This window comes from Porites lutea, chromosome 14 (genome assembly GCF_958299795.1).
Source record: "Porites lutea chromosome 14, jaPorLute2.1, whole genome shotgun sequence".
NCBI classification, from domain to species: Eukaryota; Metazoa; Cnidaria; class Anthozoa; order Scleractinia; family Poritidae; genus Porites; species Porites lutea.
The window spans coordinates 18,644,828-18,780,433 of record NC_133214.1 but is presented as its reverse complement, the minus strand read 5'-3'; the positions used below and the strand labels follow the sequence as shown (position 1 = coordinate 18,780,433).

The window sequence follows — 135,606 nt, the reverse complement described above, 5'->3', positions numbered from 1 at the left end:
GAAGGCGTTGAATTCTTAGAAAATCGGAATAACATTTTCGAAGATAGCTCCCTAAAAGCGTTCTTGAGGCAAAGTTTCAGGGTTTTCGATTTTTCGAACCTGTCCAGCGATTCTCGATATTTGGAGTCAGTGACTCTTAACCATTAGACCGTTGTAAATGAAAAGAGTAATCCCTCTTGAGTAGTTTCGCAGCTAAGTCACTGGCGCCTACCTGACCACAATAGGTACGTCTATTGCTTTCCTTTACCAACTGTACTTTTATATAGATATTTATATATTTGTTGTTGTTGTTGTTGTTGTTCTGCATTGGTAAAAAGTATCATTAGACTTAAACTTAAACTTAATCTGCTACACAGCCGTTTTTAGTGTGGGTAGTAGCGTTGCGTGACAACACTCCCATGGAAAAACGCTCGGTAATTGAAGTCAGCTGCGCTTGATAGCCTCAGCTTGCTTCAAACCCCAAGGAAGCTCAGAGATTAAAAAAAAGGTTAAATCAATACATAGCATGCAATTTTTGGGTCTTTTCAATTATTCTGGCTATGGCATAGTTAAAAAGGCTCACGCATCCTTGTTACTTCCTTTCATGGCCAATACCTTAGCTTAATTCAGTTTTAAAACTGCTTCTTGTGGCTTAAAAATCATTTAAATATACGCTATTGAAAGGCAACAGCATGCGCTGTTGGTTGCAATGTACTCTTTCCTGACAAAGGTGCTGCTTGTTGCGCTGTTCATGTACAAGTTGGTGCATTTTAAAGTTTTTTTATATTTTAATCTGTGGATGGATCTGAAAGTTGCGCCACTGAGATAGACTTTCACATCCTATCTTATTTTATCGAGTTTCATTTGTCTGAGGAGTTTTCGCCGGAGAGTGCAGATCAAAAAAAGCTAAACTAACACTTGGTTGTATGCTGTAGATAGTAATTATCAGCTAAGAAATAAGTGGGATGCAAAGCTAATGTAAGTCGGTAAGTATCTTTAATTACCGTTTCTCACTTAGCGCGAAGTAGCTGAGACGTTTCAAGCTATTGGTAGTTTATAATCCTAAAAATCGTTTCTCTATGTTGAAAATCTAAACATCGGTTTTGCTTAAGGGAAAAAGATAATTGGACTTGACGTGTACTAACCTTGTTGAGGTGTATTCCAAACACGAGTACGGAGATGCGTTTTGCTCAGTGCCTTCTGTTACGTGCTGCTATATCTGTACCTGACCGTGCTTTTTTGTGAAGAGGTTTATTATACGTGATCCGAGGACAGTTTATCTTAAATAATCAATAGACTGTTGTAAGTGAAAAGTGTAATCCCTCTCGAGTAGTTTCACAGCTACGTCATGATCACTGGCGCCTGCCTGACTAGGTACGTCTACTCTGCTACACACGCGACGCTTCTCCCCACACTAACAAAAGCTGACGACACTAAAACTGCCGTACAGCAGACCAAGATTCATACGTCCTATGGACAAACGCTCGGTAATTGAAGTCAGCTGAGTTTGATAGCCTCAGCATCCTACAAGCCCCAAGGAAGCTATTAAAAAAGAAGGTTAAATCAATTCATAGCTTGCAATTTTTGAGTCTTTTCAGTTATTCTGGCCAGGGCATAGTTGTTGGTGTTATCTTCTTGGTTCGTGTACTCCGAGCCATGTAGTTTGGTCAGGAGCTTCATCAACATAATACCTCAAGTTAAGTAACTGCAGTATTAAGCATTTAAATACCCCACTTCCTTTTAAATCAAACCACGAAAAGTGGTTCTTTGTAAAGAAGAAGAAGAAGAAGAGATTTTAACCTGAAAAAACACAAATTTAAGATTCCACGCATTCATGAACTCAAAATTACTATAATCACTTTGTACAGTAGACTTTCTCAAAGTCCTTCGCTTCTCATTTCCGGTTCTGACAGTTGGTCGCTCTCTCACTTGCCTTTGCCGCAGAAAACATAAAAAAAAATCCACCGCTCGTGCTTCGCCCTCGTGAAAAAATTTGAGCTCGATTTGTAGGCAAGTCTATTTGTACAGCAGTCATAAAGTATTGACGTAGCAATGCTTAGCTTTGAACTGAATGGTTACACTTTAGAATTTATCTACAGACTTAAAAGTCAGAACATTCTGAGTCTATACTGTGATAAGTAAAAAGTCAATACTGCTGAAGATTCATGTCTGTCTCAGTTACTTTAGCATCCTCGTCCACAGGATCAATTTTAGAAATAGCTTCGATACCATTTAAGGATGTCATCCGCAGAATTTAAAGTCAGAACGAGCCATAAGATTTGATTCTAGTAGCGAAAATACTTCTAGCCGGAGTCACACATCGTTAATAACGTGTGTCAGCTGCAGTCTAATTGCATATAAACGTCATAACGATGCATCACTTAAATGCTCGTTAAGATTTGCACAGAACCAAATAAAATAATCACATTGCAATTGTTGTTTTTGTTAACGTTTGCCAGTGCCTTTGCAACTTCCGACAATCACCAGCACAGCGCCTTTTGACACCCTTGGAACAATTCATATCGACGACACGAGAAGTGCAGAGCGGATAACTCCCACGTTCCACAAGTAAAACAGCTGAAACAGCTTCGAGTTGTGTGGCCATCTATCGCTTTAGTGGCATTGTAAACATGCTTGTTTTCTCTGCGGGATGTCATTGTTTGCATTCTTCAGTCAACTTTTTTTCCGCTGTAATTTCAACAGACGAACGCTGAGGTAAAGCTCGTTCAAAAACAAAAAAGCATGGTAAGAATTTCAACTTTTGTTTATCGTCAAGTGGCTCAACCATAATCCGCCTTTAGGCTAAAGCTAGCCGTTTAAAAGCACTGAGCCCGTTAATAAATTCTATCTTTATAATCCTGATTATTGGATTACAGGTTTTACAAAAAAAGCTTTTGATTTTCCTTGGATAAACTTGTTTGTTTTTGGTTGAACTCTTGATCCTTTGGCACAAACAAATGAAATACGTGCCTCGGCACTTTCTACCGGGCTAACCTGGGCTCTACTAAACAAGCTCTCTACCCATAAAAAGGACTAAAGTTCCTAAGGGTTGGTTGGTTAGACTTTACTGACGAGAGGACATATTTCTTAGTCCTCAACAATATACGTTGGTTCAACATTGATATATGTTATGAAATCTCATTTGACTCTTTCGTTTTTGCTGTTTTTCTTTTTAGGACGATTTAGTAAATGGACCTAAGGGAGCATTCATAATTTATCTAGAGGGTGGGCTATGATGATTTCCTTATTTTTTCCTTTCATTTTTTTGAAGCCCCCCCCCCCCCCCCCCCTGATCATCTCAGGGGTTTTTTTTCTGACCCCCCCTCAAGAGATGTTGATGTATCAAAAGAAAATATCATAGCCCACCCCCCCTCTCCCCCAGCACATAAGTACAACATGTCAAACTCACCCTTAGCCATATCAAAGTCTTGTGACAGGTATATTGAGCTTTATTAGTAATTAACATATAGTAAATCAGTAACAACTTGCACTAATGAAATAGTGATATTTCAAGATGTCAATTTATGAAAATATAATGTTCAGTACAATTAAATCTCTGCGCATTTTTAATTCAAAATTGTTCTATTTTGGACATTCTTGAGAAAAGCTGATTGAATGATTGGCTGATAATAGATTTAAATGTAAAAAGATTTGGTGTACACGTGCATGAGTAGGTACCCTTCGTATCTGGGCATCGTCCATCTAAACATTACCTTACTTTTTCTTTTGTTTTTACCAGTCTAGTTTCTCGGCAGTTTTCAGGACAGAATCACTTAATTGACTGATTCATAAAAAACTGACTTCAACTCGAAGTCTACAAACTGTCCGTGTAATTCGTGTTATTTTACCAGTTTATGATGCTCAAAATCGTTTCTACATGTTGAAAATCTAAACATCGGTTTTGCTTAAGGGAAAAAGATAACTGGACTGGAGGTGTACTAACCTTTTTGAGGTTATTCCAAACACGAGTACGGAGATGGGTTTTGCTCTGTGCTTTCTGTCAACCAGTGCTTTAGTCAGGCAGACTCCTCGGACAAAATAGACGGAAAGTGATTAATATGCCAGGGCGAGGTTTGTTAGAATGCAGTTAATTAACATTATAAGATGAAAAGTGTCGGTGCTTCTTTGGAATTTTACATGATTCTCTGGCGTTATCAAAGGTATCAAGAATATAGATATCATTCAGCCGAGCGTCACACCAGGGCTATTATCATCGTACTTATCAAACTGGAGTGGCGGTATTGCCTGATCCTCTACCTACATATGATCCAAATCTACTCTATTCCCCGCTACTCAGTAAAACGAGGCACAAATACAAGTAAGCTGGGAAACAAGGCAATCCCGCCTCGATTTAACGTCAATATCTATATCTGACCGTGCTTTTTTTGTGAAGAGGTTTATTATACGTGATCCAAGGACAGTATATCTTAAATAATCAATATTAACCATTAGACCATTGTAAGTGAAAAGAGTAATCCCTCTCGAGTAGTTTCGCAGCTAAGTCACTGGCGCCTGCCTGACTGCTACTCAGCCGTTTTTAGCGTCCGGAAAACGCAGTTTATGAATCGGTGGACGGAAGGCTAAAACGGAGAAAAAAAATGTATGGTTTTAGAATTATCCAGATGCGTGTGGAAGGAGCTTTAATTGTTATTTTGTTTTTGACGTCCTCGTTCCCGTTCCCGTTCCCGTTAGCGTCATCGATCAGAAGAGATTGACGCCGCGATCGTATACCCGCCACCTTGAGATCGATTGTAGGGAGATGGCCACTATAGAGAGGTTAAAACAATACAGCCGGTTTGAGCAACGGCGACGGCGACGGCAACGACAACGGCAACGCCAAAAGAACACGTGCGCACACTGTTTTGCACATTTCTTTGTCGTTACTGCACGACGAACTACGAGGTGAAATCGCTTGTGCGAGGTCTTACGAAGGTCGTAGTCTGCTAGCATTTGACATTTTAAGCGAGTTGAAATAATCACGACTAATTTTAAAACAAACGCGCTGAAGTCTTTTCTAAAATACTGTCGTCTTTGTTGTCGTCGCCGTCGTATTTGCTCACCCCAATGTATCTCCCGGGACGAAAAAAATTGCTATGAGCCCCTTTAAAGCTTCTATCATATTTAAAGTATATTGTAAAGGACCAACAAATATCAGTGTCTGATTTACAGGAGGGGGTGCAAACCAAATCCATGAAATAAGCGGAAAAAATACCTAGTGCTAAAAAGTGCTTAACAACTTTTCTCCATTTAAACGGCCGGGGCCTCAGGAAGTAATTGAAGTGTAATTAGAAAGATTGAAAATTCTTTTTTTTATAGGTTGTCCTTTGTGTTCAGCTCCAAAAAGTCTTCTCAATAAGTTTGCGAAAATCAGTACAAAACATCATTATAATACGCGATTACCCGCAAAGGAATGTTTCTCTAGAACTGCGGAAAAAATGAAAAAACCTTTTACTAGAATTGGTGTGTCTATTTGTAATTCTATTCCACATTCTGTTTTCGTAGAAAATTAAATTACTACTCCTTAATGCCCTAGATAATGAAGAAAATTATTTGAATGTTACTTATTTAATTGAATATTTTAAGAAAAGAACCTGATACATTGTATATCAGCCTCCAGTTGTAATATGAGTCTATTTTCTTTCTAATAACAAAACCTCTGTGCTTGAGTTTGTGTGAGAGGTTTTTCTTTCTGTGTGTTTTTGTATTCCTTTTCGTCTCCTTTTTTCTTAATGTGTAATTTAATAACGCCTTTATTTATAATTTTTGTCCTGTCCTGTCTAGATTAGCGCTATAGTTATATGCAGAGCATAAAGTATTTAAAGCTTTATGGATCTTGAATAAAATATATACATTGTTGTTGTTGTAACACTTTTGATCTCTATATCCCTTTGAGAAGATAAGGTTTAGCGAATGCTATAAGGCTGAATCTCAATTTTGATCATTACTGTATCATCTCTAGAGTATCGCGGATTGCAAATCATGTCAATAGGTGCAAACTCTGCGTATCCATACAGAATGTCGTATTGCACCGCAGTATCAGGCTTTTGAAAAGCTCTCTGATTTTTGTCGGTCACGAAAGTACCACTTATATGGTGAGGGTCTTCTCCATTGCTTTGATCCAACATTGTGAGAGAGATTATTGCAGTAAAGGGCCACTTCAGGATATTATCGTATTCTCCCTGCATCATGCCAATAAAAAGGCCAGCGTGTCTTCTATCTCCACCATCAATTCCTGTGGGGAACATACATATGCGGAGCTTGTAACCATAACAACCAGTGTAAATCGGAGGACCTTCTAATGAAGATATCCCTCCGCTGACAGCATCTCGAAGGTGTAGAGAAAAATTCTCTATTCGCCAAATAATAAAGTTACCATCAAAGATTCCGCCTGGGCTTAACTTTCCCCCTCGTGGGCAACACAACCTGAAAAAGAGTATAAATGAATCAATGCCATGAATCATGGTCTTGTAAAGCTACCCGGGGGGGTACTCAAGAAATTTTAATGCGGGGAGGCTCCGCCCTGTGGTCCAACTCCTTACCCTTTTATGTACCATTTTTGACAGAAATAGTACCCCTTTTGTATGCCTACTGTTGACAAATGGTACCCCTATTACATACCTTTTTTTAGAAGTTTGCATCCCTTTTAACTGCATTAAGTATACTGTCTTTAAAATATGAGGAAATCACAAAACCAGAACGTTTTCTCGACTTTTTCACAGCCTAACTAACCAACTCGCGTGACGACGCCTGTTTTCAATTAGACAAACAAACATGGCGGCGAAAAAAGCAATGGAACACAAAAGACGATTTCTCAAAATATACTAATTCAAATTTTGTACTATTTGGTAGAATTTTTACTTTAATCTTATTTTAAATAATGAGAACTGTAAAATGGAGGTTGAATAGACGAATTTTTTGACACATTTGATAATAGCAGTACAATCATATTATGGATTATCTAAAAACCCGTCTGTTAAAATTTGGTGAAATAAGTTTCAAATGGTCATGATTAATTATAGTAAGCTGTGTTCAAGTTAATAGAAAAATCTTATGAGCGAATTTTATGTAAACTGAGCAGAAGTGAAATTCTAAGGTTGTATTCAATCGTTCATGTTGCCATGGAAACTACTCAAACGTCACATTTTACCAGTCAATCAAAATCTTTCAACAGCATATTTTTTACTTGTCAAGTTTCAGCTTGTGAGCTGCAACCTTTGTCCTGTCATGATTTGGCAAATGATATATACTCACAAACTGCCAAAACTGTGTTCAGCCACCTTACGAGTTTCCCAAGATAAAGGATTTGTTTCAGTTATCGTCCTAGGGACACTTACCTGTTTGAAGTCAGCCTTTGAGGTAGACTGTGGGTATCCATGTGCTCCACAGGCTGGGATTTGTCAGGAAATTGGTTTGTCTCCTCCACAGAGAACCGTACTTGCTCAGTTGACTCAGATGACGCAGTCTGCCCCTCTCTGCAATACACCTGACCTGCTAATAATGGACCAACTTCAAATAGGCCCAATCCTCTTCTGGCCTGCTCATCGCCTTGTGGCTGCATGTTGTATGCACGTTGCCTAGGCTGTCTATACCCAGATTGCAGGTTAAATAAAGGACCCTGTTGCAGATGTTCGACCCTAACATCAGCCCGGCATAGCTCCAGCAGCTGTTTTGGGTACCTTGATGACAGATTGACACGGCTGTCTTCCTGCTGCATCCCTGGCCTCATCTCTTGAAACTGAACGATAGCAGTATCTTCTCTGTGCTGCCTGAAAGACATACGACTTGTATGACGCGGCCGAAGTGGGCCAACTGTGTTAAGTTCCAATAATCCAAGACTTGGAGATGCGCTTGTCTCATGATAAGGTTGCCGGTTATGATCATCTATAGCTACTGACTGTTGGTAATGAAAACCACCATCATTCGCTTGACGTTCACCTACTCTATCAGGATCCATTATCCCATAACACTGTGGAACGGCTTATTCTATAAAAATTACATTTCAAATTCAGAAACAACTCGCCAATGATGCAGTGATAAACAGTCAGCTCTAGTATCTCACCAGTGACAAGACAAACGAGCGACAAAAAGAACGGTTGACAGGCCAAAATCTGCTACCTTGGTTATTTTCTCCAACCATGTCGCTGTCTAAAATCCGATGAATTTCTTTCTTTTTTGTTTAATTAATGGAGTCAAATGTAAAAAGACGTGTCTAGGAAATACTCTCGGAAGTGTATGTTATGAGTCGCTCGCTCGTTTTCTTTTTGTTCGTTGCTTCGTAGAGTGAAAGAAAGAGAAAGAATAGCTTTGTACGGAATCTCAAAAAGCTTAGCTGATAATCAATATTCAGCCAGAAACTAAGTAGTGTAATCAATACCGAAGCATAATAGCTATAAAACAACTGAAAAAAGCTCTTAGAAATAAAGAAATGAATGAAGCACTTAGATTCGGGGGCAAAAGCGGAATCATTTGAATATTCGTGATTCCTGTCGTTTTTATCTCAATGATTCATGATTCCTACAACAATTTTCTTTCAGATTCATGATTCACGAAGCCTTTTGATGACCTATTCATTAAATGAATTTCTCAGAGGCTACTTTGTCTCGTCTTCCGTAGTTTTTTTGGTGTTCAACCTTCAGTTTTTATCCAGAATTATATAGATTTCTCGACCACTGTTTCTTTGTATCACAATTCGCTTGCCCAGATATGGAGTTTTTTGTTACTGAACATTAATCACCAGCGTCACAGGAGAAACAAGCGGACTATCATTCCTACAAGTTTTGTAACTATGATTCATGATTAATGATTCCGCTTCTACCCCGAACTTAGATTAAGCACCAAATGGTGTTCCCAGTTTTCAGAAAGTACAGCGAAACAAATACGGATCTCACCTCTTTCCATGAAGGTTCCTAGGTCGGAAGGGCGTACAAATGATCTGTGATTAAAGTACATCGAGATTCATAGGACCATAGCTTTGAAATATTTCTAGAGGATAACCATCGTATCGAGAGTTTTCAAGTAATGGAATTCAGAGAAGCAAACAACCGGCATAAAAGTCAGCAATAAAAGATGTCAAAGATCCCGAAATGAGCTATATCGGCTTTCGCAGCTATAGGTAACTGGCCACTGAATTAAAAACAGGAATTTCGCATTCTTTATCGGTACATTAGCTCCTCAAGGGTCGGCTCCTTAACGTTACATTTTCGGTGTTTTCAAAAGAAACGTAATTTGGCACCGTACGCCTCCGGGAAACTTTGATTCTCTTTGATTAGAAGCGATGACTACGAAATAGCTATTATACTCTTGCATTATCGTTGCTCTACCGAACAGACCTAGCGACGAAAAAAACAAAAACACTAAGTGGCATCCCAACTAGACCTTTTTACATGAATTTAACGGAAGATACCGTAGCAACCTCTATTCCGTGACAAGTTCTAAAATATTTATTGTTAGTGAAGGCCGGCCAACGTTTTTTTCGCAATCGCTATAAGATATGACGTCCTTCACACGAAATGTCGAGAGAAGATGGACGTCTTTCGTGTCTTTATTATGTTATATGTCAGTTACCAATTGAAGTATTTACAACGTAATCAAGTACGGAGTTCCGGGGGAAGGGGTAATCAACAAAATTTTATTCTAGGAGGCTCGGCCCCGTGGTCCAAATGCTTACCCTTAGAACTTTGCATCCCTTTTAACTGTCGTAAATGCATTGTCTTTAAATCATGAATAAATCACAAAACCAGAATTTTTTTCTCGACTTTCTCACCGCCATAAAATACATCCGTTAGCCCTTTGGGCCTTCTTACACATCTAAATGACAGATTTCCCTACCGTTACATATACCTTAAGCCTGAAAAAGGTACCCCTCACGGGCGGAGCCTCAAATAGGTACCCTCGGGACAGGTTTGTATCCTGACGTGAGAAGATCAATTTAAAGTAACCTCCTTAATTCGTATCCCGCCCCCAGCCCCAGAGAAACCTACCTAGGGAGATACCCCTGGAAATTTTCGTACAAGGGTACGCAGAATGCTTCCTGATGATATAAAGCCTTAACCTGGACCAAAATTCATGTTTTTCATACCTATCTTTAGGCCAGGACCGAAGAGATGAATAATAAAAACAAAAACCATTTCCAGACCCTGGTTCCGGAGAGAACGAAACCTGGCCATATTTTTTAGCCCAAACGGTTAAAATCTTCCAATTTAAGACCAAACTTAGTCTGCTACACAGCCGTTTTAGTGTCGTCATGCAATGCTCCTCCCTAGTCTTTGAGGCTGTGCAGCAGACTTGACCAAACCGGGCAAAAACTCATACCCTTTGGTGCGGCACTTGTCAAGATAATTGATACAAGCGTATCCGTCCCAGATACGGACATCAAAGGGAAAAATTCTAGTGTCCGCATTTGCAGAGATGCCGGGGATTAGGTGCGGTTCGACTGAATAAAACCCTTTAATTGAATCTTTTCATGTGGTCAACATATATTGTAGTCTTCTCCTTTTGGGAAACCATGTGTAGAAATGGAAAAACTATTCCGCAAAAAACGATTGCTGTTGCTATATTTTTTGCTATATTATCGATTTTATATTGACAGGAGCCAGCTCATGATATTGAAGTATTTGCAACGTCATGAAAATCTAAACTTGTCAATGACTGCTACCATTTGGACTTCTGCGTATATCACCTCTGCTCTCACAAATAAGATTACCGCAAACAAACATTGGAACTTGAACACATCACCCCCTTATTAAATTATCTGATCAGTGCTGAGAGGCAAACTCCATGCATGGATTGTAGAAAGAATCACGTAGTTTCCTTTTATGCGTGAATGAGAATCAAGTTAAGAAGTATATATTTCAACCAACCGAAAACAGCAAATATAGAAACCTTACCCATGATAAGAATGGCTAAAGGATCAATTAATGTATTCTATTGTCTCTGTCACAAGTGTGAAACCGAAGCGTGACGAGTTTGTTTTGCTTTAACGGTGTATTTCAACCAATATAATTATTAATTACTTTCAGTTGCTTAAAAAAAGATTGTAACATCTTTCAAGAAATATACCATATTCATCAGTTTGGTCCGCCGTAGTGTATTAATTTCCAAAATATATTAAATATCAGCAAGTCCACAGCAACCAGTGAGTGGTGTGGGATCTCCCAGCTATAGACCTGGATCAGTACAATTAAACTTGTAGAAAAATATAAAACGGCAAACTGATCCTTTCGGCAAGGCGATGAAAAAGTAAACAAAAGAAAATAACAAAAAATATAGATTTCAACAAAATGCTTACTGATTAACAAATTACTTATTGATTACCATGGTAACGATTATGTACTATTACCAACATTGGTGAAACTACATGTACTAAGTGATATTTTAATATCACTTAGTAATACAGCAGTAATAGCAGCAGTAATACAGCACAAGTGTAAAAGTACTGACTACTAAGTGAAAGTAGATTATGATTTGTACTAGGATAAAAATACTTGTTCAGTTAATAAAGGACATTGTGTAGAAAGCAATGGAAATGTGAGTATAATAATATAATTGTTGGTTTTGAAACGTGATTTCTTTTCGTTATCCCTTATTGGTGCATGAACGTGCTTACGGTAATTATTATAAATCGATTATCGCCTTCATAAATGATGATTTTTATTGATAAGCCCACGGCTACTTTCCCATCCCCTTTTTGTTATGTCCGCCTGGGAAATACGAAATAATTTCTAGATCTTTTTCAAGCACGTTTTCTTTCTTACAAATTTAGCGTTTTCATCTTAGTTAGTTCAGTTCTAGTGTAGACTTCATGGTGTTAACTTCTGTCAGCCATTGGGGCTTCATTTCTATCTACACTCGTGCTCATCAACTATCAGGTTCAGCTTAGCGTTTGATTCAAGATAACACTGGTGTGTGTGTAAACCAAAGTGAGTATAGTTTTCCTGTTCTTTCTAGTTTTTCCAGTATCGATTTCATCGTAGGAATTATAGAGCTTAGTTTTGGTTATCAATTTGCAACATCGTTGTTGTAATCTTTTCTGTTTATGTGAGGAATCTATTTAGTCTTGTTATCACTGAGCTACAGTGATTTTAAGGGTTCTTATGCACTACTCTTCAACATGAGTATGCTGAGTGATTGATACCAGCAGTTTTATCGTCGTATTACTTTAATCACTTTATAGCCTGATTTAGTGTATTTTCTAGTGTTATTTAGTTCTCATTCGCTATTTGGTATCATCGGTTTTAGTCAGATATATTTGCACTCTATGTATTCTTAGCTAAGTTTTCGTTCGATTTTATCGTTTTCAGTTCGAACCGACTTTGTACGACTTATACCGATTTCACAACTTAAGGACCTTTTGTCTTGTCAATCGACCCGTCGATTCTTCTGTATCAAGTTGCGACCTCTGTGCTAGGAACATTGATATCTGGTCCAATAAATCTGTTCATGTTACTTCCTTCACTTCTCGTCGAGTTCGTTTTATGTCACGCACCGTGTTAAGTGGTTTACTTGGATTTTTGGTTCTGGTATTCTGTCCTTGTAATTTCAATAATAATAATAATAATAATAATTTCTCTTAATATAGCGCCTTTTAACATTAAAATGATCAAAAGCGCTTTACATGAATTAAATATATATATATATATAAATACAATAACTATAATGAATTATAAGAAATATCTCTAAAACCTAACACAAAAAATAGACAATTGACCACCCCCAAGAAAAGTTACTCGTTGTAAGCTAAATTAAAAAGATGTGTCTTAAGTTTTTTCTTCAAAATACTGAGTGATGTTATTTCCCGAATATTTGCTGGAGGGCTGTTCCACAGTGTGGGGGCAGCAGCATGAAATGAACGAGCTCCCAATTTAGATAGCATGCGTCCCTTCTGACGGTCCTAAAATAAAGAAGAATTCGACCTACGGGAATAAACAGAACACGACTTAATCGGACACTAAGTTACTAATATAGCTAGGTGACATGTTATATATAGCCTTAAATGTAATAATTAAAATTTTAAAATAGATGCAGTAAAACACAGGTAGCCAGTGAAGGTTATATAAAGCTGGTGTGATATGATCCTACTTCCTAGTGTTCGTTATTAATCTGGCTGCAGCGTTGTGTACTCGTTGTAGTTTACTTATATGATATTTGGGAAGGCCATAAAGTAGGCTGTTACAATAATCGAGTCTGGACGTAACGAAAGCATGAATTTATGTTTTAAGAATTTACAGAAATATATATATAAGTAAAATAGGGACCGGAAAAATTACATATAATATGACGTGGTATGGTGTGGCTACTTAAAAAGGACAAGGTAACAAAAAATTTAAAAGATATACTATATATAGTTACAGTTCATCACGTTTATTAAGTAATGATCCGGGTAAGGTGGATAGCAATTTCTTTTGTTATGCGGCAACGGTGCCTTCCCCACATAGGAATGTTCTCATTTTTACACAGAGAATGCATAAACCTACATGAAGGCCGTTTACACAATAAAATGCATTTACACCTCACTTTGAAAGGGTGTTTTTTTGTGTTAAAAGATTTTGACCATTTACAAGAGTTGAAAACAATAGCCAAGAAGTTTACAATTTTACATGTTCCCCACATAGGATTTCTTTGTTATTCAAACTGAGACCAGATTTTGTTATATGGAAGATGGTTGGAAAGTAAGGATGAATATATGTACTGCTTTATGAAGTTTTGTTAACTTTTGCTGTTTAAGCCAATCAGAAGTAAGTACAGGCAATAGAAAAGTTAGCACCTTTTTTGCATTCCAGCATGTTCGTTGCCGTTGTTACTATCGTTCTTATCTGGACCGTTTCTTAATGCCCAGAGGCTCTAGTGTCTTATCCATACTGCAGTTTCAGAACACTTTCTAACAAGTAATCATTCCGACAATCATATGCTTTTGATTCTAATTGAAAAAGTAAAAAATGGGCGTGATTCTTTCAGGAAAGCACGCGAAGCCCATCTTATCCACAAAGTCCTCGTGCTTATGCCCCCAGGAGGCTCTGGGAGACGAGAATGTCAGCTTTTAGTGTCGTCACGCAACGCGTTGCGTGACGACACTAAAAACGGCTGTGTAGCAGACAACCGGTACTCAAGCAATAGATCGTGTTAATTACATTTGTTGCTCAGGCGTTATGTTGTGATCCCAGATGTTCTCGCTGCTTTTGACAATTAGCACCCTCATTTTAAGAGGTAGAATTTCTATTGCTTCTATTCAGTCTCGCTGAAGCATTACTTCCATGTTAGTAAGTGGTGTTACGGGTCGAAAGCGCAGATTTTCGGCGGCTTCAAATGGCGCTTTATCGATATCTTCACCTGGCTTTGATTTTGTTTGGAACTTGTGCTGGAAGCAATGAAGATATTTGCATGAAAGGGGACTGCAATGAATCGATAAGGAAGTGCAAAAAGTCTTTTGAAGAACAGAGTTCAGTTGAGGAAACTCCATATATGATTTCACCTGAAGATTTTTATTACAAGTTCATGGCTAAACACAAACCGATCGTTATTAGAAAGGCAGCAAGTAACTGGCCAGCGAGCGAGGTACATGACGGTATAAGCTATAAGTTTCTTTAATTTCGCAACTCTATGTCCTTTTTTTATTTACGTTTATAACATGACTTGAGAAACATAGCAATCTCTATTCCCCGACCATCAGAAGATTAGTCAGACAGTCACACTTCCTGGCCAATTTTAGTTAAATAACTTCTTATCTGAATTTATCATATGGCTGGTTCCATGAGCAGGCAAAACGAAGCGAAGCCTGTGTTCCGGTTGGCTACCAAAGCACATCTTGCCTGCTTAGGATTCCCAGTGTTGGTCCTGCAAGAAAAAATTTTCCTTTCTGGTCATATAATAAATCTTTTATCGACCAAGCTTGTTTTTCATGGTCAAGATGACTGGATATTGGCCTTTTCTTGCATTGTTGATATTGGCCTTGCTTTTATCTTGGTCCTTAAAAATTAAAAAAACCTAGCCATCCGGACCTCATCCTTGGTCAGTAAAGCATTTGTATTTCTTAATTTGAATTTCCATATAGGTGTGGACAGAACTGTACTTGATGCACGCAGTAAGTGAACGTACTCAGCTAGTGAGCCGATTAAAAGACTTCCCATTTGGTTTAAAAATGCATGTCATGATCAAAGATTTTTTGTGGAGGTCTCAACAAGAAGACTTGATGATGTTTAATCCACCATCATCGCAGATGCTTAATGACATTATTGCTCCTCTCTGTTTGAGATGTCACCAGTTTATGAATCAGATGAAAGTTTCTTACTGGTTGAGACAATACCAAAGGGAGGATACTACACCGTTATATTTCCATCCAGATGAGCAGATGCTTACAGTTTTGAATGGAAGTGTTCAAGTTACTCTGGTTTCTTCTTTATATTCAGAGAAACTCCCTGATGATGAAAATCAATTGTTCTTAATTTCCAGATCAAAGGAAGGTATTCAAATTATTTCTTTCTTTCTTTGTTTATAGCATTCAATGCAAGTTAATGCTAAAGGGAGCCCAGTGCTCTGAACCTGTAAAATCTAGGCTGCATAGCATATGATTTGTATGAAAAAACTAAGATTTTCAAGTCACCAGAGAACTACCCTGCTAGCTGAGGTTTGTCTCTTGCATGGCTTTTAACATTTACAAAGTCAAGAGATGAAATTGACTTTGTAAACGTTAATGTTAAAAGCCATACAAGAGAGGAACCTCTGCTCGCAGGGTACCAGAGGGCAACATTTGGGCAGCAGGGGTCACTGGGCACTGCTAGACCAAAGCCCTGATAATAATATTGTGTATAGAATTGCAATTTCTCAAAAAATGCATCTTTTTCTGATTTAAGGGACGTCATATTAGATATCTAATTCTAGTAATAACCACAGAAAGACCCAACTCTATCTCCTCTTGACTTACCTGCTTCACTGCCCTGTTTCGTTTTTCTGCAGAGCTGAAAATAACTCTCAGTCATTGGGCACCCAACTTAAATTTGCCCATGTCCAATAAAGCCCGGCTTTCAGTCAAACATGATCACCAGATAGATCAAAATGATTTAACTGATGTGTTTAATTTGAAATCAAACATTTTAGTTTTCCAAACACTGCATTTTGTTTCAGAGATTCAGTCAAGGTTATCATCACAAGGCATTCCCCACTTCACTGTTAACCTTCAAAAAGGCGACATGTTGTATATTCCTCAAATGTGGTGGCAGCTTCTCACATTACCAAGTGATCCTATCTTGTTTGTCCAGTTTTTGTGGCCTTCAAAAATGCAAACAAGTTCTGTTGTCCAATCATCATTTAAAACAAGGGGTAAGTCTGAACATGTTTGCAAATTTTTGGCCCATGGCGTGATTGGAAAAAATCCAAATCAAATTGTCACTAAGTGCTGTAGTCCAGAAAAGTGAATATGGTCAAACCTCTCCCCAAAAGCCAGATTGGATGGCCAAGTAGCCACTTTAAAGAGTGCTGTGAAGGAGAGCTGGGACAAATTTATTTTTTTTGGAGGGTGGAGGATACAACATTTTTCTTTTTAAAATGCTTGGTGTAGTACTTAAATACATACCCTAATAAATATACTTCCTAGTCAGTAAAACAGAAACCAAATGTCCAGAATAAAAATTTTAACAAAATAATGTGAAAAAGTGCAATACCATGTAAGTACATCAGATTGAAGGTATCTAGAAAGTGGAACAACATAAAAATTAGAAGATAGAAAAGCAAAACAATAAAATGGTTTTCTTTTTTTGTTATCTTTCCCATCATGTGTAGATAACCAACTTTCAAGCATTCAAAAAGCAATAAAAAGCCTACTGAGAAGATATGAAGAGAGATTCTTAGGCACCAATGTGCCATCACTATTTTGCCCACATCAAGACATGAGGATGAGCAATTTTACCTTTGAGACTGGAAAGATGAGTGATGAGGAATATCAGTTTTTCCACAATGGCCCTGATTTTACTGAGGTAATACCGTATTTCCTCTACTCGCTTAAAGGAACACTTAGAGTTGGACCCTGCCTCTCTTTAATCCTTTCAGTTGACTCTCTCTAAGTTGGACGTCTCCCTCAGATGGATCGACACACACAGTGATTTTGATACCTCTGTGTCCTGTCTCCCTGACATGAAAGATGCAAAATAATTCATGGCATGTGTCCCAGAGGATGCAAAGATCGATCGATCTACCTATGTGAACATGTGTTTTTGTAGAAATATCCTGTTCTTGTAATGTAGAGGTTATTATGGCTGTTGTTTAACAATGCATATTTCTTTTAACCTTTGTTGTGCTTTAAAATAAAAGGACTATATTTCAACTTCAGTTTACTGTAATACATTGTTTTGGAGTCTGTCTTCAGATTAACTGTCTGGTTAGATAAAGGCCTTTAGAAGCATTTTCAATGTCAGACTCATTGTTTTCCAACTGGTACTCATCGGTTATGGACTGGAACTCATGATTTTTCACAAGAGGTGTCCCAGGACTCACCATTAGTATTTGTAACGAAATCACTGCACATAATCTTGGCCCCAAAGGTGTCTATCTTAGAGAGAGTTGATTGTATAACTGTAGGTGTTTTTTCCTGTGCTTTTGGGTTGATTACAATATAATTATTAAAGGCAGAGGTATTTTATAACAAAATGACTTAGAGCATTAATAAATACATGTAATGTATTGTCATTACAAATTCCTACTGGTTGGAGACAAACCAGTTGGCTGTTTACAGAGGCTGTGTAAGGGTAAAATTCCGCCAAGTGACGTGGCCTTGAAACAGCGACATAGGACGGCAGATAAGGTGACAAGTGACACCAAGATGGGTTGAAACTGCGACAGTGACATAGAAAAGTGTGAATACAATAGTAAAATACCACACAGCAACATGGCTTCCTCCTCAATATGTGAAATGACAGGTTTTGAGATTCAGACTAGGACATACGTAACCCCCCTTAGTGGGCCTCTTAACAGGTCTTAACAGGTTATGTGCCCTACAGCAAATCCTGCTTTTCCTTACATTTTTCAAACACTATCAGAAGGGCTGAATGTTTAAATTTGTATTTTTTCTCATTTTTTTTCAGACAGAGCCTTGTAATTTTGATGAACTAAACAAGCAAAGTCCATGCCATTTTCCTACATGCTACGAAGATGCTGAAAGTACTGAGTGCATACGATACATTCTAGATTATTGCAATCAATGGGAAGATCGTGGCTGTGTCATTGAGTTGCCTCAGCTGTTAAACAAGGTTGACGAGCATAGAATGGAAGAGATCACAACCTTGAAATCACCGTATCAATAATAAATCACCTTAGTTAATTCTTGTGTCATTTTTTTCTCTTGAACACCCACAGATAGTAAATTCTCTTAATGCTGCAGAGATAATCTATTTTTGTTTTGCATTTTCTGTTTTGGACTTAAGATCCATATTTTGTGATGTCCCATTTTTTTCACAATTATACTTAATGTGAGGATTATGGGAAGCACTACTTATAAGGTGACATAAACAGTTGGTTTGGTCATTCAGTAAAAATCAATCAATTCTCTTTATTTACAGTGGTCAAACATGGTTCAGCCGATAATTTACAACACAACTTTACTTTCCAAATATCAGCGGTGGTATAAGGCTATACTTTAAGTCCATAGGTTGTTGTATTTACTTTAGGCAGCTCCAAGATGTACTTTCCTTTAAGATAATAATATTAGTTTATCATGTTTATGAATTTCTCTCTTTAAAGCACTGTCTATCAACTTTCGAGACAAAGTTTAAGAATCTTAATGATGTCATCCTGGTATTTTGGATGAAGTTGACTCCTAGGGACCTGCAAAAACCATATTTTTAAGATGGGTAAATAATAATAAAGATGTATATGAAATTGCAAAAGAGATTCTTTCCATATTCTGTGTTGTACTAGAAAATATCCATACCTCTTCTGAGAGATTTTTTCTGAGACCCCCCACCCTCTGGAAATTCCAGTTAAGGGTTATAAATTTCATTAACTTGTTTAGTTCTTGAGACCCACTCCTTCACCCAAGGAATTTCCATTTTCCTTTCGGGGGAAGAAGTATGAAGATTTTCTGGAACTAAACTGTGAATGATTAAATTTTGGTGAAATCCCTCAGCACCACTTTTGCACACTTTCACTGTTCTTGTTCATCTTACGAAATGAAATTCTGACTTTTTTTGTTCAAAGATGGTTTAGGTCACATGTGGGAGTTAAAGGATTAAATTCAGCACTGTTGCTTCTCCCCCGGCTCATTTTCATCAGTTGAGCAAGAGCAAGGGAACCGGGGGCGGGGGGGGGGGGGGGGGGGGGGGGTTAGCTCCAAACTACCAACCATTCTCTATATTTCTTACTTCCTCACAAAGATATCCTTGTTCGCTCATTGTCTTGACAAAAACTTTTTCTCCGCCACGATTCCTTCCCATTGATATGAAAATCTTTGACTTCTTGTGGGTTAACCTTGGAATACATTGAGCTAATAACTTTGAGTCTGTTGGCGAGTAAAGAACTTCTGCAGCTAACACTAAATCAAACAAGCCATCAACTGTCAATTCCGATGTGCTGTTACCCCAAGAATATTCCATGACCTTGATCTTACTGCGGCACACTTCAGAGATATTCGTAGCCACGTTGTGTTCAAGAGTTTCAATACAACACTGCTGATCTGTTAGTACCGACATCTTAACACCCAACAAACAAAGATAAATTCCAACCAGACCACAACCAGCGCCCAATTCAAGGACCTTGCATTTCTGAAGGTAATTTACAGGAAAGATTTCTCGACTGTCGAACATCTTAGCAAGAGCAATGCTTCCGTCCCAAACCGTTGTCCCTAAAGCTGCATAACTTTGCTCGAGTTTCAGGGTCAATTTTTTTGAAAACCCTTGATTTTTGCCATCAACTCTACGAGCGTCATGATCATCGTCGATCTCCAGTTCAAATGGCTTTTCAAAGCGCTGTTTCTCGGGTTTATATTCCTGCCTTAACCACATAATTCTTTCCGGCATGCAGAAACTGCAGAAACTACCAGGCACAGTATGGGCTGTGTAACCGAGCCAAAAATTTGCGTGCGCGTAAGTCACGTTTCGCGTGAGAAGTGAGATTTTTTAGACTTTGAAAAATTCTGTTTTTTTTAGCCGTAAAGGTTTCTTTTTTCTCTACAAAGCCATTACGCATTCTTTCTAGCCTTATTTTGACCATTTCTAACTAGAGAAAAAAAATGTCATTTTTTGACAAAAAGCATGGGTTAACCCCTTTGGAAAAGGGGATTTTTTGGACTTTGAAAAATTCTGTTTTTTTATAGTTGAAACAGGTTTCTTTTCTCTCTGCAAAGTCGCTAAGCATTATATTTAGTCTTATTATGACCAAATGTAAATAAAGAAGAATTTGGCATTTTTTGATCTAAAGCCTGGATTAAATAGCCTGAAATTCATCCGATTGCTTCGAGTCGTTTTCTCCTCTCAACAACTGAGGGAGTAATAACGACTCGAAGTAATCGGATGAAATTCAGGCTATGAATTAAACCGTTTGGAAAAAAATGCGATTTTTTGGGCTTTGAAAAATTCTGTTTTTTATAGTAAAAAGAGGTTTCTTTTTTCTCTGCGAAGTCACCGAGCAATATTTCTAGTCTTTTTTTATCAATTGTAAATTGAGCATGAGTTAACACTTTGGAAAAATGCGATTTTCTAGACTTTGAAAAATTCTGTTTCGTAAGTTTTCTAGGCTTATTTTGATCAAATTTAAATAAAGAAAAAAATTGGCATTTTTTGGCCAAAAGCATGGCTTAACCCCTTCGAAAAAAAAGCGATTTTTTGGACTCTGAAGAATCCTGTTTTTTTTATTAAAAAGGTCAAAAAGGGTTTCTTAATTTTTCATTGCAAACTCAGAAAGCATTATTTCTAGTCTTATTTTGATCAAATCTAAATAAAGAAAAGAAGGCATTTTTTGACCAAAAGCATGAGTTAACCACTTTGAAAAAGCGGAGTTTTTGGACTTTGAAAAATTCTGTTTTTTTATAGTCAAAACAGGTATCTTTTCTCTCTGCAAAGTCGCTAAGCATTATTTCTAGTCTTATTATGACCAAATCTAAATAAAGAAGAATTTGGCATTTTTTGATTTAAAGCCTGGATTATACCATTTGGGAAAAATGCGATTTTCTGGATTTTGAAAAATCCTGTTTTTTAAGGTCAAAAAGGTTTCGTTTTTCTCTGCAAAGTCACTAAGCATTATTTCTAGGCTTATTTTGATCAAATTTAAATAAAGAAAAAATTGGCATTATTTGGCCAAAAGCATGGGTTAACACCTTTGGAAAAGTGCGATTTGTTAGACTTTGAAAAATTCTTTGTTTTTTTTAAAGGCGAAAAAGGTTTCTTTTTTCTCTGAGAAGTCATTAAGCATTATTTCTAGTCTTCTTTTGACCAAATCTAACTAGGGAAAAAAATGTCATTTTTTGACCAAAAGTATGGGTTAACCCCTTTGGAAAAGTAGAGTTTTTGGACTTTGAAAAATTCTTTGTTTTTTTTAAAGGCGAAAAAGGTTTCTTTTTTCTCTGAGAAGTCGTTAAGCGTTATTTCTAGACTTATTTTGACCAAATCTAAATAAACGAAAAATTGGCATTTTTTTTACTAAAAGCATGGGTTAATCCCTTTCAAAAAGTGCGATTTTGTGGACTTTGAAAAAATTTTAAGGTCAAAATAGGTTTTTTTTGGCTACAAAGTCACCAAGCATTATTTCTAGTCATATTTTCATCAAATGTAAATAAAGAAAAAAAGGCATTTTTTGACCAAAATCATGGGTTAACCACTTTGAAAAAGCGATGTTGGTGGGCTTTGAAAAATTGTTTTTTGTAGTCAAAAAGGTTTCTTTTTCCTGTGCAAAGTCACTAAGCATTATTTTAAGTCTAATTCTCACTAAATCTACATAAACAAAAAAACTGGCATTTTTTGACCAAAGCACGGGTTAACCCCTTTGGAAAAAGTGATTTTTGGGACTCTGGGAAATTTTGTTATTATAGTCAAAAAAGGTTTCCTTTTTCTCTACACAGGCATTAAGTATTATTTCTAGTCTTGTTTCGGACCAAAAGCATGGGTTAACCCCTTTGGAAAAATACGAATTTTTAGACTTTTGAAAATTGTGCTTTTTATTGCCCAAAAATGTTTTTTTTTCCTCCGCAAAGTCTTTAAGCATTATTTTTAGTCTTAGTTTGACCAAATCTAAATGAAGAAGAAATTGGCATTTTTTGCTCAAAAACATGGGTTAACCCCTTTGAAAAAATGCGAATTTTTGGACTTTGAAAAAAAAAATTTTATGAAAGGTTTCTTTCTTCTCTACTCAGTCATTAAGTAAAACTATTACTAGTCTTATTTTGACCGAAAAGAAATAAAGAAAAAATTGTTTTTATCAACCTATGATTTTGGTCAAAAATTTGGCTTTCTTTAGACGTTGTTTTTCTTTTCAATAGATCAAGATATATCGTATATATATTCTTCTCAATAGATCAAGATATATTGTTTGATAGATCTTTTCAATAGATCAAGATATATATCGTTTGATTATGTTCGAGGTAGAAAACAAGGCTTTTTTTTAGACAAAAAAGAGATTTTTACATAGTTGAAAAATTTGCATTTTTCCAAAGGGGTTTACCTATGATTTTAGTCATAAATTTGGCTTTTTTCAAATGTTGTTTTTCTTTTCAAAAGGTCAAGATATTGATTATGTTCTAGACAGAAAACAATGCTTTTTACACAAAAAGAGATTTTTACATAGTTGAAAACTTTGCATTTTTCCAAAGGAGATAACCCATGATTTTGGTTAAGAATGGCATTCTCTTCAAAAGTTATTTTTCTCAACGAAACTGCAACTTATATTGTTCAAGATAGAAAACAGGACTTTTTAGACTACTAAAAGTCATTTGCACATTGTGGAAAAGTTTGCATTTTTCCGAAGGGGTTACCCCATGATTTTGGTCAAAAAGTGGTATTTTCTTCAAAAAATATATTTCTTTTCAAAAAGGCCAATATATATTGTTTGATTATTTTCTAGATAAAAGAGAACGCTTTTTACAGTATAAAATGTCATTTTTAGATAGTCGAAAAATTTGCATTTTTCCAAAGGGATTAACCGGCATGCTTTCAATCAAAACATATATTTTTTTTCTTTAATTGTTTTCGGTAAAAAAAAGACTAGAAGTAACGTTTAATAATGTTATAGATAGAAAAGAAACCTTTTTTGGCCATGCAAAATTCAGTCTTTTAAAGTCCCAAAAACTGCATTTTTCCGAAGGGGTTAACCCATGCTTTTGGTCAAAAATGAATTTTTTTTCTTTTTTTGTTTTCGGTCAAAATATCACTAAAAAAAAATATGACTAGAGACAATGTTCTAGATAAAAAAGAAACCGTTTTTGGCGATAAAAAAATTTAATCTTTCAAAGTCCCCAAAATCGCATTTTTCGAAAGAGGTTAACCCATGTTTTTAGTCAGAAAATGTAATTTTTTTGTTGTTGTTTTCGGTCAAAATAAGACTTGAAATAATGTTTAATAATATTTTAGATAGAAAAGAAACCTTTTTAGTCATTTAAAATTGCAATCTTTTAAAGTCCCAAAAACCGTATTTTTCTAAGGGAGTTAACCCATGCTTTTTGCGGAAAAATGTAATTTTTTTCTTTATTTATATTCGGTCAAAATAAGACAGAAAGGAAATAAAGAAAAAAAAATCATTTTTTAGCTGTTTGGGACTTTGAAAGATGGAATTTTTTTCGCCAAAAAAGGTTTCTATTCTATCTAGAACATTATTAAACATTATTTCTAGTCTTATTGTGACCGAGAACAAATAGAGAAAAAAATTGCTTTTTTCACCAAAACAAGGGTTAACGCCTTTGGAAAAATGCTTATTTCTGGACTTAAAAAACATTTATTTTTTTATTGCAAAAAGTGTTCCTTTTTCATCTAAAACATAATCAAAAACGCTTTTTTGTAATCAAGATCATCATCAAACACCATTTCTTGTCGTATTTTTAGTAGGAAGAAATAACGAAAAATTCAAATTCTCTTACAAGAACTATATGTTTACGCCTTTGGAAATATGGGATTTTTCAGACATAAAAAATTGTCTCGCTTATAGTCTAAAAAGTTATTTTTTATCTAGAGCACCACCAAGCACCATTTCGTCGTCGTATTTTTGACCAAAAAAAATTAAGAAAAAATTTGATTTTTGGATCAAAATCATTGGTTAACCCTTTGGAAAAACATAACTTTTTATGCTTTGAAAAATTGTTTTCGTAGTCTAAAGTTCTTATAGAAATTTAGAACGTCATTAAACACTATTTCGCTTGGTATTTTAGGCCTTCCCCACTGCGGACCTCGGTTTGCGCGACATGTTGCCAGTGTTTAAAGTAATTGTCTAGGTCGTCCCTCCATCTCATTATTGGTCTTAATTCCTCGGTTTCGCAGTAGACCTGCACTGTTCTAAACCTCTTATTTTACTGGTCCCCTTTAATCTGCACTTCCATTGTTTTCAGGGATGGGAGCATTGTTTTGTGACAATCCCTATTGTTTTCCCAGCTAATCAAAAACAATCTTTAAAATAGGTGCGGGATCGCTCCAGTTTCGTGTATGTCCCCGGGTGCGTCCCGAACGTAATGCAGCCCAATAACATTTGAGTTTGATTATCATTTCCATGAAATCTCGTACTTTTTTTTTTTTGGCTCGGATGTATTTGGATGTATTGGGCTGTTTGATGATGTCGCCATGTGATGTTTGGTATGATTCTCGCACGCACTCTCTGCAAAGTTCTGAGTTTAAAGGTTTGTTGTGTCGTAGGATTACACGTCACACATGCATAGGTGACTGTTGGTAAGATCCATTGAACGTAAACCTGATGTTTGAGAACGATTGGAATGTAAATGAAGATTGCTCTCGCTCGAGAACGTGTGTATTTGTAGTAGACAACAAATGTATGTTTTGGTTCAAATTTATCCTTGGTTTCACTCATTATCATACATGACCACTGATACCAAAAAACAAAGGAAAGTAGAATTTAAACCAAGGATAAAATTGAACCAAAACATAAACACGAACGAAAAAAAACATTTTTAATTTCAATTTTCTAAAGTAATGTACAAGTTCCAACTGTCAAATAATGGTTATTTTACATTTTGACAATACTACACAACAGAGGACTTAGTGTCTAAGGAAAGGAGGGCTTGGACAAAACCATCTCTGCGAAGTACATACAGCAATTCGTTATCTGCGACGACCTATGTATAAGTCAAGTATTCAAAGGCGTAACCCTGCTTGGACGTGTACAACATTGCAATTCTAAAGCTGATCTTGGTTTAGCTAAAAAACGAAGCAAGACTCTCGGAAATCTGGCAGAGCTGAGCTACCGCTTACAACTGAAATAAAAGCAGTCAGACGGAGGCCAGAAAAAAACCTGCCCATAAAACCCCGAGGGGAAAAAAAGCGGACAGGAAATCTGGGTAGGAACCAAGGCTCAAGCTCCAAAGTCCTTCCTACGGGACTTTTAGAACAACCCATGATAAGCGCTTTCACCTTTTATTATCCTCTATTTAACGAAATGTTTTCTGTAAAAGTGACTTAATCTTGATCGTATATCTGCTGAAGATACGGTTGTAAAGAGGACATAGATGCCAGCAGCATTTCAGTCTGTTCCACATTCAGTGCTCAGTGTTCTTACAATCCACTATTTTTCCACGGAACAACAATTCAGATTTCCGCTTCTCTGTAAGGCGCTATACTTTATTGGGGCTCTAGGTTCTCTTTCTCTGTAAAGCGGTTAATTATGAGAAAGAAAGTTAAAATTCTTCATTAATTTATCAGATGTTAAGAATGTAAATTGCTGGATATAAGCAACCAATATTAACGGCAGTTATTGCTAGTTGGCATCGGCTTTGTAGTAAACGTTTATCTTAACATGAAACAGAATTCTCAACTACAATACAGTACGATTATGTAGGGATAACTTGGACCCAAGGTATCAAATGAGTCCCAGCGTGGGCTGGAATGGGCATTTCAAAGGGCTGTTTTTAGTTGAAATTGAGTTCAAAAGGCTCCATCAGAATTTGGTCTACAGGGCCGCTAAAGTGATACTTCAGTGTAAGTAATCTTTTTACCTCCTTCTTTTCAATTTATGAGGAGAGGATTACAGTTAAACGCCTTGTTTGTATTATACGTGAGCACTTTTCCATGAAAATCTCATTAAAATGTCATTTGATTTTAAGAGTAAATCGATCACCCTGAATTTCTTGGAACAACGAGACTTTTTGGGTAAATATTACAATATTTGTAATCAATAAAAGTTTAAAGGGCAAATGTTAAAAATATGGGAATTAATAGACAAAGACCAGACTGTCAGCCACCACAACAAGGTGGCCCTGAGCCAACTAACGGACTACCTGATTTATGTGCATACCCTCTTTTACCCTTCTTTCCTTAACCCTCAATTCAACGCTAATTCCCCAAAAATTCAACTGTAATCCCCCCTTAATTACTGCACTCCTCTCAAATGATCTCTCTTCTCCATGGTCTTTCTCCTTCAACAGTGGCGGGTAAAAAGACCTCTCCTTTTGACGTAAATTTTATTGACTAAGCTTTTCCCGCTCGATTTTGTTAGCGAAACACTCATAAACTTATTTCGCTTCAGTGTTGCCGATGTTTTATCCATGATCTTCTTGTCCAGTGTTACTAATCTTCCTCTTCCACTTTCTTAGTCTGGTTCTTTCGCTTTGGCATATCCTCATAAAACAAGGACGAATTATAAATTAGCTTTTACAACTCTGTAGACTGCCCCTTAGTCTCACATCTAAACCGAAAATGACATAAGGTTTAATTTAAGAGTAATCAAAAACAATATTTTGAGCCTCAAATTGGGCGAAAAATAAGAATATTCACCCTGAGCCAGAAAACGACAAAATTCTTAGAAAAAAAGAGTGCACTCGTTATGAATCAAAACTTAATAAGACCAAATTAACCCTCTTTTGTTAACTACGATACAAAACTCTATCAATAAAAAAAGTATCAGCGAAAACGGATTTTGAGCTGTGTCCGCGATTTTGGGATTATCTCGCATTCTTACTGACGTTGACTCTTATAACTCGGTAGGCTGCTTATTCTCATACCTAAGATAGCAATTGAACGCTAACAAGCACAATTCATCCGATTAGTTGTACTGTCAATAATATAATCATCTGAATCATACAGTGAACTATGTTGAAAAAATGAAAATTCGGAGGTAAGAATTAATGACAGTTTTTCTAATGTTATTTGATACATCTCAACACTTTCATGGTAGCAGCCTTTTTCAATAGCTGTTATGGTACACTCGTAGAAGCGTAAATTTGTAACATAAGCAAAGTAGCTTGACATCATTGTAAACAAGGCCAGGAAAACAAGTGTAAACATACTTTCTCATAGTTACAGCAGGTACCTCATCCGTGAGGCACTTTTTACTGGGGTCTGTTGGTTTGGAGCTCTCGCCCTGTTTCCACTGTAAAAAGTATAAAAGTATTTGAAAATAAATTGAGAGAAAAATTAATCAGTTTGATTAATCATCTCTGCTTAAATTGAAAACAGGTTAATTTAACTTAATTTTATAACCCTAAGCTTGGCTTGCTGTGTAAATAAGGATAGCTGACGTGTATCACATATCCACCAAGCCGTTTACTCATTAAAAACTTTCGCTTATAAACAAGTTTACAACAAAAACTAGGGGCTTATTCATAAAACGTAAACACGACTACAGCCCAGCAAACAAGAATGTACAAACGGCCTAAAATTACATATTAAAATTAAGTCAAATAAGTGGATTTTTCCTGGAGATAAAGCAAGTTTAAGGTAGCAAAAACTTACCAGTTCATCCATGTCTAGTAGTACCGCATTATAACACGGGTAGACTTCATATGCAGGGCAACGATAAATTCAAAATGGCAACACTCGTACCTGTTAGAAAACAGGGACAGAAATCGTTGTTCTGAATACTTGTATAAACAAAAGAGAAATAGTAAAAATAGAAACAATCCTTGATGTGCGTACACCTGGAAAAAATACTAAACTGAAGGAGATTTTCCAAATCAAACATTTCTTTACAATTTCTTTAAAAGCTAAAAATAATTTAAGGTTGAGGCGTTACGACTACACTCTTTCCTTTTTACCAGAATATATTTCATAAAATATCGCTACTGAAATCTGAGGCTGAGATTTTCAACAGGATTTATTAGTTTGTGTTGAAGATCGGTTAATAAAATACACCACTTATCTGATATAATTGACCCTTTCTCTAAACAAAAAAAAAAAAATAGCAAGCACACTTCAAAAAAATGCACCGTTAACAAAGTCAAATCTTCAATGCTAATAACAGTTCGATAAAAGGTACATCATCATGAACCAGAAATGGCATAAGCTTCAGTTTAAGAGTAATACAAAAATATTTCGAGCCCAGTTATTCAGATAAAATGATGGATAAAAATCTGTTGAAAGTCAACGAACACGAAAGAACGTCCAAAAAAACATCTTATCATAAATGGCCTATTATAAAAAGCAAGCCGTTGCTAAGGGGAATCGTGATAGTATATATTATAAAAGACCTTTCTAAAAAAGAAATTCATTACGTAATGTACTCATACCAGCCAAACTATAAAACTCGAAGATACAACTGTTCAACCAAAAGCAGACGTCTGTGGTCAGTCAGCATTCAGGATTCCAAATCTCCCCCTAATAATTTTAGCTCCAATTATGCACATCTTCGCTTTGACCTGGAAAGACTGAATAAAAGTCAAAGCCTACAAAGCCCAGTGTTGTGGCCGATCTAAAACAACAACACTATTGACGATGAAGGAAAAAGGTTAGAAATCTTAGAATAACATGTGCTCAACCATCAACTGTAGAAATAAAAAGAAACTAGAAAGTTAGAATACGTTTTTGCTTTCAAAAGAATCTCAATGGGAGGGGTATCTTATGGTTATTATATCTGCAGTATGAGTTTCCAATTTGAAAAGTACCAAAATTGGAGTGGTATCCCTATCCCTATTTCCCAAACAAACCAGGATTCCCATTGTCCACGTTAATAATTTTGCATTGGTATCCCTACGTTTCTCTGTTCCCTGATTTCTTGTGTAAATTCGGATCAATTGAATGTCAGCGGTTTACGCAAAATGCGTCTCAACGCCTATACACCCCGTTGAATTTCCACAAAAAATCAGTTCCCAAACAAACCAGGATTCCCGTTGTCCACGTTAATAATTTTGGATTGGTATCCCTACGTTTCTCTGTTCCCTGATTTCTTGTGTAAATTCGGATCAATTGAGTGTCAGCGGTTTACACAAAATGCGTCTCAACGCCTATACACCCCGTCGAATTTCCACAAAAAATCAGTTCCCAAACAAACCAGGATTCCCGTTGTCCACGTTAATAATTTTGGATTGGTATCCCTACGTTTCTCTGTTCCCTGATTTCTTGTGTAAATTCGGATCAATTGAGTGTCAGCGGTTTACACAAAATGCGTCTCAACGCCTATACACCCCGTCGAATTTCCACAACAAATCAGTTCCCAAACAAACCAGGATTCCCGTTGTCCACGTTAATAATTTTGCATTGGTATCCCTACGTTTCTCTGTTCCCTGACTTCTTGTGTAAATTCGGTTTGAGTGTCAGCGGTTTACGCAAAATGCGTCTCAACGCCTATACACCCCGTCGAATTTCCACAAAAAATCAGTTCCCAAGCAAACCAGGATTCCAGTTGTCAGCTAGTTGTCCGCTTTGATAATTTTAGATCGGAGTAATGTGGACCTCCTTCTCTTGTCCGCGTTGATAATTTTAGATTGGGGTAACCTTGATCTTCTCTATAATAGGAAGAGATTAAAGATAAAAAGGCCAGAAATCTAGGAAGCTGAAGAATCAAAGCACTCAGTCACTTGTTGATGCCGAGAGTGAAATTCCTGCTAAGAACTTCCAGGAACAGAGGCTTTGATATCAATTCCCGCAGTTTGGCAGCGACAGGAACTCTGAAATAATAACGAAAAGTTGAAATACACTTTGCACATGAAGTGGTGTTTTTTTTATTAAAATAAACGCTAATCGGGGGTTTAAAGGATTTTTTGTAGCAGTCGATGATTTTTCACTCAGGAGATAACTGTCTGTTGCATCATTTGCTACACAGTACTAACAATGTACGTGGCAGATAATACAAAGGTCAGTATTACGTATGTACGTTTACTTTATTATACATTCTACCCTCTACGCGATCTGCCAGACAAATTACCCACGACTTTCTCCACGCGGGGTTCACGGCACAATCACTAGTCTAGAGCAACAGCAGATCCAACTTGGAGATCGTCCGTGGGTGCGAATCATGCCGAGGTCAAAACACTTTCTCTTGCCTCGTGTGATCCTAAAATTCCTTTTACTTGGCGTAACGCTTATTGGGGCTTATGGGTTGAACTTACCAGAAGTCGGAAAGTTATTAGTTCCTTCCATCCCTGTCAAGCTTTCTCATGTGGACATCTCGGGTGAAATCTGATACAACTTTCAACTGGACATGTATCATTTCCCTTTCCCAGCATTTTGTTCCTACAAAAAAAGACAAAGATGAATAACACGAACCGTCGTTATTCTGGAGAAACAATGGTTACAAAAATCGAGGCGAGGCTTGCTTCGCTCGCCTAAATAGGAGTGTTCTAAGCCTTCTTGTGACAGGTTCTAACTAAAATGAAGTAATGAAACTTCACGTGGTGTTTAGTTTGAATGTAACTGGTTGTTATGTAGGTGATTTTTTTGGTAGTTGGTAGTATAAGGTGTCACCTGTATGGTTAATCATTAGGTAAGGACGTTGTTGAGACCTTGCATTGTTACGTACCTCTTCAGCTGATTAAGGCAAGCTTGCAGTTCAGGTCTTCCTGCCCCCGGGTGGCCTCTGTCGATTACAATAAGCGCTTCATGTTCAACTTGCCATATACAGACATTTTTTCTGGAAAATTAAATGTGTTTCATTACCATCAGACTGTAACTTCTACTTAGTATTATGTTACAAATTCTGAATAACTATAGTAATTAAAGACATTGTTTTTAAGGCAACTGAGGTTTCTGAATTGCATTTGTTCAGTTTATCAAGGGAATTACTGTAGCTGACTGATTTGTTGCTAATGATAATAATAGAGTATTGTTTGAAAGTTGCAATTGAAATCCACTTGTCCAGTGGGCAAGTAAATTCAAAATTTACTTAAATATAATATTTATTACTGGCAATAATTATAAGGTAAAATAATATCTTTTCACCTGTACAAAATCATTATAATGGTTCAAGCTAACTTTAAGTTGTTGTCTATTATAAGACATACATGTAGAAAATAACAAAGTGTGTACAGCTGTAAGGTTAATAACGTGTAGTACTTAAATAGTGTGCAGATACATGTAAACAGTAAGTACTGTATTTGCCCAATAAAGCACATGTATGGGTGATCAGAGGAGTACCACAAGAAAGCGAACATTCACTTGGATTCATGCTTTGACTCATGCTTTCAACTAATTTTCTCACGTATCATGCATGTATTACTTGACACATCAGCCGACATGTTGACCCAGAGTCGGTCTACTGATATGGTGACCAAGAGTCAGCCAACATATCGATTGAGTATTGGCCAATAGTGTCCATTGAGGGGTGCACAAATTACACAAGATCCGAACACATTGATCATGAAACAGTCACTACTCACAGGAGAACAAAAACATCACACGTCGGAACAGCACACTCTTCTGGCTTTTGTCCTGGGATAGATTTTAGCGGAGCACCATGGGTAAGAAAATTTGGTAACCTATGCATCTGAGAAATTTTGGGAGTCAAGTGACTGTACGCCCACCTGACCGACCATCCATATTAGGCTTAGACTAATTTTCATGTCTACAAATTTGGAATACAGCGAAAGAAAACAACAAAGACAAAGAGATTTTAGGCGACAGGCCAAAGAAGCTCAATGAGAAAAAGAGCGACAGCTAGAGTGAGAAATAATAGACAAAGGAAACATTTAAACTTATTTTGTTGAAAGAACAACATGAAAATTTTGTAGCGGCAGTGAGAAAATAAGAAATGCTAGCGGCCACCTAAGGTCCGTCGAACGCACGTGATAAAAAATAAAAACCCGCGGAGGATTTACTGACTGCCAGCGCAAGGGGTTAGGGGTGGGGGAAGTAGAAAATAGGCTCGCCGATGTTTTCGAAAAGAACGAAAAGAGCACCACCTAGGTGAAAATGAGCGCCAGTAAAGAAAGTTAACAAGAACAAGTATGACATTTCCTCCATAAAACGTGTAACCAGTTGTAATCAGAAAGTTTCTGAAAGTTTCCAGTTGTAGTCGTGCAAAATAACGGCAAAGAATACAAAAAAGTGTGCTGCACGTGCAAAGTTGCTCGCTAATTAGACCTAATTGTTTTTTCACCGTTCTACTTCGCCGCTTAAGCTTAGCATTACACGATTTTATATTTTGTTTGAGTAAAATATAAATACCATCGAGAGCTTCGCTTTTTGGCGCTTTTAGCCCTGGCTTAATTTTTATATTAAGATAGATGATATTAGCTTTCTAATATCGAGCTAAATACTTTCATAACGTAAGCTTACCTGTTTCTTAACGTAACGTGGGCTGTTGCGGTAGTCGAATGGCCATCGAACTCAACTCCTCAATAGAACTTATAGAGGCTGTTTGCATAAATATGATACCGGAAAGACAATCATTCCGGTTTGAGTTTCGTTCCAGAGGGAAGTTTGTAAATATTGCATCCGCAAACATGTTAAAATTGCTCAGGTCAGGAGTACAAAGCACTACACATTGCTCGCAACTTTAAAACGCGAGTTTGGCGCCGCTCGCTCGGAGGAACTGGAGGTGAATCAGTGAATAGTTGCAGGATATTCACTGATTGAGTAGCCAATCAGAGCGCGCGAAAAACACTATCCACTGTTTTAGTATATACTAAAGATTTTAAAATAATGATCACACTTTTATAACACTCAGAATAAGCACTAATCGTATACTGACAAAATTTTCAATAAAATGAAACGAGTGCTACTTGGAGTTTCCTTTCTATTGAAATTCTCGGGACCTGGGGTTCCTGTGGTATCGTAGAAACATTTTCGCACATTTTTCGTGCCGCTTATATGGAAAAAATATCGCAAATAAGCGATAGTGGCCGGTATGCTTTTTGGTTACTGAGAGTGTGCAAAGTTCGCTTTTAAATATTTCTTTCTTTTTTAATTTGCTCTCATTTATTTCGTAAATTTAACTAATCTAAGGTCGATATCTTTGCCAGAGTACTTTTACAAGAGAGCAGGAGGCGAATGACATTGACTCTCACCTTGGTACTGTAAGGACAATTTTTAATACGATTACAAGAACTCTGCTTTGGTTCAACAACAAATCTCCGATTCTTCGTCGATCATCATTTATCCTGTGGACTGAAAAACGTCCTTTTCGCGTGCTGTTTTCTAATATCATCACTTATGAGTAGTTTGTAGCTGCTGGTTTGCCTGGTTAAAGGGGAATAATCATCTCCCTTGGAAACCTGTTTTCGTGAAATTATATTTGCGGTTTTTGTAGCAGACGTCAGTAATCTAACAGACTACACTTCGATGACTGCAACTTTGGTCGATCAGTTTCAACATCGGTCACCTTGGTTTCAAGTGTTTACAATGCTGAATTCGTGGGTGATTCCAGTCTTATGAATAACCATTTTCACTTTCTGTTACCGCACTGAATATGGAAAAATTTATATGTTTCCATCAGGTGCCTTAAGCAGAGTTCAGACCAACCCAATCTACGTACTCGGTCCAGCTGCATCCTCTTATTTTCTCTACGAAAAAGCGTCTTATTTTACTGCTCTATCATGCGATTTAGGTTGAAAAGAACTTGTAAATGTCTAGGAATTTTGGTAGCCTGTACGATTGTTTATTTCTTCGTAAACTGCGGTTTTGAAGGCTGCGGAAAACAACAACTTGATCCTATACACGTGGCAAAGTCGCATCCCAAACTCGGGAAAATGATAAACATTGAAGACTTCTGGACTCCTGTAAAAACGAAAATTGTGCCTGACGGAGCAGGATCAAACGGCGAACCTGTTCAAACGGCCCCGGAAAATCAGCAAGACAAAGATCGCGCTTACGCAGAGTATGGTTTTAATCAATACATCAGTGATAAAATTTCTTTGGATCGCACGATCAAAGATACCAGACATAATGCGTAAGTATAATAGATATCATGCATGGCTCACTATCAATGCTCTGTTTTTGTGTCTTTGATCACGCTTTCTTTGTTTGAAATACATATGTATTTTGGTCAAGGTTCCTAAAAAATTAATGAGTTGAATTTCAAGCTCTCCTTATGAAAGAAAGTATATAGTAATTGCTTTATTTGTTATTATATTTTTCTGCCCTTTGAGATTTTTCAAGCACTTTCATAAATACTCATTGACTTACTCAATTTTTCTCTTGTGAGAATTAAAACAGTTTCAAAAAGTCTCTTTTGGGATTGTGCTGTATTTGTAAATATTTTACCTTGGAAGTTGATAGCTACCTGATTCTGTGTAACTTATAGTTTTCTTATTGAAATCAATTATTTATAAAATGTTTGGTGTAACATATTTAAGATATTTTCTTGATTAAATTCCATGACCCTGGATTAATCCTGGGTCTAAAAGGAAAAGTTGTAAGTAAGCCCCTTTAGCATTTATTTATTTATTTATTTTAACTGTAAGATGATTGCGAATATACGCAGGTGTCAAGTATGGTCATTAATATCCCTTTGTATAACAAACACTGGACCCTAATAAACTGCATTCTTAAGAAAATGCTTCATCCCCTCGGTCAAGTCTAAAATAAATACTGGTAGTACAGCCCAGGGGGTACTCCCTCACATAAGCCATATAGGTATCTGCCACCCCAAAGGTCTGGTTATCCAGCCTTTTGGTCTGAAAACGGGTATAGACCCTGCCCATTTTGGAGTGGAATCGGGTATGGTTTTCAAGTGAACTACTGGAGTGTATAAACTTATTAATTGTTTCAACTCCAAATTAGTAAGACAGGAAGAGAAATATGCCAGTTTGGAATAAATCTTAAGAAATCTTTTTTGTTGGTTGGTGTTCTAATCTGAGTAATAAAGACATAATTTCTTAGAGGCCAGGTCTGAAAAGGGGTGTGAAAAATGACATTTTTTGGTCTCAAATAGGCTCAGGACTTGGACAAACAGGCGGCACACCCCCACCAAGAATTCCCAGGAGTACCTGGGGCAATACAGTGTATGTGTTGTAGGTCAAATTTAATTTCAAGTTAATTTTTACTTAACCTAGGAGAATTTGCAATTTTGTAAATCTACCCAGGTTCATATGAAAATTTCAGTACTGAAAAGCTCAAAATAAATTTTACATTGCGATTATTTTGGTCATGCTTATTATTAAAGCGGGTTAAACCAATAACCTGTCATTTACAGATTAGTGACAACGGAATTGTTACTATGCTATTTTTATGATTTTATTTCCTTTAGATGCAAGAAACGAACATACCCTTGGAGTCTTCCAAAGGCTAGTGTGGTAATTGTGTTTCATAATGAAGGTTGGTCAACATTATTACGCACAGTACACAGCGTAATCAACAGGTCGCCTCCACATATGTTGCAGGAAGTAGTAATGGTAGATGACTTTAGCAATAAAGGTCAGTAATTTACATATTTACAGTAAGATATTACTGCTAACTGCATGCTTAGCTCAACAAATTGGATATTACACTTCAGCCATTTAAGTCTCAAGAGTGATCAACGTCAATTTTCTCCTTGCAGTATTGATTTTAATGCAGGAAAAAAGGTTTGACAACTAATAAAATGGTCACCAAAGATCTTTTGTAAATTTTTCTCAACTACTTCTTAAGTAAATGTATGGAGATCAGTCTTGTAGAATTTGTGTGTTGATATGGGGGCTTAAGGGGTTAAAGTGCTCAGCGGAACAACACTCACGGTCTTGAAATAAAGATGAGGAATGTGTTGCCTTTGCTGTAATGTATGCAATTGATTAGACATTCTTATCAGTCTTCTCTGACCTGCTTTTGTGTCAGGACCATTGACCCTTTAAACCCTGATATCAAAGTATAAATTCTCATTTGTTGTCTCTATACATTTCCTATAGAAATAGTGGGGAGAAGTTGTTACAGTATCAATTAAATTCATCTTGTGTTATCAATCCCTTAATTCTTGTGACCATAACAAAGATATTACAAGGAGAAAGTTGATGCTGATCACTCTTAGGGCTTAAAGGGCTAAAGAATCCCCTGCGATGCTTGAAAAGAAAGTAGGGAGTTAGACTCAGGTGGCGTGGTCAATGATTTGGGGGTTGGTTGTTTCTCTTATAGTAATAACTATTATTTGGGTGGTTAATGTCCAACCAAAGATTTGTAAGATATAAGCATGTTTACATCCCAGTAATAATTAATATCAACCCCAAGCCACCCAACCCCTAAAACATTGACCATATCAAATGGCTCTACTCACTCATCCCTTCTCTTTTAAATGGTGCAGCAGTGGTTATCAGTTTCTTGATATGCAATATTATATTGGCTACCTGTATCTTCTGGAACTTTAGGGCTCTGGACCTACCAGTATGGTATAAATAAGAAAAAAGCCTTGACTTAACTACAATGATTGGGTTTGACGTCAATCACTAAAATGACATGTTAAAAATTACTACTTTTTTATCCTTTTTTTCTGCAGAATTTCTAAAAGAAAAACTGGAAGATTATACAAAGAAATTAGGAAACGGGATAGTCAAGATTGTTAGGACCAATGAAAGGGTAGGCCTGATAAAGGCAAGATCAATTGGTGCCGTTAATTCAGTTGGAGAGGTTGTACTTTTTCTGGATGCTCATTGTGAGGCTAATGTGGGTTGGTTACCTCCTTTGCTGGAACGTATCGCTCTTGATCGTCGGACTGCAGTTTGTCCAACAATAGACTTTATTGATCATAACACTTTTGAATACAAACCTATGGATCCTTACATAAGAGGGACTTTTAATTGGAGATTTGATTACAAGGAGAGACCAGTTCGACCTGAAGATATGAGGAAAAGGAAAGATCCTACTCAAGAAGTCAAGTATGTTTAGAAAAGAATAATTTCTGTTATTGGACCTGTTTCACACAGCTTATTTTGAGGTTTTATATTTTGACAAATATGCTAAAGGTAGGATCTTGGAAACATATATAAAAAAACAATATTCAGTGGGGATTAAGTTTGTTGATTTTGCAAGATAAATTTTTGTTCAAGATTTTGGTAGCTGTCAAAAAAAAAAGCCTGCAGATTGCTTGTTTTGGCTGGAACGATTTGGAAGGTTGAAATGGCGAGAGACTGGCTTTGAATCATCATTTTACTCATTCTCTCAAGCTCTTGAAGATGTTTTTGGAAACCATCACCTAGTTGACTGCCTGTTTTGCCCATGTTGTTAGAATGCAATCTCTGATACTGTGGCTCCCCCAATAGTAAAGAATTTTGGTGTGAACCAATCAAAATCTATGGTTTGCTGGTGGGTTCATCCAATTTCTAAGGAATACTGACAATGAAATTCCAGAATGAACAACTCTACCTTCAAAGCATCTTGTATTTGATTGGTTCTGGATTACATGAAACCCAACGCTCAGTTCGTTAGATCAATCAGTCAGATATATTTCTGTTTCTTTGCAGATCACCTGTGATGGCAGGAGGACTTTTTGCTATCAATCGAGAGTTTTTCCATGAGCTTGGGCTGTATGATCCAGGAATGTTTATCTGGGGTGGAGAACAATATGAACTTTCCTTCAAAGTAAGTTAATTCTGCTCCTTATTTACACGTCAATCACTTTACAATCCCAAAATAAGAATGCTTAATTACGCTCACTGGGATATTTTTCTTATTGAAGTACCATCTTTCCATCAAAAATTTTTCTTTGTCAAAGCACTTGAATGGGAACATCTTAGTTCTTTATTTGGCCAGATAATGCACATGAAAGAACTCTGTTTGTTCATGGAGATAAAGATAAGTGGCTCAATGGAGGAGAAACTATTCCTTTGTTGATACACTCCAAAAAACTTTTTCAGGATAGAAAAGAAGGAGGCATTCCTCATGAAAAAAATAAAAAAGTGAGTGGGGGAATAGAGGGTAGGGGCAAGAGGTTCTTTTATTTGCTGTGGTAAAATGGTAAAGGTGCCCAGAGCCCCATGTGGCCAGAGCTGAGGACAGTTTCTGTAGCCCAAGTCCCCTGGGAGTATTGCTGCCAACCCCAGATGCAACCTCGTTCCCAGGGTCCTCTAGGGGGCCGAGTGGGAGAGGACCCTGGGTACGAGGTTGCCCGAGATGTGATGCTAGTACATTATTCAGGATGAAATTGTATGACAGCTAACTCTCCTGGCAGCTATATTACAATGAAAATGTGGACATGTTCTTTAGTGATAGTCTGAGGATTATCTTTAATTTGTTACTTAGTTATGGCAGTGTGGTGGCCAGTTGGAAAATATCCCTTGTTCACGTGTGGGACACGTCTATCGGCATCATGTCCCCTATTCCTACCCGAAGGCTGATGCTACCCTCATAAACTTCAAGCGAGTGGCAGAAGTTTGGATGGATGAGTATAAGGAGTGGCTATATGACAAAAAGCCTGAGCTGAAGAATGTAGACCCAGGGGATATCAGTGATCGGATCGCATTACGCAAAAAACTCAAGTGTAAAAGTTTCAAGTGGTACATGGAAAATGTTGCTAATGACACTGTCAGATCAATTTATGAACCTCTTAGGGCTAATGGTCCAGTAAGTAACAACTGAACAAAACTATGTAAATTACTAGCCAGAGCTGTAATTTTAATTAGTTAGAGAACTTTCAGTATTTAAGATTTTGTAAGCAGTTTTATTTGCATGACCATGTCACTAAATTATGTGAAATATAACTTACATAGTTAATAAAGAGGTAACTTCTAAGGGTTAAGATACTTAAGATATAACTCAATCACATCTCACATAATACTGCTTCACCAGTAGAGGTGAACAAAAGAGACAAAGAGAACGTTACATGGCCAACAAATAAGGAGACTGCACCATTCCAGAACTTGTTACAGCCTAAACATTGGGTGGGCTTTATGTTAACATTTCATTAATATTGATTATTTCAGTAATTCTCCTCGCTTTTCCTCTGAATTTTGTATGGTATAATTGTAAGGAGAAAATTGATATTGGTCAATCCTGGGACGTGAATCAGGGGACAGGGACAGGCTCAGTCAATTGATTGCAATGCCAGGCAAACTGTAAAAGGTCTTGTTAAATTTTACAGTAGATAGTTAATGCAAAAGATGACTACATGTGGTTTCTTTTTCGTTGTTCCTTTCTTCTGAAATAATAATTATTTAGTAATAATTATATCAGAAGGAAGAAGACAAAGAAAGAGACAAGAATCTTGAGTCCTTGGAGGATTCAAACCTGTAACAATCCAGTCCAGTCTGGTAACAGTCCAAACATAGGGTAAACCTCAGGTAATCAGTTCATAAATCATTATGCAGTACATTTTGCCTTTGAAACTTAATTGTCTAGTTTTTATGTTTTAATGTCTTTGTTTTTGTGTTGTGTCAGGGCTCCATTTAAACTAGCTCTGCTAAATCAGATGCCCCAGGATAAATATTGATTAAAAAAAGTGAAAGATGATGTTGGTCACTTTTAGGACTTTTAAAAAACATTAAAAAAATAATAAGACCCAGTGTATTGATTGCAAGGTCAGGCAGACTATCACATACAAAAAATGAACAGCTAATACTTAAATTTTCTCATCAATAATTCAAGTACAGTTCTGTTATGTAGGGCTGTATTCAGGTATTGAAAACAGTTTCCTGTTGTTTTTGGAACAGATGGCAAGGATTGAAACTTGAATTTTTTTTAATACTATGCCTGTAAAAATCACCAAAAAATATTATGGTTAGTGCTCTTTGTTCTGATATCTCTTTCATAACAAGTCTACTGGAGCATTTTGTGTGAGGGTAAATGCACTAAGAAATGACTTTAGCATAGAGTGGTTTTCGTTTGAGTGTCGTAAAACCAAAACCAAAGTAATTACTCTGGCCAATCACATAGGACACAGACAATACATTGAACCAATCAAAACTCGAAGTAATTACATGTGGCTGACGCAAAGCGCGGGAAAATGCATGCGAGCGCGTCACAATTGGCTTTGGTTTTACTTCTGATTGGATGAAAAGGTGGCGCGAATCTTTTAAGCCAATCGCATCGTGTAGAAAGTGCAAAACCAATTACTTTTCGACACTCAAATGAAAACCGCTCTACAATAAATTGACCTTAAACAGCAATACCCTCAAGACGTAGGCCCTTCTAGTTCCCAGTTAACTTGTGACCAACATCAATTTTCTTCTAACATCATTAGCAGATCATCAAGAGTAAGGGTTATGAGAGTTACTTAATTGGTACTAAATTCTTAAAAGAAATATATGGAGATAAGTCTGGAGAATTTGTATGTGGATCTTGGGGCTTAAAAGGTTAACAGGTTAGAAGAAGGGAAGATGAGGGATAGGTTGTGAGTTTCCCAGAATCTTATAACTTATTCTCACTTACTTTTGCGAGTATTAAATTTTGCGAAAAATCATGAGTGATGTTTTGCGAGTAGGTATTTAATTTTATGGTTTTTAGCCAATTTTTTTGCCAATTAATGATAAAAAAAAATTAAGTGAGAATAAGGTACTGATTTAGCTATTTCTTTTTTCAGATTCGCAACCCAGGGACTAATCTCTGCTTAGATTCTTTGGGAAGGAAAGCTGGAGGAGAAGTGGGACTAATGAATTGCCATGGAATGATGGGAAATCAGGTAAATTACACACAAAACTAGACTGTCCACAGTCCCCTAATTTCCCTGTGAGATTGTTGAGGTTGAGTGCTTTATTTGCTTCCTTTGCGCTATGGGTGGGTATCTTGATGAGTGTCAAATCTACTTGATCCTGACGACCTCACGAAAAAATAGGGGACTGTGAACAGTCTTGGACAAAACCTACTTTACAGGCATTCATTAACGAAGCCTTTTAGGGGGTGGGGGGGGGGGGGTTACGTATGTCCTTTTGCGTGTTTAGGAGGAAGCCATGTCGCTGTGAGTATTTTACTATTATATTACACAAATTTTGTGTTTTTCTCTGTTGCTGTCATTTGCATCATTTGTCACCATTTCCCCTTTCCTATATCACTGTTTCAAGGTGATGTCGCTTGTCGGAATTTTTCCCCAATAGGGCTTCAATAGAATTAACAGACACCTTATCCTTAAAGTTTTCCTAGTTCCTGAACAACGCCCTCTACAATGGACACGTTTTTCAGTTCTTTTGCATGACCCTTGCCTCTCTTCCTTTAGCACAAGTTTAAGTGAACTCTATTTCTCTTCAATTTATTGGCAGGCTTTTCAGTATACATTTCTAGATGAGTTTCGTCAAGATGAAGCTTGCTTGGATGTTAGTCAAAGCCACAGTGGAGCAAAAATAACATTTTATGGCTGTCATGAACTCAAAGGAAACCAGGAATTTAAGTACACTTCGGTAAGGGAAAATAGAACCTTGAGATGACATGCACTTACTCTTGATCTATAGACTACTGTCCTTGGGACAAATTTTGTTAGTATCTTTAATTTCAGAATGTTTGTTATTATTACAATACTGCATTCTAAAAACGTGGAGGAGTTGGGGTGATTTAAAGGGTGCAGGGAAGGGTGTGGCAAGAGTCCTTCTTTTCACCCATCCCAGGGCACTCTGCCTAATCTTCCTCAGTGATAAGCGCAAAGATGGTGGCCACAGCATTATGAAAATAAACAAGCAGCTTTGTTTGCCCAAAAAATAGGCTTGCAATGCAGGTGAGATATCTTCATAAAATGGTGTTATCATTTAACAAGTGCCTTGCGGTCCCCCCTCCCCCACCCTATACAATGCTGAATCTCAGGAAACTATTCTGCTGACATGGGTCCAATGTTCTGTTGGGGGAGGGGAGAGTGATTGGACATGTGTGGTTTAAAATAAGAACTACACTCACAGACTTTTGTTCATGATTGAAGGCTTCATGTAGGTTATCTCAGTAAATCCACTATTAAGGCATGGGTGGGTTGGGTAGCTGTCAAGCCTACAACGTTTAATCCTTTAACCCCTTAAGATCAAAATGTGAATTGTCTATTCATTTCCTACAGAAGTAGTGGGGAGAAGTTGTTAAAATATCAAGCAAATTCATCATGTGTGATTATGTCCGTAATTCGCATGACTACTCTGTTTTACAAAGCATTGATATTACAAGGAGAAATTTGATGCTGATCACTTAAGGCTTAAAGGGTTTTAAAATAAAATTATGTTTTTTACCTTATTTTCTATTTACTTTTTTTCTACAGAAGAAGAAACTTGTTCATGTCATTACAAACAATTGCGTGACAGCAACCAATAAAGGATATCCAGTCATGGAGCCATGTGTAGACAAGCCAGAACAAATATGGGAAATTAAATTAAATGACCTCTCAAAAATAACAACTAAAAAATTAGCTTAATTAATCAGATTTTATTTCATTCACGATAAAATCAAATCCACTAGATCAAAGCTCAAGGCCTGTGTATCAATGCAAAGAAAGCTTTTTTAGCTGAAGGCTGATGTTACTGCAACCTAACATATTATGTCTTGTAAAGCCCACTGTGAGTGAACTCACCTCACAACATTTACTTGACTCTCAGTTGGTTAAATAAAATGCAAAAAAGTTGAACAGTACTTGATTCTACCTTGAATAACACTTGTTGAAGAGGAAATGTTGCAAGATAAGTCTATTTCCAGGGGTGTTACAAACAAAATTGTTAAACAGGTGATATGTACAGCTATATACGGAATTAGACAGTGTACTGAGGTTAACAGTTGCCTCTTCTGTTCTTCTCTTCTTTTGTGGAAATACTTGGGATAAACACTTTCACAGTAGAGTAAAATCCACTATGAATTTTCAGCTTAAGAAATACCTGTACGTTGAATAACTGCTGGCCTCTTCTGCCATTTACACACTTAAAAATAAATATTATTTTGTGTTCTTCAGTTGGTTAGTACAATGGTTAAGAGTAGCATGTTGTTCTTATTTTCCTAAGAAGCAGCTATTTCAGTGTCTTCGGTATAAAAAGAAATTTTAGAACTCCCAAGTTAGTTCTTAAACATAATTTTCACGGGTTTTTAAATTAAATTTTGGAACATTTTTCCTGTACATGAAATCATTGACTTTCTAAAAGTCCATTGGTAAAAACGGTAGCAATTTAACCAAAAGCATGAGCAGAGCAAGTTTTCCTTGAGTCTGACTCCACTAAAATCGATTAAAATACTAAATAGGAGTAATAGTTCTGAAAATCTTTGCTCTTTATTGTTTCTTTTGGTACTCTGTGACAAGTCGCCACCCTTACATATGACATTCTAGCATCTTAAGAACGTCTCAAAGTCTTAAATAATTAATCAACAAAATACAAAGGATATTAATGCAATAAGATGGAAAACTACTCTTTTTTGCATTCTTAATTTTTCCTTCTAAAATCATTTTGTTTGAGAAGTAATATCAAGCATTTACGGTGTTTCATCACCACATGAAACACCTCAAAGTTTGTCAAAAATACTCTGCTACATGTCATTTTTTATTATATTTTCAACTCTCTTCTCAGTGTTTCATCTGGTGACGAAACACTGAGTCTCATGCGTGATATATTACATCATCATAAGGTTGTTTGATCCAAAAAATCCTGTTAGGAGACGTCGGTAATTGTATGGGTGATGCAACAAAAAATGGCAAAGAGCTATAACAATCACTAATGAGCAGGCATGTAAGTTTTTCTTAAATTTCTTTGCCTTCATCTGAAAAACAGTTTTTGAGATGGAGTGGAAATTGTGAAGGCATGGCAGTTAAAAAACCATTTCTTTTTTCTGCAACTTATACTCTGTTTCTATTAGTTCCATTTCTGGATACTTTGATTACAATGTACAAGCTAGATAGAGTACGAATATATTTTGCTAAAGTGTTCAAGAAAAAGAATATACAGTTAGGTATGTTTTTGATGCTGTGGTATTAATATTGTAAATAAACCAAGTAGTACAACTCTTACTAGTGTTACAAGAACAAAACTGACTACCATAAAATTTATAACACTGACAGAAACTTGCACCTCAGAATTTTTACACAAGGTCATAACTTTACAAACAAAACATTAACAAAGGCCTGGCTAAGATCATATTTGTAAAACATATTATCCTGGCAGAGTTAAATTCAATATGTGCTATGAAACTGGCATCGATGTCACTTGTTGTTCAGCTAAAGCAAATCTTCTTTCACTGCAATAATAATAATATTAGTTTGTTTGGCTTTTGAGGAAAGGAACTTTAAAGAGGGAAAGCTTTAATCTTAATTTTGCTATTTATCATTAAGTCTTTGGGTAAAATTCTTACTACTGTATTTTAAAAGGATAAGTCGTTTGCTCTAACAACAATCAGGTCTAAGTTATGTAGTTTATTAAGGGCAAAGATCATAAAAAATAATGATAGTGTCGCATAAACACTTTCTTTACTGAACTACTTATTAATAATCAGTGTGTACCACAAAACATATCTGACTGAATTTATGAAAACATGGCTTCAGTGAGTGTCTAAAAGTCCTCTGCTAAGAGCGTCCTTGGTACCAAGATTTTGTCCCTCCCCACCCAGGACAATGGGTGACTGTCTGTGCCTCCCACTGAGCTCTGCAATTATCGTGATAATCATTCTCAGCAGAGGCCTGATTCAGCTGGCTAGGGCAAATTAAGAACAAGTTACCTGCCAGTCAAAGCCTGTACTGAACATTGCTGCTTTCTGAAGGGGTTGTGTCAAAACAGCCCCCTTACTACCCCACTAGTTTTGACCCCAGGCCTGATCCACCCACCCACTGTTAGGGCAGTCCCTGGGCTATCCAGCTGTACTGACCAAGATGGCACGCCCCCTATTTTTTTGGTCACTGATGGTGGTAGTGGTAGGGGCATAAAATAATATAATTCTATTTAAAGGTACACATACTGTTTCAAATGAACATTTAAGCAACAGATCAAAAGGAATAGGATACGCTACCTTACGTGTAGAGCAGGAGAAACCCATTTTAGTGAGGACGGTTTTGCTGGATGAGTAAACAAACAGTTTGGTCTGGTGCAGCTAAGTCCAAACCGACAAGGCTGCCGAGAGATAAAAAGGTACAAGTACTTACTCAACGCTGTTGTGATTTTAACTGCGGGCAATGAGAGGAGCCCACAATCCCAATCTCCAGGTGAACAAGTATAACCAAGAAAATGCACTTTTGCACCATGAAAAATTAATCTAAAAATTGTCCACTTTTGGTTATTTTGCATATTAATAGTTGTGAAAACGTTCTGTTTTGTGCAATATTAAATAATAGCGCAATTTATCTTTTCTTAAGAATGTCCAGTCTGGAAATTTTTCTTTCTTTTCATTGAAATCATCTCTAAGTAAGTAATGCCGTTTTTTACATATCCAGAGGTTAAAAATCTCTTACCATTTTCTGTTATTTTGAAAATGTCTATTTATGTGAAAAGCTAAGTTAACTGACAGGCACTATTAAGTATCGTAAGTCCACTATCATTGTTTTTATTAAAGTGAAACAATCATGAAATAACTTTGAAAATTTTCAGCACAAATTGCAGCATTTCTTACCAAAACCTAAAATTATAAATCACAAAAATGTTCATAGTGTGTTCCTGGTGCTGGCTTTAAGGAAATACTGAAATGAAATGCCCCAATCATTGCATCCTTCAATATAAAAATGTATTGGTCTTTTAAACCATGGATGTTTTCACCGGTTTTGTCATATTAATGAGTGGTGGTATTAAATTCATCTAACATAATGGACGGACATCAAAAAAATCATTGCAAATTAAGTAACAGACAAGCCCCTGTATTACTGAGTGTACTTCACTTAATAAATTTGATTACGTGTACTGTTAGTAGATTTACCAATCACTGGTAAATCTATAGTAATTACTACTGTACCTTAGGTTGTGGATGATAAAAGGGACAGTCAGCTTTTGTACAGGATGGATAGAACTTGCAAGGAATGGGCTGGGTACTGGGTGATGGTGGCACAAGGACACTTGGTGATGGAAACATGAAACCTAGTGGGATTGAAAGAGAGTAAAGGAATAAAAAATTTTGATTTTCATCAACAGCAATAAGAACAACATTAAGAAATAAGTCAATGCTTGTTTTTTAGATAAATATTAGCGATAAAAAATCACGACGTTTCAACCTCTCCGAGGTCATTTTCAAGTGTATAAAAGTTCTCTAAATTAGCATAAATAAGTTAAAAACAAGTTATAATAGATAAAAATGTGATGAACGCTAACATGTGATAACATATGTAAAAATGTAAAAAGTGCTAAAAATATTCTGGAAAGAATACACCACGCATTGTTGACTCACAAGAGGCGGCTTGTCTTCCTTGACCTTAATTTCATCTTTGATCTTCCTACTTGTGTAAACTGGGCTGATATCAGCCAAGTGTAGCCTGTGTGATGCAGGCTATGTCGGCTACACGTGCCGACACCTACACCAACGAATGGAAGAACACAAAGGATCGGCAATCGGAAACCACCTCAGAGAGCAGCATGATATGGAGCCTGAAGACATCGCACAAAGTTTAGAATCTTAAGAAAGTGTCAGAACAAATTTGACTGTCTTATTTTTGAAATGTTTTTTATCCAAGAACTGAAACCGACGCTTAACAAACAGTGCGATTCAATTTGCGCCAAATTATTTGTTTAGAGTAGTTCTTGTTAACATTGTTTTATTTCCATTGTTTTTTGACTTTATAAATATTTTTAGCACTTTTTACATTTTTACATATTTTATCACATGTTAGCGTTCACCACATTTTTAATCTTTTATAACTTGTTTTTAACTTATTTATGCTAATTTAGAGAACTTTTATACACTTGAAAATGACCTCGGAGAGGTCGAAACGTCGTGATTTTTTATCGCTAATATTCATCTCAAAATCGATTTCTAAGAAACTACTTATTAATGCTTGTTTTGTTTGTAAAAGACATGGGCTTGATTAGTAATCACTATAATGGAATCAGAATCAGACTTTATGGCTGTATGTTATGAAACTCTACTGGGAAAATGATCATTATAACATCTTGCCTAAACAAGACGTGTTGTGCTGCAGCTAGTTTGCACAAATCATAATTATCATAGTTTTATGTAACACTGCTCTGCATTAACTACACATCCCATTCGGAACTATTATTTTTAAGAAAAATTAAGAAAAGTAAAAGTCTTCAACTTTCATTCAAATACCTGTGACAGGAGCTGGTATAGGAGATGTCTGTTGTTTACTTTTTAACTTGTGTGTATATGGACAAACTGAATTAGTACACCTATAAATGCAAGATATACAGAAAACAATGAAAATACAAAAATTAATATGTATATAAGATCGAGCAAGATCAACAGTACATATGTAATTTGTTTTTGGGTGGAAAAATAAACAAAGATAATTATTATGAATTATGAAGGTCTTGGAGGTGTTTTCTACCATGGCTGAAAAAGCCAAGGTTGATAACAGGCGGATAACACTCATATTATACTCAGACTCATCCAATAGCATTACAGTTAAAACGTATTTGACACGGCTGACACTGGATGCTAGTTGTTGACTAGATACTTCCTTACCTCAGTCAACCAGTGGAGTAATTTTTAATATAACCCATAGAACTATGAGGTAAATCATACAGCTTTTACTGAAGTCTTCTTTGTCAAATAAATAAATAAGGACTGATAATTTAACAGGTTAGGTTCCCTCAAATGGGGAAAGATCCTTTACCTTCCATTAAATTTACATGGTGGATGAATAAATCTACAGCTGTCCCCAAATCTACAGTTGGGAAATGATCTGAAAAAAAAAGAGACAAAATAATTATGTAACCTTTATTTGAACTCTAGTGAGTGAACAGAGTGCAGAAGAAGGCAAACTAAACCAAAAAATGATGCCAAGGAATCTTCACTTTACATGGAAGAACCTTGTCTCATCAATGTTCTATTGTCAGATCACTAAAAAAATCTGAAAAAAAATATCCATTTGACTTCACTCTAGACAGATCTACCACTGCACACTGACATGACTATCTAAATAATTTAATCAGACCTGTCAAAACATTTACAGTCTGTAGCTTTCCTCTGATTGTCATGAGTTTGATCTTTAGCAATAGCTACTCTAATAATTAAAAAGACAGAGATAGGAAAACAAGTCACAGGCAAAAAGAGAGACTATAGTATCTCTTTCTTCTTTGATGCTACAGTCACCTACAAACCACTGTATTTTTCTTCTAACTGCAGCTAGAACACTGAAATCTGTTTATAAATCACCTGCATGTTACTGTTGGATGATAGAAAGGACAGCTCTCTCCATTTTTGCACTCTGGCCAAAACTTGCACTTCTCTGCTTGTTTGTTTTTGTTTAAGGTAGTATCCTCATCACCCTCATCTTAAAAAATAGAAAAAATAAATTACTGCAATCACACTCTTGTGAAAGGCCAATTTACTAATCATTTCTGAAGACAGGTTAAATACATGAAGCTCTAGTGACTGAGGTTGGAGGGAATAAATTCTAAAGGAGGGGAAATGCAGTAGGTTTGTACAGTGCCATTTTGTTTCTGTTTTTCCTTTAAATTTACAAGGAGAACTTTTGATTTTTTTGCTTTTATTTTTCTCTTGATTTTGACACCTAAAGGAGGGAAAGAATAAAGTCCATAATACCTGTAAACCCTCTTACTTATTTTCACTTACCATCATCTCCAGCATCAAGATCAAAAGTAATCTGTTTTATAAATGGTTTTTCAGGGGCAGTTGTCTCTGCCTGTGATTTAACTTGTTCGGTCACATCAGATGTGTCTATCTCCTCAAAATCATCAACTTCAGTCTTCTTTTTTGATCTCTTCTTCTTTTGCTTTTCCTTTTTCACCTGGTCATCATATTTATCTTCCAAGTCGCTATTGGCACCATCTAGTGTTACAATAAACTTAGGACTTGATGGTTTTTCCCTATGAAAAAACAAGCAAAATTTTAATACTGTATTCACACTAAGTTGAACTTCAACAAAAAACCAACACCTTTTTATGTAAAATCTCAAAAAACAGAAACCTTGCTACTTGGAGGTTTGAGCCATCTACTTTTTGAGGAAATACATGTAGGGTAAAGTGAGAGAATGAAAGCCTGAAATTGCCTACAACATGCAGCTACCAAGCCACCCACATTTACATCATAGTTGTCTACTTTAAAGCTTATTGAGAACCCTGTTAAAGGAGTCTTACATACTTTTTGGACTTGACAGCTCGTCGTTTTTTCCTTCTTTTTCGTCTCTCTTCTTCAGAATCTTCCCCTCCAGCCTGGCTGTCCGCAAATGCAACAATTCTTGTATCAACTTGGACAGGCTCTCCACTGTAGTCCAGTGTGTCTGTCTCTGAGACATGAAGCTCAATAACTGGCTCCTAAAACCAAGACCAGGAAAATTGAACTCCAGATAATCTGTCACTGATTTTCACACATGCAGTTACTGTACATTTTTAAGAATTTCAAGTCACTGCAAAAAGTGGGAAAAATGTAAAATGAAATATTTCCAGCTTTTCAGATTTTGGTATAATGTAACCCTTTTTTGTCTCAGTCTAGAGTGAACAACATTGACTTTCTCCTAACCTTATCATTGCATAATCAGAAGAATAGGTTAAGAGAATTTTTAAAATGATCATCAAAGGGAGAATGTTTTGATCTTTTATCAAGTTCTCTCAACTCATTCTTAATTCATGGAAATCAGTAAAGAAAATTTGCATGTGGATATTGGGCCATAAAACAGTTAATGGATTGTGGAAGTGTGGTGGCTGAGTGGTAAACATGTCAAACTTTGCTGAAACCACCGCCTCACAATCATAAGGAGTAAAGAACTGTCATCTCTCTCAATAGACACTCTGTGAGATAAATAGCTCCCTAAAACAGTCACCTACAATTTGGTCCCAATCATTTTCAGAACAGCCGATCTCTATCAGGCAGTTAGTTTTCCAAAACGGAAACTTGCTCCTGTGTGTCAACAGAGTTTGCTGTAAGCAACAAGAATAAACTTGCCTCTGGTTCCTGTGTAGTTTCCACTTGTTTATTTTCTTCTTCTGCTACTTGTTCCTCACTTCCCTCATTATAATCCTGGCCTCCCTCTTCCACTGCTGTAGATTCCTCTTCTATTTCTCTGCTGCTCTCTTCTTCAGCATTGTCTTCATCTTCTACACTCTCATCTACTTGCTTCATTTGTAAGAACTGTTTTTGTAGCTCTCTGTGTTGCTGTAACAATAGCTCTTTTTGTTGCTGCTTCTCCTCATAGCTGTGAGATCTGATTGGTGATGGGGGAGAAGTAGGGTCGTATTTCAGACTGGACGAGAGTGCTGGTTTTTTAACAGAGTGGTGTGCAGCTGCAACGGCTTTCATGAGGAGATTGCCTGAAGCCTGCTTTGAAGGTGGAAGTGTTGGTCTGCAAAGAGAAAGCATAATTTTACTCAAACTCATAAATATTCCATGAAGTGAAATCAAATGAAATCATTACTGTGACATCGATTTCTGATACAAATACTAACGTCTAAACACAAAATTTTGCAAACATTGAAAGCAATTTACAAACATGGGGTATATCAGTCACTTGACAAAAGGTTTCATCAAATATCCAGATGCTAAGAAGTGGGTTGAAAAAACAAGGAACAGCAGTCTTTTCTTCAGACCAACTTCAAGATGTCTGGACATCGAATGAAACGCTGGGTGAAGTGCTAGACATATAAAAAACATTCAAGGTAATTCCACAATGTCTAATTTGGGAGCCTGCAGATGTATATGTTGTAGTTAACTTTTATCTCAGGTAAATTTTATTTTTCTTTTGTTTCAACACCATTAGCATACATTAACATACCCAAAAACAAAAGAAAAAGAAAAATTACCCGAGATAAAAAATTAAGTACAACATAAACTTTATTAATCCTTTCCTCCTTTAACCCTTTAAGTCTTTTAGAGTGATCAACATCAATTTTCTCTTTACAAAATTAATCCATTGTCAAAAGAAAAGGTTGCAAGAATTAATAGAATGCTCACCAAAGGAAAATGCTTTGATTTTCTATCATATTCTCTCATATTCTTACCGGTTCTTACTCCAATGAGGGTGTCCGGATAGACAAAGTACAAGAAGGCTAAATGATTAACTCCAAGAATGAATGGAATTATTTCCACGTTCCACGCACAATCATCGCACATGACAGTGCAATCGTTATGTTTAAGTTCTCTCATATTGGCTTACATGACACCAGAAAGCACGCAAACTATTTTAAGGTATCTTACATGAACTATTAAGCATAGTGTATTGAATGTGTAAAAGAACGTGATGTCTTCCTCTAGTTCGAGTAATTCTTCAGGGAAATAAATGTACATAGCTCAGTCTGGAGAATTTAATAATATTACAGTGGTGAGAAGTATGCTTTTATTGACCTCAAATATCTTTGCTGTTGGTCAACCTAGAAATCTAATACCTTTTCACCCTCAGAAAAGCTTGGAATGAATCGACAAACATTTAATGTGGGATGGGAAACTTACTTTCTTTCTTTGACTTTCACAACACTGGGAAGATTGGATGTTCTAGAATCCTCGTCATCAGAGGATGAGTGCTTTCTCTTTCTTGTTGAGCCTCTTGATGACAAGCCAACAGTTTTTACAACATTATTGCCCATTTTTGGCTCTGGGAGACAAAACATTCATGTAAATATGAAATGAAAAACACACAAACTCACAGGGATCAAAAACTAATGTTACAGTCAACTGTCACTTAACGGACACCCAGTAATGGCCAGTGCCTCTCTTTACTCACTGCATTGTACATTTTACTCACTTAACCCTTTAAGCACCAATAGTGACCACCACTAATTTTCTCCTAACAAAATCAATACGTAATCAAGAGAAAAGGTTATGAGAATTCATGAAATGATCACCAAAAGGAAAATGCTTTGATCTTTTTACAAAATTAATTCTCTCAACTGATGTTTTAGGAATTGTATGGACATCAGTTTGGAGAATTTGTTTTCTGACATTAGGGCTTAATGGTTAGTGACCATCCTAAAGGTGTCTGCCTTAGAAGGAGAGAATTGACTGTATTTAAAAAGAAAATTACAAACAAGTAATTGCCCAATGGTGATTCAAATCCTAGGCATGCTTTTTAAAAATCACAGGTGCTATTTCCACTCTTTACTGTTGGAAGATAATATCTTGCAGTGACAAGAAAATTGATGTTTTTGGGTCACAATTCAATTACATGTAAACATATGTAAGTACATACTTTCTACTTTTTCATGCTTGCTTTTTAAATGTTCCCTTGCATCAGTTCTGATAGGGCTTCGTCTTCTCTCTTTTGGAGATGGTTTTACTGTAGCATCTTTCCTTTCCTTGCCTTTGACTAAATCTGTTTTTACCGTTTGAGAAATGTTTCCTTCGCCCAATAAATTTGACTCTTCTGTATTTTCTAAAATGAAATAGAATAATATAATAATCATTTTCAGGAATGACACAGCTTGAATAGTTTGTACAAGAACCTACAAAATTAAAAAACTGAAAAAAGTGGAGCTGTTGATGTATGTTCCACAAGGAGTAAATTCTATGGTATACAGACACAGTGAACTGGCAAAATTGCTTTGCAAGTTATCACAAAGCGATATTTTATTTCATTCAACCAGTCACTGTTTAGTCAAATATTACGTCTTAGTTTTTGTTAAAGAAGCTGCATAGTAGAAGAGGGGCTGATTTGTACTATTGACATGGTTTCATAAGTACTGAATTTGGTTACCTTGTAAACTTGTGACATCTTGAAGCTTCTGTATAATATTTACAAGCCTACAGATCAAAATAAATTTGAGGAACATTATGTTATTTACTTTTTTATCTATCAAAACAACAATGCTGCTTTTTTTTTAAAAAAAAAAAAACATGAAACTAAGAAAATCTTCATAACAATATCAGTGATTTATCTGGCAGTTCAAAAAGGCACTGGAGGCAAATCTGACTGAATTAAATTTTAAAAAGCGCATATTCCAAGAGAAATACATGTTTCTCAGATCACACACTTGGTACATATGTACTATACTACTAAAACTTATGTTTCTCTCTTTTGTCACAAATATATTTAGTCTCCCCAATTACATCATGGCCATTCTTGTAAGTAAAACAGTTGCCAAGAGAATTTACTCACCATTCAGTGAATAATGATGTGTTTGTACCCAGAAATAAAACCAAGTCCTCTGTCATCTGTTCTTTGCTTCTTTTGTTGGCCAGCATAACCATGATATAGTCAGGAAGTTCATCATCTTTATTAAAATAATACAGTCCACTCATTAGGCCATAAGGAACAGTGAATGAAACAGCAGTAGTCAAAGAAAGCCCTTAGAGGATTTTATAAGTATTGAGTAGAAGTCCAGTAAAGATACAGATACAGAGAGCCAAGGAGGAAACTTATCTGAAACCCTAAAACAGTCTTACGCGCATTGACTGATGGCAGATGATGATGATGATGACACAAGATATTGAGAGTTTATACTATGACTAAAAAGTGTGCTGGTTAGTTAATGGCTCTTACGTCAATAAAAGACATACAGTCGACTCCTATTGTGACCAATTCTTATGACCACTTTTTAAACCAAAAATTTTACAAATTTTTTTTGTTTTCTGTTTCCCGAAAGCAACCACCGTGCAAGATCACGCATGATCGTAAGAAAACCATTGCTTGAATGTGTGGTTCCAGAAAATATCCATACCCCCCCCACGGATGGTTAATGGAAATTCCTAGGGGGTGGGGGGGCTAAAGGGTAGAATTTTCCGAGGGGTACAGGGGTGTCCACGAGAATAATTTTCCACAGGGTTGTAAAAGACGCGATCGATCATACGAGACATACTTAAGTATATGTGGATTATTTTGATTTGTAGCACAACAAAAATTAGAGGTAGATGCCCTTTCGAGAAAAAAAACTTCAAGATGTTTGTCTCAAACGTCGATCGTCTTCTTTGCCGGGAGTTCGCTATCATCTCCGCTCTAACGATTTGTCCGCATGCTCTAACGATTTGTTCTAACGCTCTAACGGATTGCTCTTACGATCTAACGGTTGCTTCTATAAACAGCTAACGGTCGGTCCATCCAACGTTTGACTTTGACGAAGTCTTTAAATAAATATAGTCCTTCGGGCAAATCGATCGCAATTCTCAACAGGTTACTTCTCCGGGAATAAATTCTAGCGCATCGATTAATAATAATTTCTTTATGTCGAACATGTATCTAGATTGTGGACTCGACTGCAGATAGTCTGACAAAAACTTACGCTAATCGAGAATAAACGTCGTCTAACTCGGCGATATATTTCTCGAGCTTTGTGTAAACAACTTTATGCAAATTTCTGTTGACATTCAGTGAGCTCGTCGCGACAAAGCGTTGCGTGACGACCCAAATGAGACCTCTGCTGTATTTTATTATTGACTTCTAATAGAGTACCGTTGAAGGCAAGCTGTTTGTCCAACAGACCTTTCGCCAAATCAACTTTTGCCCGAAAATAATAACGATCTGTTCCTTCTTTGTGGAGAAGACTTTCGATCACGTGCTAGGCAACGAAATAGATCATGTTTCACTGATGTTCATTTCTGAACATGAATCGATGCAAATATGGGACGCAAAATGAATGTTTGGATATTTTGTTCTTTTATAACCCAGATAGGTTTTTTTGTAATTCCTGAGATTTGTTTAACTGCAAGTGTAATTCATTCAAAGTTAAACTAAATTACAAACATCGAGAGATCAACTTTGTGGTGACTTTAGGACCCGAGGCCGAACAAACGATAAACTTTGTTGTAAGTTAGTTTTCTAGTAGATCCGTTTTGAAATTCGAATTTCTTCACATAGTTTAATGTTAAATCAATAGTTTACTTTGAAGTTATGCTGTAAATGTTGCATTTGAGATGAAACCGTCTTAGACAAGACGTGTACATAGTGAAACTTAATTACAGTACCAGACATTATCTTTGTCTAACTTTGTCTCTAGGTAGATTCGTTTTGAAGTTTGAAAATGTTCACATAGTTTTATCTCAATGAATAATTCAAATTTAAAGTTATGTTTTAAATGTTTTCTTGAGATGACATAAACTTATTAATCTCTGTTCTGCCTTGCGCGTTTGGCTGGAAGGACTTATTAAAAAAGAGAGACCGCTCATAGTCTATCAAGCGTGGTCTACCTACGTAAGAAATACATATTGTCTTGTAAAAGATTACAAATAGGTCAAAGATTATAAAAAAAATGTGTCTTAAGATGAGAACAGTTAATTTTAAGCGGTACACGGTCGATTATCTCTAAATATGGCAAATTAAGACCATGAAAAGGAAAATAGGAAATTCCTGGGGGGTGGGGGGGTTATACATGACCCCTCTGGAACGGAAATTCCGAGAGGGTGGGGGGGTCTAATCGGAAGAACCATCCGTAGGGGGGGTATGGATATTTTCTGGAACCACACAATGTCTCAAAAGTTCAGTTTTTAATACATGATTACAGCAGCTGACTAAACAAAAAAGACTGTAATATGATCTATAGGATTCAACGTATGTTACAAATTACCCAATACATCAAACTGTCAATCACCCAACTTAACTGGGCCTTCTTTTCCATTATAAGAACTGCTTACCAACGTATGATCCTAGCTCTCTTAGCTTTGTCTTGATAGCACCCTGTTAAGTAAAAAAAAAATGTTACTTTTCATGTGTTCTTGGTATTCAAGACCTGGGTAAAGTTGTTTGAAAGGCTAATAATGCTATCCAGTGGATAAATCTCTAACCAGTGGATAATGCAATAATTGGTTTTTCTCATACCTATCCACTGGATAGTGATTTATCCACTCAAGTGTGCTATCCAATGTTTGAACAACTGGGGCCTGACTAATTTCACTTTCAAACAGAAATACAATTTACTGCTTTCTGGTTACAAAAAAAAATTTGAGGTAATTTTGTCACAATGACTAGGTTAACTGATTGAACCTTGAATAACAATGGTCAAAAACATCAAATTTTATACTACGAAATTACTTCAAACAGTTTTCATAAGTCTCAGCCCTCTTGTCCAAACTGAAGTGAAAGTGTTGAAAAAATGTAGTTAACAGAACTTGAATTTAAGCCGTCTCCTCGAGTCACAACTCCTCAGAGAGACATAGTTTGTGTCCCACAGAGAAAGCTGAAATTCAGGCTAGTAGTAAACTTGCTCTCGGAAAATTTATATGTAACAAGTTGTGAAAGAAAACCAGTTGTTTACAACATGAGACAACGACAAGAAGTCAGGTTGATAAGAAACCTTGTGTTTCTAAAATGACCATGTCATTGTGATAGGTTCTTATGTTCTGTCAAACATCCAGTAAAAGACAAGTCATTGTGTATTCATACTGTTGACAAATTATTTAAAATCAAAGTCAGTCTGCGATCCGCAGGTCAGCAGGTCAGATAGTCAATTAAATTTAGTCGCTTTTTTCAAACAAGTACCTATAAATTTATCGATGCACTTGATTCACAACAGAAAACAGTCATTTCCTTTGACATGTGTTGTTATGAGAAGCGCTAAAGACAAACAGCTGAGGATTTTTCTGTTTTATTTGACAAGTGACACATTTCTAACACACAATTAAATGCCAACAGACCATAGTGAGGAATTAAACCTTACTTGTAGTCAAAATAATCCAAAATTCCAATGACCTTAAGTCTCAATTGGTTGAGCACACTTACCCTTATCTTCTGGCTGATCTCGTTACCAATTTCCATGTCAAAATCCTCTTAAAATTAACAACATTTGCCTCGCAAATCGTAAAGAACCGAGTTCTTCGAGCAAGTTGTTGTACAACGCGAGGTCACATGGCTACTTTTTGGCGGTAAACAGCTGGATGAAAAGATCGCGGATTCGATTACAGGTCGTGACACTTCGTCGATTTTGTCGGAAATGTTCGGATTACGAACTTAGCGGACACCACTAAAATAGACAACATTAGTGTGTAGGTCGTTATGGCGGTTTGTAGACGCACCGTACAGGCAATCAGTACGTCGTTTTATTTTTCTTTAAAAACCACTATCCAGATTTGAACGTTGCTGACTTGCAACTTCAGCCCCCGAGCTTTATACTTGTTGTTTACTTGATGCGAGGTAAGCTGATTTGAAAATGTTTAAGCGTTTGTTTTACAAGAAACGCCGAAGAATCGACATCTCAGGACCACAAAACTTCGAGCACCGATTTCACACTGGTTATGACAAGGAAACAGGGATATTTCATGGTCTTCCTCCTCAGTGGGAAGCTTTACTTGGAATAAAACGAGACAATCCAAAGAGACCCAAACCCATCGTGGATCCAGAAATTATTACTCAAGTCTCGCCGCTACGAAAATCCCAGTGGAATTTGCTTAGTGAAAAAGGATCTGGTAGTAAAGTCATTTCCGTCTCAAGATCCAATTCTCTTCGAAATTCCTTTAGAGTTAATCCTGGCTCTAGACCTAGAAAGATTGAAAGGACAAATTCAGAAATTGCCGAAGAAGTCGATTCGGCGACAGCTAACGGAAAAGTTCCTAAAGTGGATTACCAGCGAAGATTCTCTCAAGGTTACGAACGCCAGTACTCCGATAGAAGCTATGATCGTCAACAAAAGATACCTGTTATACAGAGAGAAACTTCTGCTAGCTCGGATTATGGATCTGCGAGTACGGATTCTGGAGAAAATGCCGAGAACGGAGGAGACGATCTTCGCAGTTCCTCGAAGACAAAACTCATGTACTCCGATTCGCCTGTCACTCACCAACAATTTCGCAAAGCTCTAGAATTAGTTGTCACGTCGACTGAGCCCCCAGACAATCTGGACAATTTTATTAAAATTGGTGAAGGTTCGACTGGAGTCGTTTGTCTAGCTCGAGACAGAAAAACGGGCAAACAAGTTGCAGTAAAGAAAATGGATTTGAAGAAACAGCAAAGGAGGGAACTTTTGTTCAATGAGGTAAGGGGTTATATTGAAACGGACAATGACGTTGATATTTTGACGTTGTTTTGACATTCTTGAGGTCTGTCAGCGTTCTTTCAGCCCGTTAGATAGAAACTTTATTAATAAGTTTTATTCTTTATGTCTCAAATTACATTTGATCGCAATAAAATCAAAGTGATTCTCGTAAGTTTTTTCTAACAAAAGAAAAACTTGTTTAGATTGACAACAATGACTTATCACACTTTGGAATCTAAAGGATATCTTAATTGTTTGAAACTTGTAACTGAGTATCCCTTATTTTTATAATTCAATATTTTTAATTTTCACTTCATAAACATGATCTTTTTTTCCAATTTTGTGCCAAAAAGGCTTGAATGTGTGCATATCTCATCAATGATTGTCATAAATTGTTATTTCATATGTAAACATATCTTTGTTACTAACCATCTTTACTTTGAATAGTTTATGATAAATGTTTATAAAGAAAATGGCTTTAGATTTTGTGATAGCTTCTTAATTTTTAATCAGCTGGTGTTTGTAGGTGAATCAATCTAGTTATTGTGTACTATAATGTCATCATTTGGGATTTTTTAGGTGGTTATAATGAGAGATTACCCTCATCCCAACATAGTAGAAATGTATGGAAGTTATCTCGTTGGAGATGAACTTTGGGTTGTCATGGAATTCCTTGAAGGAGGATCATTAACAGATATAATCACCCACACAAGGTGAGAGATCTTTTTTTGCAGTTTGATTTCTAGGGTGAGGTTGGGACCCTGTCTAGCAAATGTGGCAGGTGGCAGGTGTCATGTCAGGGGAAGGGAGGGGGGAGAGAAACGGAAGGGGGATGAGGAAAGAGGGTATCTGTGCTGTTCTTTCCATCCCCTTCTTTGTGCCTGCTACGCAGGCTTGACCTTGCTTTGAGGCCAACTCATTTACTTGGCTACATTGTCATTATCAGGGTGGTCACTAAGATTTCAAGTTGCCAGGTGAATACAACACATAGGTGGGGAAACAAACAGCTAGGGGTTTCTTTTAGTTCTATTTTTCTTCTATTTTCCTTTGAAAGTAGCCGGGGGCCACATTCATATTAGGGACCTTAAGCAAAGACATTTTTGAGCGACGCACGTCAACCGGAAGTGAGGCCTTCTCCCTTTTTATATCCCTTGACGCTAACAAACTTGTATTGCTGAGTTTCTTTTCTCTTTTAAAGACGATTTACTGGAGAGTTTTAACCAAACCGATCCCCAATGATGCAAAAAGTCCACTTCCGGTTGACGTCCGTCGCTCAAAAACGCTGTTGCTTAAGCTCCCTATTAGCTTGTGGAAATCCCCTGCCCCTGCCTCTTAATGACAACGCTGATTATGGCCACTTTGATTGCAATGTCCTGGTAAAATGGCAAGATGTTCTCTTTTGGGAGAGTGATTAGTAGATTGTTGTGGAGCTTAAAATATAGGTGACCTCCCTGGCATAAAAAATATATATTGAATTTTTGCTCATTTAGTTAATAGTAATTCATGCTACTCATACCAAAAATCTGAGATGAGGGAATCAAAGTAGAAAGTCTCTCACTTTCTGTGATTTATCTTGGACCATGTCATTTGATCAGGGATGTCTATGATTTGGTCGTGATTCCATCAGTCTGCAAAATATGGGATGGCCAAAACACAGCAAAATTTCTGATCAACAATTTGAAAACCAGGCTAAAAAAAAGGGTGTCTCAGTGTTATAGCAAGATGACTGCAAGGCAAAAGTTAACAGGCAAGTTGTCTCATTTGTTTTACAGTCTGACAGAGGAGCAGGTTTCCTGTGTATGTCGTGCAGTTCTGAAAGCCCTGGCATTCCTTCATCCCCAGGGAGTAATTCATAGAGATATCAAGAGTGACAGTATTCTTCTTACCACTACTGGGCAGGTAATGTAAACACTGAAGTATTACATGAGCAATATACAAGATTAATGATCAGTCAACATGGGAGATTTTCTGTTCTTCTCATCATCGTCGTCTTCATCATCATGATCATTATCATCATGTAGAACATTTTTACTTTTTCTTTAATTAATAGCTAATTTACACTTAGGTTTAATACTATTTAGCCACTTTCATCACCTTTTAGCCACCCATATTGGCAAAATGATCCTTACTCTGAAAGACAATAACATTTTGATTCCTGATTTGTGTAGGGTGGCAAAGGGTGTTAAAACAAGCTGAAATGAGAGTGTTTTCATGGAATGGTCTAGCTACATGCACACAGCAAAACATTGAAGAGGAAAAATCTGGTCTTTCTCTGTACCCCCTACGTCTGGATAAAATATTTTTTTGTTTTCATCTTTTTTTATGTAAAATGTTTCTAATAGTTCTGGAAATGTCAAAAATGGAACAGTAGACATCAAAGCATTTTCCTATTTTATTTTGTTTTAATCTTCCAGGTGAAGTTGTCAGATTTTGGATTTTGTGCTCAAGTGACAGAGGAGATGCCAAGAAGGAAGTCACTTGTTGGTACACCATATTGGATGGCACCAGAAGTTATATCAAGAAAACCGTATGGTACTGAGGTAAGAAGAAACCTTTCAAGCTAACGTGTACTCCCTTCTTCAACCCTGACTGTTTAATGGTCTTTTAGCTTTGCCAGACTTTGCAGGACAGTGTTATCTTTCCCCATACAACCCATGAAAGGTTCACAACTGTACTAGGGTCTGTACCCGCAGTTTTTTTAGACCATGGGTGAGATGAGGTAAATTGAAACATAATCAACTTTTTACCATATCCTTCTCCATTCCTTGTTGCCTTCTGTATTTTTCATTCATGTTTCTTTCTTAATGCCTTTGTATTACTTTATGTGCCATCTTTTACCTCTTGGGTTGCAAGGGTGGCGCAGTGTTGAGAGAACTCGCCTCCTACCAGTGTCGCCCAGGTTCCAACCCCATGTTGTGGCCATGTATATGTGAGTTTGTTGTTGGTTCTCTCCCTTGCTTTGAGACATTTTCTCTGGGTACTCTGATTTTTCCCTCTCCCTAAAAACTAACACTTCCAAATTCCAATTTGATTTGGAATGCACAGACATGTTTAAATGAGTTCTTAAGAACACGTAAGTGCTTTGTGGGTAGACAAATTACTTTAATTTTTTCATCACCTGTATTACTTTTGAATAGAGGAAAATAAAATACAAGACACTGCGAAAGTCATTGTCAATAAATTAATACTGTAGTTTTGTTACAAATGATAGGCTGATATTTGGTCTCTTGGAATCATGATCCTTGAAATGATGGATGGAGAGCCCCCTTATTTTAGTGAGCCCCCGTTACAAGCCATGAGAAAACTACGAGATATGAATCCACCAATCACAAGAACAAATGAAGAGGTGAGTGCACCAGGATCATCCTTTGACCTTAAAGCTTGGTGATTTTGACAGAAGAAGTACGAAAATAGAGTTGGATTGACCAACATGAATTTTCGCATAACAATATCCATACATTGTCAACAGAAAATGTTATGAGAATAAAATTAATAACATGACCACCAAAAACAAAATGCTTGGATCTTTTATCAAATTCTCTCAACTAGCTCTTTAAGGAAAACTATGAATATCAGTATGGAGAATTTGTATGTGGATATTGGGGCTTAATGGGGTCAGAACGGTTTGTTGGGTTGGTTATCATGGGAACATGCTCTGCAAGGGTACAGATTTTGTTGGGTGCACATTCACTTATGTGATCAACTTATTCAATTGGCTTTTGCTTTGAGAAATAAATTAATGAAAAAAATTGCCCTTCTGACAAAGCGGACAACATTTAAATTCCCAAAAGAGGAACTTAGAGATTTCTACATTTTGTTCTTGTTCACAGATGTCTCCTCGACTGTTGTCATTTTTACAAAGAACCCTTGTACGTGATCCAGCACAGAGAGCTTCAGCATTTGAACTCCTGAATCATGCCTTCATACTCAGTACAACTAATTCTTCATCACTTGCGGATATGATGAAAAGCTTTCGACACAGTGTTTGTTAGTCATGGCACTGCAGACATTGGATCCAATGAACAATACAAACATTGAAAGCATACGTGAATGTACATAGAAGCATTGGGAGTACTGCTTGACCTTGTATTACAAGTGAGCTTGCAAATATAGTGGAACTAATAAAATTGCTCAGGGCAATGCCATAAAGATGAAATATTAGAGGCTTGTTGGGATTTCATACATGCAGTCATGGCTCTTTCGTGCAAGCCTTTTATCAAGAAGCCGCAAGTTGGCAGCTTGTTATATGTTTCTCTGCTCATCAAACAGCTTTGGAATAATTTTTAAACACGAGATGTCCCTGCTTTTTAATTTTAATGAACTTTCTATAGAACTGGAAACAGTAATAATGAAAAATGTAAGTACCAGTGTGTAGTATTATGGACAATGTTAGGGTTGGGCAATAACATGTAAAAAGAATGTTTTACAACCAAGAGACTGTTTTTACATGTGAAAGGAGATGTCTGTGTTGTAGTTAATTTTTAATTTCAGGGAATTTTTGTTTTTCTTTTGTTTTTGGGTATGGTAATGTATGCTAATGAAGTTAAAAGAAAGGAAAAAGAAAAAAATTACCTGATATAAAAAATTAACTACAACATCTGCATTAAACTATTATTGCCACTTTAGAGATGAGAAGCAAACAGGCTGGAGTTAACTTTATCGGCCAAAAGCTGACCGGCGCAGGCCAGTAACGATCCAAGAAATCCTTGTGAAAGCTAACTCAGCTCAGTTTTCTTTTTTGCTACTAAAGTGGTGAATGGCCAGCCTTTTTATTTTTATAATTTGTGTATTCCAGTCCTGGAGGAGACTATTTTCGTACAGAAAGGAGTGCTCAGGCCATGAATACAAGACTGTGAAAGCCCTTGTACCAGATACAGGTCTTCTGGTAGTGTGTATTGTAAAAAATATTAGGAAATGATGCATGATTTCCGGGAGGGTCACACTTTGTCTGTTTGCAAAGAAAGTTGTTTCTGATAGCCTGAGGCTAGTGGATTATGCGACTGGGCAAGTGAATTCTGTTCTTAATTTGCCCAATATGCAAGTCAAGTTTTTTTAGGGGAATTAAAAAAAAACAGACATACTGTGTGACAAATTGGTTAAATTCATATTAAATTCATGTGAATCGAAAGCTGGTTTCCAAGCTGATGTGATGAAGTGAAATTATTGCAATATTATTATTACAATGATTTTAATAAAGCAATTACCAGTAATTAATAATTGTTAATATTAATTAGTTATTAATCCTACTCATCAAAAATTTTTCTGGCTAGTTAAAATTACTCCAGCTAGAATATTCTAGCTACAGCTCGCGCAAAGTGCAAGCTTTCACACTGGCTTTCTTTGCACCCTACATTATGTGACAAAGATTAAGGTTTTTTTAGAGCAGATTTCTAAAACACTTAACTCTCATCAGATTTATTACAATGCTACAAGTTTCAGAGGCTCTGCACGGCATTTCCATAACTAAGTATCTGTAAATTAGTGTCCAAGTTTATTATTTTGTCGAGATCAAATTGTGCATGAGTTTCTCATGGATTTTGCAAACAGATGTGATACTCAAGTTAACGTTGCTTATGTTAACAATGGATTGAACTGCAATTCAAATCCAATTTAACAAAATAAAATATCTCAATGTGATCATTGCTTGTAGGTTTGCTTTTCAAAGTGCTACACAAATGTACATAAAATCAGATTCCCAAACCATAAAGGCATTGACAGTTTGCCCTATGTAAATGTTGAACAGTCAACAAGCAGTGTGGGAGCTGCTTGGAAGTTCTCTCCCTTTTACTGCATGTTGCAGGAAACAATGACACTTGTTTTAGTATTTTTTGGGGACAGGGAAACACACCATTGGTGACTTCTCTTCCGAGGAGCTGCTACATGTACCTGACCCCAGTCAAACCCCATTAATATAGGCAGTAAGGGGGCATAGAAAGTGTCCATATTAATGGGGTGTCCATGTTAGATGGGTTGCGTTTGTAGAGAAAGTGTAAGGGGGACAAAGCAAACTGTAATAATGAGGTGTCACTAGTAAGTGGGTGTCCGTAAAGAGAGGAATTACTGTATAGGGCTATCCATCAAATAATTACTATCCAGCAGATAAGCATTAGGGAAACCAATTGCGTTTGGATAGCTTTCTTGAACAGTTGGGGCCCTGTTAGTAGCTCATGAAGATAAGGCAGAGGCACCCGGGAATTGCCATAAATTTGTACCAACTTTTACTTTACATTTCTGTTAGAATTATCGATCGTTTTGAGAAGCAGTGTCGAAAATTTAGAGTGTTCATCTTATATCCAAGTTATCCAACCTGGATTAAAGAACTCCTTGTTTTAACAACTCATTTATAAGGGTATCGGATGAAACTCTTCCTCTTTGATATTACTTTACATGACGTCACATAATTGATGCAGTTTTAGCCTGTTCCAAGCGTTCAGATAGTGGAGAGTGGTGCAAAGTAGAGTGGGACTAGGGAGAGAGGTGTCTCTCACCTCTCCCCCCCACCCCTTGCTTTTATTTTTTCGCGCTCCTTTTTACTTCGCACCGCTCCCCACTATCTGAACGCCTGGAACAGGCTAATGCAGTTTGTGAAGTGGTTCATAGAAGGTTAACCTTTAAGTCTGTACGCAGAAATTTATTTTGAAATGGGTCTTTTATTTTCATACAATAAACGTCGTCTAATGTTATTGTCGTTTTTTGGATGTTGTGATTCTTTATTGTTCCCAGGTTTCGGTTGGGTCTTGAGCTAGCCAGTTGTGCGATGGAGAAACTCACATTTCATCACGATCCTTTTTTCCACTAGACTACAAGCAGTGTCTCCTTTTCTATAGATTTAGGGCCCATTTACATGGAGGTGGGGGACCCCAGGTAGGTGAGGTAACCTGCTTAGGTGGGGTAACCCACCTGTCCATACAATCTCTCATATTAATTGATCGCGTTTACATGACAGGTGGGGTGACCATGTGAGACATTATACGGACAGGCGGGTTACCCCCACCTAAACGGGTTACCTCACCTACCTAAGTGAGGGGAGTGCACGCGCGCGTGATTATTTTCGTGTCTCGCGCGATTCGCTCGACGGACAAAGAAAAAGGAGCAATTGCTCGTAGTGTTTTTTTCGACAAGACTGGAGGCGACCGATTAAACGAAGCTGATTAGTTCTTTTTTAACTGCCAAGGTTGTTGATATAACTGCAAGAATCATATCCACTTTCATATCTTTATCCTCAGTTCACATATGATTTTATTTCGTATATTCTACATCATAGCTTTAAATAACCAATAGATTCTCCACAGCTTCAATCAATACTTGAAAGTAAAACACACTGTAAACGGTAGCAAAAGAAAACTGCTTTTGACACCGCCTCGTTTTATGTAACGATGTACGTTTCTTCCTCGCATCCAAACTTAGAACGACAATACCAATCAAGGGGATCGTGACGGTGAAAATATACTAAAAACCGGCCGCGTGTAGTCTGGCAAAATACTGTTATTGTATTTTGGGCTGGTTAATAGCAATTTACGCTAAGTAGGTTCTTAAGCAGGTTCGGATTTCCTATGAAGGAGATATAGCTGTTGACTATCAGAAACATAAATAAACTTGGTATTGGTCCTCAAATATACAGCTGCCATCCGTCTCCTTCTTTGGTTCTTTTGGGGAGAAACGGACAGATAACGGCTACACTGGAAACTATCACAATCCAGGTACACATCGAGTCTATTGGGGGCGGCAAGCCCGCAACATACGAGGCCGACTTTTTCTGCGGGAACTACGGGATGAATGCCAACTGTGTTACCGGCTGGTTACCTAAATGACTGTCATGCCGCTGTACTGAAAATCATGACTCTTAAAAAGATAGGTCCACAAGTTCCCGACGTTCTATTTTCATCTTCGCGATTTGCCTCGCCCTCGACCACCTCGCCTCGCGCCTGGGCCCATGTAACCGCTGAATATTGCATTAAGTGGAAGGCGCGGACAAGGGTTAATCAAAAGCTGCCGGCAGTTTTCAAGAAGAACGTTCCGTCTAAGAGCACTGACAACTGCCAGGAGGTCTGGAAATTTCTGGTCGGCTAATTTAAGTTTATTGTCTTGTAAATCTTTCTGCGAAGGAAAAGCAAAAATAGGTGTAAAAGAGATGTAAAATGTTTCCGAAAAATTTCTTTTCTTGCGTGACTTTTATAACACTACCGGACCCGAGTTGTTTGCACCTCTTTGCAGTCTTCATACATATATAGCTGGCACGTAAAAGTCATATGGGTGCAAAAAAGAACGGAGCGCACGAGGAAGACATCCGATCATTCTTGTGCCCAAATTACTTTTAAACGCCTGCACGCAGCTGCCTCGTACGTGAGCTCTTTTTGGAATGTTCGACGGTAGTCGCGGCGCAAGGATCATGGAAAAGCTTCAAAAACGCAAAGGCACAGAAAATCCCAAGAACCGCCTGAGTACGAGGCAGTGCACGCAGGCTAAGTTGTTTGAAGGACGATTAGCGGAAATCCAGTTTTAGTTACCATTACTACTCATATGTTTCGTTCTATATTAAAACCGGGTTTTGATTAACTCGGTCCTCTTCGTGGTTCTATTACCATTATTCAGTGACTGGGAAATGATTATGAAAGAGCTACATATGAACCGGGAAGTACAGGGCAGGAAGACATGATTTGACTCCTGATAATCGCAATACGCGCTGTCAATAGGCTGAACTACATGGAAACAGATTTTGAGGCGTATAAATGTGGCTTAAAGCTGGAACCAAGCGCGGACAAACTGGTTCCTGGCGCGGGAAAACGTTGGTCTTAACATGACTTCTGATTGGTTGACGATATGACGCAACATTTTCCCGCCATTCACAAGTGCCTTTGTTCACGTGCTCGTAAGTGCCATTTATTACTGGGAAAGAAAACAGATCGACATTTTCTCAAGTAATAAAGTACGACTAACCTCAATTCGAATCTGAACAACACCATTATTGCTTGTTTTGACGGCCAACACGAACACACCCTCATGAGCTCTAGAGGAGCTAATGCGGACAAGGAAACTGCCATGTGATTGATCTTCAAGGAGGTTTGCAGCCTCGGTCTCGTTCATATGGCCTGCGAACCAACTGAAAACCCACACAAGAAATAAGACATATATTATGAATTTACCTAAACAGCGTTGTATACTTCTTAAGTAGTTTACTCTAGTCGAAAACTTCGATCTCTCAACAACTGACGCCCGCGGACGAGTTCCTTGCACTTGTTTGCACGAAGTTTGGGACCACTAATGCTTCATTCATTTTAATGAAGCTTATTTATTTCAAGCACCACACTTCAGATTTTACGATGTAATGAAAGCCACCATAAGTCAGTTTGATAGTTTATTCCATTTAATCTGATTGCGGAATCAGCAGTCAATCGAACCTTCGGAAATTTAACCAATTTCAGAAAAAAAATGGTATGCTGCCCTCGTTATTGCTCGCTAGCAATGATCGGTAGATATAACAAATGAAAGACAGGAGCGGATACTTTATCTCACCTTTCTTTTGTCCCTTCACGGACTGAAGTAGAGTTCTTCATCAAGTCATGCATCTTTAAAAATAACAATTTAAAAAATAGGTTATATGAAAATATCGCCAATTTTTATATTTAGTATAAGGAAATGTTAAGTACTGAATGTTTTTTCCTTTAAGATGAGAGTTACAAAAATTAGTTGAAAGCAAAGAAATGGAAATTCAATTTTAGCTGTGAACTGTAGGACCTTCAGATTTAATAGGCCCTAGTCTCGTGCGCAGACGGTCCTTTTGGCTCGTCACGCAATAATCCTCCCCAACGTGGGGCAGGAACGCGTGACGAATCCCTGAGAACGTCTGCGTGGGAGGCTGAGCCAATATCCATCCCGTCGACCATCCCGTCCATCTGCAAAACGCAACTGGGATCTGGAAACGACTTTGCGTGCCGAGCGCAGGGAAGCGCGGGAAATTACAAACGTTGCCGAAGGTTGCCGTCGGCCGACGTCCATTTTGTTAACTTCATACTTGAGGATTGCTACACATCGGCCCTCGTTAAAAAAACAATCGACAAGACGCCTTTTAGAATACGTTTTTCAGGCCAACGTCAAGACTAATAAAATAGTTTGCGACTCAAAAACAACACGAGTTCAAGAGGACACTGACATATCCTGCTTGTCAGAACTCGAGGTAACGCAAAACCTTAACCTCATTTTAAACTCTAGAGTTAGAAATTCGTCGATGCCAGGCTTTTGAGTAAGCTAGGGGATCTTACGTAGCCGAAACCCTTGTACACAGCTTCGAACAAAACTCAAGCTTGCAATTTTAAAGCACGCCCAGAGTGTTGTCTGTTTTGGGTGGGGGCCGGAGGGTTGGGGAGATTGCCCCTTCTTATAGGGTCAGCGTTTCAATTTGTTATCAACACCCCTTTGTCTTTTTTATCTTGGGTCAGTATTTCCATTCACTAACAGACAGGTGAATATGGATACAGTGTTAGTCAAAACGAGTATACTTTTCAAAAAAAAAAAAAAAAAATGCCGTGCAGAGTTCATGACTCTCACTCACTTTTCTAACTTTCTGACTAAAAATAAACCACCACATCGGCTTATCAGCCAATTCACAGAGGGTTGCAAGGTACATTATTATGTGTTTCTATATCAAGGTATACATTAATGGATCACCTTCTGAAGACATCCGTCAGGCCCTGGCTTGAATGGTCCAAAGAGAGCCACCAGAGTGAGAAAGTTCTCCAGTCTAACATGGCTCTCAGCAGCTTGTGCTTGAGAATGCAAATTAAAACAAGATGACAAGTATGGTAAGGTGAGTATTTTAATAATAACATTGTGTATCATCAGCTGAATGCTTATTCTCCCGAGCAGCTGTTTTTTTTTCTTGTCACGGAACGCTGCTCTCCAAGAAACAGCCCCTCACATTCGAACCCCATCTCTTTATAATACTTGCATATTTCCTTTATATTTCTGAGAAGTTACATTTTCCTGTACTACTATTAAAGTTGTTTACAAAATAACAATGATCACCAGATTCGATCTGCAACACTTTACAGAGGAATTTCTCAACATTTCCCTGCTGCATCTCTTGTTGACAACAATTTCTGGCAGCCTGTGAAAAATTTGTCCAACTCTGAAAAAAGAGAAATGTTTACTTCAGTCTGTTAAACAACACTCTACATAGTAAAACTTGACCATCTTTTTGGTTTCAAGATGGACTTTGAAGTAATCAGCAAGAAATGCAATTCTGAAGTAAGCAAATTTCTCCACGTAATTTATACAATACAAACTTTAACTACACTCCCAGAAGAGGGCTTTTCAGGAACAATAATAATTTACAACATCAAAACGATAGTAAATCAAAAAATTATAACGATACAATGGTTTATATAAAAAGAGAAAGAAAGCCAAAAAAACGTCCCTAGGATAACAAGATAAAAACTTTTTACAAAAAAATGAATGGGGAAGTTTGTGAGGCAAAATTAAAACAGACCCTAAGATTATAAGCTAAGACTAACAAGAAAGAGAAGCGGCGAATAAATTGGCCCTAAGTTTAAAAATGCTTAAAATTAAGGACAGAGTTACAGAGTATAAAGGAATTAAAACATAGAGGTAGCTGCCAGGGAATAATATTAACGAAATGAAAATCCAAACTCAAAATTATTGCAATATTAATATTTACTACATCACAACGTTGCCCACAAATTCAATAAGAAATACATGAAGGAGGAAAATATAGAAATCTCCATTTGTATTTCAGCTTGGATCTCATTAACCCTTTAAGCCCCAATATCCACAAACAAATTCTCCAAACTGATCTCTATACATCTCCTTACAGAATTAGTTGGGAGAAATTGATAAAAGATCAAAGATTTTTCTCTTTGTGATCATTTGATTAATTCTCATAGATGTTGCACTCGACAATCTATGGACATTGTTAGGAGAAAATTGACGTTGGTCACTATGGGGACTTAAAGGGTTAAATGAGATAAGCAAAATTACCTTTCTGTCATAGTCGCCAGGAATGTTCAGCCAGAACTTTTCAGACTCATCTGACAAAAAGTTTTCACCTTAAGAGATATTAAAGAAAGTTAAGGAAAAAACAAAACGATGACAAACAAAAATATTGATGAGACACTGCGAGCACAAATGAAAGAATTTTCTTTTTGGGCACCTGTAGAGTGTCTATAAGGCCATTGACAAAACCTGGATCAGACCAGAATGACTCAGCCCCTGTCATCTTATTAATAATTTATTATTAATACCTAATGTATAAAGCTTCTGACTTTTAGTGAGTTACAGGACTGGGTTTAGAAGTGATCCAGTCTGATCCAAAGTTTGTTGATGCCTACCTGCAAATCTACTAAGAACTATGACACCATAATAAGCAGCTAGGACTACTAATCCCCTCTACTAACCATCACAAGTCTTGAGGAAGTACAAAATGCTTCAAATGGGAAATATTTTTTCTGGCAATATTTTTTAAGAAATGATTATTGCATTACACACAAACTTCTAGGATTTTTATTAAGCACAAAAGAAGTCTGAAGGAGAGTAAGGTAAAGAAGAAAATATCTGCAGAGTAAAACTGTTTTTTAAGACTGGTATAGTTAGTACAGTTTATAAATGGCCCAGTTGTGAGCCCTGCACTAAGTTAGGGATGTAAAAAGTCTGATTATTAATTAAGACCTAGGCTATATTTTGCACATCTCTCTTTGAAACACAGAGACACACTAATCAACACCTAATAATATTATTAAAAAAAAAAAAAAACACCTACAAGTTTCTTCTGATTCTGATGGCCCCAGTTTCGACTTGGAAATATCACTGTCCATCTCAGAACTACAAGCAAAATATCAGTAAACAGTTATGATCAACTGAGTTATCTTTAACAACAGTCAATTTCGTCCAACAGAAGACATCTCAGTCTTTATAATGGACACCTAGAGTCTGCACTTGCTACTCTCACTCAGTTTCTTTGACTCTCTTTACAGAGGGTACCCCTTTTGCTGGGTGCAGAAAGAGTTCATTAACATATTATGAAAATTATTCTGCCATTTTCTGTCAAATGAAACTTCTTGTTACTGGAGGGGCTGGGTATCAGAGACAATGAAATACAGTAATCCTCTGTAAAGTGGACCCCAAATTCAGCGCACAAGAGTCAATAAGTCCCAAACCTTTCTCCCAAGAGATTCATATTTCCTGTAAAATGTCTATTTCAACAGACACCAGTGTATTAAACAGACAATATTGTAAGGGTCCTTTGGGTGTTGGCTCAATACAGGTTTCAGATTATTGCACTGCTTAAACTAGGGTAGTGCTCTGTTTTTCTAAATATGTCCAGTTCGTTAATACATCAAAGAAAAGCCCAATGAATAGAATTTGAGTTTTTAACTGTGCTGCCTCTAAATGCATAACTACCTTAGTTTATGTTGCTTATACCTGTGTGGAAACCATAGATCTTAGTATTCAAGGCTTATGGTAATTCCAAAAGAAAATTGGGGTAATGATGTTGTTTCTAAAAGAAATTACCGCAAATCCTCTATTAAGCCCCACGGAGGGTTCCGCAACTGAACCAAGATCAAAACCAATCTAAACTTCTAGCTTATGAATTAACAATACCAGATCAGTCCATCTTTTATTAATTTGGTAGTGAAGAATAAGGAGGCAGGGGTGGGGAGCTGAATATGGGGCTTATTAGAGAGGGGGGCTTAATAGAGGATTTACGGTAACCCTTAATTTGTGCAACTTGTTGCCAGGTATTATTTTTAAGCTTTCGATATTATGTTTCTTTAGTCTGTACTATAAAGCATTTTAAGTACAAAGTCACCTAGCATTTCCAGAGTCCTGCAGTGGCCATGACAGACTACTATCAAATGAGCTGTCACCAGCAATGCTTTCTTGTGTTGGATGTCTTGGTCCTAACTGTCTGGCATGCTTGACAACAAACTTTAATACGTCATCTATTACATCTGTTCTTCTCACATCCACAAGAATCTCTAGAAGTTCCTTTGAGGTGGTTTCATTACATTCTCTAAGCATTTCAATAGTTGGGTTTAGTTTTTGCTCCAAACGTTGAATTATCCATGAAAGCTGGAGCCGTGAAGCAACAATCCTCCAGTCACAACCAGTTTCCTTTAAAGGGTTCAAGCATTTCCCGAATTCATTCTGTAGTTCCCAGGTGAAATCTTTCACTAACTCAGGAAGGTGAAGAAGCTACACAAATAGCATATTGAAACAAATAAATAAATATTTCTTGTACTTATCAGGATGGTATGACCGTTTATTGACAGATTAACTCAACAGCTAAAACAATCCTTGTTTTAGCTATTAAGTTAGTCTAACCAGACATTGACTGAATAATAATACTTTAATTGAATGCTTTTTAATCCCAAACAATGCCAAATGATCCACATAATGATCAAATAATAAAACTCTGTTTGAATGCTTTCTAATCTCAAATGTTGCAACATAACTGTGATATTGAATTCATGGTTTCCGCATGTTTTAAAACATGGCAGTTAAGTACAAACTAGTTCCAAACAAATAATTATTAATAAAATTCTGTTTGAATACTTTCTAATCTCTAATGTCAAGCATACTTTGCAACATAACTCTGATATTGAATTCATGGTTTTGGTATGTTTTAAAAGATGGCAGTGAAGTACAAGCCAGTTCCAAACAAATACACTGAATCAAAATATACATGAATGGATTCCAAGAAAATTAATATTTTTGGAATTATACCACAAACCTTATTAACCTTCAGCTAACAAACTAACTGAATCTGACCCATATTGTACTGTTAATCAACACTCACCAATAAATCAACTTTTGATGCAGAGCCATTTCTCTCCATACTTCTGTCTTTAATCATTACTTGTGAAGCAGATGATCCTTCGCTCCATCTGACATACAAGTTGAAAAAATTAAAGTAACACTTAAGAGCTCACAGAATAAACAAGGAGTTAAAACCAGTTTGACCCACTTTAAAACCTCATTCATAAATCATTATAACTATTTACACTTAATGCTGTGCCCAAAACTGTCATAAGAGTCATAGCCCATCACACCTGCCACAGTTGAGCTCACTTGATGTTACAGGTGATCAAAGTGGCAAGCTTAAGGTGACACTATAAATTTATAAAATCATATGTCTGTTTTCATCAAACAAGTGTGAAAGATTTCTTGAGTAGCCAAATCATCATTGACTGCCATACGGCAATTTTCGCTGGTCCCCAGAACTTGCAGAGAACCCTGGAAAAATTTCCAGAAATGCAACGAAAAATCCTTGATAAATTTTTTTACCTTCTTGATCTGTCATCTTCCATTCTGAAGTTATCACCTGAAGACTACTCTGAAACTGTGCTTGGGATTCAAACCCTGACCCTGTTGAGGACAATTCAACCCTTTCAGTCCCAAGAGTGACTAACATCAATTTTCTCTTGACAATATCAGTATATGAACAAGTAGAAAGGTAATGAGAATTAACAAAATGATCACTTAAGGAAATGTGAGTTGATCTTTTAACAAAATCTCTTAAGCGGTCTTTCAAGAAATGTGTGGAGGCCAGTGTGAATAATTTGTATGTTGATCTTGGGGCTTAAAGGGGTAAATCTTTCATTTTGCTGTCCTGTTGAAAACAAGAGAGCTTGTCTCATGACCCTGAATCATTTGTTTTGCATATATAATTACGGTAAGTAATTTTTAAACTGACATTGTGAAATGGTTTTTTTTGAAAAATTGTTGGTACCACATAAACAGACCGCTCATGGCCAATCTTTCCACTTGTCTGCTCCAAAAAGATACCCTGTTCAAGGAGCTAAACAGTGAAAATGTATAAAACTTTTATAAGGCCCCAAAAACCATACCGTGTTCAACGGCACATAGCCATATAGGCCGAAAAAGGAAGTGCACCCCCCCCCAACCCGCCAGTGTTGCGACAGAGTAAATTAATGACTGTCATTCTCGCTTTTTATCTTCATGACAAAATTAGAGGCTCACCGGAATGACTCATTCTAGAATGAGGTCATTCAATTTCCATGTATTTCTTTGTATTTGTTTACATGATAACAGAACAACATTTTGTTCCTGTTTAAGTCATTCCAATTTTCATTGCGAATGAAATCCTCATTCTGGTACAAAATTTTATAATTTCTGATATCATGTAAACTGAAAATGATCTTCATTCCAGATTGAAAATCGCAAATGGTTATGCATAATTTTGGAGGACAAATAAGGTGCATTATGGGAAATGTGGAGTGGCGTATTTCGCGCCATCTTTAACTGTTTTAATCATTCAAAATGAAGAATAAGATCTGCATGCGTGAGGTAGCTTTGTTGTCACCACAAAGTATCCCCAAAGGACTTCGTTGTCTTCATTGTTCGTTTTACAATACAAGTAACAATTCGCTATAGTCAAAAGGTTGGAACTACGATCACCAAAACAACATTATTTCTCTCTGCGCATTTCTTGTATGATAAGATGCTGAGGCCAGAATGTCAACGATCGCGTGTTTCATTTCACAGTTCTAACAATAACTATTGCTACATAATATTAAAATGCACAATTTCACTCACCAAACGTAGATATCGTATAAAGTATGAATCAGTCCAACGTCCAGAATACGTGCATCAGACTTCCGCTCCTCTTGTGTAAACGCTAGAACTGCCCTTGGATACCTTGTGATGCTTACACAAAGTAATTGCATTTTTGAGTGAGCCCTGACTATAGTGATTAGGGTTAAGCACTTAGAATAGTGATTAGGGTTAACGGTTAGCTTCTATTTAGGGTTAGGGTTTTCGTTACAGTAGTTAAATTACTCCGAAAACCTGTAGCGAATCGGGGAGCGAACCCTCGGTGGTCTAGTGGTTAGGGCAGGAAACTTCAGATTTAGCACTCCAAGTTCGATTCGTGTTCATGACAAGCAAATTTTTTTTTCCTTTAAAATTGAAGAGACTCGCACTTTGACGACATTTCTTGAGCAGAAACTAATGTATCGGTCAAATCGAAGCTTCAACATGCCCCCCCGGGCATTTGACTTTTTTGAAAATTATTGTTCAAATTCCTCCTTACCCGGGCCCAAATGCCGTTCAAATGCCCCACACTAGGGTCCATTCAGGTGATCAAATGCCCCCACCCCGGGGACATTTCACAGGCACAAAAATGACAGAAGGACGGCGGAAACGCCTTCAGTTGTCGAACAAAATCTTTATAAATATAACAAAAACTGAGAAACACTGTTAGCGTATTTACTACGAACAAAAAACTCGTGCAAAGCGGCGGAAATCGCTGCTACAAAGTCACTGAATGCTCAGCTTTTCTTCATCATGCAACATACAAAGCGTTCTATAAAAAAAGATCCCACCTATTGAGATTACTACATCATGACCATTTCACTGACATGCATCATCGCTCACCGTATAAATTAACATACTTGCAGTAGGTCAAAGTAGTTGACCTGAGCTTTTTATTTTATTTTATTCTATTTTATGTTGTTGTATTGAATCGCTGGTATAGGTATTGTATTTCATTGTAAACACAACAATAACATACATTCGTACATTCAAAGCCTGAATCCAATATTAAAAATTTTAAAATTTAAATACTTCAAAAACGGCACAAAGCTTGTTTAAGCCCTTTCCTTGAAACCAATTGGCCACAAGGGCACAATCTTTTCCACGAAAATCCTCTAACATCGCGTCCCCCATGATAGCTCGCCACCCTAAAGATTTTACGTGAAATCGAGGGTGCAGTTCAAATTCCCCACCCCTAAAGCATGGGGATCAAATTCCCCACCCCCTGGAAGACTCTGATAATCAAATTCCCTCCTCCCCGGGACGGCAAAGGTGTCAAATGCGCGGGGTATGCCCGGGGGGCGCATGTTGAAGCTTCGATTTGACCGATACGTAAGGGTGTGTTCCTTTCGGTGAATCCAAAAACGGATTTTAGATCGAAGAACGGATTTCGCGTTCCTTTCGGCAAATCCAAATCCGGATTTTTGATCTGGTGAATCCTTAGGATTCATTGGATTTGAAATCCGAAGAATCCAAATCCAGATTAACGGATTAGTGATCTACGCTGTTCCATTCACAGTGGATCCGAAATTAGTCAGATGATCCAGCGGTATTTCCAGTTGAAGTATTCCCATAGAGGCCGTAGAGTTTCCTCGTTGCTGTCATTTGCCGCAAAACATCTGAAAACATTAGAAGATTGTTCCTGGTACATTAAAATATCCATATACTAACCATTTGTCTCTAAAGATTGCTTGAAATCCGAAATAAGTAAAAGTAACAAATGAACTGCTATCTAACTACAAACTCGCTTGTAGACGCGACAGGCACTCGATCGTGTTACATAAAAAAATCCGAGCCATGGAACTGGATCAAACTGGCCGACATTCTTTAGATAATTTTCAGTTTTAATGGGCTTCTTTCTTTGTCTGTTTTATATGTTCCATCGTCGCTATTCGAACTGCCAACCACTAAATTCTGCACGGTATAATCGCATAATTTGTCAAACAGTAGAAAACACGACATTTTTTGACAGGCTGTCGTGCATATTGCACGCGTTGGCGAAAGGTTACTAAGGTTGCAAATCCAATTTCGGATTTCACGTTCCTTTCGACCGCGAAATCTGGCAAATCTAGGATCAAAAATCCGTTTTTGGATTCGCCGAAAGGAACACACCCTTAAGTCTCTGAGTCAGGAAACTTAAAAAAACACATGCAATTGTAAGTGAAAAGGGAGAGGTTCCCACGTCATATCTTACATCAAGTTTGATTGGTTCAAGTCTCTTGACAACCACACCGCGAAAACCAATGAAAAACGCTCTACTATTCAATGGCATTTTCCGGGAATCCCCTCACAGACTTCGGCCATCTTGGTTTACGACTTCAGAGCTGAGTACCTGCAACTGGCAACTAAGTACCAGTTATATGCAGTAGACGAAATACAGGGATCGGTCTTAAAGAATCATGACTGATTTGGCTGATAACTTTGCAAGTTTATCATTAAAGGATGTCGCGGGAAATAGGTTCGCATTATTGAACAAAATCCAGGAACAAGTCTGTTCTGCAATCAGCGCTCTTCACAGTGGAAAAGACCTGTTATCAATAAAGAAGAATGTTCAATACATCTTGGAGCAAGTCAACAAGAACCTAGATTTGATCAAGGCTTCATGCAAGGAAGAAGGTACTAATCGACACTTGGCGGGAAACGGATTTTATACATTGTCTGCTGGTTGGATCATGCCCGGGGGGGGGGGGGGATACTCCTGAGAAATATTGGCGAGGGTGTGCCGCCCTGTTCTCCAAATCCTGACACTATTTCAGGCAAAAAAATGCCACTTTTCACACCCTTATTAGGACCTGGTCTTTAAGAAATTATGTCATTTTTACTTAAATTAGAACAACAACAAAAAAGATTTCTTAAAATCCATTTTGAATTTGCATATTTCTCTTTCTTTGTTACTTATTTGGAATTGAAACGATAAATACATTCATACACTCCTGTAGTTCCTTCGAAAACCATACCCGATTCCAGACCAAAATAGGCAAAGTGTATACCCGTTTTCAGACCAAAATGGCACAAAAACCCTAACATAAGGGAGTACCCCTCGCGGGATCATGGAATTTTATACAATGGTCCCTTGGGCAGGGTTGGGGGGGGGGGGGGGGGTGTAAGCCCAGGGTCAGCCCATCAGGTTTAAGTGGCTTTAAATGACATGTAAATCGTACATTCATATTACAACAATCTGAAGTGTTTCATTCATTTATGAGTCATTATTTTGCTGCAATATATCATGTTCTAAAAAGCTATCCAGAGATTGAACTTGTGATAGCGAGGTAAATTCCTTATCCTTTCCAGAGGAGAGGGGATGAGGGCTTTGTCTTTGTCGAAATTTTAAAAAAGCAATGCGTTGTAAAGAAACTATTACAGTTCTGCAATTTCTCAGTTAACATTCCGTGTATCGAACACCTATACATCGCCATTCACAATTAAGTGATCCACATTCAACATTTTAAGACTAACTGACCCGGCAAATCGTGAAGGCAAGGTGGTCTACTCTGTAAGAGCGGTTGGAAGGTCAGTGGTTAGGTTACCTGGTCCCTGGTCTCTCCACCATTGTCACCGTCATGTTGCTTACATTAAAAAAGAAACTTAAGGTGACTCTGTCATTCATACTGGAGCATTTAGCTGTGACAAGTTTTCCATCATAACTTTTTTGGTTTTAACACGATGGCTGCAAACCATTGCAAAGAACAAGAGGAGTTATTCGGTAATACAATATGATTCATTGATGCTAAATATTCCTTGAGAAATTAGCACTTAAAAGGACCCTACTGTTCAAAGAAAATCGTGTCTAGTAAAAAATTTTGCTGATATTTTTACTGAATTTTGTGCTATCGGTTTTTATTGATATAATAGATATGCCAGCGAGATTTCAGAAAACTCTTTGGAGCAGAAGTCCGTAACTAAAAGTCACTCAAAATTCAGCTTTGAAATTGTTTTGGAATTTAAAACGTTAATTATTATCACGTAGAAGGAGCCACCAGTACAAATTTTCAGGACAAGTATATTCAATGTTTGCTAATTCTGAAAACAAAAACCAATTGTCCATTGTGCTATTCTTTGAACGGTACTTTTTAGATTAAGAAGCAGTATAAATTGCTCAAAACCTTGTTCTGACGTCGAATGCTTTGTTTCTCAACATTTTTAAAGTATCCCTTAGCAGTTTTGGCTCAAACTCCGGCTACATACATTTTGATGTATTGCAATGCATCCTCGATAACTTTTCCTGCATTACATTGCTTCCAATTCATGAAAAAGATGTCTGATGTTTGTTCTCTGATGTCTAATGTCAGACGTCTGATATGGGACGTCTGCTGTCATATAATTTTTTTATCAGACGCCTGATTTATATGTTATGTTATATAACTGTTATCAGACGTCTGATATCTGATTTTATGTTATGTTATATAACTGTTATCAGACATCTGATGTAATATATCAAACATGAGATGCAGTGTTTCATCACCAGATGAAACCGCGAGAAGAGAGTTGAAAATGCGACGCGCAGCGGAGTATTTTTGACGAACTTCGAGGTGTTTCATCTGGTGATGAAACACTGTGTCGAATGTTTGATATTTCTTCTCAAACAAAATTATTTTTGAAGGAGAAATTAAGGATGCAAAAATGAGCAGTTTTTCATCTGATATCCAAACACTCATTAAACATTAATTTCCTTTGAATTTTCTTTATGAATTATTAATGAGTTTGAGAAGTCTAATATCAGACGTGTGATAACAGTTATATGGTGTCAGACTTCTGATAACAGTTATGTCAGCAGACGTCTGATATCAGACAAATAACATCAGAAGTCTAATAACAGTTATATGACAGTACACATCTGATGTCAAACGTCTGACAAGAGTTAATGACAGCACATGTCTGATGACAAACCTTCTGACATCAGATGTCTGATATCAGATGTCTGATATGACATCAGACATCTGATAACAGTTACAAGACAGCAGACGTCTGTTGTCAGATGTCTGCTGTCATATAACTGGTATCAGACGTCTGATGTTATATGTTATGTTATATAACTGTTATCAGACATCTGGTGTCTAATATCAGACGTCTGGTAACAGTTATATGACAGTAGACGTCTGATAACAGTTATATGACAGCAGACGTCCGATGTCAGATGTCTGCTGTCATATAACTGTTATCAGACGTCTGATGTCTAATATCAGATGTCTGATCACAGTTACGATGTCAGACATCTCATAACAGTTATATGACAGCAGACGTCTGATGTCACATTTCTGCTGTCATATAACTGGTATCAGACGTTTGATGTCTGATTTTATATGTTATGTTATCTAACCGTCATCAGACGTCTGATGTCTAATATCAGACATCTCGTAACAGTTATATGACAGCAGACGTCTGATAATAGTTATATGACAGCAGCCGTCTGATGTCAGAAGTCTGCCGTCATATAACTCTTATCAGACATCTGATGTTATATGTTATGTTGTAACTGTTATCAGACGTCTCGTGTCTAATATCAGACGTCTGATAACAGTTATATGACAGCAGAGGTCTGTTATCACACGTCTGATGTCTGATTTTATATGTTTTTTTATATTACTGTCATCAGACGTCTGATATCTAATATCAGACGTCTGATAACTGTTATCAAATGTCTGATGTTATATGTTATAACTGTTATCAGACGTCTAATGTCTAATATCAGACATCTTATAACAGTTTTATGATGTCAGTTATAATTTTTATCAGACGTCTCATGTCATTTGTCTCATATCAGATGTCTGATGTCAGACGTCTGATATGAAATCAGACATTTGATAACAGTTACATGACAGCAGATGTATTATGTCAGATGTCTGATATCACACGTCTGCTGTCATATAACTGATATCAGATGTCATATGTCTGATATCAGACGTTTGATGTCTGATGTCACATCTGATGTCAGACGTTTGACGTCTGATGACAGACGTCTTATGTCATATGTCTGATGTCTAATGTCAGATGTCTGATGTTTGTCTGATGTCATCAGATATCTGATGATAGACGTCTGATGTCATATGTCTGATATCAGACATCTGATGGCAGACGTCTGATATTAGATGTACGATGTAAGATGACTGATGTTGTTTGTCTGAAGTCAAACGTCTGGTGTCAGATATCTGATGTCAGACATCGGATTTCATTTTTATACAAGAGTTTTCAGCTGCACAAAAATTGAAATTTCTAGAGTGGGGGATTTTGTTAGGTCTTACTACCAGCCCTTGGAGTTTTTTTTGAGTTTTGATTATATCCTCTTTCAATCTTTCCTGCCACTCACACTTCCGAGTTTCACTCCTATAGGACTTGAACTTGGAGGAAGGGTACTCTCTTATATAAACGATATAAGCATGCCTGTTCCCACCCACAGGGAGAGTGAGTCAGAAGGAATTAGCATCATGGGAGCGACTTGGAGAGGGAGGGTTCTCAAGTGTTTACAAAGCAAAACTCAAAGGCAATGATGTAGCTGTCAAGGTTCTGAAAGATCTCAAGGAAACCAAGTCACTGCTTACAGAGGGAAATCTCCTAAGGTAGTTCTACTCATGATTCTCAGAGGTTACTCAATTTCTCAGCTACAGAAGGTGGAAAATATTGTTTTGGTTTTACGATCAGGCATTTGTGGATTTCATCACATGGGGAAGATTAACTTAACCTGTTATCAAGTATTTCAGGGTATTGAAATTCTGTTAATTATTAATATGGTGGTATCCATAGTGCACTACTCTACACAGAACAGGCCGGAAGTGTAGGAAAATACCATAATGCTAACAGAAAAATATTAGAAATACACCCTAAGTTGAAAGAAGTGTAGTTGTCAGTATAGTGCTGAAATTATTAGTCATTTCATCTGAAAGTACCCCTGAACATTAGCATGATAATTATGCATTTTTTACATAATAATTATTGCCCCGGTTTAGTATAAAGCTTCATGTTTTCTAACTAATTGTCCTAATTAGTATTTTTCTTTGTATTTCAACAGGGATCTTCGTCATGACAACATTGTTGCATTTAGAGGAATGAATATTTTGCAAAGTGATATTGTACATGAGAAATTTACTCTAAAAGCAGGCACTCCTTTCTTAGTAATGGAATACATCCCTAAGAATCTGTACAGATTTGTGGAAGATCACAAAACTCCTGAATCTCAGGGACTTCCCAGAAGTCAGGTGTGGACTATTGGCAGAGGAATGGCTAACGGTTTGATGTACCTGCATGGTTTGAATCCACCCATAAGCCACAGAGACTTGAAGCCTGATAATATTCTGGTAAGGTTTTCTCTTTTTGAGACTTTGTTGTCATTTCTCTTTTTGAGTAAAGACTGTGTAATTTGTCCATTAGATCCACTGAATTCTGAGACTTTCTGTGGGTATTTCTGATTGCTATTGATGAGACAATGCTCTTAGAGATGAAAGTGGTGAACGCTTCCCGGGGGGCACTCCCCTATAAAAGTGATGGGAGCCCCCCTCCCCGGGGAACACTTTACCATTCTGATCAAGTTTGACAATGTAAGTTTTGCAATGATGGCAAAAGAATGTGCCAAAAAGTGTGCTCCACATTTATTAAGTAAGGGGTATCCAACAATAAATGAATCCTTTTTTCAAATTTTCTTGAATGAATGAATGCCTCCATGGTGTGATTTGTGTATGCTAGAGAAGGAAATGAATCAAGGGATGTGGTGTATTATTTTTATAAGCCATGTGGTTAAATGAGTTATAATAATATTTGAGTTTTGTTCATTTGATTGCATTATTAGCTGGATGTCAGGAGTTTGAGGGTTAAATTGGCAGACTTTGGTTTGTCACGGACAGTAGAAAGAACTGGAAATGATCTTTCTTTATTCCATGCACGCTGGACAGCTCCTGAGGTTTGGGAAGATTACATGTACTTTGATGAAGAACCTATAGAAGGTAAAGGTCCATGAAAACACAGATTGTCAATAAACTTATTTACATTTCATTAAAATTATATAAAGGTGTTCCTGAATTTTTTGTTTTGTAAAATTACTGATTATATCAAACACAGACCACTATTTGTGGGCAACACTGCTTATTGACTAGCAAATCAGACTTGGGATCAATAAATGAAACTACTGGGGGTGGAGTGGGTGGGAAAATGTTGGCAAGCTCCAAACTGGCTGAAAGGGCCTAAGTGAGATGGAAGACGATCTACTGAGGCAGCTACTATACGAACAGCTAAGGGGCGCGTTCTCATTTGGTAATTACCCTTCATCACCTTGGGTGATTTGGGTTCTCTGAATTGTAATAACAGTGCACCAAATAACTGTAGGAAAATGTACTACAACAATCAGTCAATAAAAATATTTCTTTTTAAAATACTTTCAGCTAAGAATGATTATGCTGGAGTTGGATGTAATATTTTATTCTAAATTACTACTGCACCTCCAGAAAATGAGGCTCTTGAAGACCAGCCCACAGAAGATTTCACAGATAGCCAAGACGATGAGTTATTTTTCCTGCGTGCTGACATCTACTCTTATGGACAAGTGGTAGCTTACACTTTAACAGGAAAGATGCCATGGCATGCCCAGAACACTGTGAGTGTAGCAGGAATTCAAAATAATATGATTCAGTCTCTTGATCAGGTTGAGATTCCGGAGGAACTGAGGGGAAAACTGAGGAGTGTTATTCATGACTGTCGCCTGAAAGACCCACAAGCACGTCCTACAGCTGATAGATTAGTTCAAGATTACTTTAAAGGTAAGGCCATCATTTTAGTAATTTTTATTATATCTACCAATGAAATACCAGGTGAGCTTTCACAAGAAAACTTGATATCTTCACATGTGACAATAACATAAATAACGTTATCTTCACACGTTAAAATATCACCGTTGCTATGGCTACATAATAAATCACGCTTTTCACACCAAAAAACTATTAAAGTGAAGAGATTTGGTATTTCATTGGTGTTTATATAATAAACAGAACATTACATGGCCGCTTGGAGATATGAAATTTCTCTTCTTATGTTGAAAAAATATTTCGGATATTTGCTGCACTCACTCGTGAAATATTTTTCAACACTCAAAGAGAAATTTCATATCTCCACACGGCGATGTAATATCCTCGATATATTTAACTGTGATGCTACTTAAGGATAATGATCTTGACCACAGATGTGATCCTCAAAAGTCGTTTTGCCAGCATCCTGTTCACTAATATCTTAAGTTGTTTTGCTAACATGTTAATTCATTTTCCCAACTTTTATCAGCTGATTAATGGCTTAAACAAGAGCTATACAAATGTGTATCGACTTTTTTTGTCATGGCTGCAACAATGAGGTATATACTCATAGGCTATGGACTTTTAGCCAAAGAATTCTGTGTAGTCAAAGGAGAATTCTCCGATCTCAGATGCCTAATGAACACCCTATATACTTGCATAGCACTCGTTTTGTTTCATAAGCCTAGAACACCAGTGACAGGGTTGTTAGCAAAATGACAGATAGGCCAAACAACCAGACACCACTTTTTTTCACCAACCCAATTGATTGAAAAGGAACCTGGAAAAAGTCAGGCTTGTCCAGGATCCTTGCCATGACCAAGCACAGCATTTTTAACCCAGAGATAAAGCAGCTAATCAGGTTGTATTCTGTGTTGGTTATATCCCTCGAAAAATTGTGAACTTTCAAGCATAAGTTTTTTTCTCATGTCTCTTTCAGCTTCTAAGGTTCATCATTAACAGTCATCTGTTTAATCCCCTAGTCACATTATATAATTTATTTAATTTACTACCATATTTAGCATCAATTTGATTAATTTTTAAAATAATCTAGTATTTCATTACACCCATAAATTATGTCATTTTATGTTTGTCGTAGGTGATATGAATCCTTATCAAGCTGAAGCTAAAAGTGCTGAATTCTTCTCATGTGGCTTCCTTCAGCATACTTCTATTTTTGTTGCAGAGAGCTTGGTTGATGAGGTAAAGGTTAGGCTTAATTCTGAGGCACGGTTGAGTGACACAAATTTTCCTACCCAGCTTATCCTGCATTACTTAACAGGGCTAACCCCTGGGTAAAAGAGTCATTTATTGAAGTGAAGGTACCCAAATACTTTAAAAAGGGGGTTTAAAATGAATGGTCACACCCAAGGATTTTGTCTAGTGACCCAAAAGTTAGAACCACTTTTTACAGCATCAAAAACAGCACTAAAAAAGTGCTGCTTTCATTGTTATGGTCACACTTTAGGATTTCTTCATTAGACTCAAAAGAACCACCCTGTGCAGCATAAACAATACAGTGATGCCAACTCTCCTGCTTTTGGCGGGAGACTTACGTTTTTTTGCCTCGTCTCCCACTCTTCCGCTTTGGTACATAAATCTCCCGCTTTTTACATCCACTATAAATATTGAATACTTAGTAAAAAATAAAACAGACTTAGTTTGAGATTTAGCCCATTTTTAGCTCAAAACTTGAATTTTTCTCATTTGCAGTACAGTTTCTGGGGCATATTTGCACGTGTTTAGTCACTGACAAAGATTATTTCTAGCATCAAAACGATGATTTCAAATTTTGATATTATGTAAATCATGTAAGATGTCATATAATGTTCTAAGTCATTCCCATTGGGGGCTGGGTCAATTTTTCGGGGAGGGGGAGGTTGTTGAAATTCCAGGGGGGTAGCGAAAAAAAGACAGTCTCCCGATTTTAGGTCTCCGGATGTTGGCATCTCTGACACTACCACAGGAAACTGCTGCTCAGTAGCTTTCATTTGGATGGTCACACTTTAGGATTTTATCCAAATACTGAAAAGGTACAAGTACCTTAATACATGACTCAATAATTGACCCAGGAAGTGGAATGGTAACTGTATCAATTATTAATTTATTCAATTTCATTCATTGCAATTTTGCCCTGAGTCTAGTTTTGCTGCTTTTCAATCAATTAGTCCAGTGAAGGATTCTTCAAGACTGGAGTGCGTCCCCAGGGATTTCCTACACAGTGTCTTTTGTGCAAAGTGGAAGTGGGAAATGAACAATATAATGACGTTCCCAAAGAATGGACATACGAGCAAAAATACCGGGAGTGTTATGCTCATTTTAAACAGGTATAGAAAATATACATAAGGCGTTTTAACGGGAAGTGGGAAAGGAACAAACTGGCATGCGCGAGAAGGCAAGGGGCACGCAAGGAAAAGGTTCCCCTACTTTCTCCCTCGCGTGCGCCCGATTTTTCCTTCCCCTCTCTCGAACCCCTGTGGTACAGGGACGTGAGCAGTGCGCGCACTTGAGGGAGCCACCCTGTCCACAGGGTTTTTCACAAACAAGCCTTTTTCAAGGGAAAAACCCTGGTAGCCTGCATAGCAGGCGCTTAGAGGTAATGGTCGTAAGAAAGATCGGGGTGCGCGAGGGAGGCACATTTTGGGAAATTGAAGACAGATCTCCAGTAACGTAAGAAAACAAAACTCTGCCCGAAGCTTTCCCAACCACAGCAGAATAGCAACACCTTAAATTCCAAATAGAGTTTTCCCTTTAGATGTATCTTGTTCCTGAAAAATTTTCACTTTCGTCTCGGAAGTGTGGAAAGGGGCTTAAATCTAAAATTGAAGGTAAATTTGAGGATTATCTCCTCCACAAAAGCAAAAAAACTAGTAATAAGTTTTATTTTTTACGCTGTTTTCTAATGACCAGGTGTTTTTTTTTTCCAGTCTTTAAACAGTTTTTCCGCCTTCCAAATTAAATTCAATAGTCTGCTCGCAGGCTCTTTCGATCACGCACCTCCTAAACCAAGACAGCTTGCCTGCAAGGTGAAACTAGAATAAACCATTGAGATCGACTATGGCATCCTCGGAGACCCAGGGGCAGTTAGTCGGGTCGATAAAATGTTCGTGGTGAAAGTTTACTGTAAGATCGATCTTACAGTAAACTTTCACCACGAACATTTTATCGACCCAACTAACCGCCTCTGGGTCTCCGAGGATGAGACTATGGCATCGTAAGGCCATTGAGTCCTTTTTTTTTTTTTTTTTTTTTTTTTTTTTTTGGCATGTCTAGGCGGCCATCGATAAGACGATAGGACACTTTTACTCCATTGCACTTAAATCTTTGATCACTTCCCGAGAGGAAGAGCAGGAGCGACAGGAAATCCAGCTTTCATTTGGCCAGACAACATACTGTCATCACAGGGCCGTAAGAGAGATCTGGAGGAAACTAGAGGAGTCTAAAAAAAGAGAGCTTGTCGTGTGTAAGAATATAGTACATCCTGTTTTTAGCACCTCATTTGGGCTCCATGTGGCAGTGCTTACAGCGGACGATCCGCAGAAATTTATATTTACAAGAAGATCTAATCAAGGTAAGTTATTTTAGGGGACAGGCTCGTGGTTTAACATGGCGCGAGACATTCTCTCTCATTTTTGGCGCTCAACGTTATCTCCTCACTTGCCTGAAACTGTTTTGCGCTGTTCCCAGGGCCCTTTTCTATTCACAGGGATTTGTAGGGAAAACCACCCTTGGAACTAGGTCGAAATTTGAAGGTAGGCATTTGACAAAGGTTACCGGTCATTTTGCCCCGGTTACTTATTCCTCGTTCTATAAGCTAGAAAGCAAAACAAGCACGCTTCAAATATAATATTCCTCGTTCTAGAAAAGGGGGCCATTTCATTTTGAAGCGCGATAAATGACTCGAAAATAGGGGGCTAAGTGACCGTTTACCGGCGAAATGACCGGTTACCTCGACCAATACCTTATTTCTGTTGCGAACGCTTTTGAGTTCGTCACCGTTTTCATAGTAACTGGTGATCAGTGGTAATACGTGCTGACAATAAAATGAACCAATCAGTTCTCAGATCAATCAGGTGTACCTGGTTCCAAAAAGCGCGGGAAAAAGCGTGGGAGCAAGTCACGAGGCTTTTGGGGCGAGAGTTTCAGCCAATCAAAAAGCGTAGCAATTCAAGGTAAAGGCATTGACATCGGCAATGACTTAACAATAACTTAAGTAGTGTGTTTGAAACTAGCAATAAACTAAGAGAGGTAGATCAAAGATAGTTTGACAGTTGTAATACAGTAATAGCCCGCGTATAAGAACCTGGGTTTTAAGAACCTGTTAGGCTAAAATTTTCATTTTAAGCCCCCTCCACGTAAGAACCTATTTAGGCTAAAATTTTAAGTTAGGTTCTTATCAGTGGGGTTGCTGTAAAAGTGTATAGGTAGAAACTGCTGAATTAAGATCATCATCTAGGACATATGCTGTACCTGCACTGAACTGCCTATAGGCATATACTGTATTATCAGATGATATTTATAATATATATAGTATATAAGAACCTATTTTAAGAACCTGGGTGGCCTAAATTTGCTTTAAGTACCATTTATATAAGAACCTATTTAGGCTAAATTGAAAAATTCAGGTTCTTATACGCGGGCTATTACTGTAGTCTTAATTTCTTTTTAAATTGTTCTCCAGATAGTAGTGTTTTTATTTCTTGCGGCAATGACTACCATAATCTATTTCCAGTAAAGCGAACAGAAAATTGTTGCCATAATTTGTGGATATCGTAGGAAGAGTAAGACGTATTCAGTTTTGCTTTTTCCTTAATTGCTTGACATGGTTTCCCGGTTTTTTTTGGTTTTAGAGGGAATGGCAAGTCCCGGCAAATTCACTTGTGGAGCCGTGGAAAGTGCTTCAGTAAAGGACTATGTCTACAAAGATGACCAAGCATATCTGGACCTGATCAAGACAGCCGTGCGAGGACTGGAGGAAGGACTTGGTGTCGAGTTGAAAGGAAGCGATATCAAGGCGCTTTGCCTCACAACCGTATACCTCAAGTTCGACACGCACGAGTGGGGTTGTTGTGGCTACGTCGACCTGTCGGATCCCCGAGTCTCGCCCGAACGCCGACTGAAGTCCGAGCAGATAGAGTCTAGGTTCACCTCAGGCCCAAAGCGTAAGTTCAAGCACGGAAATCTGGTTGCTTTGGACTTTGAACTATCCAGTATGGTCGAGTTCGTTCGGGACAATTACGAGGATTTTGCCAGCTCTGCTAAGCTGGTGGTAGTGAAAGTTTTGCAATCGTTTTTTGGAGTTGCTGCTGTGGAGAGAGCCTTTCGTGTTTATATATAAGATCGAGAGAGCGTTTCCCAAAATGCTGATTCGCAAATTTAAGCCACTTCGTTCCGGGAACGGGTCAAAAATTTTTTAGAGAGCAACTAAACGAAGTACAAATCTCACACTGAAGGCTACATCAAGTAAATGACATTTTCGCAATTTAGCTAGAAAACAACAGATTACTGAACTAAGGAACAGATTTTAAGGGAGGCTACAGCTCACTGCTGGTACAATCTTCTTCCCAGTTTTACAGCGACCCCGGCTAAAAATATATTCAATTGTAAAAGAAATTGTAGAAATGGCTTATTCGAGAAAACTCCCTCCTCAAATGATAAGAGCCGCATGGTGGCGAAGAATACCATACTTTAAATGAAAGAAGATCATCGCAGTTATAAACGCGAAAAGAGAGCCTGAAAAAAAATTCATATCTCATTATCATTTAAATAATTGTTTGTTTGTTTATGTGTCACCTTCATCACATTTATTTATTTATATATATTTTTTACTTAGCCCATAATGAAAATGGTTAACTAAAGCAGTGCTGTACATTTTTAAAACACATAATAGTTTATGTAATTTAAGTCTATATCTACATTGGAATACCAAAACCGAACTGGTGAGAAAAAGGCCTCACTTGCACACCAGGATTACTGTGACGTAACTCCTTCAAGTTGCGCGCGAAAGCTCACGGCGGTTGCCGGTTAACATTTGAAGAAATTGCGCATGATGTGAAATGACGTAAGCCATCGAGTGAAGAAAACATAGTACGGTCATCCTACTTAACTGGTTGTTTAATCAAGCTACGGTGAGTATGGATAATAGAAAGACCCAGTCTTTCTATTATCCATGCGGTGAGTTAGACGAATTTGAAACTTTATTTCTAATTCGTTTTGGAAAGAAAACTGTTAGTACCTTTCTGAGGCATCGCCTGCAATTGTTATGATCTCTTATATTTGCACAGACATTAGCATATCGAAAGCAGATTTTTGAAATATGAGCAGGAAACAAGCAGTGACCTTTCAAGTTTGAAACAACCAAGAAAGTTGGAAGTTCAGGACTTGTACGGTAAAAAATAACTATCTTTAAACATGGATTGATGGTAGTCGACTCAGGCACGTAGGGCCAGCTGTGGTACCACGGTTTGAAACATGCGGAAAGAGAGTCAAAAAACAAGGTTTCATCCACCGTTAACTGTTTATTTTTCTCTGCTTTATCTACGTGAATTTTATTATAGTTTTCTCCGGACTGAGTTGGCTTTCCCTTTTCGGCGCTGACTCTCTTTCCAGGTCTGTTCACTGTGCCCCTGATGAGAATGACAGACCTTTTGAGCAGACTAAAATTTTTAAATCAACATCAGTCTATGTTCCCGTCTATATTAGTGAGCTCACTAGAACTTAATAACGGTGTAACATACCTATTTATCTATTTAATTCTTGTACCATAGCTAAATGAGTATTTACCACTTACTTAATGCTATACATTCTTATTAAAAATAACTAACGTATTTGTGGCTATTTTTCCCGCAGCTACATGTAGTTTACGCTCAATGAACTAATGTGTGGTCATTGAACTACTGGTGTGGTTATTGATTTGTTGCGTACTTATTGAACTGCTGTGTAGTTATTGAACTAACAAAAAAGAAAACTGTCCTAAAAATAAACCGGGCCTTGAAAACGCCATGCCATAGCCCTAATATGTGAGTTGTTCGCTCCGGATTATGGGGAGCCCGCTAGCAGCCTAGGTTATAGGCTCCTAACTCTTGTAATCCTGCCTTTTTATTTTAAGTTTGGTGAAGGAAAACAATAATATTATTAATGAATGTACCCCCCAATCCTCTAACCTAGATCAAGTGCCCTCCTCAGGTTCTGAATGGGCCCCACCCACTCGTTTTGGACCAAACAAGTGTGAAAGATTTCATGAGTAGCCAAATCATCATTGATTGCCGAACAGCAATTTTCGCTGCTCCCCAGAACTTGCAGAGCACCCTGGAAAAATTTCAAGAAATGCAACGAAAAATCCTTGAAAAATTTTTTTACCTTGTTGATCTGTCATCTTCCATTCTGAAGGTATCACCTGAAGACTACTTTGAAACTGTTCTTGGGCTTCAAACACTGACCCTGTTGAGCACAATTTAACCCTTTAAGTTCTAAGAGTGACTAACATCAATTTTCTCTTGACAATATCAGTATATGATCAAGTGGAAGGTAATGAGAATTAACAAAGTGATCACTTAAGGAAATCTCTTAAGCAGTCTTTCAAGAAATGTGTGGAGGCCAGTGTGAATAATAATTTGTATGTTGATCTCGGGGCTTAAAGGGGTAAATCTTTCATTTTGCTGTCCTGTTGAAAACAAGAGAGCTTGTCTCATGACCCTGAATCATTTGTTTTGCATATTTAATTACGGTAGGTAATTTTTTAACTGACATCGTGGAGTTTTTTTGGAAAAAATGGTTGGCACCCCATAAACAGACTGCTCATGGCTAATCTTTACACTTGTCTGCTCCAAAAAGATACCCTGTTCAAGGAGCTAAACAGTGAAAATGTATAAAACTTTTATAAGGCGCTAAAAACCATACCGTGTTCAACGGCACATACCCATATAGGCCAAAAAAGGAAGTGCCCCCCCCCCCCACCCGCCAGTGTGGGCACACGGTAAATTAATGGCCCTCATTCTCGATTTTTATCTTCATGACAAAATTAGGGGCTCACCGGAATGACTCATTCTAGAATGAGGTCATTCAATTTCCATGTATTTCTTTGTATTTGTTTACATGATAACGGAACAACATTTCATTCCTGTTTAAGTCATTCCAATTTTCATTGCAAATGAAATCCTCATTTTGGTACAAAATTTTATAATTTCTGATATCATGTAAACTGAAAATGATCTTCATTCCAGATTGAAAATCGCAAATGGTTATGCATAATTTTGGAGGACAAATAAGGTGCATTATGGGAAATGTGGAAGTGGCGTATTTCGCGCCATCTTTAAATATTTTAATCATTCAAAATGAAGAATAAGATCTGCATGCGTGAGGTAGCTTTGTTGTCACCACAAAGTATCCCCAAAGGACTTCGTTGTCTTCATTGTTCGTTTTACAATACAAGTAACAATTCGCTATAGTCAAAAGGTTGGAACTACGATCACTAAAACAACATCATTTCTCTCTGCGCATTTCTTACATGAACTGTTGCAATCGTATAGTAAAACCCTCAAGATAAGATGCTGAGGCGAGAAGGTCAACGATCGCGCGTTTAATTTCACAGTTCTAACAATAATTTGTGCTACATAATATTAAAATGCACAATTTCACTCACCAAACGTATATGTCTTATGACAGTATGAATCAGTAATACCTGCATGAGTCCGCTCCCCCTCCTTTTCGCACGTCATATCTTACATCAAGTTTGATTGGTTCAAGTCCCTTGGCCTAATATGGAGACAACTGCACTGCGAAAACCAATGAAAAACGCTGTTCTATTCAACGGCATTTTCCGGGAATCCCCTTACAGACTTCGGCCATCTTGGTTTACGACTTCAGAGCTGAGTACCTGCAACTGGCAACTAAGTACCAATTATATGCAGTACACGAAATACAGGGCTCGGTCTTAAGAATCATGACTCATTTGGCTGATAACTTTGCAAGTTTATCGTTAAAGGATGTCGCGGGAAATAGGTTCGCATTATTAAACAAAATTCAGGAACAAGTCTGTTCTGCAATCAGCGCTCTTCACAGTGGAAAAGACCTGTTATCAATACAGAAGAATGTTCAATACATCTTGGAGCAAGTCAACAAGAAGCTAGATTTGATCAAGGCTTCATGCAAGGAAGAAGGTACTAATCGACACTTGGCGGGAAACGGATTTTATACACTGTCTGCTGGTTGGATCATGCCCGGGGGGAGGGGGGGGGTACTCCTGGGAAATCATGGCGAGGGTGTGCCGCCCGGTTCTCCAAATCCTGACACTATTTCAGGCAAAAAAATGCCACCTTTTCACACCCTTATTTAGACCTGGTCTTTAAGAAATTACGTCATTAATTCTTAAATTAGAACAACAACAAAAAAGATTTCTTAAAATCCATTTTGAATTCCTTTGAAAACCATACCCGATTCCAGACCAAAATAGGCAAAGTGTTTATCCGTTTTCAGACCAAAATGGCTCAAAAACCTTAACATAAGGGAGTACCCCTCGCGGGATCATGGAAATTTTTATACAATGGTCCCTTGGGCAGGGTTGGGGGGGGGGGGGAGGAGTGTAAGCCCAGGGTCAGCCCATCAGGTTTAAGTGGCTTAAAATTACATGTAAATCATACATTCATATCACAACAATCTGTAGTGTTTCATTCATTCATTAGTCATTATTTTCCTGCAATATATCATGTTCTAAAAAGGTATCCAGAGATTGAACTTGTGATAGCCAGGTAAATTCCTTATCCTTTCCAGAGGAGAGGGGATAAGGGCTTTGTCTTTGTCGAAATTTTAAAAAGGGGGATAGGGATGCATTGTAAAGAAACTATTACAGTTCTGCAATTTCTCAGTTAACATTCCGTGTATCGAACACCTATACATCGCCATTCACAATTAAGTGATCCACATTCAACATTTTAAGACTAACTGACCTGACAAATCGTGAAGGCAAGGTGGTCTACTCTGTAAGAGCGGTTGGAAGGTCGGTGGATAGGTTACCTGGTCCCTGGTCTCTCTACCATCGTCACCGTCATGTTCCTGACATTAAAAAAGAAACTTAAGGTGACTCCGTCATTAATACTGGAGCATTTAGCTGTGACAAATTTTCCATCATAACTTTTTTGGTTTTAACACGATGGCTAAAAAACCATTGCAAAGAACAAGAGGAGTTATTCGGTAATACAGTATGAAATATTCCGATTTCATTGATGCTAAATATTTCTTGAGAAATTAGCGCTTAAAAGGACCCTACTGTTCAAAGAAAATCGCATCTAGCAAAAAACTATGCTGATATTTTTACTGAATTTTGTGCTATCGGTTTTTATTGATATAATAAATATGCCAGCGAGATTTCAGAAAAATCTTTGGAGCAGAAGTCTGTAACTAAAAGTCACTCAAAATTCAGCTGTGAAATTGTTTTGGAATTTCAAACGTTAATTACTATCACGTAGAAGGAACCACCAGTTCAAATTTTCGCGACAAGTAAATTCAATGTTTGCTAATTGTGAAAACAAAAACCAATTGCCTATTGTGCTTTTCTTTAAATGGTACTTTTTAGTTTAAGAAGCAGTATAAATTGCTCCAAACCTTGTTCTGACGTCAAATGCTTTGTTTCTCAACATTTTTAAAGTATCCCTTCGCAGTTTTGGCTCAAACTCCAGCTACATACATTTTGATGTATCGCAATGCATCCTCGACAGCTTTTCCTGCTGTACATTGCTTCCAATTCATGAAAAAGACGTCTGATGTTTGTTCTCTGATTTTTTTTTTTTTTTTTGTTCTCTGATGTCTAATGTCAGACGTCTCATATGAGACGTCTGCTGTCATATAATTTTTTTATCAGACGTCTAATTTTATATGTTATGTTATATAACTGTTATCAGACGTCTGATGTCTAACATTAGACGTCTGATACCAGTTATATGACAGCACATGTCTGGTGTCAAACTTCTGACATCAGACATCTGATAACAGTTACATGACAGCAGATGTCTGATGTCAGATGTCTGATATCAGACGTCTGCTGTCATACAGTTGTTATCAGACGTCTGATGTCTAACATCAGATGTCTGATAACAGTTATATGATGTCAGAGCCCTAATAACAGTTATATGACAGCAGACGTCTGATTACAGATGTCTGCTGTCATATAACTGTTATCAGACGTCTGATGTCTGATTTTATATATTATGTTATATAACTGTCATCAGACATCTGATGCCTAATATCAGACGTCTGATAACAGTTATATGACAGCAGACATCTGATGTCATATATTTGTTATCACAAGTCTGATGTCTGATTTTACATGTTATTTTATATAATTGTCATCAGAGGTCTGATGTCTAATATCAGATGTCTGATAACAGTTATACAATGTCAGACATTTGAGAACAGTTATATAACAGCAGACGTCAGCTGTCATATAACTGTTACCAAACATCTGATGTTATATGTTATGTTATATAACTGTTATCAGACGTCTAATGTCTAATATCAGACATCTTATAACAGTTATATGATGTCAGACGTCTAAAGTCAGACATCTGATATGAGACGTCTGCTGTCATATAATTTTTATCAGACGTCTGATGTCATTTGTCTCATATCAGACATCTGATGTCAGACAACTGATATGAAACCAGACATCTGATAACAGTTACATGACAGCAGATATCTTATGTCTGATGTCTGATATCACACATTTGCTGTCATATAACTGTTACCAGACGTCTGATGTCTGATTTTATGTTATGTTATATAACTGTTATCAGACGTCTGATGTCTAATATCAGACGTGTGATAACAGTTATATGATGTCAGACGTCTGATAACAGTTATATGTCAGGAGACGTCTGATATCAGACAAATAACATGAGACGTGTGATAACAGTTATATGACAGCACAAGTCTGATGTCAAACGTCTGACAAGAGTTATATGACAGCACATGTCTGATGTCAAACCTTCTGACATCAGATGTGTGATGTCTGATATCACATCAGACATCTGATAACAGTTACATGACAGCAGACGTCTGATATCAGATGTCTGCTGTCATATAACTGGTATCAGACGTCTGCTGTCTGATTTTCTGTTATGTTATATAACTGTCGTCAGACGTCAGATGTCTAATATCAGACATCTGGTAACAGTTATATGACAGCAGATGTCTGATAACAGTTATATGACAGCAGACGTCTTATATGAAATCAGACATCTGATAACAGTTACATGACAGCAGATGTCTTATGTCAAATGTCTGATATCACATAGACTGCGAGCCAAGCTTAGACTTGACTGACTGAAGAGGGACTGCTCGCAGTCTAGATATCACACGTCTGCTGTCATATAACTGTTATCACACATCTGATGTCTTATTTTATATGTTATGTTATATAACTGTTATCAGACGTCTGATGTCTAACATTAAACGTCTGATACCAGTTATATGATGTCAGACGTCTGATAACAGTTATATGTCAGCAGACGTCTGATATCAGATAAATAACATCAGATGTCTGATAACAGTTATATGACAGCACACGTCTGATGTCAGATGTCTGCTGTCATATAACTGTTATCAAACATCTGATGTTAGATATTATCTTATATAACTGTTATCAGACGTCTGATGTCTAATATCTGATGTCTGATAACAGTTATATAATGTCAGACGTCTAAAGTCAGACGTCTGATATGAGACGTCTCCCGTCATATAATTGTTATCAGACATCTGATGTCATTTGTCTTTTATCAGATGTCTGATTTCGGACAAATAACATCAGACATCTGATGTCAGACGTTTGACATCAGACATCTGCTGTCATATAACTGTTATCACACATCTGATGTCTTATTTTATATGTTATGTTATATAACTGTCATCAGACGTCTGATGTCTGATATCAGACATCTGATAACAGTTATATGACAGCAGACGTCTGCTGTCATACAACTGTTCAGACGTCTGATGTCATAGGTCTGATACCAGACGTCTGATGTTTGTCGCCTGATGTCAGACCTCTGACATCAGACGTCTCATGTCTGATACCAGACGTCTGATGTGTAATGTCAGACATCTTATATTTGTTGCCTGACATCAGAGGTCTGATGTCATGTGTAATATCAGATGTCTAATGTCATATGTCTAATTCCAGACGTCTGATGTGTAACCTCAGACGTCTGATGTCATATGTCTGATATGAGATGTCTAATGTCATATGTCTGATACCAGACGTCTGATGGGTAATGTTAGACATCTGATGTTTTTTGCCTGATGTCAGACATCTGACATCAGACATCTCATGTCATATGTCTGATATCAGACGTCTGATTTGTAATGTCAGGCATCTGATGTCATATGTCTAATATCAGACATCTGATGATTAATGTCAGACGTCTGATGCTTGTTGCCTGATGTCAGACGTCTGACATCAGATGTCTGATGTCATATTTCTGACATCAGACGTCTGATGTCATCTGTCTGATATGAGACGTCTTTTAACAGTTATATGATGTCAGACGTCGAAAGTCAGATGTCTTATGAGACGTCTGCTGTCATATAATTTTTATCAGTCGTATGTTATTTGTCTGATATTAGACGTCTGATATGAAATCAAACATCTAATAACAGTTACATGACAGCAGACGTCTGATGTCACATGTCTTGTATCAGGCATCTGATGTGTAATGTCAGACATCTGCTGTCATATGCCTGATACCAGACGGCTGATGTGTAATGTCAGTCATCTGATGTTTGTTGCCTGATGTCAGAAGTCTGATGTTTTTTGCCCAATGTCAGACGTCTGATGTTTGTTGATTGATGTCAGACGTCTGATGTCATATGTCTGATATCACATGTCTGATGTTTGATGTCATATGTCTGATATCAGACGGCTGATGTCTAATGTCAGGCATCTGATCTTTTTGCCTGATGTCAGACGTCTGATATCAGATGTCCGATGTCATATGTCTGATATCAGACGTTTGATGTCTGATGCCACGTCTGATGTCAGATGTTTGATGTCTGATGATGACGTCCTATGTCATATGTCTGATGTTTGTCTGATTTCATCAGATGTCTGATGATAGACGTCTGATGTCATATGTCTGATATCAGACATCTGATGGCAGACATCTGATACCAGATGTACAATGTCAGATGACTAATGTTGTTTGTCTGAAGTCAGACGTCTGGTGTCAGATATCTGATGTCAGACATCGGATGTCATTTTTATACAAGAGTTTTAAGCAGCTCAAAAATTGAAATTTCTAGCGTAGGGGATTTTGTTAGGTCTAACTACTATACCAACCCTTAGGTTTTTTTTTTTAATTTTGATTATATCCTCTTTCAACCTTTTCTGCCACTCACACTTCCAAGTTTCACTCCTATAGGACTTGAACTTGGAGGAAGGGTACTCTCTTATATAAACTATATAGGCATGGCTGTTCCCACCTGTTTAGGACTTGAATCTGGGATGTCCAGTATCCTATAACCACTCAATCATTTTGGTCAAATATTGCAGCATCATCATGGTTGAGGAGTACAGAGAGAGTGAGTCAGAAGGAATTAGCATCATGGGAGCGACTTGGAGAGGGAAGGTTCTCAAGTGTTTACAAAGCAAAACTCAAAGGCAGTGATGTAGCTGTCAAGGTTCTGAAAAATCTCAAGGAAACTAAGCCACTGCTTACAGAGGGAAATCTCCTAAGGTATTTCTACTCATGATTCTCAGAAGTTACTCAATTTCTCAGTTACAGAAAATGGAAAATATTGTTTTGGTTTTGCAATCAGGCATTTGTGGATTTTATCACATGGGGAAGATTAACTTAACCTGTTATCAAGTATTTCAGGGCATTGAAATTCTGTTAATTATTAATATTGTGGTATCTGTAGTGCACTACTCTACACAGAGCAGGCTGGAAGTGTTGGAAAAATACCATAATACTAACAGAAAAATATTAGAAATACTCTCTAAGTTGAAAGAAGTGTAATTGTCTGTATAGTGCTGAAATTATGAGTCATTTCATCTGAAAGTAGCCCTGAACATCAGCATGATAATTATGCATTTTTTACATAATAATTATTGCCCCAGTTTAGTATAAAGCTTCATGTTTTCTAACTAATTGTCCTAATTAGTATTTTTCTTTGTATTTCAACAGGGATCTTCGTCATGACAACATTGTTGCATTTAGAGGAATGAATATTTTGCAAAGTGATATTGTACATGAGAAATTTACCCTAAAAGCAGGAACTCCCTTCCTAGTAATGGAATACATCCCTAAGAATCTGTACAGATTTGTGGAAGATCACAAAACTCCTGAATCTCAGGGACTTCCCAGAAGTCAGGTGTGGACTATTGGCAGAGGAATGGCTAATGGTTTGATGTACCTGCATAGTTTGAATCCGCCCATAAGCCACAGAGACTTGAAGCCTGATAATATTCTGGTAAGTCTTTCTCTTTTTAACACTTTGTTGTTATTTCTCTTCTTGAGTAAAGACTGTGTGATTTGTCCATTAGATCCACTGAATTCTGAGACTTTCTGTGGCTATTTCTGATTGCTATTGATGAGACAATGCTCTTAGAGATGAAAGTGGCAAACGCTTCCTGGGAGGCACTCCCCTATAAAAGTGATGGGAGCCCCCCCTTCCCGGGGAACGCTTTACCATTCTGATCAAGGTTGACAATGTAAGTTTTGCAATGATGGCAAAAGAATGTGCCACAACACACACTCCACATTTATTAAGTAAGGGGTATCCAACAATGAATGAATCCTTTTTTCAATTTTTCTTGAATGAATGAATGCCTCCATGGTGTGATTTGTGTATGCTAGAGAAGGAAATGAATCCAGAGATGTGGTATATTATTTTTATAAGCCATGTGGTTAAATGAGTTATAATTTGAGTTTTGTTCATTTGATTGCATTATTAGCTGGATGTCAGGAGTTTGAGGGTTAAATTGGCAGACTTTGGTTTGTCACGGACAGTAGAAAGAACTGGAAATGATCTTTCTTTATTCCATGCACGCTGGACAGCTCCTGAGGTTTGGGAAGATTACAGGTACTTTGGTGAAGAACCTATCGAAGGTAAAGGTCCATGAAAACACAGATTGTCAATGAACTTATTTACATTTCATTAAAATTATATAAAGGTGTTCCTGAATTTTTTGGTTTTGTAGAATTACTGATGATATCAAAAACAGACCACAATTTTTGGGCAACACTGTTTATTGACTAGTAAATCACACTTGAGATCAATAAATGAAACTACTGGGGGTGGAGTGGATGGGAAAATGTTGACAAGCTCCAAACTGGCTGAAAGGGCCTAAGTGATCTGGAAGACGATTTGCAGAGGCAGCTACTATACGGACAGCTAAGGAGCGTGTTCTCATTTGGTAATTACCCTTCATCACCTTGGGTGATTTTGGTTCTCTGAATTGTAATAATAGTGCACCATGGCCAATCACTACAACAATCAGTCAATAAAAATATTTCTATTTGAAATACTTTTAGCTGAGAATGACTATGTTGGAGTTGGATTTAATATTTTATTCTAAATTACTATTTCACCTCCAGGAAATGAGGTTCTTAAATTTTTCCTGCGTGCTGACATCTACTCTTATGGACAAGACTTAGTGGTAGCTTACACTTTAACAGGAAAGATGCCATGGCATGGCCAGGACACCGTGAGTGTAGCAGGAATTCAAAATAATATGATTCAGTCTCTTGATCAGGTTGAGATTCCTGAGGAACTGAGTGGAAAACTGAGGAGTGTTATTGATGACTGTCGCCTGGAAGACCCACAAAAACGTCCTACAGCTGATAGATTAGTTCAAGATTACTTTAAAGGTAAGGCCATCATTTTATTAATTTTTATTATATCTACCAATGAAATACCAGGTGAGCTTTCACGCGAAAACTTGATATCTTCACATGTGAAAATAACATAAATAACATAAATAACATGTTAACTTCACACGTTAAAATATCACCGTTGCTATGGCTACATAATAAATCGCGCTTTTCACACCAAAAAACTATTAAAGTGAAATGGTTTGGTATTTCATTGGTGTTAAATTTCTCTTCTCGTGTTGAAAAAATATTTCACTTATTTGCTGCGCTCACTCATGAAATATTTTTCAACACTCAAAGAGAAATTTCATATCTTTGCACGACGATGTAATATCCTCAATATATTTAACTGTGATCCTTAAAAGTCGTTTTGCCAGCGTCCTGTTTGCTAATATCTTAAGTTGTTTTGCTAACGTGTTAATTCATTTTCCCAACTTTTATCACCTGATTAATGGCTTAAACAAGAGGTATACAAATGTGTATCGACTTTTTTTGTAATGGCGGCAACAATGAGGTATATACTCAGGGTTTTAATTAAGAATTCTAGTCATAGTCATAGGCTATGGATTTTTAGCTGGAGATTTCTGTGTAGTCAATGGAGAATTCTCCGATCTCTGAAGCCTAATGAACACCCTATACACTTGCATAGCACTCGTTTTGTTTCATAAGCCTAGAACACCAGTGAAAGGGTTCTTAGCAAAATGACACATAAGCCAAACAACCGGACACCACTTTTTTTCATCAACCCAATTGATTGAAAAAGAACCTGAGAAAAGTCGGGCCTGTCCAGGATCCTTGCCATGACCAAGCAAAGCATTTTTACGGCGTTGCTAAAACGAGGGTAAGGGTAACACCAAGGGTGAAGGTGAGGGTAAGGGTGTGTTTAAGGGTAAGGGTGAGGGTGTGTTTAAGGAGAGGGCGAAAGCGTATGGAAACATAACTGTAGCGATGATCATGCAGCTATCATTCATCCGTTACTCTTGCTGGTTTTGATGTGAAGTATATGAAATAATTCATTTTTGAACCGCGGTTGTAGATGAGAGTGAAGAATGATCATCGCAGTAAATTTTCCAGTTTAAGCAATTGGAAAGAAGAAGCCTAGAAAAAAAATCAGGGCTTCAACGGGATTCGAACCCGTGGCCTCCGCGTTACCGGTGCGTTGCTCTACCAGCTGAGCTATGAAGCCATACATAAATTGACCTTGCTCCCAATGTGTGGCTTCATAGCTCAGTTGGTAGAGCAACGCACCGGTAACGCGGAGGTCACGGGTTCGAATCCTGTTGAAGCCCTGATTTTTTTCAGGCTTCTTCTTTCCAATTGCTTAAATTGGAAAATTTACTGCGATGATCATTCTTCACTCTCATCTTACTGGTTTTGTTAAGCACAAAAAAGAAATGTTCTCACAGAAATTGGGTTCTTTTACGGACAAACGCTGTAGAAAAAAAATCTGTCCAAGAGTCGAGGAAGACCGGAAATCAATGACTGCAAATTTTTCTACTTATCTCCCTCCCCTGGTCTGACCTCAGAGTTCTCATATTTCTCTACTCATGGAAACCAATTAGAGAGTAAACCTATCGTATGGTAATCACGTGAAATTTTGTGTCGACGTGAATTTACTTCCTGCATTTGCCCTCTTTGGCTGGTCTAATTTCAAGGTTTGGCTAGCGTTCGCGTTTTTCTGTTGCAGTTAAGTATTTCCAACAACGTGACCACAAATTAGTTTTTTGCCCTTGAAAGGCTTGAAGAAAGGCATGGATCAATAGTCTTCGATCGTTCTCTGTACACTAAGGGACTGTTATATGGGGATTTGGGACCCTGGGTTGGCGAGGTGATCCGCCAAAGGGTTAAAAAGCAAACTACCAGACCTTTTCATGCAATCTCAGAACGTCCACAATCCCTCATTCTGAGTTGATAGTTCTTGTGTGGTCGCTTTTCTCCTTCTTGAATACCAAGTATTATACTAAACCAAACCTACATTAGTTTAACTGATGTACTAACTTGTTTATTAACGTTGATATTGTTCGCAATATCAATTCATACCCCAAAGATATCCCGACAATCTTTCAGATATGTTGCATTTGGAGACGAGCAAAATGTACATCTAACACTTTCCCTTAAAAAAGGCAAATGTACGGTCTTCAAACCGTGCCAAGTCCAAGACGTATGAATTGTAAAATTCAAAGAAATGTTGGTAATCAACATCATGATTGTTTGAGTAAAGGAGACAAACTTTTTTTGGAGTAATTTTGGATGAAAATTGTGGAATTCCCACAACTCAGACTTCTCGCAATTGAAATTTTGCCATTCGATTAGTTATAGTTTCCTTGTTTTTTCTTATAATAGCAATCCCTTACCCTTACCCTTAGTCTCACCCTTACCCTCACCCCCACCCTCACCCTTGGTGTTACCTTTACCCTCGTTTTAGCAACGCCGGCATTTTTAACCCAGAGATAGAGCAGCTGATCAGGTTGTATTGTGTGTTGGTTATAAATTCCCTGGAAAAATTGTGAACTTTCAAGATTAATTTTTTTTTTTCAGGATCTCTTTCAGCTTCTTAGGTTCAACATTAATAGTGAGAATCACATCTACAGTCATCTGTTTAATACCCTATTCAAATTATGTGATTTACTTAATTTACTACCATATTTAGCATCATTTTGATTAATTGTTAAAATAATCTAGTGTTTCATTACACCCATAAAATATCATTTTATGTTTGTCGTAGATGAAATGAATCCTTATCAAGCTGAAGCTAAAAGTGCTGAATTCTTCTCGTGTGGCTTCCTTCAGCACACTTCTATTTTTGTTGCAGAGAGCTTGGTTGATGAGGTAAAGATTGGGCTTAATTCTGAGGCACAGTCAAGTGACACAAATTCTCCTACCAAACTTATCCTGCATTACGTAACAGGGCTACCCCCTGGGTAAAAGGGTCATTTATTAAAGTGAAGGTACCCAAATACTGAAATAGGGGTTTATAAATGAATGGTCACGCCCAAGGATTTTGTCTAGTGACTCAAAAAGTTAGAACCACTTTTTACAGCATCAAAAAGAGCACTAAAAAAGTGCTGCTTTCCTTGTTATGGTCACACTTTAGGATTTCTTTGACAGTCTTAAAAGAACCACCCTGTGCAGCATAAACAATACAACAGGAAATTGCTGCTCAGTAGCTTTCATTTGGATGGTCATACTTAAGGATTTTATCCACAAACTGAAAAGGTACAAGTACCTTAATACATGACTCAATAATTGACCCAGGAAGTGGAATGGTAACTGTATCAATTTAATTAATTCGTTGCAATTTTGCCCTGAGTCTAGTTTGCTGCTTTTCAATCAATTAGTCCAGTGAAGGATTCTTCAAGACTGGAGTGCGTCCCCGGGGATTTCCTGCTCAGTGTCTCTTGTGCAAAGTGGAAGTGGGAAATGAAGAATATAACGACGTTCCCAAAGAATGGACATACGAACAAAAATACCGGAAGTATTATGTTTAATTTAGAGAGGTATAGAAAATATACAGACGCTACATACCAGGTCAGCCTATGTGGCTGTAGCATGTATCTTAGGCGTTTTAACGGGACGTGGGAAAGGAACAAACTGGCACGCACGACAATGCAAGCGGCACGCGAGGAAAAGGTTCTCCTACTTTCTCCCTCGCGTGCGTCCGATTTTTCCTTCCCCTCTCTCGAACCCCTGTGGAACAGGGATGTGAGCAGTGCACTCGAGAAAGCCACCCTGTCCACAAGGTTTTTCACAAAAAAGCCTTTTCTAAGGGAAAAGCCTTGGTAGCCTGTGTAACAGGCGCTTAGAGGTAATGGGCGTAAGAAAGACTCGGGGCGCGCGAGGGAGACACATTTGGGGGAAATTGAAGACAGATCTGCAGTAAGGTAAGAAAACAAAACTCTGTCCGAAGCTTTCCCAGCCACAGCAGAATAGCAACACCTTAATTTCCAAATAGAGTTGTTCTTTTAAATGTATCTGGTTCGTTGAAAATTTTTCACTTTCGGCTCGGAAGTGGGGAAAGGGGCTTAAGTCTAAAATTGAAGGTAAATTTGAAGATTATCTCCTCCACAAAAGCGAAAAACTAGTAATAAGTTTTATTTTTTAAGCCGTTTTCTAATGACCAGTTGTTGTTTTTTTTCAGTCTTTAAACAGTTTTCTGCCTTCCAAATTAAATTCAATAGTCTGCTCGCAGGCTCTTTCAATCACACACCTCCTAAAGCTAAGACAGCTTGCCTGCAAGGTGAAACTAGAATAAACCATTGAGATCGACTATGGCATCCTCAGAGACCCAGGGGCGGTTAGTCGGGTCGATAAAATGTTTGTGGTGAAAGTTTACTGTAAGATCGATCTTACAGTAAGCTTTCACCACGAACATTTTATCGACCCGACTAACCGCCCCTGGGTCTCCGAGGATGAGACTATGGCATCGTAAGGCCATTGACTCTTTTTTTTTTTCGGCATGTCTAGAAGGCCATCGATAAGACGATAGGGCACCTTTACTCCATTGCACTTAAATCTTTGATCACTTCCCGAGAGGAAGAGCAGGAGCAACAGGAAATCCAGCTTTCATTTGGCCAGACAACATACTGTCATCACAGGGCCGTAAGAGAGATCTGGAGGAAACTTGAGGAGTCTAAAAAGAGAGAGCTTGTCGTGTGTAAGAATACAGTACATCCTGTTTTTAGCACCTCATTTGGGCTCCATGTGGCAGTGCTTACGGCGGACAATCCGCAGAAATTTATATTTACAAGAAGATCTAATCAAGGTAAGTTATTTTAGGGGACAGACTTGTGGTTTAACATGGCACGAGACATTCTCTCTAATTTTTGGTGCTCAACATTATGTCCTCACTTACCTGAAACTGTTTTGCGCTGTCCCCAGGGCCCTTTTCTATTCACAGGGATTTGTAGGGAAAACCACCCTTGGAACTAGGTCGAAATTTGAAGGTAGGCATTCGACAAAGGTTACCGGTCATTTCGCCCCGGTTACTTATTCCCCGTTCTATAAGCTAGAAAGCAAAACAAGCACGCTTCAAATATAATATTCCTCGTTCTAGAAAAGGGGACTATTTCATTTTGAAGCGCGATGAATGACTCGAAAATAGGGGGCTAAGTGACCGTTTACCGGCAAAAATGACCGGTTTAATACCTCGACCAATACCTTATTTCTGTTGCGAACGCTTTCGAGTTTATCACCGTATCCATAGTAACTGCTGACCAGTTATAATACGTGCTGACAATAAAATGAACCAATCAGATCTCAGATCAATCAGGTGTACCTGGTTCCAAAAAGCGCGGGAAAAAGTGTGGGAGCAAGTCACGAGGCTTTTGGGGCAAGAATTTCAGCCAATCAAAACGCGTAGCAATTCAAAGTAAAGGCATTGACATCAGCAATGACTTAGCAATAACTTAAGTAGTGTGTTTGAACTAGCAATACACTAAGAGAGGTAGATCAAAGATAGTTTGACAGTTGTAATAGTCTTAATTTTTTTTAAATTGTCCTCCAGATAGTAGTGTTTTTATTTCTTGCGGCAACGACTACCATAATCTATTTCCAGTAAAGCGAACAAATTCTCCAAATCTTGGAGATCTTGGGAAGAGTAAGACGTATTCAGTTTTTGCTTTTTCCTTAATTGCTTGACGTGGTTTCCCCGGCATTTGGTTTTAGAGGGAATGCCAAGTCCCGGCAAATTCACTTGTGGAGCCGTGGAAAGCGCTTCAGTAAAGGACTATGTTCACAAAGATGGCCAAGCGTACGTGGACCTGATCAAGACAGCTGCGAGAGGACTGAAGGAAGAACTTCGTGTCGAACTGAAAGGAAGCGATATCGAGGCTCTTTGCCTCACAACCGTATACCTCAAATTCGACACGCACGAGTGGGGTTGTTGTGGCTACATCGACCTGTCGGATCCCCGAGTCTCGCCCGAACGCCGACTGACGTATGAGCAGATAGAGTCTAGGTTCACCTCAGGCCCAAAGGACAAGTTCAAGCATGCAAATCTGGTTGCTTTGGACTTTGAACTATCGGAGATGGTCGAGTTCGTACGCGACAATTACGAAGATTTTGCCAGCTCTGCTAAGCTGGTGGTAGTGAAAGTCTTGCAATCGTTTTTTGGAGTTGCTGCTGTGGAGAGAGCCTTTTGTGTTTACATGGAAGATTGAGAGAGCGTTTCCCAAAATGCTGATTCGCAAATTTAAGCCACCTCGTTCCGGAAACGGGTCAAAAATTTTTTAGAGAGCAACTAAACGAAATACAAATCTCACACTGGAAACTTGTACCCTTCATTTATTTGTTAAGAAGGCTACATCAAGTAAATGACATTTTTGCAGTTTAGCTTGAAAACAACAGATTACTGAACTAAGGCGGAGATTTTAAGGGAGGCTACAGCTCACTGCTGGTACAATCTTCTTCCCAGATTTACAACGACCCCGGCTAAAAATATATTCAATTGTAAAAGAAAGTGTCGAAATGGCTTATTCGAGAAAACTCCCTCCTCAAATGATAAGAGCCGCATGGTGGCGAAGAATACCATACTTTATATGAAAGAAGATCATCGCAGTTATAAACACGAAAAGAGAGCCTGAAAAAAAATTCATATCTCATTATCATTTTCATTTAAATAATTGTTTTTGTGTTTATATGTCACCTTCATCACATTTATTTATTTATTTATTTATTTATTTATATATCTTTTACTTAGCCCATAATGAAATGGTTAACTAAAGCAGTGCTGTACATTTTTTAAATACACAATAGTTTATGTAATTTGAGTCTATATCTACATTGGAATACGAAAACCAAACTGGTGAGAAAAAGGCCTCACCTGCACACCAGGATTACTGTGACATAACTCCTTCAAGTTGCGTGTGAAAGCTCACGGCTATTGCCTGTTAACATTTGAAGAAATTGCGCATGATGTGAAATGACGTAAGCCATCGAGTGAAGAAAACATAGTACGGTCATCCTACTTAACTGGTTGTTTTTAATCAAGCTACGGTGAGCATGGATAATAGAAAGACTGGGTCTTTCTATTATCCATGCGGTGAGTTAGACGAATTTGAAACTTTATTTCTAATTCGTTTTGGAAAGAAAACTGTTACTACCTTTCTGAGACATCGCCTGCAATTGTTATGATCCCTTATATTTGCACAGACATTAGCGTATCGAAAGCAGATTTTTGAAATATGAGCAGGAAACGAGCAGTGACCTTTCAAGTTTGAAACAACCAAGAAAGTTGGTAGTTCAGGACTTGTACGGTAAAAAATAACTATCTTTAAACATGGATTGATGGTAGTCGACTCAGGCACGTAGGGCCAGCTGTGGTACCACGGTTTGAAACGTGCGGAAAGAGAGTCAAAAAACAAGGTTTCATCCACCGTTAACTGTTTATTTTTCTCTGCTTTATCTACGCGAATTTTATTATAGTTTTCTCCGGACTGAGTTGGCTTTCCCTTTTCGGCGCTGACTCTCTTTCCAGGTCTGTTCACTGTGCCCCGGATGAGAATGACAGACCTTCTGAGCAGACTAAAATTTTTAAATCAACATCAGTCTATGTTCCCGTCTATATTAGTGAGCTCACTAGAACTTAATAACAGTGTAACATACCTATTTATCTATTTAATTTTCGTACCATAGCTAAATGAGTATTTACCACTTACTTAATGCTATACATTCTTATTAAAAATAACTAACGTATTTGTGGCAATTTTTTCCGCACCTACATGTAGTTTACGCTCAATGAACTAATGTGTGGTCATTGAACTACTGGTGTGGTTATTGATTTGTTGCGTACTTATTGAACTGCTGTGTGGTTATTGAACTAACAAAAAAGAAAACTGTATCTAAAAATAAACTGGGCCTTGAAAACGCCATGCCATAGCCCTAATATGTGAGTTGCTCGCTCCGGATTATGGGGAGCCCGCTAGCAGCCTAGGTTATAGGCTCCTAACTCTTGTAATCCGGCCTTTTTATTTTAAGTTTGGTGAAGGAACACAATTAATGAATGTACCCCCCAATCCTCTAACCTAGATCAAGTGCCCTCCTCGGGTTCTGAATGGGCCCCACCCACTCGTTTTGGACCAAACAAGTGTGAAAGATTTCATGAGTAGCCAAATCATCATTGATTGCCAAACAGCAATTTTCGCTGCTCCCCAGAACTTGCAGAGAACCCTGGAAAAATTTCAAGAAATGCAACGAAAAATCCTTGAAAAATTTTTTTACCTTGTTGATCTGTCATCTTCCATTCTGAAGGTATCACCTGAAGACTACTTTGAAACTGTTCTTGGGCTTCAAACACTGACCCTGTTGAGCACAATTTAACCCTTTAAGTTCTAAGAGTGACTAACATCAATTTTCTCTTGACAATATCAGTATATGATCAAGTGGAAGGTAATGAGAATTAACAAAGTGATCACTTAAGGAAATGTGAGTTGATCTTTTAACAAAATCTCTTAAGCAGTCTTTCAAGAAATGTGTGGAGGCCAGTGTGAATAATAATTTGTATGTTGATCTTGGGGTTTAAAGGGGTAAATCTTTCATTTTGCTGTCCTGTTGAAGACAAGAGACCTTATCTCATGACCCTGAATCATTTGTTTTGCATATTTAATTACGGTAGGTAATTTTTTAACTGACATCGTGGAGTTTTTTGGAAAAAAGGGTTGGCACCCCATAAACAGACTGCTCATGGCTAATCTTTACACTTGTCTGCTCCAAAAAGATACCCTGTTCAAGGAGCTAAACAGTGAAAATGTCTAAAACTTTTATAAGGTGCTAAAAACCATACCGTGTTCAACGGCACATACCCATATAGGCCAAAAAAGGAAGTGCCCCCCCCCCACCCACCAGTGTGGGCACACGGTAAATTAATGGCCCTCATTCTCGATTTTTATCTTCATGACAAAATTAGGGGCTCACCGGAATGACTCATTCTAGAATGAGGTCATTCAATTTCCATGTATTTCTTTGTATTTGTTTACATGATAACGGAACAACATTTCTTTCCTGTTTAAGTCATTCCAATTTTCATTGCAAATGAAATCCTCATTCTGGTACAAAATTTTATAATTTCTGATATCATGTAAACTGAAAATGATCTTCATTCCAGATTGAAAATCGCAAATGGTTATGCATAATTTTGGAGGACAAATAAGGTGCATTATGGGAAATGTGGAAGTGGCGTATTTCCCCGGGGGTGGTACTTTAGGAATTTCTGGGTGGGGATGTGCCGCTGGGACCCTGGAACCCTTAACCTATAACAGAGCTAGTTCAGCTGAATTTTGCTACCCTATACTAGAGTAAACTCTCCAAATCCCCCTATCTTAGAGTAGCTAATTCCCTTGTCTAGATAAAATCTTCAACCAACTGATCATTTTCCTGAAAAATGATACCCTATTCTAGACCCAAACACTCTGATTTATATACCCTATCCTAGAGTAAACTGCCTGAAAACCATACCCTTCACAGCGGCACATACCTATATAGCCCATATATGGAAGTGCCCCCCCCGGGCGTATTTCGCGCCATCTTTAAATATTTTAATCATTCAAAATGAATAAGATCTGCATGCGTGAGGTAGCTTTGTTGTCACCACAAAGTATCCCCAAAGGACTTCATTGTCTTCATTGTTCGTTTTACAATACAAGTAACAATTCGCTATAGTCAAAAGGTTGGAACTACGATCACTAAAACAACATCATTTCTCTCTGCGCATTTCTTATATGAACTGTTGCAATCGTATAGTAACACCCTCAAGATAAGATGCTGAGGCGAGAAGGTCAACGATCGCGCGTTTAATTTCACAGTTCTAACAATAATTTGTGCTACAAAATATTAAAATGCACAATTTCACTCACCAAACGTATATGTCTTATGAAAGTATGAATCAGTAATACCTGCATCAGTCCGCTCCCCCTCCTTTTCCCACGTCATATCTTACATCAAGTTTGATTGGTTCAAGTCCCTTGGCCTAATATGGAGACAACTGCACTGCGAAAATCAATGAAAAACGCTGTTCTATTCAACGGCATTTTCCGGGAATCCCCTTACAGACTTCGGCCATCTTGGTTTACGACTTCAGAGCTGAGTACCTGCAACTGGCAACGAAGTACCAGTTATATGCAGTACACGAAATACAGGGATCGGTCTTAAAGAATCATGACTCATTTGGCTGATAAATTTGCAAGTTTATCGTTAAAGGAAATAAACAAAATCCAGGAACAAGTCTGTTCTGCAATCAGCGCTCTTCACAGTGGAAAAGACCTGTTATCAATAAAGAAGAATGTTCAATACATCTTGGAGCAAGTCAGCAAGAACCTAGATTTGATCAAGGCTTCATGCAAGGAAAAAGGTACTAATCGACACTTCGCGGGAAACGGATTTTATACACTGTCTGCTGGTTGGATCATGCCCGGGGGGGGATACTCCTGAGAAATATTGGCGAGGGTGTGCCGCCCTGTTCTCCAAATCCTGACACTATTTCAGGCAAAAAAATGCCACTTTTCATACCCTTATTTAGACCTGGTCTTTAAGAAATTATGTCATTATTACTTAAATTAGAACAACAACAAAAAAGTGTAAGCCCGGGGGGGGGGGGTACTCACATACATTACCTATACGGGTATGTGCCGCCCAAAGGGGTCGTGATTTTGAAGCTCCTGATTTAGAACGGGGTATCCATTTCAGAGGCATTTTCTAGAACGGGGTATAATATTTCGAACGCACGAAAGCTCCACTTTTGTAAGCAGCTATTTGAAACTATTCAAGGACAGAGTGCTTTTAAAAATACGGTTCAATACGTTATAACTGTTGTTATAACTGTTGTACTCTTTTTGCACCCTAGAACGGAGTATAAAAAATTGGCCCATTTCTAGAACAGGGTATCAGTTTTAGGGCGAATACTAGAACGGGGTATAAAAAATTGGCCCATTTCTAGAATGGGGTATCAATTTTAGGGGAAATTTTTTCTAGAACAGGGTGCCAATTTGGAGTCCTGGGCGGCACATACCCACCCAAAAAATACCCAAGTGCCCTCCCCCCCCAGCCCAGGGTCAGCCCATCAGGTTTAAGTGGCTTTAAATGACGCGTAAATCATACATTCATATTACAACAATCTGCAGTGTTTCATTCATTTATTAGTCATTATTTTGCTGCAAAATATCATGTTCTAAAAAGGTATCCAGAGATTGAACTTGTGATAGTCAGGTAAATTCCTTGTCCTTTCCAGAGGAGAGGGGATGAGGGCTTTGTCTTTGTCGGAATTTTGAAAAAAGGGGAATAGCGATGAGTGGTAAAGAAACTATTACAGTTCTACAATTTCTCAGTTAACATTTCGCGTATCGAACACCTATACATCGCCATTCACAATTAAGTGATCCACATTCAACATTTTAAGACTAACTGACCTGGTAAATCGTGAAGGCAAGGTGGTCTACTCTGTAAGAGTGGTTGGAAGGTCGGTGGTTAGGTTATTTGGTCCCTGGTCTCTCCACCATCATCACCATCATGTTGCCTACATTAGACAAGAAACTTAAGGTGACTCCATCATTAATACTGGAGCATTTAGCTGTGACAAATGCTGCATCATAACTTTTTTGGTTTTAACACGATGGCTGCAAAACCATTGCAAAGAACAAGAGGAGTCATTCGGTAATACAATATGCAATATTCCGATTTCATTGATGCTAAATATTTCTTGAGAAATTAGCGCTTAAAAGGACCCTACCGCCCGGGGGGGGCACTTGGGTATTTTTTGGGTGGGTATGGGCCGCCCGGGACTCCAAATTGGCACCCCGTTCTAAAAAACATTTTCCCTTAAATTGATACCCGTTTTAGAATTCGCCCTAAAACTGATACCCGTTCTAGAAATGGGCCAATTTTTTATACTCCGTTCTAAGGTGCAAAGAGTACAACAGTTCGCTTGTTAACGCATTGAACCGTATTTTTAAAAGTAATCTGTCCTTGAATAATTTCAAATGCACAGGGAAAAATAACCGATTCCCATTTTTGGATATTTTTGGGTATTTAAAAAATACCCACAAAAATCCCAAATTTGGAAGAGTGAGACAAGTCCCAATCTGGGAACTTGGTTGGGAATTCCCTGGTTGGGACTTGTCTCACTTTGCCAAATTTGGGATTTTTGTGGGTATTCTTAAAATACCCAAAAATATCCAAAAATGGGAACCCGTTATTTTTTCCTGTGATGGCTGCTTACAAAACTGGAGCTTTCGTGCGTTCGAAATGTTATACCCTGTTCTAGAAAACGCCTCTGAAATGGATACCCCGTTCTAAATCAGGAGCTTCAAAATCACGACCCCGTTGGGCGGCACATACCCGTATAGGTAATGTATGGGAGTACCCCCCCCGGGCCCTACCGACCCTCCCTGCCAGCGAGATTTCAGAAAAATGTATGGAGCAGAAGTCCGTAACTAAAAGTCACTCAAACTTCAGCTGTGAAATTGTTTTGGAATTTCAAACGTTAATTACTATCACGTAGAAGGAACCACCAGTTCAAATTTTCGCGACAAGTAAATTCAATGTTTGCTAATTCTGAAAACAAAAACCAATTGCCTATTGTGCTTTTCTTTAAACGGTACTTTTTAATTTAAGAAGCTGTATAAATTGCTCAAAACCTTGTTCTGACGTCAAATGCTTTGTTTCTAACCATTTTTAAAGTATCCCTTAGCAGTTTTGGCTCAAACTCCGGCTACATACATTTTGATGTATTGCAATGCATCCTCGACGGCTTTTCCTGCTGAACATTGCTTCCTTTTCATGAAAAAGACGTCTGATCTTTGTTGCCTGATGTCTAATATCAGACGTCTGATGTTGTATTGTTATGTTGTATAACTGTTATCAGACGTCTGATAACAGTTATATGACAGCACACGTCTGTTGTCAAATGTCTGACTTCAGACATCTGATAACAGTTACTTGACGGCAGACGTCTGATGTCAGATGTCTAATATCAGATGTCTGCTGTCATATAACAGTTATCGGACCTCTGATCTCTGATTTTATATGTTATGTTATATACCTGTTATCAGACGTCTGATGTCTAATATCAGACCTCTGATATGACATCAGATGTCTGATAACAGTTATATGACAGCAGATGTCTGATGTCAGATGTCTGCTGTCATATAACTGTTATCAGACGTCTGATGTTATATGTTATCTTATATAACTGTTATCAGACGTGTTATGTCTAATATCAGACGTCTGATAACAGTTATATTAGGTCAGACGTCTAAAGTCATACATCTGATATCAGACGTCTGCTGTCATATAATTGTTTTCAGACATCTGATGTCGTTTGACATCAGACCTCTAATGTCATATAACTGTTATTAGACGTCTGATGTCTGACTTTATATGTTGTTATATAACTGTCATCAGACTTCTGATGTCTAATATCAGACGTCTGATAACAGTTATATGACAGCAGAGGTCTGCTGTCATATAACTGTTATCACACCTCTGATGTCTGATTTAATATGTTATTTTTTATAACTATCATCAGACGTCTGATGTCTAATATCAGACGTCTGATAACTGTTAAACAATATCAGACGTTATATGACACCAGACGTCTGATGTCTGATTTTATGTTATGTTATATAACTGTCATCAGACGTCTGATGTCTAATATCAGACGTCTGATAACAGTTATATGACAGCGGAGGTCTGCTGTCATCTAACTGTTATCACATGTCTGATGTCTGACTTTATATGTTATGTCATATAACTGTTATCAGTTGCTGCAATTGTATAACTGTTATCAGATGTCTCATATTAGACATCAGACTTCTGATACCAGTTATATAACATAACATATAACATGAGACGTCTGATAACAGTTATATGACAGCAGACGTCTGACATCAGACGTCTGATGTCATATAACTGTTAGTAGACGTCTGACATCATATAACTGTTATCATACGTGTGCTGTCCTATAACTGTTATCAGACGTCTGATGTTATTTCTCTAATATCAGAAGTCTGCTGACATATAACTGTTATCGGACATCTGACATCATGTAACTGTTATCAGACATCTGATATTAGACATCAGACATCTGATGACAGTTATATAACATAACATATAAAATCAGACATCAGACGTGTGATAACAGTCTGTTACATGAGTTTTCAGACGTCTGACATCATATAACTGTTATCAGACATCTGATATTAGACCTCAGACATCTGATAACAGTTATATAACATGACATATAACATCAGATGTCTGATAACAGTTATATAACATAACAATAAAAACAGACGTCTGATAACAGTTACATAACATAAGATATAACATAGACTTCTAATAACAGTTATATCACATAAGATCTAAAATCAGACGTCTGATAACAGTTATATGACAGCAGACGTCTGACATCAGATGTCTGATGTCATATAACTGTTATCAGACGTCTGATTTTTATAACTGTTAGCAGACGTCTGATATCATATAACTGTTATCAGACGTCTCATAACAGTTATATAACATAACATGTTAGACGTCTGATGTTATATGTTATGTCAGACGTCTGATGTTATATTACAGTTGTTATCAGACGTCTGATGCCTAATATCAGACGTCTGATAACAGTTATATGATCTCAGACGTCTGGTAACAGTTATATGAAAGCAGATGATGCTGTCATATAACTGTTATCAAACGTCTGATGTCTGACTTTATATTTTATGTTACATAACATCTGATAACAGTTATATGACATCAGACGTCTGCTGTCTTATAACTGTTATAACGGTCACATAACTGTTATAACAGCAGTTATATGACAGCAGATGTCTGCTGTCATATAACTGTTATCACATGTCTGATGTCTGATTTTATATATTATGTTACATAACGTCTGATAACAGTTATATGATGTCAGACGTCTGATGTCACATAACTGTTATCAGACGTTATGTAACATAACATGTAAATTCAGACATCAGATGTGTCATGACAGTTCTATGACAGGAGATGTCTGCTGTCATATAACTGTTATCACAGTTAACAGACGTTAACAGTTATAACATAACTGTTATATACTGTTATATAACAGTTATATATCTGTTATATAACATATATAATTGTTATATAACAGTTATATAACAGTATATAACAGTTCTATAACTGTTATATACTATTATATAAAAGTATACATATAACTGTTATATAACATTTATAACAGTTATATACAGTTGTTATCAGTTATATAACTGTTATATACTGTTGTATAACAGTTATATAGTTATATAACAGTATATAACTGTGATATACTGTTATATAACAGTTATATACTGTTATACAACAGTATATAAGTTATATAACTATTATATATATATACTGTTATATTATATAACAGTTATATAACTGTTATATATATATATATATATATATATATTTATATAACATTTAGACATCTGATTCCAGACGTCTGATATCAGACGTCTGATGTCACGTCTGTTGTCAGATGTTTGATGTCTGATGACGATGTCCTATGTCATATGTCTGATGTCTAATGTCTGATGTTTGTCGGATGTCATCAGATATCTGATGATAGATGTCTGTGGTCATATGTCTGAAGTCAGACGTCTGGTGTCAGATATCCTATGTCAGACATCCGTTGTCATTTTTATACAAGAGTTTTGAGCGGCACAAAAATTGAAATTTCTAGAGTAGGGGATTTTGCTAGGTCTTACTACCCGCCCTTAGGTTCTTTTTTTGATCATGTCCTCTTTAAATCTTTCCTGCCATTTTCACTTCTGAATTTCACTCCTATAGGACTTGAACTTCGGGGAAGGGTACTCTCTTTCATTAACTACATAGGCATGCCTGTTCCCACCTGTTTAGGACTTAAATCTGGGATGTCCAGTATCCTATAACCACTCAATCATGTTGGTCAAATATTGCAGCATCATCAGGGTTGAGGATTACAGGGAGAGTGAGTCAGAAAGAATTAGCATCATGGGAGCGACTTGGAGAGGGAGGGTTCTCAAGTGTTTACAAAGCAAAACTCAAAGGCAATGATGTAGCTGTCAAGGTTCTGAAAAATCTCAAGGAAACCAAGCCACTGCTTACAGAGGGAAATCTCCTAAGGTATTTCTACTCATGATTCTCAGAGGTTACTCAATTTCTCAGTTACAGAAGATGGAAAATATTGTTTTGGTTTTGCGATCAGCCATTTGTGGATTTTATCACATGGGGAAGATTAAATTAACCTGTTATCAAGTATTTCAAGGTATTGAAATTCTGTTAATTATTAATATGGTGGTATCTGAAGTGCATTACTCTACACAGAGCAGTCCGGAAGTGTTGGAAAATACCATAATACTAACAGAAAAATATTAGAAATACACCCTAAGTTGAAAGATGTGTGGTTGTCAGTATAGTGCTGAAATTATGACTTATTTCATCTGAAAGTACCCCTGAACATCAGCATGATAATAATGCATTTTTTACATAATAATTATTGCCCCTGTTTAGTATAAAGCTTCATGTATTCTAACTAATTGTCCTAATTAGTATTTTTCTTTTTTTTCAACAGGGATCTTCGTCATGACAACATTGTTGCATTTAGAGGAATGAATATTTTGCAAAGTGATATTGTACATGAGAAATTTACTCTTAAAGAAGGCAGTCCTTTCCTAGTAATGGAATACATCCCTAAGAATCTGTACAGATTTGTGGAAGATCACAAAACTCCTGAATCTCACGGACTTCCCAGAAGTCAGGTGTGGACTATTGGCAGAGGAATGGCTAATGGTTTGATGTACCTGCATGGTTTGAATCCACCCATAAGCCACAGAGACTTGAAGCCTGATAATATTCTGGTAAGTCTCTCTCTTTTTAAGACTTTGTTGTTATATATTTCTCTTTTTGAGTAAAGACTGTGATTTGTCCATTAGATCCACTGAATTCTGAGACTTTCTGTGGGTATTTCTGATTGCTATTGATGAGACAATGCTGTTAGAGATGAAAGTGGCAAATGCTTCCTGGGGGGCACTCCCCTATAAAAGTGATGGGAGCCCCCCCCCCCTCCCCGGAAAACACTTTACCATTCTGATCAAGCTTGACAATGTAAGTTTTGCAATGATGGCAAAAGAATGTGCCAAAGAGTGCACTCCACATTTATTAAGTAATAAGGGGTATCCAACAATGAATGAATCCTTTTTTCAAATTTTCTTGAATGAATGAATGGAATTCCTCCATGGTGTGATTTGTGTATGCTAGAGAAGGAAATGAATCCAGGGATGTGGTATATTATTTTTATAAGCCATGTGGTTAAATGAGTTATAATTTGAGTTTTGTTCATTTGATTGCATTATTAGCTTGATATCAGGAGTTTGAGGGTTAAATTAGCGGACTTTGGTTTGTCACGGACAGTAGAAAGAACTGGAAATGATCTTTCTTTATTCCATGCACGCTGGACAGCTCCTGAGGTTTGGGAAGATTACATGTACTTTGATGAAGAACCTATTGAAGGTGAAGGTCCATGAAAACACAGATTCAATTAGTCAATAAAAATATTTCTATTTAAAATACTTTCAGCTGAGAATGATTATGTTGGAGTTGGATGTAATATTTTATTCTAAATTACTACTTTATCTCCAGAAAATGAGGCTCTTGAAGACCAACCCACAGAAGATTTCACAGATAGCCAAGATGATGAGTTATTTTTCCTGCGTGCTGACATCTACTCTTATGGACAAGTGGTAGCTTACACTTTAACAGGAAAGATGCCATGGCATGGCCGGAACTCTGTGAGTGTAGAAGGAATTCAAAATAATACAATTCAGTCTCTTGATCAGGTTGCGATTCCTGAGGAACTGAGTGGAAAACTGAGGAGTGTTATTCATGACTGTCGCCTGGAAGACCCACAAGCACGTCCTACAGCTGATAGATTAGTTCAAGATTACCGGTACTTTAAAGGTAAGCCCATCATTTTATTAATTTTTATTTTATAGACACGAGTGTTTTACTGGAAAATATACCACTCGTAAAATTCATAAAAACTACATCCGGGACCCGAGTGGTTTATTTTCCATAATCTCACACATGAGTTTATCGATGATGTAATTTAGGTAATTTCCCTCTATTATTTTATCGAGGTCATTCTGTCTATATAATAACAAGAACATTACACGGCGGCTTGAAGGTATGAATTTTATTTTCCAGTGGCAAGACAAGTAAAATTTTGTAAAACTGAAATCGTCGTCAATTTGTAAACATTATCTTAGCGAACATAACTCGGACGTACCACCTTCTCTTTCAGAACAATTTCACGTGCGCACTAAAGGTTCTAACAAATTTGATTGCCTAATTAAGGAGATGTTCTTTATAAGAAAACTCAAACCATCCCTAAACGTGCAGGCGGACTCGATTCGCGCAAAGGTATTCTCTTGAAAAACTTGTGATCCTTTGTAATCGAATCTTCGCATTATTTATTCATTTTGCCTTGAGAATGGTGTCATGATGATACCGAAACGTCGGCTTTTAACGTTAATATATTTTGTATCATTTTGATTAATTTTCAAAATAATCTAGTATTTCATTACACCCACAAATTATGTCATTTTATGTTTGTCGTAGGTGATATGAATCCTTATCAAGCTGAAGCTAAAAGTGCTGAATTCTTCTCATGTGGCTTCCTTCAGCACACTTCTATTTTTGTTGCAGAGAGCTTGGTTGAAGAGGTAAAGATTGGGCTTAATTCTGAGGCACAGTTGAGTGACACAAATTTTCCTACCCAGCTTATCCTACATTACGTAACAGGGCTTTCCCTTGGGTAAAAGGGTCATTTATTGAAGTGAAGGTACCCAAATACTGGAATAGGGGTTTAAAATGAATGGTCACGCCCGAGGATTTTGTCTAGTGACTGAAAGGTTAGAACCACTTTTTACAGCATCAAAAACAGCACTAAAAAGTGCTGCTTTCATTGTTATGGTCACACTTTAGGATTTCTTCCACAGACTCAAAAGAACCACGCTGTGCAGCATAAACAATACCACAGGAAACTGCTGCTCAGTAGCTTTCATTTGGATGGTCACACTTAAGGATTTTATCCACAAACTGAAAAGGTACAAGTACCTTAATACATGACTCAATAATTGACCCAGGAAGTGGAATGGTAACTGTATCAATTCAATTAATTCATGGAAATTTTGCTCTGAGTTTGGTTTTGCTGCTTTTCAATCAATTAGTCCAGTGAAGGATTCTTCAAGACTGGAGTGCGTCCCCAGGGATTTCCTGCTCAGTGTCTTTTGTGCAAAGTGGAAGTGGGAAATGAAGAATATAACGACGTTCCCAAAGAATGGACATACGAGCAAAAATACCGGGAGTATTATGGTCACTTTAGACAGGTATAGAAAATATACATACACTACATACCAGGACAGCCTACCTGGCTGTAGCATGTATCTTAGGCGTTTTAACGGGAAGTGAGAAAGGAACAAACTGGCACGCGCGAGAACGCAAGGGGCACGCGAGGAAAAGGTTCCCCGACTTTCTCCCTCGCGTGCGCCCGATTTTTCCTTCCCCTCTCTCGAACCCCTGTGGTACAGGGACGTAAGCAGTGCACTCGAGGAAGCCACCCTGTCCACAGAGTTTTTCACAAAGAAACCTTTTCTAAGGGATAAGCCCTGGTAGCCTGCGTAGCAGGCGCTTAGAGGTAATGGGCGCAAGAAAGATCGGGGCGCGCGAGGGAGACACATTTTGGGGAAGTTGAAGACAGATCTGCAGTAACGTAAGAAAAAAAAACTCTGTCCGAAGCTTTCCCAGCCACAGCAGAATAGCGACACCTTAATTTCCAGATAGAGTTGTTCTTTTAAATGTATCTGGTTCGTTGAAAAATTTTCACTTTCGGCTCGGAAGTGGGGAAAGGGGCTTAAATCTAAAATTGAAGGTAAATCTGAGGATTATCTCCCCCACAAAAGCGAAAAAACTAGTCATAAGTTTTATTTTTTACGCCGTTTTTTAATGATCAGGTGTTTTTCTTCCCAGTCTTTAAACATTTTTCCGTTCCAAATTAAATGCAGTAGTCTGCTCGGAGGCTCTCTCGGTCACCCACTCCTAAACCAAGACAGCTTGCTTGCTGCAAGGTGTAACTGCAATAAACCATTGACATAGACTCTGGCGTCGTAAGACCATTGAGTGTTGTTTTTTTTTTTGCATGTCTAGGCGGCCATCGATAAGACGATAGAAGACCTTCCCGCCATTGCGCTTAAATCTTTGATCACTTCCCGAGAGGACGAGGAGGAGCGACAGGAAATCCAGCTTTCATTTGGCCAGACAACATACTGTCATCACAGGGCCATTAGAGAGATCTGGAGGAAACTTGAGGAGTCTAAAAAAAGAGAGCTTGTCGTGTGTAAGAATGCAGTACATCCTGTTTTTAGCACATCATTTGGGCTCCATGTGGCAGTGCTTACGGCGGACAAACCGCAGAAATTTATATTTGCAAGAAGATCTAATCGAGGTAAGTTATTTTATAGGACAGACTCGTGGTTTAACATGGCGCGAGACATTCTGTCTAATTTTTGGCGCTCAACGTTATGTCCTCACTTGCCTGAAACTGTTTTGCGCTGTCCCCAGGGCCCTTTTCTATTCACAGGGATTTGTAGGGAAAACCACCCTTGGAACTAGGTCGAAATTTGAAGGTAGGCATTAGACAAAGGTTACCGGTCATTTCGCCCCGGTTACTTATTCCTCGTTCTATAAGCCAGAAAGCAAAACAAGCACGCTTCAAATATAATATTCCTCGTTCTAGAAAAGGGGGCTATTTCATTTTGAAGCGTCGTTAATGACTCGAAAATAGGGGGCTAAGTAACCCGGGACGAAATGACCGGTTACCTAGACGAATACCTTATTTCTGTTGCGAACTCTTTCGAGTTTGTTACCGTTTCTATAGCAACTGCTGATCAGTTATAATACGTGCTTACAATAAAATGAACCAATCAGATCTCAGATCAGTCAGATGTTCCTGGTGCCAAAAAGCGCGGGAAAAAGCATGGGAGCAAGTCATGAGGCTTTTGACTTCCTTTTAATTTGTTGAGAAAGTGGCGCGAGATTTGCAGCCAATCAAAAAGCGTAGCAATTCAAGGTAAAGGCAATGACTTAACAATAACTTAAGTAGTGTGTTTGAAACTAGCAATACACTAAGAGAGGTAGATCAAAGATAGTTTGACAATTGTGATAGTCTTAATTTCTTTTTAAATTGTCCTCTAGATAGTAGTGTTTTTATTTCTTGCGGCAACGACTACCATAATCTATTTCCAGTAAAGCGAACAGAAAATTGTTGCCATAATTTGTGGAGATCCTAGGAAGAGCAAGACGTATTCAGGTTTTGCTTTTTCCTTAATTGCTTGACATGTTTTCCCCGGCATTTGGTTTTAGAGGGAATGGCAACTCCCGGCAAATTCACTTGTGGAGCCGTGGAGAGCGCTTCAGTAAAGGACTATGTCTACGAAGATGACCAAGCTTACGTGGACCTGATCCAGACAGCCGCACGAGGACTGGAGGAAGAACTTCGTGTCGAGTTGAAAGAAAGCGATATCGAGGCTCTTTGCCTCACAACCGTATACCTCAAGTTCGACACGCACGAGTGGGGTTGTTGTGGCTACGTCGACCTGTCGGATCCCCGAGTCTCGCCCGAACGCCAACTGACGTTCGAGCAGCTAGGTTCCAGGTTCACCACAGGCCCAAAGGACAAGTTCGAGCACGAAGAAGTGGTTGCTGTGGACTTTGAACTTTCGAGGATGGTCGAGTTCGTTCGGGAGAATTACGAGGATTTTGCCAGCTCTGCTAAGCTGGTGGTAGTGAAAGTTTTGCAATCGTTTTTTGGAGTTGCTGCTGTGGAGAGAGCCTTTCGTGTTTACATGGAAGATCGAGAGAGCGTCTCCCAAAATGCTGATTCGCAAATTTAAGCCACCTCGTGCCGGGAACGGGTCAAAAATTTTTCAGAGAGCAACTAAACGAAATAACTGATCTCACACGGGAAACTTGTACCCTTGATTTATTTGTTAAGAAGGTTGCATCAAGCAATTTAGCTAGAAAAGAACAGATACCTGAACTAAGGAACAGATTTTAAGGGAGGCTACAGCTCACTGCTGGTACAATCTTCTTCCCAGTTTTACAACGACCCCGGCTAAAAATATATTCAATTAAAAAAGAAATTGTAGAAATGGCTTATTCGAGAAAACTCCCTCCTCAAGTGATAAGAGCTGCATGGTAGCGAAGAATACCATACTTTGTATGAAAGAAGATCATCACAGTTATAAACGCAACTTTTGAAGTTGCGAAACGAGAGCCTGAAAAAAATTCAGGCTTGTACGGGATTCTAAACCCGTGAAAGGATGATAATGAAGTTGTGAATGTATGAAAATCATATATGTGAACTGCGGGGTAGAGAATTAAATGAAAGAAGATCATCCCAGTTAGAAACGCAACTTTTTGCACATGCGAAAAGAAAGCCTGAAAAAATAAATTTCAGGCTTGTACAGAGGTCAAGGGTTCGAATCCCTTGCAAGCCTGAATTTTTTTTCTTTCAGGCTTTCTTTTCTTTTGTTTAATTCCTTGGTTCATTTAACTTAGTTATTTTAAAACAATACCGTCTATGTTAATGTGACTGCTAATAAAGTTGTAGTTATTGTGTTTTGACAACAGGAGAACAGTTTCTTCTACATCTCCATATTCTTTTTTCATACATTCTTGCAGGAGTCCATAACTCCGAGGGAGCAACTTCTGTGTACTCGTGTCACGAAGTTGTTGATAAGCACAGGGGCGGATCTAGGGGGAGGGTGCAGGGGGTGCGCACCCCCCCCCCCCCCTGAGATGACCTGCGGTTTTCTAATACAACTGGTATTCTGCAAAAAAAAAAAAACCTATGTGGTTTATTGGTGTTGAAGTAGAGCAAAAGACGAGTGCACCCCCTCGTAAAAAAAATCCTGGATCCGCCCCTGAAGCAGTTTATTTGAAGGAGGATTTTGGCGCTAATTTAGAATAACTTGTAATTTCTAGAAACCAGTCACTGAAAATGGTATTTTTGATGTTTTTGTGACATTTATCTGTTATCTTATACTTCGAATACGTTCAGACGGAGTGGAGGTTCCTTTTTCCCGGGAAAAACTGCCCTAAAATGTATCTAAAAATAGACCGGGCCTTGAAAACGCTATGCCATAGCCCAAATATGGGAGTTGTTCGCTCTGGATTATGGGAAGCCTACTAGCAGCCTAAATTATAGACTCCTAGCTCTTGTAATCCTGCCTTTTTATTTTAAGTTTGGTGAAGGAAAACAATTAATGAATGTACCCCTAATCCTCTCACCTACAATCTTGGACAAAATAAAATGGAACAGCAAACCCCCATCCCCCCCAAATCAACGATGAAGCCGCGCGAAGGGCAAAAACGCACCATTTTCCCATCCTTGATTTGGGGGGAGGGGGGGTCTAGGTTTTCCATTTATTTTGTCCAAGATTGTAGATCAAGTGCCCTCCTCGGGGGCTGAATGGGCCCCACCCACTCGTTTTGGACCAAATTTCATATAAGCGCTCGCTTACATGAGAAACACAAACACGGGTTTTATCGTACGAAGATGTCCTGAAGTGTTTTATCTAAAATAATATCCAGCTGAACAAATTTTTCGGCAAACAACACGAATTTATCAAAACATTAATCGAATTAACCATAATATCCGTGTTAATTGAATGGAGATCCGCCAATGGGATCACTCTGTCTGAGCACCTGTCTCGAAAGAACGATTAATTATTGATAAATCCCATATCAACCTGACATTGGTGGTATACACAAGAGTCTTCCACGATCCACGATCCACGATCCTTTCGTTTCGTCTGTTTCTAAAGGCGCTGTAAGTGTTTTTCATAGATATCACGACCACACAGAATGCGGAACTGAATGTAAGTTGACCATGAAGTGACAAAGCTACATGACATTTCGGTAGCGATCTATAACACGGCTGTTTTTAATAGTGCTGACTGAAGACGCTCGCTGTCGCCTTTTCTTCGTCTACTTTGTATTCAGACTTCTCATAAACACAGACGCCTCAGCTGGTAAGACAGAAGGCCCATTGAAACTTGATTTTGTTTCGCTGAAGAGGAAGATAAAGAAGAAAAAAACGGCCTTCGACGAAGCTCTTTGTAACACGGAAAAATGGAGCTGTGAAACTGAAAGATCTTCGTCGGAGCTGTTGAAAGTGCTGTTGTCATAAATACCGGCCTTAATTTATCAACCTCGACAAAGGTTACTGCTTTTTCTTAAATTTTGTGACCTACAGGAAAGAATTTATAACTTGCAAAACGGCAAAAAGGGGATTAAGTCACTGGGTGGCAGGCATAATTATCAGGGTAGAAACATTCAAATATGATCAGGAGAGGTCAAGAAAGAAAATTCCAAGACAGCGATAACAATCGAATCTGAGACACATCACTTTCAGCCCTCTGATATCTATGTTTAGTATCTCTGGCTTGTGTTGAAATGCAGACAAGTTAATTTGACTCATCTCCAGTAGAGTCTTTGTTACATTTGACGCTATCACAACCCCTCTTGTGAAACAGTTTTTCGGCGCACACGATTCTTTCGAATTCTTGGTGGATACAATTGTTTCAGCAATTATTAGAAATTCCTCCTGACTAGGCTTGTTGTCGTGCATGGACAAACTGCGAAAATCATTTCCGTTTGGTCTTTCAAGGAAACCCTGTCTGCAGAAGCCATATATACCGGAAGCACGGAAAATTTCTGCCAGCGAATTCAGTTCCTTTGTGGCGAAAATTCCTAGAAATTGCCGCCTTTTGGCTGTATTTCAATACGTTAAGTACGTTAGTTTATGGTCTTGACCCTTGACACCGAAGTATCGCGCTTTGTCGTGTTTTCATCTCATAGCGGGGGATATATAAATTGTTGATCCCGCGCGCTTCGCCTTGCTTTGCTGTATTGTATTCAGGGCTCGGAGTTACTTGGACCGGATTTAGCGTGTGTCGCAACAGAAGTGATGTCTTGCTGGGGGACATCGAAGTGCTAAACGATTTTCAAGTCTCTAACAATGAGCATGGATAGCTTTTTTCACGCTCCCTCTTCCGTTACATTGTGAGCAACCAGGAGAACACTTGGAAAAAACATTAACATATGCCTGGTTTATAAACAATTCAACTGGATATGAATTCAGCGAAAGTTAAACGTAGTCTATCTCACCTCGATCGATTGTTCGGAAGGAAACGAACACAGACATGGCCACCCGTTCCTTTGACAGAAGTTGGCAGAGTAAACGGTTGCAGGAATTCTTTGACATTGGCGACAATTCCCGAAAGAGACTCGTCGGTCAAATCTGCAAAAACGAACTCGCCCGGAAGACGTCGCGCGGGCACCATCGCCGACCTTCGCGCCCCGCGTGTACAAGATGAGCAACTCCGAACTATAATTTTAGACGTCTTGACATCTTATTTGGCGCAGTTTTCCGAATATAACCACAATCTTTTCGGACGGCTTGGCCCTTTACTGAGTGAGCTCATTAAAGTTCGTGTCGAGGAAGAATCCCGCGAGACACACAAGAAATACAAAATCGTGTCCCAAGTATATATTGGCGCGGTCTTAGAGGACGGTATCGACGCAGCTACACAATGCTTGTGGACGCCATGCTGTGATAAATTTGCCACAGCTAGTTATGGAACAAAGACTTTATTTGCTGTTGGAATCGTCTTCGCCGTGCAATTGTAAATAAATATTTTTTTATTCAGACGGACTTTCTTTGGTCGTTTACAGCTCTCCCCTCATTTTGTTTGAGGGAAGGAGACGGCTTTCAGTCCATGTTATCTTGCATTGGAAGGCGAAACTTTATTTTTCTCTTTTAATCTTTTGGCAACTTTTTGGCAACTTTTTGTAAGAGAGCAAATAATAGAATTTTTGAAGTTGTTAACATAGTTCTTCATGTTTCGTGTGGTAAGTTAGTAAACTTTAGAAATATCATGTCTTTCTGACCGTTGCGCATCGTGCCGCTGTGATGATTAGCTCCAAATATGGATGTGCTTCACTAGAACAAAATGGAGGGGAGACGCCTCGTAATCTTCTTTCGAGTGACGACGAAAGAGTGCCAGTTGAGCTTATTCGGGTTGCATTCATAAAAAAGTTTGTATTGCGGAGCCCAATAAGTGAACCTCTATTTCTAATATCAACATCCGTGGCTACAAATATTAATTTCCAGATTTTGAAAGCAACTTTTTGGCATACTATTGGGCAACTTTTCGGCAATTTCGTAGCACAAAGTGGGTTTCCTTCTTGCGGCATTCACTCCGGTGACTGTGAAAGTTACAACCTCGTTCGTAAGGTAATCATCACCTACTCGTTCCTACCAGGCTGACCAGGAGCCTGGCTCCTGTCCCTACATAATAGAATAGGGAGCTTAAGCAACGACAACGGCGACGGCAACGAGAACGGCAAAAAAAAGCGATAGGTTCAACCTCGTTCCCAGGCTCTCTCTGACAGAACCCTGGAAATGAGGTTGCAATAGGTCTAGATCGGCAAAACAACAACTTTGCACGTGCATCACACTTTTTTGTAGCTTTCAGTGCCGTCGTTGCGCGACTTACGACGTGAAACTTCCTAATCTCACGTTTTATGGAGGACGTGAACACAAGACAGCAATTTTCTTTTTCTTTTCCTGAACTTCAATACAGTCCATTAGAATTCAACTCCAGAAAAGTTCGCCGTTATTTGTCGAATTGAAGCCAGGTAAAGTTTGAAGCAGCGCGAATTCACTTTTTAAGTGACGTTTTTGTAGCCGCCGCCGTCGTTGTTGCTTAAGCTCCCTAATAAGTATAAAGAGACCTGGGGAACGAGCTCAACGAGGTGGTGAAACCGCTCTTTTGTCTCTGTACTCCCGTTACGAGAGCGCACCCAAAAATAGGACTCTTCTCCTCAGTCTCTCCTCGCCCGTTCTTCGACCACATGATTCTGGTAGACTAGCCCGCACACTGGCAACAGGTTAGCAAAAGTGCGCCCATCGCGCGTCCTTTCCCTTCCCCTTCAAACACCTGCCACGCAGGCTACGGTAAAAACAAACGACTGAGAAGGCAACTGCAAATACAGAGAAATTGAATTCATTTTATTTAGTTTATCCTCGTGTGAAAAATAGTAACGACACATTTAATGAACATCGTGCCAAAGTATATTTCATTATTTGTGCTCAAACAAATTGATTGAAATTGGCCAAGTTTGTGTAGTCTCTTATTTTCTTAGATATGCGTGGCGAACGCGAATTCGCGTGGTAATCTTCTCTCTTGAGAAGACGTGGCGCGCGAGGAGTGAGTTTTCGCGCGTGCACTAACACTTCTAATGTATGGCAATAAATTTTGGCGGGTTGATTTCCCACGGAAATTAATTTTAGCGCGAAAAGTTTCTCCGTAAAACTTGGCTACATCGACTGACCCTAAAGAACGGCAATACTGTGTTCGTAAGTAGGGCAAATATGCAACGATCTGATATTGTTTCTTCTTCACTTCGATCGCTTTTGTGGTTGAATAAACACGGAAATGTTGTATATAAGGGTGGATTTCCACTCTCCCGTAATTTTTACTTGCGTGCGCACGCAAATTTTCGGGCGTAGACGTAAAAGTTAAGCGAGGTTCAACTTTTACGTTTACGCGCGACCTAGGAAACTAATATAACTCCGGGCGAAACTTAAAAAGAGTGACAAAATTTGGTTCCCGCTAGAAGATGGAATCGCCTATAAGGGAAATTTAACTGTCAATCCCACAAAAATTTGATGCTACACGAGAGCTCCTAGTCACCCAGTTATTCAACCATGTCCCAAGGGCGCATTTCCCTTGCACCAGACCCACCTCCAAAGCCAGGGAAAAGCGCCCTGGGCACGCGGTTGCCATATATTTGGATTAAGGATCGTGTAGGGTTTCAATAAAAAAAGATTAACAAGAGACAAATGATTTATGATGAAAAACGGCATTATATCGTGAAAAACCCCTGTCCTAAAATTCACTACTAAAATTTTTGTTTGCTCTACATGAAAAAATATTATTGTGTGCAGTACAAAAGAGACCATTTTTTTATCTTTGACTTAATTTTTTCATTTTTTTGGCGTAGACTGCGTCTACATTATAAAAAAATTACACCCATTTAATAAAAATTTTCCAGCATCTGTAAAATTCTATTGAAAATACCGGTCTGTATATCAAACAACAACTCGAACACTTTCTTGATTTTGAAAAAAACTTCACCTTGAACAGTTAGGTAATAAATGGTAACATTTTTCTCCCAAAGTCAATGTATAAGGAAACAGTTTATAAAGTTCATTTATAAACTTGAGTCTGTGGTTGAATGCAATGTTGATCTTCAGGAGTACTTTCCTGTGGTACTGTATATTATGCTGTACAAGGTGATTCTAACTTTTGACTCTGTGGATAAAATGTTATGGTGTGACCAAACAGATGAAAGCCACTGAGCAATACGTTCAAATGGCACTACTTGTTTCCTAGTTCCTTAACGTTCTCTTGACCTTGGGAATGAAATGAAAGTTCGAGCTTCGGTGCATACCACAGGACACCCAACGAAAAATCAAATGGCCTTAAATCTTAGGAGGATACAGAGACTAGCTTCTAAAAAGAAAATAGCCTACATAGCTGGCGGAATTAGCGTGGTAGTGCTGTTTTAGCGACGGAGGCGCGAGAAGAAAATGATTTCAGCAAGTCTTAAGCGGCCATCGCTTGAGTGTTGATATTCCTTTTTGCAACATGTCTTCTTCTAAAGTATCCAGCAAAACCAAAAGAGTAGCTTATACACAGCCTTTTTAAACCCCTTAAAAACTGAGGCCGTAGATGATATGACACGACCCCATTTCAGAAGTACTTTAAAAAAAGTGTATTTTAGCTTTTCGTAATTGGCTTAATATCCCGCTACTCTAAGACAACTCCTAAAAATAGGGATGATAGGCGGATTCGATACCCAGTCACGTTTTCTATCATTGCTGCTGCTGTCGTTTTTTTTTTTGCTGTTTTTGTTGTTGTTTTTTGATTTTGACTTGATGGCCAGCCTTAATCTTCGTTGGGTGCCCCGTGGTATAAATCTATACGATACCAGGCCAATCGCACGAAACTATAAATCGACGAAGATGACAGATGACATACCATTTGTCCAGCGATATCTACAGCACTAAAATCCTTCCTTTTTCACTACAATAACATTTTCACTTAGTTCTCCATTCATCACTGTAGTCGGCAGTTCCACACACACAAGGTGAACTTGATTTTCGCTTGTGGGGTTAAGACTGGCGGACGGATAGAGGCAATTGTTCAATAATTCTTGCTCCGTTTTCGTCAGCGGTGGAGCGATTGCGTCATCGTCCGACTCGCCGCCATTTTCATCAGCGTTTTCTCCCAAAATTGTTCCGTGAAGCCGGGGAGAATCCGGTCCCATACTAGAATCCACTCTTTTCCTGAGCGTGTCGTCGCTAAAATGGATACGGCGTGTAAGTTTACATTGGTGAAACTTGAGAACAAATTTTGAAATTTAAATGAAACGTAAATAGCATTCATTGTGTCGGGACAAGGGTCATTTTGAGACAGTTGTTCGGACTCAATAGTCCACTGCCATTGAGATATATTTGATCAAATTAACGTGAACAAATAGACTCAAAGGATGAATATTAGTATCCCAGTTTATATCCTCGATCGTCATACAAGAAAGGTTAACGGCGAGATCGAATCCGAGCTGGGAAAGAACGTCATTTTGCGGTTTGCGACCTATGTCCTCCTTTGTGGACGTCTCAAACAAGAATTTTATCCATTAGTAAGATTTGGCTAGCCAGTGTAAGTTTTCATAGAGCTATCATGGAATTAATCACAGCCGATTAGAAAATTACTTTGTCGGCTGTCACAGCTCATTCGCTTCAAAATTTGGAGGAACGACGAGCCAGAAGAGTACACGCGAGGAACAAAAGAAATAACACCACTTTTTAAAAATGAAAGCTACATCATGATCACAAAGAATACAAGATCACAAAGAATAACAATGACTTTCATCCGACAACAATCGAGAGGGGAAGTAAAGGCAAACAACAAATAAAAATACGTGTTTCCTTGCGCACACATAAGAAGTTACCGTAATATTCTCGTGTGATCTTACCTTTTGTTCGAGGGAATTCTATCGCGTTGTCGACGATTCTTGAACCAATTACTCACTTGCTTCAAAGTCAATCCAGTCTGTTTGGCGATCAGGCGTTTTTCTTGTGGGGTTGGGTAGCGATTTTGTTCGTAGCATTGCTTCAGTAACTGCCGTGATTTCTCTTTAAAACAGTACACTGTCTCCTCGCCATCCCAGATGGTGCGAGGAAGAGGGTACTTCCGTCTGATTCTGTACTTGTCCACAGCTCCAAGTTCTCTGCCTCTGAGCTTCTCGGCTTCGCAGTAATGAGACTTGTACCACATATTCTGCAGCATCTCGTGCGATGAAGGATCGAATTCATGACTCTCGAGTATCGAGTAAACTTCGCGAAATCTTCCACGATGGAACGCCACGAAAGCTCGGGCTTTCAGTACGCTCTCTGAGCCATTCAACAGGTCATTCGGGGGGAGTGACCAGAGAAATCGAGCCAATCTTTCAATGTCTTCTGATTGCCTGAGCGCATCACAAACACAGGCAATTTGATCTGCGGAAAAAGCAAGGTTTGTGGTCTCAACTTTTCCTGGCGTGACGCTGTCGAATGATTCCATACCGTCCCATACGAGAACATCAAATTTCTGTGAACATGAAGCGCAGTAATGCGTAGTAATTGTGCGTTAGCTATTTCTGGTCTTCAACGTGCGATAATGCCTGGGCAGTTTGTTACTAATCAAAACCGCACAATCTTATTGGCTCGCGCTATAACTAATCGACGGTATCGGAAATGCTTATGTCACAAGTCGGCTTGTCGCTATTAGAGGCGGATCTTTGACGAGTCAAGTGTCAAATCAGCGCAAATTGTTTTGAAAGGCATCAAGCGTAAAAAATATAGGATTTTACACGTTTGTCGAATCAGAGCAATGGATTGTAATTAGTCAAATGGATTTTGTTTCAAACACTTAAGAAAAACAAAGCAACATGACAAACGTTGATCTGAGACTTTTCCCAAGGATAATATCGATTTGATCCGGTTCTTTTACCTGCATTTAACATACCGATCAAATGACAGTAAAGGAAATACATTTTGTGCGGGTTATACCACGTATCTTCTCTCTGTGCCACAATCTGAGCACAGATTAGCAAGGGTTTAGCTTAGACTAACAGTTTCTTTGTCTCAAGTGTACGCGTTTCCGGTTCCATTTCGATCGATAAACGATGTAAATTGTTTAGGTAAATGTTTGATTTGCTGTGAAGAGTGATATGGGGATGCATTTTTTAGCCGGAGTTGCAGCCGGACATGTCACTCCAGTCCTAGATAGAGAACTCGATATAGTCCTAGTATAGTCCGATACAATCTACATCGGGGATTCTTGGCAGGCTGGCATCAGGACCCAGCAGTTTATGGACACTTGTGACAACAGTGTGATAGCACTCAGGCAGCCCAATTTCACCTTCCAGGAACAAAAGATAACAATGAACAATTACTGATTAAGTTCCAAAAAATACTGGGAACAAAAATACATGACACTGAAATACAAACCCACACTAGCAAAAGATTACTATTTACAATTAAAATATTTCTAGTATTCAATAACGAGAAATAGTTAAAAATTACCCTGAAATTAAAATGCTGCACTCCGCCTATTTGCAAACACTCAGCACGGAAGTTACGCGAGAGCCCGCGATAGGAAACGTGAGTGCGAGGGCCCCTCGCGGATTCGCCACTCGCTCGCGCGTTCCTCGCGGTTCGCTTTGCTCGCCATCTTGATTGGAGAGTAATCAGGGGCCGCTATGTCCTTTGACTTATGATGCTGCGTAACGTAACTATTTATATTTATGGTAAAAGAAGATGAGAAAAATTAAAGTTCACAAAAAGCTTCATCTAACCTCATGTAGAGAAAAGTTAGTCTGTTTGATCACATCATCTTGGCTGGTTTTCATGGTATCCAACGATCCTCAGTCTCGCCCCTCAACGCATGACGACGCCCTAAGAAACGTCTGCTTGGTTTTCCACTGTCGTGTACTTTTTACGTAGGTATACTACGCACGCAGAAAAAGCCTAACTAAGTATAAGTCAGGAGTGGATATAACTTTCTCAAAAAAGAACTATGTCTATCGAAATATAAAGCATATAACCCGGCAAATTTCTCGACCTTCGCCGCCATCTTGAAAATTCTACATCCACAATGCATCACAATCGCAGTGCGTGTTTTACGCGCATAAATACGTAGAGGCGATGTATCAAAGGTCGCGCGTAAGCGTCAACTGTTGAACCTCGCTCACCATTTACGTTTACGCACCGTCTCTCATACATGCCTCTATTTCATTACGCTAGCAAATTTTACGTGCGTGCGCACATACAAATTCCGCGACAGTGGAAAACCACCCTCGGGTTATAGTCGGGTCAGCTAGTTGTCGGGTTTACTAAGTGGAAAATGTCAAACGCAGAGTATAGAAAACGCGCAGTGTGGAAACTGAAGGGTGCAGAAAATACCGAGTGTGGAAATTGAAAATTCAAATTAAAGATTTATACTGTTTTTAAGAAATGCGCAAACAATTTTGACTGCCTCTCTTTTATGAAATGTACATGTATTTTATACATGAAATGGTACCAAGTTTAAATCCCGGGTTGTCTGAATGTCCCGGAGGAAACACTGAAGGGAAGTTTGGGTAGAGGTGTGCCGCAGAAGCCTTCAAAATCTGATCCTCTTTAATACAAAAATTATTCATTTGGCCACCCTGTTTAAGATAAGAGAACTTATTTTATGACCCTGAATCGTTTCGGATTGCATATTGGAAAACATTGTCGGTGACAAAAATGTAGACCGCCCATCTACAGCCTCCACAATCTTTTAAAGGCTTCCGGGGCTATAAACCCACCGTGTTAAAAACGCCTACCTTGCGTATACAGCAGTTCTCTTAATTGCTCCTCGCCGCGAGTGACGGAAAGGAACGACAGATGTGTTGGAGCGCTAAAAGACACCAAATAGTGAAATAATATACCCAGTTTAAGACTCAAGAGTGTGAAAACCATACCCTGTTATACCCTGTTTAGCGGCACATACCCGCCTAGGACAAATAAGGGAGTGGCCCCCCGGGGGGCTCAATATACAGTCGCTTGACTCAATTTGTGTAAAGGTTTTTAATTAATTTGTTTCAGCATGCTTTTTTTTGTTTCAACGCTGCCTTTTTTAAGAAATCATACTTTTTACACATTTTTTTTCCTCGTAATTGATCCTGATAATGACCGAAGCACGGTCAAATAAAGCTGGCGTGTCAGGAGAAACGAATGACGTTAGAGGTAGCCTATTCACAGACCCTATGTTTTCTCTTTCAGGGATCGTCGAGCGCGCGTATGGAAATAAAAACAGCTGAAAATTTATTAAAGTCAATCGGAAAATGGTGGGGTTAAGAAATAAGAAAATTTTTTCGCGCTCTGCCCTTGTTCACGTGCTCCGCACCCGCTCTCGCGTGCTCGTCAATTTTCGAAAACAAAAAGAAAACAACGTCTGTGCACAGGCTACGTTAGAGGTTTTGAAGAGAGGTTCTTGACAGCAATCATATTTGTTGCCACCAAGATCAAAATGGCAACAAGTTATTATATAACCTGCGTGGCCGGCTCTTTTTCATGTCCTCCCTTCGATTCAGTAATTCTTTTTCTCCTCCACCTTACACGCAGAGGTTAACTTAGTTTTTCTCTATAAGAAACTCTTATTTGGTCTATTTGAGATCTCTTGAACTTAAATGTTTACTTTCGTTTCATAAGCGCAGTAAACGAGCTGCAAGTTGCCACTGAGTTGCCTAAAGCAAGAAACTGTTACTCTGTTCACTAACCCTCTATAAAATGAAAACAACGAGAAATCTATTGTCCGCTGGCGCAAGTGTGAGAAAATATAATACAAAAACATTAGAATAAAATCAAATAGTTTCTTTCTTTTCTTTGTCATAGAAAAGTGCATACAATCCATACTCGAGATGAAATAACTGTATGATCTGATTGATAGACTATATCTTTGCTAGTTTTCCTAGAACATGATTAAATTTTCTGTGATCGAATATCTTAAATTTTGTTTGTGTTATTTATGTATTATTTCGGTGGAGTAAAAATAGATATTCAGTAACATAGTGAAGAATCAAGTGGTTTGAAAATATCTTTATACAACAAATACATCTCCGAATCGTTTAAGCTTTTCCCTGCCTCTGTTAATTTCCCCCCATATTTCAACAGGAAATTAGATCTTGTGAAACTCGGTGAGACTTCATTTTGAGATTCACTTGCCTTTCCGAATTCTTCTTCTTCAAATGGAATTGTAAAAACCTCCGGGGGCGGAAAGACGAAAATTTCCGCAAAGCATTCTTCCACCCTGTCTCGTCCTCCAAACTTCAATTCGCTCAGTTTTCGCTCCATCCTTGGGGAAAGGTTGTGGCAGTCTTCTGGGAGTAAATCGTCAAATTTCGGGTCCGGAAAAGGCGTAGTGATCTTCGAGCACGTTTCCTCTAGCTTTGGGTGATACTTAAGTTCTTCAAACTTCGGCAAAGAATCGTGAACTTCGGTAGAAAGATCGTTGACTTCCGGATGGGGAGTTGTAACCTGAGCAACCTTCAGGGACATATTGGCAATTCCAAGGAGCGATTCAGAGAGCTTGCTGTTGAAGGATTGATATTTGCTGCTCTCGCCACCGCTTGATTTCCAGCTATTTGGTTTGGAAAGGAAACGGAATCTCAGAAATTTCTTGCCCTCTTGCTGAGCAACCAACTGGGAATTCATTTCTGTGAAGGAGGTTTTTCTTCTTAGTTATAATTCCAGCTATACTGATAGGTTGGGCATAGGCAGAAGGATCAAAACAGTTTTGTAGAAACTTTATAAATATAAAACTAGCCTAATGAGGCTTATTATCACTTGATCTATATAATTAGAGGCTAATTAAAGAGATATAAACAGAGTATCCGTATAATTGAATTATTTATGTATCAACGCGTACGACAGCTTTTTTTATCACGACGCTGCTTCTACTATACTAATACTACCAAAGGTGCTAAATAAAATAACATAGTGCCAATTCCAGACAAATAAAGAAACGTATTTGCAAGTGCCCATTTGAAATGCGGAAAAGAGGTTATGCTCATTGAAAATACGTTAAAGTTGACGAGGAAAAAATATTTACTTTATTACGGAGTGAATTTATTA

At 38.0% G+C, this 135,606-nt stretch overlaps 10 protein-coding genes, 1 non-coding gene and 1 pseudogene across 12 annotated transcripts; 6 read left to right on the top strand and 6 right to left on the bottom strand.

The window, feature by feature from the left end:
• Positions 1 to 5,668: 5,668 nt before the first annotated feature.
• Positions 5,669 to 9,151, bottom strand: LOC140925158 (TNF receptor-associated factor 5-like). The gene is made up of 3 exons (XM_073375115.1): positions 8,868 to 9,151; positions 7,314 to 7,962; positions 5,669 to 6,402 (listed from the first exon to the last, which is right to left on the bottom strand). The coding sequence occupies exons 2-3, from the start codon at positions 7,931 to 7,933 to the stop codon at positions 5,883 to 5,885; spliced, it is 1,140 nt and encodes a 379-aa protein (XP_073231216.1). The 5' UTR covers positions 7,934 to 7,962; positions 8,868 to 9,151; the 3' UTR covers positions 5,669 to 5,882.
• A 4,919-nt stretch (positions 9,152 to 14,070) lies between these two features.
• LOC140924906 (uncharacterized) lies at positions 14,071 to 18,848 on the top strand. The gene is made up of 5 exons (XM_073374896.1): positions 14,071 to 14,529; positions 15,026 to 15,434; positions 16,096 to 16,290; positions 16,750 to 16,943; positions 18,048 to 18,848. The coding sequence occupies exons 1-5, from the start codon at positions 14,281 to 14,283 to the stop codon at positions 18,264 to 18,266; spliced, it is 1,266 nt and encodes a 421-aa protein (XP_073230997.1). The 5' UTR covers positions 14,071 to 14,280; the 3' UTR covers positions 18,267 to 18,848.
• LOC140924907 (protein N-lysine methyltransferase METTL21A-like) lies at positions 18,487 to 19,987 on the bottom strand. Its single transcript, XM_073374897.1, has 2 exons — positions 19,323 to 19,987; positions 18,487 to 18,786 (listed from the first exon to the last, which is right to left on the bottom strand). Exons 1-2 carry the CDS (start codon positions 19,974 to 19,976, stop codon positions 18,712 to 18,714), a joined length of 729 nt encoding a protein of 242 aa, XP_073230998.1. The 5' UTR covers positions 19,977 to 19,987; the 3' UTR covers positions 18,487 to 18,711.
• A 13,157-nt stretch (positions 19,988 to 33,144) lies between these two features.
• On the top strand, positions 33,145 to 43,853 carry LOC140924605 (polypeptide N-acetylgalactosaminyltransferase 10-like). Of its 2 annotated transcripts, XM_073374626.1 has the most exons (8): positions 33,145 to 34,200; positions 35,500 to 35,666; positions 36,715 to 37,093; positions 37,679 to 37,796; positions 38,457 to 38,777; positions 40,732 to 40,830; positions 41,405 to 41,542; positions 42,376 to 43,853. In XM_073374626.1, the coding sequence occupies exons 1-8, from the start codon at positions 33,848 to 33,850 to the stop codon at positions 42,526 to 42,528; spliced, it is 1,728 nt and encodes a 575-aa protein (XP_073230727.1). In that variant the 5' UTR covers positions 33,145 to 33,847; the 3' UTR covers positions 42,529 to 43,853. The 2 variants fall into 2 exon arrangements, with proteins under 2 accessions (XP_073230727.1, XP_073230728.1); XM_073374627.1 differs by lacking the exon at positions 41,405 to 41,542.
• On the bottom strand, positions 42,525 to 57,116 carry LOC140924604 (zinc finger CCCH domain-containing protein 14-like). The gene is made up of 15 exons (XM_073374625.1): positions 56,845 to 57,116; positions 55,761 to 55,803; positions 53,293 to 53,407; positions 52,891 to 52,937; positions 52,387 to 52,569; positions 51,651 to 51,792; positions 50,151 to 50,547; positions 49,350 to 49,522; positions 48,822 to 49,075; positions 48,402 to 48,519; positions 47,860 to 47,928; positions 47,334 to 47,413; positions 46,026 to 46,147; positions 45,093 to 45,193; positions 42,525 to 44,327 (listed from the first exon to the last, which is right to left on the bottom strand). Exons 1-15 carry the CDS (start codon positions 56,878 to 56,880, stop codon positions 44,273 to 44,275), a joined length of 1,935 nt encoding a protein of 644 aa, XP_073230726.1. The 5' UTR covers positions 56,881 to 57,116; the 3' UTR covers positions 42,525 to 44,272.
• Positions 57,117 to 57,146: 30 nt separating this feature from the next.
• On the top strand, positions 57,147 to 63,730 carry LOC140924606 (serine/threonine-protein kinase PAK 4-like). The gene is made up of 6 exons (XM_073374628.1): positions 57,147 to 58,093; positions 58,673 to 58,806; positions 59,866 to 59,992; positions 60,508 to 60,633; positions 61,305 to 61,439; positions 61,924 to 63,730. The coding sequence occupies exons 1-6, from the start codon at positions 57,272 to 57,274 to the stop codon at positions 62,083 to 62,085; spliced, it is 1,506 nt and encodes a 501-aa protein (XP_073230729.1). The 5' UTR covers positions 57,147 to 57,271; the 3' UTR covers positions 62,086 to 63,730.
• A 998-nt stretch (positions 63,731 to 64,728) lies between these two features.
• Positions 64,729 to 74,738, bottom strand: LOC140924608 (uncharacterized). The gene is made up of 11 exons (XM_073374629.1): positions 74,666 to 74,738; positions 73,394 to 73,474; positions 72,906 to 72,993; positions 71,916 to 72,301; positions 70,866 to 70,927; positions 70,088 to 70,155; positions 69,116 to 69,218; positions 68,759 to 68,856; positions 67,607 to 67,659; positions 67,031 to 67,193; positions 64,729 to 66,190 (listed from the first exon to the last, which is right to left on the bottom strand). Exons 2-11 carry the CDS (start codon positions 73,414 to 73,416, stop codon positions 65,975 to 65,977), a joined length of 1,260 nt encoding a protein of 419 aa, XP_073230730.1. The 5' UTR covers positions 73,417 to 73,474; positions 74,666 to 74,738; the 3' UTR covers positions 64,729 to 65,974.
• A 2,151-nt stretch (positions 74,739 to 76,889) lies between these two features.
• On the top strand, positions 76,890 to 90,333 carry LOC140925279 (uncharacterized). The gene is made up of 9 exons (XM_073375272.1): positions 76,890 to 77,278; positions 81,057 to 81,216; positions 81,666 to 81,951; positions 82,440 to 82,593; positions 83,092 to 83,403; positions 84,527 to 84,630; positions 85,596 to 85,754; positions 86,701 to 86,998; positions 88,278 to 90,333. The coding sequence occupies exons 1-9, from the start codon at positions 77,062 to 77,064 to the stop codon at positions 88,763 to 88,765; spliced, it is 2,178 nt and encodes a 725-aa protein (XP_073231373.1). The 5' UTR covers positions 76,890 to 77,061; the 3' UTR covers positions 88,766 to 90,333.
• Positions 90,334 to 92,138: 1,805 nt separating this feature from the next.
• Positions 92,139 to 106,710, top strand: LOC140925280 (uncharacterized; annotated as a pseudogene).
• On the bottom strand, positions 101,403 to 101,475 carry Trnat-ggu (transfer RNA threonine (anticodon GGU)). Its single transcript has one exon. It is a non-coding gene; the product is annotated as a tRNA-Thr (tRNA).
• A 3,728-nt stretch (positions 106,711 to 110,438) lies between the features above and the next one.
• On the top strand, positions 110,439 to 122,586 carry LOC140924014 (uncharacterized). The gene is made up of 9 exons (XM_073374019.1): positions 110,439 to 110,631; positions 116,216 to 116,399; positions 116,848 to 117,133; positions 117,632 to 117,791; positions 117,915 to 118,232; positions 118,893 to 118,996; positions 119,504 to 119,662; positions 120,480 to 120,777; positions 121,695 to 122,586. The coding sequence occupies exons 1-9, from the start codon at positions 110,439 to 110,441 to the stop codon at positions 122,222 to 122,224; spliced, it is 2,232 nt and encodes a 743-aa protein (XP_073230120.1). The 3' UTR covers positions 122,225 to 122,586.
• Positions 122,587 to 127,389: 4,803 nt separating this feature from the next.
• On the bottom strand, positions 127,390 to 131,200 carry LOC140924225 (homeobox protein SIX6-like). Its single transcript, XM_073374258.1, has 2 exons — positions 130,443 to 131,200; positions 127,390 to 129,768 (listed from the first exon to the last, which is right to left on the bottom strand). Exons 1-2 carry the CDS (start codon positions 131,027 to 131,029, stop codon positions 129,471 to 129,473), a joined length of 885 nt encoding a protein of 294 aa, XP_073230359.1. The 5' UTR covers positions 131,030 to 131,200; the 3' UTR covers positions 127,390 to 129,470.
• Positions 131,201 to 135,606: the final 4,406 nt, after the last annotated feature.

Coding starts and splice junctions, on each gene's coding strand:
- LOC140924605 (XM_073374626.1), top strand. CDS start 33,848: ATGCGATTTAGGTTGAAAAGAACTTGTAAATGTCTAGGAATTTTGGTA. Junction 34,201..35,499: donor AAAGATACCAGACATAATGC/GTAAGTATAATA, acceptor TATTTCCTTTAG/ATGCAAGAAACGAACATACC. Junction 38,778..40,731: donor CTCTTAGGGCTAATGGTCCA/GTAAGTAACAAC, acceptor TTCTTTTTTCAG/ATTCGCAACCCAGGGACTAA.
- LOC140924014 (XM_073374019.1), top strand. CDS start 110,439: ATGACTCATTTGGCTGATAAATTTGCAAGTTTATCGTTAAAGGAAATA. Junction 116,400..116,847: donor ACAGAGGGAAATCTCCTAAG/GTATTTCTACTC, acceptor TTTTTTCAACAG/GGATCTTCGTCATGACAACA. Junction 118,997..119,503: donor CAGAGAGCTTGGTTGAAGAG/GTAAAGATTGGG, acceptor TCAATCAATTAG/TCCAGTGAAGGATTCTTCAA.
- LOC140924906 (XM_073374896.1), top strand. CDS start 14,281: ATGGCGCTTTATCGATATCTTCACCTGGCTTTGATTTTGTTTGGAACT. Junction 15,435..16,095: donor AATTTCCAGATCAAAGGAAG/GTATTCAAATTA, acceptor ATTTTGTTTCAG/AGATTCAGTCAAGGTTATCA. Junction 16,944..18,047: donor ATGGCCCTGATTTTACTGAG/GTAATACCGTAT, acceptor ATTTTTTTTCAG/ACAGAGCCTTGTAATTTTGA.
- LOC140924604 (XM_073374625.1), bottom strand. CDS start 56,880: ATGGAAATTGGTAACGAGATCAGCCAGAAGATAAGG. Junction 52,938..53,292: donor ACATCATTATTCACTGAATG/GTGAGTAAATTC, acceptor TTTGATCTGTAG/GCTTGTAAATATTATACAGA. Junction 49,523..50,150: donor AAACTACACAGGAACCAGAG/GCAAGTTTATTC, acceptor TCTTGGTTTTAG/GAGCCAGTTATTGAGCTTCA.
- LOC140924225 (XM_073374258.1), bottom strand. CDS start 131,029: ATGGAATCATTCGACAGCGTCACGCCAGGAAAAGTTGAGACCACAAAC. Junction 129,769..130,442: donor AGAATTCCCTCGAACAAAAG/GTAAGATCACAC, acceptor TATCCATTTTAG/CGACGACACGCTCAGGAAAA.
- LOC140924907 (XM_073374897.1), bottom strand. CDS start 19,976: ATGCCGGAAAGAATTATGTGGTTAAGGCAGGAATATAAACCCGAGAAA. Junction 18,787..19,322: donor AAGGATATCTTTGTGAGGAA/GTAAGAAATATA, acceptor TGGTTTTTGCAG/GTCCCTAGGAGTCAACTTCA.
- LOC140925279 (XM_073375272.1), top strand. CDS start 77,062: ATGACTGATTTGGCTGATAACTTTGCAAGTTTATCATTAAAGGATGTC. Junction 84,631..85,595: donor CAGAGAGCTTGGTTGATGAG/GTAAAGGTTAGG, acceptor TCAATCAATTAG/TCCAGTGAAGGATTCTTCAA. Junction 86,999..88,277: donor TACAAGAAGATCTAATCAAG/GTAAGTTATTTT, acceptor TTTTGGTTTTAG/AGGGAATGGCAAGTCCCGGC.
- LOC140925158 (XM_073375115.1), bottom strand. CDS start 7,933: ATGGATCCTGATAGAGTAGGTGAACGTCAAGCGAATGATGGTGGTTTT. Junction 6,403..7,313: donor CAAAGGCTGACTTCAAACAG/GTAAGTGTCCCT, acceptor ACTCTTTTTCAG/GTTGTGTTGCCCACGAGGGG.
- LOC140924606 (XM_073374628.1), top strand. CDS start 57,272: ATGTTTAAGCGTTTGTTTTACAAGAAACGCCGAAGAATCGACATCTCA. Junction 58,094..58,672: donor GGGAACTTTTGTTCAATGAG/GTAAGGGGTTAT, acceptor GGGATTTTTTAG/GTGGTTATAATGAGAGATTA. Junction 59,993..60,507: donor TTCTTACCACTACTGGGCAG/GTAATGTAAACA, acceptor TTAATCTTCCAG/GTGAAGTTGTCAGATTTTGG.
- LOC140924608 (XM_073374629.1), bottom strand. CDS start 73,416: ATGGAAGATGACAGATCAAGAAG. Junction 70,928..71,915: donor CAGGACTCTGGAAATGCTAG/GTGACTTTGTAC, acceptor TTTTGCTTGTAG/TTCTGAGATGGACAGTGATA. Junction 66,191..67,030: donor TTGTTCAGATTCGAATTGAG/GTTAGTCGTACT, acceptor TTTCCTTCGCAG/AAAGATTTACAAGACAATAA.